This window comes from Urocitellus parryii, chromosome 9 (assembly GCF_045843805.1).
Source record: "Urocitellus parryii isolate mUroPar1 chromosome 9, mUroPar1.hap1, whole genome shotgun sequence".
Classification (NCBI taxonomy): Eukaryota; Metazoa; Chordata; class Mammalia; order Rodentia; family Sciuridae; genus Urocitellus; species Urocitellus parryii.
In genome coordinates, this window is record NC_135539.1 from 8,653,461 (window position 1) to 8,767,613 (window position 114,153).

At 50.7% G+C, this 114,153-nt stretch overlaps 5 protein-coding genes and 1 non-coding gene across 11 annotated transcripts; 3 read left to right on the forward strand and 3 right to left on the reverse strand.

Moving 5' to 3' along the window:
• Positions 1–1,067: 1,067 nt before the first annotated feature.
• Positions 1,068–61,322, reverse strand: Rab11fip3 (RAB11 family interacting protein 3). 2 transcript variants are annotated; one of them, XM_026385533.2, is made up of 15 exons: positions 61,088–61,322; positions 34,766–34,859; positions 29,783–29,874; positions 23,450–23,661; positions 18,573–18,722; positions 16,649–16,783; positions 13,665–13,700; positions 10,697–10,790; positions 9,096–9,199; positions 5,361–5,501; positions 3,726–3,807; positions 2,920–3,057; positions 2,661–2,816; positions 2,397–2,537; positions 1,068–2,330 (listed from the first exon to the last, which is right to left on the reverse strand). In XM_026385533.2, exons 1-15 carry the CDS (start codon positions 61,130–61,132, stop codon positions 2,217–2,219), a joined length of 1,734 nt encoding a protein of 577 aa, XP_026241318.2. In that variant the 5' UTR covers positions 61,133–61,322; the 3' UTR covers positions 1,068–2,216. The 2 variants fall into 2 exon arrangements, with proteins under 2 accessions (XP_026241318.2, XP_026241319.2); XM_026385534.2 differs by lacking the exon at positions 16,649–16,783.
• A 6,059-nt stretch (positions 61,323–67,381) lies between these two features.
• On the reverse strand, positions 67,382–78,569 carry Decr2 (2,4-dienoyl-CoA reductase 2). 4 transcript variants are annotated; one of them, XM_026385407.2, is made up of 9 exons: positions 78,378–78,569; positions 77,182–77,250; positions 76,364–76,415; positions 75,634–75,769; positions 73,409–73,533; positions 73,243–73,336; positions 72,920–73,024; positions 72,456–72,673; positions 67,382–68,131 (listed from the first exon to the last, which is right to left on the reverse strand). In XM_026385407.2, exons 1-8 carry the CDS (start codon positions 78,455–78,457, stop codon positions 72,456–72,458), a joined length of 879 nt encoding a protein of 292 aa, XP_026241192.1. In that variant the 5' UTR covers positions 78,458–78,569; the 3' UTR covers positions 67,382–68,131. The 4 variants fall into 4 exon arrangements, with proteins under 4 accessions (XP_026241192.1, XP_026241191.1, XP_026241190.1 ...); XM_026385406.1 differs by having other exon boundaries at positions 68,115–68,186; XM_026385405.2 differs by lacking the exon at positions 67,382–68,131 and adding an exon at positions 70,526–72,203.
• Positions 77,297–77,369, forward strand: Trnav-cac (transfer RNA valine (anticodon CAC)). Its single transcript has one exon. It is a non-coding gene; the product is annotated as a tRNA-Val (tRNA).
• A 128-nt stretch (positions 78,570–78,697) lies between the features above and the next one.
• Positions 78,698–83,516, reverse strand: Nme4 (NME/NM23 nucleoside diphosphate kinase 4). Its single transcript, XM_026385409.2, has 5 exons — positions 83,381–83,516; positions 81,258–81,391; positions 80,923–81,024; positions 80,685–80,797; positions 78,698–80,096 (listed from the first exon to the last, which is right to left on the reverse strand). Exons 1-5 carry the CDS (start codon positions 83,454–83,456, stop codon positions 79,973–79,975), a joined length of 549 nt encoding a protein of 182 aa, XP_026241194.2. The 5' UTR covers positions 83,457–83,516; the 3' UTR covers positions 78,698–79,972.
• A 14,759-nt stretch (positions 83,517–98,275) lies between these two features.
• On the forward strand, positions 98,276–108,074 carry Pgap6 (post-GPI attachment to proteins 6). 2 transcript variants are annotated; one of them, XR_003300478.2, is made up of 14 exons: positions 98,276–98,399; positions 101,302–101,479; positions 101,574–101,781; positions 101,947–102,074; positions 102,215–102,483; positions 102,573–102,892; positions 103,467–103,557; positions 103,650–103,773; positions 104,062–104,198; positions 104,686–104,864; positions 104,938–105,084; positions 106,040–106,156; positions 106,456–107,410; positions 107,995–108,074. XR_003300478.2 is itself a non-coding variant. In XM_026385507.2 (13 exons), exons 1-13 carry the CDS (start codon positions 98,276–98,278, stop codon positions 106,750–106,752), a joined length of 2,319 nt encoding a protein of 772 aa, XP_026241292.1. In that variant the 3' UTR covers positions 106,753–107,787. The 2 variants fall into 2 exon arrangements, 1 of the variants encoding a protein (XP_026241292.1); XM_026385507.2 differs by lacking the exon at positions 107,995–108,074 and having other exon boundaries at positions 106,456–107,787.
• Positions 108,067–110,756, forward strand: Mrpl28 (mitochondrial ribosomal protein L28). The gene is made up of 5 exons (XM_026385508.2): positions 108,067–108,410; positions 108,954–109,106; positions 109,479–109,613; positions 109,697–109,783; positions 110,355–110,756. Exons 1-5 carry the CDS (start codon positions 108,123–108,125, stop codon positions 110,460–110,462), a joined length of 771 nt encoding a protein of 256 aa, XP_026241293.2. The 5' UTR covers positions 108,067–108,122; the 3' UTR covers positions 110,463–110,756.
• The last annotated feature ends 3,397 nt before the right edge of the window (positions 110,757–114,153 follow it).

A 114,153-nucleotide genomic window follows, 5' to 3' on the forward strand; every position in this document is an offset into this window, starting at 1 on the left:
GTGATACCAGTCTGTGCCTAGAAGGCTTGTTCCTGGAGGGGAACTAAGAATTTGAACCATGGGGAGGGCAAGGAATAGGTCCCTTCCCTCCTCCCCAGTCTTCAGGTAGGGTCTGAAGCAGATTGACCATGGTTGTGAAGATGGTCATGTGTGCAGAAAGCATCTGCAGAAACCCACACTTAGATGGTTCTCTGTTTATAGGCACACGAATAATAAAAATGTCCAAACCCGGTGCTGGGGATGTGGCTCACGCGGTAACGCGCTTGCCTGGCATGCGCGGGGCGCTGGGTTCGATCCTCAGCACCACATAAAAATTAAAAAATAAAGATGTTGTGTCCACCGAAAACTGAAAAATAAATATTGAAAAAATTCTCTCTTAAAAAAAAAAAATGTTCAAATCCTCTCCGTGGAGCCCTCCAAATTCCTTCTTCGGAATAATAAGGAATATGCTGGGGCCTTCACCAGCCTAGGGTTTGAAGAGGCCTAGTGTGGCCTCAGGGGAGGCTTGGGCTGCACTCAGCCCACATCTTACCTGGATAGTAGCTGGAGAAAATAGCCTGGGGCCTGTCCTACCACACCCGCCCCTGAGGCAGGGCACTTTTCTAGGGTGAGTTAAAGATCCAGACCCTACCCACAATGGCTGAGTCCTGGGGGTGGCCCAGCCTGGAGGCCTTGTTGTCCTGGAGCATTAGGTAAGGGGAAGGGCTTGGCCAAGCTGCAGAGTCAAGATTTTGTGAGGTCTGACCAATGTCCCCAGATACCTGGGGGAAGTCAGGGCCTGGCCCAGGGACACCCCAGCCCACCACCTGCTGGAGGACAGAGTTTGTGTGTATGGTAACAGCTTTAATCTGTGGTGGCTTGACAAATCGGGCAAGACCCTCCTGGTCTCCCACCCTCCTGCTTCCTGGCAGGAAGAGCCATTTCTCTGGGGAACAGAAGCAGCGTGCAGGTTGGTTGGTGTGTCTTCTGGAAGCTTGTCTGCGGCCCCAGCACTGCTGGTGGCCAGCAGGACAGGCCACGGTCATGTCAGGGCTAGGACCTGGGCACAGAGAGGCAGGCTCCAGTACTTATATATTATACATACATATATATATATATTTTATGTGTATACACAGATAGTTTTCTCTCTGTAAAGTATTAAAAAATTGATCAACCTTCAATCTATAAAAAATACCTACTCTACATGATAGAAAAATCTCTCCTCCAAGTTTACATTGATTTACACCCGAGGCTTTCCCCAAAACTGTACAACACAGGGCCACACAAGCTCTAGTGTGGAGGGCCACGTGGAGGCGCAGGGCTGCAGGTGCACAAGGCACGCACTCACTTCCACAGGCTATGGGCCAGCAGCTTGCAAGGAGCCACTGCTCAAGTCGTGGAAAAGCCTGCTTCCCTGCCCTCCTGCACCCTCAGGAAGAACAGCGATTTTAAGTCAGAGCCATGAGGTTTTTGGACCGGGGCCCAAAAAATCTGACTTCACCCAAGGCGATGGCAGTCCGCCTAGGGAGGACTGCTCCAGGAGGCCAAGGCAGGCCACACCCAGAGAAGTGGCCCCTGCACCTGGGAGTCAGGACAGGACTGTCCACCATCCATGCAATGAGTTCCAGAGTCGGGATCCCAAGTCCTGACTTCAGAGCAAAGAGTCTCAGTGGGCTCCTGCCCCAGTCTTGGCATAAGAGTCAAGAGTCCCTGAGGGCTACTGCAGCAAGGGTCAGGCCATGGGATGGCTGCACAGCTTGGAGGCCCTTGGGCCTAAAGCTGGATCGAGGTGGCATTTGGCTGGGTGATGTCCTGAGCAGTTGGGGAGGAGAGCACTAGGGGCCTGTGGCTCATAGCCAGACCCTGCACGTGTCAGCCTCACCCACCTGTCCTTCCCACACCACCATGTCCCATACAGGGAGTCCATCTGGAGCAACCAGGATTGGATGTGTCAGGGTGCTTGTGTGGCTGTCATAGCCCTGGTGGGAAGAGGGGTCTGTCATGAGGAAGTCAGAGGGACTTGCCCCAGCCTGAGACTGCCATGACACTGCACAGAGGCTGAGAGGCCCTGCCCCCTCCCTGTCCACTGTGGACTACACGCTGGGGGCTCTCCTTCTCCCTCCTTGGTACTGCTGTGCACCCTCTGTAGCCCCACTGCCTGGGCGTAGCTCCTCAAGGTGTGAGGGGCTCTCTGGGTGCTGGTGGAGGACTGAGCAGCCAGGCTGGTCTTGGAGGGACTACTTGACCTCCAAGATGGACGGGTTGGTCTCCATGATGGCCACGATGATCCTGTCGATGTAGTCCTGCAGGCGGAGGTTGATCTCCTCTTGCCTCTGGACAGCCTCCATGAGCTGTGGGGAGAGCACAAGTCAGCATGGGACGTGCAGACCATGGGCACGGGTAGGCAGGGCCCTTACCTCGTCACGGGACACCGAGCTGATCTCCGCAGCAAGGGACTCAGAGAAGGCTGTGGAAAAGAGGCTCCGGGCACCCTGGATGCTGAGGGTGATGATCTGCCCGTTGAGCTCCTCGTTCTGCTCCTTCAGGTTGCGGTTATCCTGGGGACACAGCAGCGTCACATGTGGCCCTGGCCCCTGCTGGGGGCTGGGCTAAGACAGGGACCCGAGCTCAGCAGCCTTCCAAAAGCTTCCAGGCAGGGTGGGCGGGAGTCCAAGCCATACCTGCTTGAGCCTTCGGACCTCCTGTTCCAGCTCGCTCTCCCTGGTGCGGCTGTTGTACTCCTGCAGGCCCAGACTGCTACTGCGGCCCCGTCTCTGCTCAGCCTCCAGCCTAAGGAGCTGTAGATGCTCCAGCTGCTTGCGCAGGTCCTCTATCAGCTATAAGGCAATCGTGGGCACAGGTTAGCAGCTGAAAGCCATGCATGGGGAGCACACCACATGTGACAGGGCAGGTGGGGAAAGGGACAGTGGCTCTGTTCACCTCCTGGGTTGCCTCCTTGTCTCTCTGGAACTGGTGCCGCTCATGGCTAAGTCTGTCCCCCATCTTCCTCTTGCTCTCCTGCTCTTCACTGAGCTGCAGCGTCAACCCTTCGATCTCATCCAGCAACTTCTGCTTCTCCTATGAAAACAGGCACCATTCATGTGCATGAAGAGCCCACCCCAGACCCGCTCCCAATCCACCCCAGCATAGTGGCCCTAGGATCAATTTCTGCAGAGCTGTGCCTAAGCCTTCAAGGCTGTCCTACCTTAGGGCCAAGGCACACACAGGCCACAATGGCAACTTATCAAGAGGCAGGGTGAGAAAGACCTTTGTATAGATGGGACCTAAACCATGGCTGTGGGAAGCTCTATCCTGGCACCTCTGGTTCATGCAAGCCAGAGCCCAAGTGATCCTGGAACATCCTCTGGTTTCAGAGCTTTCCAGAGGGCACTCAAGGAGGAAAGACAGGAGGGGAGCTGTGACACAGACACAGATCTCACCTCTGCCTGCATATCTAAGGAGGAGGGGCATCCCTTCACTCAGATCCTTGGGAATCTGTGGACCCCAGGGATCTGAGTCCATGGGAAAGCTGGAGGCCAGGTAAGGTCCAGTGTCTTCCAGAAAAGGGCAGCTCCTCACACAGAACAGGCCAGGTGCTGTCACTCCACAATTGGCAGCAGCTCCCCACTCTAGAGGCCCTGACAGTACATCCTGGCTCCCCTGCTGGTGTCAAGAGCAGAGGGCAGAGGGGCAGCTGGAGTAGGGTGGGGCCTGGACCCCCAGCTACAGTCGGACTGGGGGCTCACCTCTTCTAGACGCTCAATGTTGGCCTTCAGGCAGGGCGTGCAGGACCGCAGCTCACCATTCTCCTCATCCAGCTGCTGCAGCCTGGAGCGTAACAACAGCTTGGACCACTCTCCTGAAAATATACCTCTAAGGGCAGGGAGGGCCCAGTATCTGGAGGAATCATCCTAGGGGCAGTGGCCAGTCTTGACCCCACATGAATACTCAAGGCTGAAGCTTCTCTGTAGCCCACAAATGCTTCTAAATACTGGGTTTGGAACACTAGGTTCACAGAGAGTTTCAAACAAAATTAGTGTCCGAAGGGCCTGCTTGCTCCCTTTCCTTCCTGCTGCCACTGCTCATCCTGGGGTACCTTCATCATGGCCCACACTCAGCTGGGCCGTTCTTTCTTTCCCTTTTTTTTTTGGGGGGGGGGGGTATCAAGGGTTGAACCCAGGGTCCTTAGTCACTAAAAGCCATGTTCCCAACCCTTTTTTATATTTTATTTAAAGACAGGGTCTTGCTGGAGTTGTTTGAGACCTTGCTAAGTTGCTGAGGCTGGCTTTGAACTCAGGATCCTCCTAACTCAGCCTCCTGAGCTGCTGGGATTACAGGCATGTGCCACCATGCCCGTCTGAGCCATACTTTCAACAAAACCACACATGCTATGGATTTCCCACCAAAGCCCAGAACCCCATCCAAGGACTCCCATGGCATCAGTCCTCATGTCTTATTAGTCCCCTGGTCTGAGTCTCCCTGACTCCCCTGCTTTCTCATGACCCTGACAGTGTGCAGCAGTCCCAGCACATCCCTCATGTTGGGTCTCTCTGATGTTTGGTTGGTTCTGTCTAATGTTTTCTGGGGCAATGGATTTGGGAAGACAAGACCCATTCACCATGTAGAGCCCATCTTGTCATACAATTCCTGACACTCACACGGGTCACTTGGTTAAGGTACGGCTGCTGGGTGTCCCCTCTGCCAGGCTGCTGCTTCCTGCCCACTCTGTTTTAGAGAACCAGTCCCTGAGTGGAGGTCCAGAGTAGGAGGGACCCACACTACCTCCAGGAAGGAGTGTCTAGGGAAACTCTCTAGAATCCTCTGAAATGAGGGCTGTGTCTTCTCAGATGTTTTTATCAACTGATCGTCTATGCACCATGCTGCACTGCCAGCTGTGCTGCTCAGGTGGCTCAGTTCTGGCCACTGGGAGATCTTTCAGTTGGCCTAGTGTGCCTCTGACATCACCGATCAGTGGGTGCATGCATGTGCCAAGTCAGTTACCTGCTGGCTCCCGTTTGCAGTATTTGTAAATGTACCAGTAATGACACTGTAAATTCCAAGTGTACACAGAAACAATCCTGTCCATTTCCTTTAACAAAAGACAGGTTTGTCTCTGTTGCCCAGGCTAGCCTGGAGCTTGAGATCTCCCTGCCTTGACTTCCCCAAATTCCTGGGATTCTGGCTGGGGTGTGTGTTACAGGGATCTGTGAGTGGGACAGGTCTATAGAAGCTGACATGCTGCAGTCTCTGGATGCATGTTGGAGGCTTTAGAAGAGTTCTAAGGTTCTCCTCTCAGGCTCCCTGTACTCTACAACTAAACTTCTCTGGATCCCTTCCCCTTTCAGGTTGGTGGGTTTCTCTGCTCTGGATGCCTCACCTACCTGGCCTGTAGGTTCTCAATTTCGATGCTCTTCTCTCGCTCCATTCTGCACAGGAGCTCCTTCTGCTTCCGGGCCTCTTCCAGGACCATCTGCTGGGCTCTGAGCTCCTGTTCCTTCAACTGCTCCTCTAGGGCGTTGGCTCTGAATGCAAAGGGGAAGAGACAGTATTTTTCAGACCTCCCAGGTGCCTGTTCCCAGGGCACTGTCCTAACCCTGGCATCTGCTTGCCCTGTAGATCTGATACATGAGGCCTGGGGGAGGGGCCAGAAAGCACCAGAGTCCAAGGGCCACAGCATTCTGCAGCAAATGGACATAATGGCTGAGCACAGACTCCAACAGGGTGAGCATGGGTTCTCACTGCAGCATGGTCAGCTCATGGTGAGATCCACACCACATTCGGCCAGGTCCAGGACTCGGTGCTGGACACACCTGGTACAGAGGTTACAGAGGGGACACAGCTAGAAGGAGTCGCCTCTGGGCTAATCTGGAGACCAGCCCTTTGCAGGTCTTGAGACCTGGCTCCTTCCATGACCACCTTCAGGACAGGTTGGTCATCTTAGGGAAGCACCAGAGGCCCTGCCCATGCACAGTAAGGCCCATAGCCCCAGTCCTGTCACTTGCTTCTCTGATTCTCTTTGGTGGGTGAGAGTGAAGATAGCAAAGGAAGCTTTGGAATATACAAAGAACCAGGTCCCACGGTGGCCAGTCCCAGGCCAAATGCTCTAAGAAAAACCAGAGGTCTGCTGTAGGAGGAGTGGATAAACCTAACTCTTAGAAACTAAAAACAGGGCTGAGGGACCTGGGTTCAATCCCCAGCCCCACTCAGAAAAGGAATAAAAAGAAAATCAAAACAGGAAAAAGTTTTAAACTCAACAGAAGAGTTGAGGAAGAAAACCTGAAGATAATACAAAGGAAAAAATGCACAGAAAAACAAAGTCTGAAATTAGGAAAATGAAGAGGATATTATCATTGAGAGAAAGAAATGAGAAAGAGATGATATGGAAAGAATTCTTGAAGTCCCCAGAAGCTGACAGACACACTGTCCAGAGGCAAAGGCTGAAAACCAGCACAGGTCAGCCAGCTCTGGAGCCAACTGAGCTACAGGAGAACTTGGCTTCCCAGCAGCCTGAGTAGGCAGCTCCCAGGAATCATCATCCTCAGAAGCAAGTAGCACAAGTGGGACCAGAAGTCAAGGAGTAAACAGTGAGCACTGGAGACACAGCAGGATGTGAAACGCCAAGGGCAACCTGCACAGGTGCAGGGAGGACCGAGAAAAGGGGCACAGAATAGAAAAAGCTGCCCGGGCACAATGCTCCCAGGTCTGAGTACTCAGAGACCCCAGAAGGCAGGCGCCCTATACCAGAAAGGGGGCCTCACTATTACCAGGGTGGATGTGAGAGGGTACCCTGGTTCAGGGGGTGGGCAAGTAGAAAGGGTCTCCAGGGAAGGCTCAGGATGCACCCTCTCAGAGACGCCACACACCTGAGGCCCCCATTCCCTTCTGCAGCAGTGCTGGCTGGCACTCCACATGGCAGCATGTTCCTGTGCTGTGATAGAAGGCAAGTCCTGACTCAGTGCTCCTGAACAGCAGCAGTCTTTTTTTTTAAATATATATTTTTTTAGTTGTAGATGGACACAATACCTTTATTTTGTTTATTTTTATGTAGTGATGGGGATTGAACCCAGTGCCTCACACATGCTAGGCAAGCACTCTACAACTGAGCCACAACCTAACCCACAGCAGCAGCTTTGAGTTTCTACCTTGCGTGAGTTGTCCTTAGGGAGGGCCTGGGTTACAACATGAGTCCACTGTTCCCTCATGATTACTTGGATCAAGTGGTTTATGAGGAAACAGGCTCAGAGGGATAGAGTTCTAGCCTGGGGCTCAAGTACAGTTGTGGTTGGAAGCCTGGTAATGGGGTGGCTCAAAGAATCTCTCCCATGGGCCCACAAGAGCCTCTCGGGACACCCTCTTGGGCTCCTGCCCCATCCTGACTGGCTGTACGTCACATCCATTTGCTTTCCTGCTACTGAGCAACAGCTACAGCCACAGTCTTCTAGAGGGAAACTATGTCCAGCAAGATGCCCCTGACCTCCTCCAGCACATACTGTGTCCAAGCCCCAGAGACTACCTGCTATCTCTGAGGCCCTGGCAAATTTGAACTCTCAGCTTCAGGGTTCTTATCTGTGAAAGGAAGATACATCTGCCTTTGGTGAGTGTGAGGGTGAGCGAGGGCCTGCAGAGGATGTGGGCTGCACAGTGACCAGGAGCTACAGGCTCCATGCACTGACCAATGCTATGATGGGAATACTTCAAGTGAGTTTCCAGAAACGGGATCTTAAATTGTGGGGAGCAAGCCACTCTGAATGATTTGTGCCTTCCATCCTGGAGCAGAGAGGCTTTGACCAGTCACTACATCTTGTGGTAACCTGGACATTGCCCCGGTCCAGGAAGTTGAGGGTGTGTCTTCAGACATAGGCAGGTCACCCCTGGAATTGAGCTACACTCATCTATTCCTTTGTAATACTACTCCTTTGCCCTGTTTGGGATAGAATGTTCCATGGAAGCTCCCTTTGTGTGTCCCCCTTCTCTTACTCTGCCTTTGGGTATGGCCTTCCTAGATGTCAGTCAACTTGCTAACAGCAGATATCACAAAGCTAGACTCAACCCCCTGAAACCTGACCCCTTGCTTCATTTGAATGGCTTCTCAATAAAAGGGTTCAGCTCGTGCTCTCTCTCTCTCTTTCTGCAGACCCTTAAGGTCAGAGGAGACATCACAGAACCCCAAAGAAAAATCTCTGTCTCTTGTGTGATTACTTCGTGCAGCCAAGTTCATCTGGAATGACCCTGAGTGTTTTAGTCGTGAGGAACGTGACACCATATTGACAGCCCACTGGCTATAGGTTGACCCTGAGCCAGCCTCCAAGTTCTCCAGAAAACTGACCTAGAAAGGCTCTGGGTAAAATCCACCATGAAAAGATATATCTCTGTGGGTTTGTTTTGGAACTGGAGATAGAACCCAGGGCCTCAAGTGGGCAAAACATCTACTCTACTCTGTGTTGAGCCATGTCCTGGGCCTATTCTGGTGTTTGTTATTGTTGTTTTGCAGTACTGGGAATTGAACCCAGGAATACTCTACCACTGAGATATGACCCTAGCTCTTTTTGAGACAGGGTTTTATTAAGTTGTTGAGGCTAGTTTCCAACGTGTGATACTCCTGCCTCAGCCTTCCAAATCACTGGGATTATAGGTATGCAATACTGTGTCTAGCCTTCCTTATGATTTTTTGGGGAGTACTAGAGATTGAAAACAGGAGAACTCCACAATTAAGCAACATCTCCAGTCCTTTTTATTTTTTATTTTGAGACAGGGCCTTGCAAAGTTGCTGAATTTGTGATCCTCCAAGCTTTTAACTTGCAATCCTCCTGCCTCAGCCTCCTAAACTGCTGGAATTACAGGAGTGTGCCACCATACCTGGCCCCTCCTTAGGATTTTAAACTGTGCTCTCTACCTCTAACTGCTCCCCACTAAGCATCACATCCTAGGTCCCTTGATCCTAGGATGCCCTGTGTGTCGAGGCCCTGGACACCTGCTACAGATCACTCAACAGAGCTTCAGGCCAGCAAGTCATGGCCCTTGACCCATGCACAGGTGCCCATCCAGCAACTCCAGGGATACCTTTTGAGGCAGAGAAAGTATGGGTAGGGAGCAGAGGGGGCTGCAGGAAGACTCACCTATGCACCAGATGTAGGTTCTCCTGCCGAAGCCGACCATGCTGCTCTCCGGCTGCAGCACTGTCCTTCTCCAGCTCTGACACCCGCCTCTCCAGAAAGACAACCTGGATAACAAAATGATGGCTTGAGGAGCAAGCAGAGGCAGAAGAACTGCACCAGGGGACAGGCTGGGGCAGCACAGGACTTCCACATCTGTTTATCCACTGGACTTGGGTCTACCTGATTCCTGGAGACTGCTCCATAATCACCACAGTGCAGATCCCCCTAGGGCCACGCTCACCTCCATAGCACAAGGACACAGGTCATCATCAGGGGTCCAATGCTTCGGAGCCCTGAGAGCACCCTTCTAAATGGCACATGGGATAGCAAGGCTCAGCTCCCTCTACAAGTGGGGGTCCCTGCTCTGCTAGATATAGCCTATGGAGGAGGTCTGGGTGCCTGGGGACAGAAAGACCCATTTCTTTTTTTTTTTTTTTAACTGGGGATTGAACTCAGGGGCACTGGACCACTGAGCCACATCCCCAGCACTACTTTGTATTTTATTTAGAGACAGTGTCTCACTGAGTTGCTTAGCGCGCCACCATTGCTGAGGCTGGCTTTGAACTCGTGATCCTCCTGCCTCAGTCTCGCGAGCTGCTGGGATTACAGATGTGTACTATCAAATCCAGCAGCAAGGCCTATTTCTGAAGCCCTCTGTCCCTCAGGGAGCTCACATGATGGGAGATAACACACATGCACAGGTAGGAGAAGGAATGAAGGTAAGCAGAGGAAGGACTCACAGAAAGGTGCAGAGCTGAAGAGGTGGAGCTGCCATGGAGAAGGGCTACAGAGTCAGGGGGCATGCACAGGACCTGAGGTAGGGTGCAGAGAAGGTTAAGAGGTATGAAGAGGCAGGGAATATGCAGAGGAGCCAGGAAACACACAGAGGTGGTGAGTTGGAGTGCAGAAGGTGAGGTGTGGTACAGAGGAGATGAAGAGCGGTGCAGAAGAGGCAGGGAACATGCAGAGGAGGTGAGGTCAGGTATAGGAGATGAAGTGGGGTGCAGAGGAGGTGAAGAGGGGTGCAGAAGAGTCAGGGAACATGCAGAGGAGGCAAGATCAGGTGCAGGAGATGGCATGCAGAGGAGAAGAAGTCAGGTGCAAGAGGCAGGGTACAGTACGTAGCAGCTGCCACCTGCCTGAGATTCATACTGGCCTTGGAACCAGGGGCCTTGACCATGGTGAAGCTCCCTGCTCTGCTTGTTCTACTCCACTCTAGGAGAGACCCTTGGGGAAAACAGCCTACTCCTGGTACTGCTGGCTGTGCTTCTCCTCCTGATCCCTGAGCACCCTTGGCCCTGCCTCTACATGCTTGATGAACTGAAACTGTGCGTCCCTTAATGCTACTCCCCCAAACTGACCCACACACGTCCACACAGGCACCTGTGTGCTGCCTGAGACATGGGCACGAAGGTGAATGGCTTCTGCTGCTCAGTCCCACTCTCTTCGGCTCCACCCATGAACCATCAAAAGCTCTACTTTTACCCCATGGCCACTAAACCCCTGAGGGAACTTACTACTCACCTATTCCTGGTCCTTAGCCCCCAGTGCCCAAGACCCACCTTGTCAGCAATGTCTTCCTCTGGACCCTCCACAGGCTCTGGGGGAGGGTCCTCTAAAGCTTCCATGGTCAGGGCCCCCGACTGGTGCAGGTACCTATGGAAAAGAATCAATAGCAGAGGAAAGAAGAGGGAAAACCAAATGACAAGCTCTTCAAACACAAGCACCTGCGTGTCCCTCCGAAAGGCAGACAGCATAGTGGGCACAAGCCTCCCCACCCTGGAGCGGCAGGCTCCTGGCCTAGCACTGAGCTAGGGGCTCCCGGCTGTGGCCTTTACCGAAGGGCCAGGAGTGAGCAGGCTGCACTCAGTGGCCTCTGTCCTCCCAGCACTCTCTGGAGCCTGATAGAACAGGACCTCCACGGCAGCTAACGGGAGCAGAGTACTTTGTACTTGGGTGCAATAAAACCTGACGTCACCCACACCAGGACAGGAAGCACGCTTGCCTTGAGCAGGCTGGCAGACACTGACTCTGGCCCTGGGCTCCAGCATGGGCACTGTTGCTCAAGGTTCTCCCTGCAGCAGTGGCAGTGAGGGGTCCCAAGGAAAGGCATGGGTCCTGGGGGTCTTGCTCAGCCTCACCTGGGTCCAGTCATGCCCACAGGTGTTGCCCCACCCATGGCTGGGAGACACCTGACTTTGTTGTCCTCACACCAGGCTGGTGAATCTGAAAATGCTAGTTCAGTAAGAGTCCACATAGTTCTCAGAGCTGTGCAGACAGAGAGCCTCGTGTGCATGTCCTTCCACACCCTGGACCCTCAGCACTGAGCCAGGCTCAGAGCTGTGTGACCTTGAGAGAGTGCTCAGTCTCCATGAGCCTCTCTCTCCTGGGAAATGGGGATCTTTAGGCATCGTTCAGATGTGCTTGAGGCCATGTTTACCAACAACTGCACTACAGATCCAACTGAACACTCAGAGCCATCACACTAAACCCTACATCAGCTTATCAGCAATGGAGTTCTGCTTCCTCTTCAGCATTGACTGGGCCTGCACACTTCTCTCTTTCCCAATAAATAGTTTGGGAGGTGAGGGACACTGCCAGGTTACAGAGCCACCACTGGCTGCACAGAATCTATCACTTCAGCTAGAATGTACATGCAAAAGACTGAAAACTGCAAAGTAAATCACAACTTTCCTGCACTTCCCAAGGATCTGAAGGCCCAGGGCTCAGGAAGCTGAGGCAGGAGTGGGCTGAGCTGGAGGCCAGCCAGGGGAACCTGGTGAGACCCTGCCTCAAAATTAAAACAAAACGGGCTGGGAGGCATCTCAGTGATAGAGTGCATGCAATTTATATGCAGACAGACTCACTGCAGAATGGTGTGCCTCTCTGCAGGTAAACTCTAACTGCCAATACCTGTAAGCAGGGCTATTTTACAACAAAGAATGTCTATAGAGGAAGAGTAAGTTCTTGGAAAGATGTAAGAGTAAGTTCTTTAAAGGATGAAGCCTTTGTGCCCAGTCCTGTCTCCTCTCCAGCTTGCTAAACGCCTCTCTCTGCTTTTCCCAGGACGTGTCCAGGCACAAGGCCCCAAGAGCTGTTGCTAGGCCCAGTTGTGGGAGGTCAACAGGACATGGCTGTGTGGGTCCTCTCTTTCCTCAGTCCTACCAGACACCATGTGTTGGGGACAAAAAGCTCTAATGACAGGGACATTAAGGTGGACATGCTAAAGAATGTGCATCCTAGATTCAGGCTGTGACTGAGAGCCCTAGGTTCTTCGCAACCAGAAAAGGTGGGGTGCAGACCTACACCTCTGCCTGCTCCAGAGCCCAAGCCTCAAGGGCCACAAGAGCTGCAGCATGAAGAGGGAGGCAGGAGGCATGAGCAGCAAGATAGCAAGAACCCAAGGGGAGCAGGCCCATTTCTCTTTGGCTCATTATAATTAGTGGAAATATTAAAGTCATCATAAAATTCTGAACTTCAGAAACAGAGAAACACTGTAGAAGCTTCACGAGAGGGAAAAACTGTCACAAAGAAACAAAAATAAAAACACATTAAACCTCTCTGGAGCAACCCTGGCCCCAGAAGCCAAGCAACAGCTCCCAACTTTCTTTCCTGTCACAGCCAGGGCCCCACATGGGCAGAGCAGAACTACTCCCAAGGGGCTGGGATTTACCTCCTGGCAGCTCTTTTCTCAAGATAACACAGGAAGATGTGCTAGGCAAAAAAAAAAAAATGGAGATAAGGGGAAGGAAGGTGGGGACAGAGCCAGGTGATATGATCCCTGAAACAAAGGAACTTGGGGTATGGGGGAGATGCCCCAGGACCTGGAGATGTCCTGCCTAAATTGGGCAGTGGTGGGAGGGAAACCCTCCGGCCTCCACAAAGGGCTGGCTGTGGAGGCAAGTAAGCAACCTCAGTGTCCTGGGAGGGGTGTCTACACCCCATACTCTGCACAGGGGATCTCAGACCGTCACAGAACTGGCCTGCTAGAACTTTCTACAGTACGAAAGCCAGGAGAGACACTGTAGGAAGGCATGGGCTGGGCAGCAGGCTCTGGGACAACAGGCCTTCACTGGGTCTCTGAGATGATCTGCAGCATACACTGGGGGACTGTAGTGTCCTCCAGCCCAGGCAGGGAGCACACAGTAACAGGGGAACACCCAAAAGTCCTAATCTATACTTCCCAGTCCTGGGCCCAGTCTAATCCATGGTCCTGGACATTCTTTCCACAACACATTCCCTCCACTAACTTCTAGCCCAAACCATGAAGTAATTTATTTTTCTTTTTTTAAAATATATATTTTTTTTAGTTGTAGGTGGACACCATGCCTTTATTTTTATTTATTTTTATGCAGTGCTGAGGATCGAACCCAGTGCCTCACCTGCACTAGGTTAGCACTCTATCACTGAGCCACAACCCCAGCCCCCCCATGAAGAGTAACTGTTAAAAGCTTTTTAAAATGTTTTTTGAAACTAAGATTATCAATGCATTTCACAGTATAGTCAGCAAGCAGTTGAGGTTCTGCCTACCTTGCCACCTTCCTGCTGGACAGCTGCTTGGCTGGGCTGTGCAAAAACCAAACAAACAGGAAAAGTGTCAGGACCAGAGAGAGGAACAGCAGGAAGCAGGAAGCTCAGGCAGAGGAGATAGTGGGTGTAGGCATGCAGCCCCCAGCCCCCTAGCCCTGTCACAGGACACCCATGCAGGACAGCGAGGATGGTGCGGCAGCACCCTCTAGACCCTGATAAGGCAACCAGCCTATAGCTCAGAGCTGGCCAGGGGCCCATGTCTGTCCACAGCACTGGTCAACAGCCTGCCTCAGGCACCTCTGAAGTCAAATGACTGCCCAGAGGCCTGGTCATTAGGCCCATCAGTGGTTCTGACCTAGGCAGCAGCACCCTGGCCCAACGCCTGTGGGCAGGGGCTTAGAGTCCTGGGAGGTGGCCAGTCCCAGGGTGAGTGTCCATCCAATTCAGTGATCCACAGTGGCAAAGGCCAAATGCACCCTCCCTCTGGTTCCTGAAGCCTACAGGGTGACTGCCAGACCGAAGCTCAGGCAAGGAAGATAATTTTCCAGGCAAAGGGGCTGCCCACCTGGCATGGTGGCAGGCGGAGGCCACGCTGCTACAGCCTCTTGAAGAGACCCCCCCCACCCCCAGCCGCCGCCGCAGTCAGTGCTCTGCACACTGACTCAAATTCACCCTCACACTTGCTCTGAAGCTTGTAGGTGGATCCCAGCACACATTTTTGGGTTTCTTATTACATCTTGTCAGCAGCAGAGGGCACTGGAGAGACAGAGTGAGTTCACTAGAACTAGGCTCCTCCTAGTTCCTTAGCATTTGTGCCTCCCAGTGGCCTTCTGGTGGCACTCCTCTGGAGCACATTGTCCAGCAGCCTGGTAGCTAAGTGCTTCTGACAAGACCACTTCGGGGGAACAGCTGTCCTGGTGGTCAGGGTGATTTTCAGCAGGTTCTAGAAGGCAGGCCCCATCAATCCCAGAGAGTGCAGCACCCCTGTGAAGTCTGTGGCCTACATTCCTGTGGGATGGCAGCCCCAGTTACAGGCCCAGACCCCACTCTAAGTGGGCAACAGCTTGCCCTTGGCCTCTGGTGGCAGCTGCCTGCAGCCCTGCTTAGAGCTCTCTGGCCACACAGCCACACGGCTCAGCACTACATTGCCCGGCTCAGCATTACACTGCCCGTTCGAGGCACCACGTGGCTCCTCTCCTGACTGGGCCCTGCTGGCGTTGGGCAATCCTAGCATCCCTGACACTCTCTGACAACAGGCCAGGGTGGACTGCTCAGGCTACCCAGCAACCCTCAGAGCTGAACAGGCAGTCAGCAACAGAGGTCATGATTTAAACACACCCCTGGATAAGGAAGACTTGTTTCTACAAAAGGGATGGTTTTCTCAGACTTCCTGGTACTAGGAAAATGCACAGGAATTGGCAGACATTGTCCACACCTCTGGTGTGGCCTCAGCAGCTTGACATGCCTTCACTGCAGGGTGGTCCGCAGGACAAGAAGCAGGGCTTTCTAGCCACGCCAAGAGGTAGCCTAGCCTGTTCTCTGGCCTGCAGGTAACCAGGGCCACCTTCTGGCAGGTCCTTGGCATTGGAACAGATGGCTTCCACGTGGGAATCCTCAGCAAGAGAAAGACAAGACACATTTCCTTTCACAAGAGGCCTGCACACAGATGCATTCTCTGGCAGGGGGCATTTCTGCACAGGAAGAACACCAGCCCTCCCCAACCAAGCCAAGGCTTCTTGGAGAGCTGCACTTCTAGCTGATCACCATGGTGGGTAAGAACTGGGCTCCCCTAAGTAGAGGCCAGTTCCAAACTGCGGACCACTGCAGTCTTCACACAGGTTCCTCAGGAGTGACCCTCAGAGATTGCTCTGCCTTGACGACATTGCCAGGACCCACCTGGCTCCCTGATGCTGCCAATTGACTACAAAGGCTGGGTTACCCCATTCTCTCCAATGTGCCTGGCACTTGCTGGGGCCTATGCTGTGGGGTGCTGCAGGAAACACAGGAAGGAGAGTTAAGCACACACAGATGTGGACAAGGGGAAGGTGGGGCCGCTGAGGCCACTGTTGGGAGGACTCCACCTAGCTGAAGCCCAGAAGGCAGGGTAGGGCATGCTCCACCGGAAGCACAGGTGGCCTTGACAGACTCTTGCTGGAAGGTCTGCCTTTCTGCCACCCTCCCATAGCCCACAGTGCGTCTGTCCAGCTGGAGTCTATGTGGTCACTCACCACCTCTGATCAGCTGGGACTGCTGTGGGAAGCTTCATAAGTAACCATCCCTCAAAGCAGCCTACCCTAAGGGCTTGCCCATGTGCAAAAACAACTTTTCTAGGGTGAGTTTGTGAAGTTGTGAGGAACTGGCAGGAGAAGCTCCCTGAACATCAACCCAAGCTGGGTCTAATCACAGGACAGGACAAGGAGGGCTGCGATGTAAACCACAGCAGGAGGGAAGAGACACAAATGGGGTCTGGCCAAGGGGCAGCTACAGGCTGGTGTTTAAGACAGAGCAGCAGAGCTGGGCTTCCCCTGTACTTGGGTCTCTGGCTGCAGCACAGAGCCGGACCTACTGAGCACACACAACCCTGACTAAATTGGCATTCCCAAAAGCCGTTTAAAAGCATGCTTCTGAAGACTAATCTTTAAATTTCCCATTTCAATTAAAGATAATCACTTAGTGAAATGTGGGAAGCAACCTCATACACAATGGACCCTTCATTTCCTCCCCCAAGAAGACAATGGCCAGGAGGCTATTTGTGCAGATGGAAGAGGGAACAGGAAAGCAAGCACAGCTCAAAGCATGCAGGGAGGACCAGGCTGCAGGGAGAGTCCCACTGTCTGGCTACCCTCCTTTGCTCCAGAGATTGGGCCTGGCCTGGGAAGAAGTCCCCAGCATTGGCCAGACCAGAGCCACCAGCAAGGGGCTATGGCAGCGGGAGTCTCCCTCAGCCCAGAACAGAGAGCAAGGCCATGTGCTGCATCCGTTACCTATTCATCTCAAGATCATTCAGGCGGGCAGAAAGGTCCTCAAGGCGGTTGATTTGTTTGTGGCACTGGCTACAGTAAAACTCAAAAGCCTCGTCAGTGAGGATGCTGTGTAGCTTTGAGGCAAGCGGGTCGGAGCTAGAGAGACAGAAGCGACAGTTCAGCACAGGGGGAGGGCCTGTCGGGTTATCTGTGATGCCACATGAGGGCCGGGGATGAGGTGGGCACTGGATGAAAGCATGTTGGAAAAGAACCAGACATAGAACATTCTGGCTCTCTAGACTGCCTGTGTGCTCTTCTTCATCATCACCCAAAGGAGCCTGTGACACATATCTCCTGCTCCAGGTGATGCCCACTAGCCAGATCTATCCTGGACAACGCACAGTACTGGTGCAGCTAATGGCTTCAGTGTAAAGCACAAACTTTCACCAACAAGAAGGTGAAGGAGCTCACAGCTTTCTCTTGGCCAACATGGCAGCAAGCCCTGACCACAGCTGGAGCTGGCCTGTTGTACCGTTTTACACATCAGTGTCAAGAACCATGCACTACAGTGCGCTGCTCACAGGTTGTGCTTTTCTTTGGTACCCAGGGGCACTTAGCCACTGAGCCATGTCCCAGCCCTTTTTAATATTTTATTTAGAGACAGGGTCTTGCTAAGTTGCTTAGGGCCTCACTAAGTTGCTAAAGCTGGCTTTGAACTTGCAATCCTCTGCCTTGGCCTCCTGAGCTGCGGGGATTACAGTTTATGCTTTTTTTTTTTAAAGATATTTATATTTTAGTTATAAGTGGACACAATCTCTTTATTTTATTTTCATGTGGTGCTGAGGATCGAGCCCAGTGCCTCATGCATGCTAGGCAAGCGTTCTACCTCTGAGCCACAACCCCAGCCCTACAGTTCGTGCTTCTTGTTTGTTTGTCATGTGTGAGAACTGTGAGAAACAGAATGTCATACTCTGGGGATGCTCACTGACCTCCTGTGACTTTGCTTCAGGGGGTCCCTACAACTAGAAGCAGAAGTTAGGAGGTCATCCTTGGAGCAGTAGGGCTCACAGGCTAGTGGAAATTCTTTTAGAAGTTTCAATTTAAGGAAAGGTGGAAAGGAAAACATTAAACGTAGCACAGAAGTTATACTTTTGAATGAAAACTCTGGGTAAGAGGCAAACTACACAAAAGGAAGAAACTCCTCAGCAGGACAGAGATACAGGCTTAGAAGTGCCAAGTTCAGCTGGATGAGCCCACTGCCTCATCCCCAGGGACACCTCAGAGGACCTCCCACCCCACAGTGGCTTCAGGAACAGCCCTACTGGCATTGTTCTCCACAGGGCTGGCAAGGGAATAATCTCTTCTTCTGGTTGCTGGTTTAGAGACTCTTAGCTTCTGCTGTTGGCAGTGGCGGAGAACTAACTATAGGAGCCTCTAGCAGACTCAGGTCCTCAAATAGGTTAAGCCAGGCAACTCTGAACTCTGCTGGGATCTCCTCATGCACAGCCCTAAGAGAAAGTAGGTGTCACCCCCACCCCAAGAGTTATAGTTCAGTTATTCGAAGCCACAACTTTCCAGAGAGTTTGGGAACGTTGGGTAATTACAAGCAAGTATATCTGAGGACTTGCTTGAGATTTTAAAACCTCTTTCCAACCAAGCCACAGACCATGGAGTGGTCCATGACCAGGTGCCAAGGAACCTGCATGTCAAGTTCCAAGCACACCTTCAAGCCTCCTGGAGCTGCTGAGACCTCAGAAGTTTGCAGTGATTGGTGGTATGTCAGCCAACTTCCACCCAGATGTAAACTTAAAATCTGAGTGTGGTGCACTTGACATCACCTTGAACACACAAAGTTTTCTCTTACCAACATATAGAATCCAAAACAGAGACACTGGATAACTACCCAGGAAAAGGGAGGGAGGGGATAAGCTCAGGGCCACTTTACCTAGGAGTGAGGAAAGCGGTGTCACTGCAGCCCAGCTCCCCACTGCAGAGGGCCTCTGAGGACAGCTCAGCCTCACTGCCCTCACCGTAGTCCTCAAAATGTTCCTCGCTGCTCATCACCATGACGACGGCCTGGCTGCGAGGGCGGGGCCTGCAAAGGTAACAGAGGCCACCTGGCTGCACAACCACACCTCCCCACAAGTGAGTTGCCAGCCATCAGCCCAGCTCCACTGTCCTGGGAGAACATGGAAGCAGGTGAAGTTGATTTTAATGAAATACTCAGCCTGACAAACAAAGAGCAGCACCATCCGAATGTATTGGATTCCTCACATCTTCCTTCACAGGACACGTGCTGTGTGTCAGGCACCAGCAGAGCCACACGCATGCAAAGGATCCATACAGGTCCAGCTCTGAGATGCTCAGGGGCAATGCAGAGTGCTCCTCTGGCCAGAGGGAACCACAAGGGACTGGCATGCCAGTAGCAGGCAGGAGGCCCACATGGTGCCCCACAGGGAGCAAGTCCCAGTTTTACACCCACAAGACCCGCACGTCACTGCCCAGTCCTGGGCAGCCAGGTGAGCCTAGGGCCTCAGACACAGGAGCCTTCCAGGAAGAGGAAGCACCCTGAGCTCTCTGTGAATCCTAACCATGGCCTGCCTCTCCTAGTTTCAGTCAACCAAGGTCAACCGAGTCCAAGAATGTTAACTGAAAAATTCCAGAAATAAGCAATTCCTACATTTTAAATATATAATTTTTTTAAAAAAATATTTCTTTAGTTGAAGATGGACACAATACCTTTATCTTATTTATTTATTTTTATGTGGTGCTGAAGATCAAACCCAGTGCCTCACATGTGCCAGGCAAGCGCTGTACCACTAAGCCACAATCCCAGCCCCTTCCTGGGGTGGGAGCAGGGCTCCTCCACCTGGGATTTTTTTAAACTGGGGATTTAACCTAGGGGCTCTTAACCACTGAGCTGCATCCCCAGTCAATTTATTTTTTTATTCTGAGGCAGGGTCTCATTAAGTCGCCTAGACTAGCCTTGAACTTGGATACTCCAGCTGCAGCCTCTGGAGTGGCTGGGATTAAATATTTTTTACCGAAGTATTTTTTCCCCCCCAGGTACCAGGGATTGAACTCAGGGGCACTCAACCACTGAGCTACACCTCCAGCCCTATTTTGTATTTTATTTAGAGGCAAGGTCTCACTTGGTTGCTTAGCCCCTCACCATTGCTGAGGCTGGCTTTGAACTCGAAATCCTCCTGTCTGAGTCTCCCCAGCCATTGGGAATACAGGCATGCACCACCATGCCGGCCATAGTATATTGTTTTAATTGTTCTATTTATTACAAGTTAACTTTAAGCTGTTACTGTGCCTAGTTTACATATTTTAAGGTAAGCCTTTCCCAGTGCTCTGCACACAGGAGAAAACACCATCTTTGGGCCCTATACACACAGCTCCAGCCTCCACTGGGTGCTATAGCCTGTGCCTACTGTGTGGAGTGTGTTCTCCAGTCACCCAGAAACTGAACTGCGTGGCTCACCCTAACTACAGGTGGACCCCTTGTGGGGCATGGTGACAGCAGAGGTCGTCCCTGGCAATTGTTTCCTGCTTCTCAGGATCGCCAGGCACCTGGATCCTGTGAGAGAACTCCTACAAGGGAGGGGACTCCATAGGGGCAAGCACACGTGGCCATGGGGCCAGGTGCAGCTGCCCTGGGCCCAGGTGGAGGAGCCCTGCTTCCACCTCAGGAAGGGGTGAGTGACAGGGCATCTTGCACTTGGTCGTCTGTTGTCCTGCAACCCTCAGGGCACCACACTGTTTATGCAGCTAACATTGCAGGTCAGGAACCCTCCCAAGACAAACCTCACCCGGCGATTTCCCAGGTCTGGCATTTCCTCACCTCTGACTACCTAATTCAAATTAACTTGAATCAGAACAACACTTTTTTTTTTTTTTTTTGGTACTGGGGATTGAACTCAGGGGCACTCGACCACTGAGCCACATCCCCAACCCTATTTTGTATTTTATTTAGAAACAGGGTGTTACTGAGTTGCTAAGCACCTTGCAGTTGCTGAGGTTGGCTTTGAACTCAAGATTCTCCTGCCTCAGCCTCCCTAGCCATTGGGATTACAGGTGTGTCCTAATGCGCTGGCCCAGAACACCTTTTTTTAAAAAAAAAAAAAAATTATTTTTTAGTTGCAGTTGGACACAATACCTTTATTTATTTATTTTTATGTGGTGCTGAGGATTGAACCCAGGTCCCTGCACAGGCGAGTGCTCTACCACTGAGCCACAACCCCAGCCCTTTTTAAAATATATTTTTAATTTTTTTTTAATTGTAGATGGACACAATACCTTTATTTGTTTATTTATATGTGGTGCTGAGGATCAAACCCAGGGCCTCATACATGCAAGGCAAGCGATCTACCACTGAGCCACAACCCCAGTCCCTAAAATATTTTTTTAGTAGTACATGAACACAGTATCTTTATTTATTTTTATGTGGTGCTGAGGATCAAGCCCAGTGCCCCACATGTGCAAGACACATGCTCCAATATTGAGACACAGCCCCAGCCCCCAGAACACTTTTTAAGAGCACTGTAACCAAAGTTAACAGGCCTTACCACAGCGCCCCTCTACGCTTGTCCTTCCCTCCGTCCTGCTGCAAGCCAAGGTGCCAATTGCACTTGCTGCTCCATGTCCACAGGGCAGAAGCCCCAGAGGCACATCCCTCCAGGCCTCCACCAGAACAGCACACCTACATGGGACACCCAAACCCAAGGACCTGGGCAACAGAGAGTGAGGTCACGTACAAGGATACACACCAATAGTAGAGTGCTGATCCACCCAAGTGCAGCAGAGCCATCACCGTCCCAGTTGCAACTCATCTCCCCAAACCACAGCTAGTTCTCAATATTTGCAGATATGGAGGACCCCAGGGATCAAAAAGACTGTGAAAAATGAAGCCAAAGGACTTGCACCCTACAGTGAGCCCGGTGCTCAGAGTGGCCTCGACCCAGGAAGACAGCACAGAGCAGCCCCCACATAGCCACCTCATAGGACCCGTAGGTGAAGGGGAGACTTGAAAAGGCAACTTGCTCCAGTAGATGTCTCTCTGGGCAATGACCCCCATCTTACACCACACACAGAAGCCAGCTATGTAGAAGTTCATACCTGAACATGAAGGCAAAAGAATCAAGCTTTAAAGAAAGCAGATACAAATATCACAGTAATTATGGAGTAAGCAAGATGCTAATTTTGCTTAAGAAAAATGGATAACCTATACTATCATAAAACTAAAAACATCTGCTCCTCAAAATGAAAGGCAGACCAACAAAGCAAGAGAAAGTTTCCGTAACACAGGTGCTAAGGACTCATCTACACCACTCTGTCCTCTGAGGCAACAGAGCCCACCTGACAGTCAAGGCAGGCCACACCCTACCATGGCTACTTCTGCAGACAGTAGCTATGGCACACCTGCCTACGCTCCCCCACTGCCAGAGACCACTTGGCCTCTCACAGAAGCCTGCTGACAACAAACAAGTGGGTGCTTCACAGAAGAGGAGCTCAAGGGGGCACTAACCCTAGGAAGAGGTGCACAGCCTCCCAGACTCTGGGCTATGCCACTGCTGCCCCAGAGCTGCAGGCTCCCTGTGGGGAGAGCTCAGGCGAGAGAGACCAGTGGGACCCACAGCCGTCTGTGAGCTGCCCGTGACTGCAGGAGCTGTGTGAACTTCAAAACTGCAGTATGTGTCCCCAGTGACCCACCATAGTGCTTCCAGGGACACACAGGCCACAAGACACACAGTGCCCACAGCAACTTAACTCTCAAAGCTGAAAATAGGAAGGAACTTAACTCCCTTGACATTCCATCAGGTTAAAAACTGTGGCAAACTGGTCCAGTGGGATGGGATCCCCTAATGATAAGGAACAAATGATAGATGCCTATGCCCCAAAACGAAATGCGTCTCAAAACTCAAGGTTAGATCAAAGAAGATGGGTGCTTACAAGGGACCCCTGCGTGCATGCATATAGGTGAGATGGCAGGGCTTGCTGTGCAGGAAACATGCCCAGGAGGAGGCTGGGGGCACCCTAGTGAGGGCGTGGGACTCCCACAGGACAAGCTCTTCACTCTGAAGAGCCAGCTGGATGGGTACTCAGGCCTGCGCACCAGCAACACTGTAACACCTGGGCTGTGCTGTGCACACTGATGAGTGCTGAAAATGAGGAGAGGTACAAGAAGCAAAAACAATGCAGACGGGGCTGGGGTGGTGGCTCAGTGGTAGTACGCTCGCCTAGCATGCATGGGGCACTGGGTTCAATCCTCAGCACCACATAAAAGCAAACTAATGTATCCACCTTAAACTAAAGATACATAGTAAATAAATATTAAAAAAAAAAAAAAAAAAAAACAATGCAGGTGCTCTGGGCTGCTAGCTGTGTTGGCTCCCAGCAGTGAGGGGTGAGACAGGGCTGTTTCCAGGGTCTATGTGGGCTGGCCCTTCCTTTTCCTAACACCCTGGCCATTCCCCGAAAATTTCTAACACAGGATAACTGGGACACCCTGGGGGCAGGGCAGGGGATCAGAACAGGTAGTATGGACAGGGTGCTACAAAGACATCTGATGAGCACTGTGTTGTCCAGCTCTGAAGAAGTGTGCTGACAAGACATAGGAGACCAAGTCAGGGTTTGTCTTTTGAGACACCGAAGCCAAGGCCATTCACTGCCAGGAGAAGCACCTCCCACAAGGAGGCAGTACAAGAGACTGTGCAGCAGGGTGGCTCTGTGATGACAGGCAGGCACCGCCGGACAGCACGATCCATGGACCATATCTGCCCAGCTGGCAGTCCCCTAGGGGGTGCAGTGGGCACACACCTGCCTGGGAGGAGCAGTAGAGCACCATGGTCAGTCTCCTCCATGGCATCCAGGCACTCAGAGGGCACAGCTGAGCCACCAGCGCTGTCAGCATCCCCCTCAGGCTGCAGCTCAGGGTGCACCAGGGTGCTGGTGTCCTCATCGGTAAAGGTCTCGCACTCGCTGTAGGTGCTCTCTGAGCCCATGTACGCACTGTCCGTCACCTCGTTGGCCTGGAAAAGAACACCAACAGACAGATCAGCCTGGGCTGCGAGGTGACGCTGCTGCAGAGGACATACAGGCCCAGCAGAAGTTCAAAGCACTTCTCTAGATAGAGATGATAGTTTATAAAACAGGATTGGAGTCGGGTTCTGTTTTTTTTTTTTTTTTTTTTGCAGGGGGTGGGGGTGGGGGTGGTGAGGGGGTGATAAAGGTAAGCACAGACTCCACCACTGAGCCACATCCCAGTACCACAGTTCTTCCATTCTGGGGAATTTTTGGTTTTGGGTTTTGTGTCTATGTATGTGGTTCTGGGGATTGAACCCGGGGTGCTCTACCACTGTGCTGCCCCAGCCCTTTTATTTTATTATTTTTTTTTCTGAGATCAGGTCTTGCCAAGTTGCCCAGGCTGGCCTTGAACTTCCCATCCTCTTGCCTTTGTAGAGGCTGGATTATAGGCGTGTGCCATGGCTCCTGGCACATATTTTTTTAAATTAAAAAAAAAATAGAAACATGTACAAGAGCAGACAAAAACACTTGGAGTCAAACATTTTTGGTCGTACTGGGATACAACCCAGGTCCTCATATATGCTAGATAAGCGCGCTTATCACTAAGCCAAAACCCCAGCCCTACTTGGGAGTCATTTTTAGTCAGTTAAATAAGCATGCATAAGACAGATGCAACGTATCTCAATAGCAAAGGTGAAGCCCAGCAGAGCCCTCCTGTGGCTTCTGACATGAGGGCTGCTCATGACTCAGGAGTTCACATCCAGTGGTGCGAGAAGGGCCCTCACTGGAGAGTCACCATCAACTGCTGTTATGTCCAGACTGCTACTTTGGTATGCAGTCAAGGGTTAGCGTCTAAAAACTCACCAGCTTCTAGCTGAACATCTGCTTTTCACTGGCCATGTCTGTTTTTACTCTTACCAACACCTAGCATAGGGCTTGGCATACAGCAGACAGTAATATTCATAGTCTGTACAAATGAACTTAAAACTAAAGAATCATTAAGGGGACATTTTCAAATCAAATGGAATTCAATCTCAACTTTCATTAAAATGCACTTGCAGGTCAGGAGCAGTATCCAGCTTTTATTTCATGCTCACAATCTGAGGTTAATGATTTGTAAACAAGTAAGACTTCAGAAAAGCTCCAGTTTTAGCAGGAAAAAGGTGCACTTTAAACCCCAGATCTGGTATCACAAGGAGGATAAGACATCAAGGACTACCCAAAGGACTCACTGAACGTTGGAGCTTCATCTCAAGACCAGGCCTGGGCCTTTGGGCCAGTGGGAAACCCAGCTCCATCCTCACCCACCACTGAAAGCCATGGGACTCAACCTAGAGCCTTGAGGCAGCCACCTCACAGGGGTGCAGGTAACACAGGCAGGTGCTTTTTAAAGCACAGAAATTAATGTGAGAGGGCACCAGTCTCTAGAGGGTAGAAAGCCAGACTAAGATAGGGAACAACATGGAATATGCAACTCTGGGTGTCAGATTACATTCTCAAGTTTTCAAGGGAAACCTAACCTTCTCCAGAATCTAAGAAAATTAATTCATAAAAAAAAAAAAAAACTAAGGGGGCGCTGGGGATATAGCGCAGTCAGTTGGTAGAGTACTTGCTTTGCATGTACAAGGCCCTGAGTTCAATCCCCAGCATTGGGAAAAAAAAAAAAAAAAACTAAGGGGTGCTGAGGCTGTGGCTCAATGATAGTGCACTTGCCTGGCATGTGTGAGGCACTGGGTTCGATTCTCAGCACCACATATAAATAAATAAAATAAAGGTCTATCAACAACTAAAATTAAAAAAAAAAAAAACAAAAAACCACCAAAAATCTAAGGAATCCATAGGAAGAAACTGCTTTGAAATCCAAAACCAGAATGTCACCTTAAGGCCAGGCATGGTACAGGTAATCCCAGCAGTAATCATGGTACAGTAATCCCAGCAGCTCTGGAGGCTGAGATAGAAGGATCCCAGGTTCAAAGTCAGCCTCAGCGATAGCGAGGCACTAGGCAACTCAGGGAGACCCTGTCTCTAAATAAAATAAAAAATAGGGCTGGAGATGAGGCTCAGTGGTTGAGTGTCCTTGAGTTCAATCCCCCTACTCCACCCCCACCAAAAAAAAAAAAAAAGTCACCTTACAAGGTGTCAACTCCAGTTCCATTCATTGTCCTGAGTAGCTCCCTCCAAACAAGGCAGGCTAGGACCCTACTTGGCCAGGGCTCTGGGCTGGCCTGCTAGAGGCCGGCCCCTGGGGGACAGCACCAGAACAGGACACAAAGCCTAACTCTAGCCTCTGACAATATCTGAGGAGAGCTGCTGGCAGAACAGTACTCATAGGTGCAGCTACAAACTCACCCAGCAGCACTTGAAAAACCCTCCTTAGATTTGTCAAAATGTGATTATCAACAAAAGAGCAGGTTCAGCTCTTCAGTATTTAATGAAAATTTTCCAAAAGAATGTTGCCCACTTGCCGGGCATGGTGGTACATGCCTATAATCACAGCAATCTGGGAGGCTAAAGTAGGAGGATCACAAATTTGAGGCCAGCCTCAGCAGGTTAGCAAGGTCCTAAGCAACTTAGGAAGACCCTATCTCAAAATTAAAATAAAAAGAACTGGGAGGTAGCCCAGTAGTGAAGTGCTCCTGGGTTAAATTTCCAGTGCTCCCCACCAAAAAGACCATTACCCCTGGTCACAAGGATAGTCCCCTGAAGCCAACACCAAGCACTGAGTCCTGGAACAGGGGAGCAGGCAGAGCTACACACCTGACCCTCAGCAGCAAGAACCATGAGGTCAGATCCCAACCAGGAACCCACAGAGCTGGCTTCCTGTAAGCAGCAGCCTCTACCTCAAGGTGGGCCCTCTAGAAAGCCAAACACTTCTAGAGAGCCCTGTGCTTGTCCCTGGCCCTGTGGACCCTGCTCCTCACCTATCACCCTGACATCGTAAGGACAAGCCAGCGCTCATTCCTCAAATGCAGATCGCAGTGGGAACCAGGCACTTCTCCTTCCAGGGAGGGAGGGAGGCCCAGGCGCTGGAAGCTGCTCATGTCACAGAGAGTTCGGTCAGGGCAGCATGGAACAGATAGCGCCATCCCAACACAGGACAATGGCACAGTGCTACAGTCTCTGACTGCCCTGCGAGCCTGGCAGGGACACCATGTGCCAGGTGGCCTCCCGCCTTTCAGACAGACCCAGGAGGGTGGCCGCTGCCCAGCCTCAGGCTCTGGCGCCTGAAGCAATATCTACCACTGGGTGGCTCAGCCCTGCATGTGACAGGTCAATTCAGCTCAGACTTGTCCCTCTATCTGTTCCAAACAAGGCACCAACTTGGTCTTGCTGGTCTTGTCCACATAGCACTGCTGTGAGTACTTGGGTCTTCCTGCAGGGATAGTAAAGAGCCTCTGAGTCAGAAACAGGAAACCCAGGGAGGGCATAGGAAGTGGCCTAGTCAGGCAGGAGGCCGAGAGCTGGGAGGGCAGGAATACCCAGTTTTTCCCTGCCAAGATGCATGGTTACAGCCAGCTACTGCAGCATATCTCACACACACTCAGTGAACCAGGAAGCAAGTTTGTTTCCTAGAGGCCTCTCCAGAGAGGCAATGGAGCATCTTGGAGCATATTGCTTACCCACAGCCATGGATGCACCCCAAGTACAGCACCCCTGGTCACACCACACCTGCCAGCAGACAGACCCAGCTTGGCCCAGGAGCCAGCACATCTATGCCAACAACTTCTATTACTAACTCACTTGAAAAATCCAAAGCACTTCTTAGAAAATTTCACGATTTAACACACTGTCTAAGCTGAAGATGGATGGTCCAAGGCCATTGCGGGTGGCTCCCCCCAATCCAGATCACGGCTCCTTTTTCCCTGAACCTTCCTCCTCCATGAGACGCTGAATTCTGGGCACAGTACACACTAGCATCGCCTCTTACCCTCAGATGTTAGCCGGTACCTTCACAGGGTTGACTCTGTGCATGGGCTCCAGGGAGGGTGTGCCAGGCAGAGCAGCCTCCCAACCGCACCTCCGCATGGACCAAGTTGCTGTTTTCTCTCCACTCAGTGTGGTCTTCCTATCTGCTACTGATGCTGGGCTGCTGTAAAACCTGTGTGCCTGCCGGAAGCCACATCACAGCATACGAGACAACCTAACTGCTCCCAGACACGCTCTGTTAAGCCCATCGCTGGTGCTGGCCAGGCCAGGAAGGGAGAGGCAAAGTCCAGGAGATGTCCTTGCTGGCTGTAACAAACAGTCAGGGCCCAAAACAGGCGGCTTTTGTTTTACGCTTTGATAACAGTCTGTACTAAGGACACATTTCCATCACCTCTCTAAGGCCCCAGCAAGCAGGAGGCAGCACCTAGGAAGCATGGCCAGGACCCCTCTGGGAGGTCTTGTCATCTGGGGGGGCCTCTCCTCTTTGCAACTGCCCAATGCCCTTCTAGAAAGACTTAAGACAAACTTCCCTCCCAGAACAATCTGGGCAATATCAGCCCCACCTCCCTGACTTGCCCATGAGAATGGCCTCCTCCTTTATAGGCACAAGCCCAAGGGTACCGGGGAAGCTGCAGCTCCTGAGTAGCCAACTGCACCTGTACCCCATAGGCACTGGGCTAGAGCACACAGTATTCCCAGTTAGAAAACTCTATTCTGACTGGAGTCATTTTCAGAAGACCAGGCAAAGCTTATTGATCCCTGCAGATGACCAGGAGCAGCAAGGCTTCAAGCACAATCAATGGAAGTAACGGCCCTTCTGCACTCAAAAAGCATGTGAGACTTTTATGATTATGTGATGTGCAAGCTTTCCATTCTTTTAAGAGTAGATGCTTTTCATAAGTTTCACAGTGGTATTTAGTGCTGCTCTTCTGAAAATCACACCTGGAAACCCCCAAAAGCAAGACATGGAGAAACGCAAACACCCAGGACTGAGAAGCCAACACACTATGCTCAAGCTCCAAGGTACTATAGAAGGAGGAGGCCTGGCAGGACACCCACGCTTGGTCAGAACCACAGAAAGCACAACACAAAGGCAGCTGTGTCCTCCTCGTTAGTGACTAGGTACCAGCACAGGCCCACCAATGTGAGACATTCGTGGGCAGAAGGGTGCACACAAATGGACAGCTTCTGTTGGTTCCATTCAGTAAACCTAAAACTGATCATGTGACAAGGGAGCTGAGGCTCAGAGCACGGGTTCAAAGTCCAGCCTGTTTGCTGCCTTAGCAAGCTGCAGAGGGCTGACTAGGGCTAGTGCTTGCTACCTCCAGCCTCTCTGGCACCGCTGGAGGGCTTAGGTTAACTCCATGTTGTTCCTTGGGGAGATGGGGTTTCACTGTTTCCCAAGCTGCCCTCAAACCCTGGGCTCAAGCAATCCTCCTCCCACATCAGCCTGCTGAGCAGCTGGGACTATAGGCTCCATGTATTTTGTATTGAAAACATTCTACTTGGGAGGATGAAGCAGGAAGATCCTAAGTTCGAGGCCAGCCTCAGCAACTTGTCTCAAAATAAAATTTTTTAAAAGGAGTGGGATATAGCTCTGTGGTAGGTAGAGTGCTTGCCTATATGCATGAGGCTACATGTTCAATTTCCCAATACTGAAAATAAATAAATGAATATATGAAGCAAGCATTCCAGACCCAGCTACCAGATCTCCTGCCTCCTGAACATGCTTACAGGATCTTTCTTCACCATGACATCCCTAGCTATGTTGGCAACAAGGGACCCACAATTAAGGAGACACATCATCATGACTACCCTGGATACACCTGGGAGCAGGAGGTGGAGAACAGTGGAGCAGGACGCAGGTGTTAAGTCAAATGTCCCCAAACATAAACACTGCTTGAAAGTTTTTCAAATCTTGCAGACTTCTGCTGCATGCAGAGGGTGACAGTGCTGTCACCACAGAGCCCTGACAGACCACCCAACCTCTGCTCCATAGATGCCCAAGGGAAATTCCTGCAAGAGCCCAGGAACAGTGTGGGGAGTGAAAGGCCCCTAGAGCTCAGAGTCCAACACCCAAATACCCCCAACCAGGTGCGAAGATGGGACAGATGCTTCATCCCTCATGAGGGGCATCCCTGGCACAGGACGCAGCACTAAGAGGAAGAAGCTACACATCAGGCTTGGGCCAACACTTGCCTCGTAGGTGACGAAGTCGTAGAACTCATCAGCGCAGGTTGAGGAATCCTCATCCTGGGCAGGCACCACGCTGGGCAGCTGGCTGTTGGACTCTGTGGATACAAGACCCAGCACTGGTGAGACCACTGGAGCCTCCAGAGGTGCAAGGTGCCACACAGTCAGGAGTAGGGAGGGTCTGGAGTTTGCTGTGGGGGAAGCAAGAGGGGAGAGCCCAGCAGGGCGAGATTGGAGGCCACATCCCCAGGAAGTGGGGTTCCACCGAAGGCTGGGCACTGGTGTCAGGGAAGAACAGCACAACTTCATTCCTCATAAAAACCAAAGACCACTGCCAAAGAAAAAGAGCAAGGCACCAAGCCCTTCAGACTCTACAGAATGCCAGGAACTAATAATCCAGACTTAGGAGCCAAACCCCTGGTGACAGGGGAGGCACGGGCTCCATGAACCAGCACAGGACACACCCATCCTGCAGCTGAACTCACAGGCAGTTTACATTCCCCTCTTCTACTTGACTATTTTCCAAAATACACATTTCCTTTCATAGACATAACTCATGAGGGACAGACAGAATTCACTGCTCTTCAAACACATGGATCCCACTGCACTTGCCTACGTCCTTCCATGGGAACTGAGGCAGAGGCAGGACTCACAGGGCAAGGGGCAGCAAGGCAGCTTCTGCCACCTGGTGTCAAGACACATCAACCACTCACTCAGCATCTTCACCATGACCCACCTGACACCAGCCACATATGGAAAAAGCAGAGTCGAGTCTCTCGAGTGCCAAGTTCTCCTGGGAGAAGCTCTGAAATAGGATGGCTTCCTGCAGCTAGGCTGGAGGGACCAAAGAAGGTTCCTGCTGTGATCTAGACCACATGGGTGAGTACCACATAGGTGCCACAACCCAAAAGGTCTGGGTTAATGGGGAAGCAAGGATGGGCATCCATGGAGCAGAAGGACATGCTACTGCCCCATCCAGTTTCTAGATGTCTCTCAATAAAAATCAAGACAACTATTTCCTGACAGTGTGCAAACTAAAACCTTCACACATGTGGCAACTCATGCTGTTGTCCTCTATGGTTTTCAAGAACCACAAGTCTTCTTGGGGCTGAATGCAGCATTCTGGGGTGTATGACTGAACCTCTGGGGAGCCAGGAGTAACAAGGTCTCAAGTCCAGCCTTGCCTGACTCTTCAGGCAGACCCAGCCCTCCCCCATCATACTGGCCAAGGTTCCCACACTAGTGTAAGTTGGTTGTAGCAAGCTGCAGCAGAACTACTCAAGCTCATGACGCAGATGCCACTGGCACAGATGGGACCGTTAGAATTCTGCAGCACAGGAGGGCCCATCTTCCCAGGGCAACAGGACTGCACACTTGGTCACAAGTCAGATTGCTGCTGGCAGGTTGCCACCATTGGATGCTGGAGTGCTTGCACTTCTTAAACGGAAATTCAGAACTCAGAAGTGTCAGACAGCCAGCACTCCAGCACCTGGACACGTGATTCGGGTGGCACCCAACCTCAGAGTCCCAGGGAGACCCGAGCACAGCTTGTATTGTTTGTATCCTCATATCAGCTATCTCTGTAAGAATGAAACAATGTTCAATTAAAATTGAAAAATTCTAACTCCCATTCCCCTTATTCTTCCAGAGCCTGAGGTGTACATGAGCCAGAGCAATGGCCTATTTGTAACAAGTCCCTCCCTATCTCACTGTTTCTGAAACAAGGCCTGTAGCCATGACAGTAAAATCTCCTGGCACTTCCCTGCAAACTAGGTCAACACATCACGTAGCCTCTGCTAGTCCCCAGTGCCGGCAGCTGTGCAGGCTCCAGGCAAGGTCTGAAAGCATCCGTGGAAGGCAGTCTGGGCCATCATGCGTTCGCTCCTTTTTCACACATGGTATGAAATAATTTCAGGACCATCTCTGCCTTGTTCATATTTTCACTCTCCCTCCCTGATGAAATCTAAACAAAGTCTCAAAATCACAAACACAGAGAAGCAAAGCCATTGCCTCAGCCCCAGCAGCAGTATGTCCCACATCTGTGGTCCCACTAGTGCTCCTTCCCTAAGCCCACATCAGCTCTGAGAGCAGGCCCACCAAGCTGGTGCTGAGACTGGGCTGGAATTCTAAGGCTGATTCTCACACAGAGAAGATCCCACAGCACATGGCCTGGCCTGGCCTGGCCGCCTACGCCTGTGGACACCCACTGCCTGAACACTGGTAAAGTCTTCTTTATGAGTGCTATAGTGACAGACACAGTTGCCGGCTCAAGACCCACATGACCCAGGAGCCAGCCTTGGGTCAGAAGCTGGTAGTCTTCCTGCTAGAGGGCCACATTCTTGGAAAGGATGGACAGAGGGCTGGCCAGCTCACTGCAGCCTGACGTGGGCCTTAGCCACCCAAGGCACAACATCTTGGGCCTGGGGATATAACCATTAGTTCTTTCCAGTCACCCAAGTCAAGCCCCCAGGTAGCCCCACAGCTCAGTAGCTGAGTTCATGTCAACAGGATCCAGAAGACGATGCCATTGTCTCAGCTCTTTCTCATACCCATTGCCCTAGGGGCTGCTGTTCCTCCCAGACTTGACTTTGTCAGGAGACCTGAAAAGTACAACTGCCCAAATCAGAGGAAGCCCGGTCTGGACTCTCCCTGACCAGCCACACACATAGCACACAGCCAACAGGGTGCTGAGACTACCAGGGAATGTGACCACAGAACACTGCCAGCCTTGTGAGACAGGGCAAGGTGACTGACCAGCAGAGGCCAGTGCATAGCATTCAGCAGGCCACTGAGGCAGACAGGTCACTATAATGTATGTGACGAGAGGGGCAGTCTTGAGGAAAAGCTACCATGCTCACAGAAAGCACGTGAAGTCACAATTGCTGCCTGCTACTTCTCACACATTTGTCACACCTGTCCATGGCCAGCAAGTGACCATGCTGAGAGGCTGAGGGCACAAGCAGCTCTGACCACTCCCCATCGAAATATGCTGTCTTATTTCCCTCCCACGAATTCTTAAGTGCTAGACTTTTCTACAGAGGCTCTGGCACAACCCATAACAATTAACACACTCCACCTCATTCTCCCTCTCCTGGTCTTCCGAAGTGGCTCAGTCAATCTTTGGTTACATAAATACTCCATTTAAGCACTAGCGTTGTGCAAAGCGTGTTTGTGGCTGGGCTGAAACAGTCTCTTCCATGGTCCCTCCCCGTGTACCCATCACCCTTCTACCCCACTCGGGTGGAGCTATGAAGGGCCCCACCACAGACTGCCAGCTCCAGGGAATCAGGGTTAAGGTACCACCAACAACCCAGATGCCTGCACAGGGCCAGTCTGTTACTTAAGAATAACAATGAGGCAAATCCGCAGTCAGCCATGTCATACACCTATAATCCCAGCAACTTGACAGGCTTGAGGCAAGAGTACTGCCAAGACTTTGTCTCAAAGTAAATAAAATCTGTTTCCTTTTTTTTTTTCCCTCTTTCTTTTGCAGGAATAGCTGACTGAAAGTGTTTACTAGACTTGTCTGATACCTTGGTTTTCATGGATAACCTAAATTAGAAACAGATAAAATACTTTTAACATTGTTATAAATATCAAGGTGCTGTAAGAAATCAAACCCTGGCCAGGGTCCCTCTCTGGTAATCACACTTCCTGTCTCCCACCCTCCACGAAGAGGGCTCTGGGGCTGGCCTTGCAGTCACCTGGGTCCCCGCCTGCTGTACTGATCAAAGCGGTGCCTTGCCCAGGAGCCCTCATGCTGCTACCCACCGGCTTAACCCCTTGCTAGAGCACCAAGGTGTGCTCAAGGCCAAGCTGGTGCCTGCACAGATCTGGATAAAAATGGGACACAGGGCAAACTCAGGGTTTCAGGAAACCCAGCCCCTTAGTGACACTGCCAGGCTAGAATATGGGGCAGAGACAGACAAGACAGCTACTGAAAAGACCTGAGATCCAAGGTCATCCTGAACCTGACCACACTCAGTGACCATGGACCCCCCACCCCCTGCCAAGGTCTGATGGGCCCATGTGCAGCACGAGGGCAGAGGCTATGAGTGAGACATACTACTGCTGTTCCCAGACCACCAGCCGGAGACAGGGGCTTGAGAAAGAACAGTACCAGCAGAGCTGCGGGACAGTGTGTGGGGCAATGGGTGAGTATAAAGTGGCAAGACCACTGTGAGGACACTGGGCTCGCGCCCAGTAAATGGCTACTGCTGCTAGCTACTCCCAGGACAGGAAAACTGATTCCACACAAAGACTGTACAGAGAGGTCCTCAGAGCTTTACTCCATCAGCCCAGAGCAGATGCCCATTGCAGCAGCATGGGGATGTGGGGACAACATGCAGAGGGACACTAACCACCATGGGAGAACAACAGAGACTCACACGCCACGAGAGTAGACCAGGAGGCATGCGGTGAACAATGTGCTTCCACATATGAAACTCAGGAGAGGCAAGGCCTTTCTAAGGAGACAGGAGAGGGCAAGAAGGAGTGCTGAGAGCAGCCCTGCCAGCCTGTGGAGTGTCCAGCTCTGTCAGAGCACAGCCCAGCACACTCAGGTGTGCACATTCCACAGGATGCTTCATCAAAGCCTTAAAACACACTCTGAGTAGTGGGGACTGGTATGGATATTGAGCTGTCCAGGGGGTGCACAGAGCATGCTGACTTGGAAGTGCTCTCCATTAAATAGATGGATTGCCAGACAAAGACATGCAGATGAGGGCATGGTAAGAAAACCCAGCAGATGCTGCTGTAAATGCACATAGGTGCTTCTGTACAACTTCTTGAGTATTTCTGAAATTTTTCATCAAAAAAACTCAGGGAAGGTCAGCAGCTTCCTAAAGTTGTGGACAGTAGTTTAGACTGTTAACTCTGGAGGATGGGGGTAAGGAGAGCAAAGAACAGGAAGGAACCTGGCAAGGAGTGGAACAGGATGGGTGGTCATAGGGCAGTGCAGGAAGGGGAAAGGCGGTGGGGACCACTGACCTCCATTTTTGATAGCTGTGATGCCCTGGTAGAAGTCTTCAAAACTGATCACGCCGAGCCCACTGGGATCCAAGTACTGAGTTAAGTCCTTCACCTGCAAATGCCAAATGAGAATATGTTACCCACAGCCTTCTTAAAGTTGGGGAGGGCACACACTATGCACTGGACCCTCTCACCACACAGAAGCAGCTTGCTAGAAAGGTACACAGCTGAAGTAGAAGCCACTGATGCTTCTGATGGAAGAGGCAAAGGTAGCTGCCAAAGTCATTATGAGTGGCTCCAGCCACAGGATGGTGGTGTCCTTGAGGATCCTGCACCATGGAAGTAAGATCCTCGCTCTCGGAGCTGACAACCAGACTCCAATGGGAAGGACAGGAGGTTGCTCCTACAAGGGCCTGGAACATTCATGCAGAGCATAAACCACACCACCCAGACATGCTCTCCCAGCAGTGCTGGGTCTCTGGGAGGACAGACCCCTGACATCCATCAGGCTCACAAAAGTATAACTGGGTGGTTCACACCTGGATGATACAGAAGGCACAACTCTTCAGGAAGAACACAAGGCTGTGCTGCCAAGCACAAGTCGGATCTCAACAAAACTTTAAATTTCTGTACTTCAAAAGACATTAGCTAGGGGCTGGGGTTGTAGCTCAATGGCTGAGTGCTTGCCTTGCATGCGTGAGGCACTGGGTTCGATCCTCAGCACCACAGAAAAAAATAAGTAAAAAGATATTGTGTCCATCTACAATTAAAAAAATATTTGGGGAAAAAAAGACATTAGCTGGGCACAGTGGAACTTGCCTGTAATTGCAATCACTTGGGAGGCTGGGAAAGGAGGATCCCAAGTGGGAGGCCAGCCTGGGCAACTTAATGACACCCTGTCTTGAAATAAATAAACTACATCCCCAGGCCTTCTTATTTATTTATTTATATTATAAATATACATTTATTTATATTATATTTTTATTCATATACCCAGTACTAAAAACAAAAGGACAACATTTAGTAATACCAGAAGGCATGACACAGATCAGAAGAAATATTTGCATACTTAAAAGTATATATAACTGGGGCTGGGGTTATGGCTCAACAGTAGAGTGCTCGCCTTGCACATGCAAGGTACTGGGTTTGATCCTCAGCACCACATAAAAATAAATAAATAAAAGTTATTATGTACAACTACAAAAAAATATATTTTTAAAAAATTATATATAACTGGTAAAGGACCTATATCCAGAATATATATATAAAAAAAAATCTTACACTTCAAAAAGTCATATATAGCCAGGCACAGCGGCCCATGCCTGTAGTCACAGTGATTCAGGAGGCTAAAGCAGAAGGAGCCAAGTTCAAGGCCAGCCTGGGCAACTTAGCAAGACCCTTCCTCAAAATTATAAAATAAATAAAAGGGCTGGAGATGTAGCTCACGGGTAGCATGTCCCTGGATTCAATTCCCAGTACTGTGAGAAAAGAAAGAAAAGCCATACACAGAGGCAGTGTCATGTGCCTGTAAGTCCCAGCTACTGAGGAACCTGAGACCAGAGGATCAGAATCACTTGTGGCCAGGAGTTCAAGGCCAGCTGGGGCAACACAGAGGAACCCCATCTCAAAACAATTGACAATGGCAAGCTCTGGAGATGAGGAGAAATCCCTGAGCCTCACCAGGAAACATGATGTGGTCTGGCAGCCTTGAGAGCTATTAGGCAGGTAGTCTCTTTAAAAAGTACAACATGAGCTCATTGTACAGCACAATGTCCCCAGAGAAAGGAACAGTGAGTCCACAACAACACTGTGTCCAGCTACTCTGCAGAGCCCAAGTATTTGCCAGCAGAGAAGCCACAGGAAAGACCACAAGTTACAGTTTCATGAAAAGAAATTCTTGGAAAGGACAAGTCAGTGAGATGAAAGTCAAATCAGCCCTGCCTGGGACCCAGGGAGGAGGAATGCTGATAGCAGCACACAGGGACCCTTCTGGGATGTGGAACTGCAAGGCAGGGCTTCCACAAACTCACATGCACCCTGAAAACTGGAGCATAGGCAAATGTGAGGCTCTGCTGGAGGAGTTCCCCAGTATTGAAGATCAAGCAGAGACAGAAAGAACACACCAGCACCTGGAGAAGACCCACTCCCCAGGCCCAAAGACCCCTTCAAGACTTATGCTGGTGAGCTTCTTGAATTTCAAAGAGAAAAGGCTGTTTAACCCTTTAAATAGCCGCACGAAAGTGAAGTGAGGACATAGAGGAAGCAAAGTGGAGCATCACCCACTGCCAGCAGCAACAGCAACCCCGAGTGCTTGCCGGCACACCCATGCTGCTGTGGCCGAGTGGGCTGCCAGGCCCGCCTCGGGACTCACCCATCTGCTGATGGCCACACAACACCTCATACTGCTGACTAAGTCTCAGGGTGAGCTTTGGAGGATGTTTGGATAACAGCTGCCCATCATCTGAATTTGAATTTTAAGCATCACTTTTTTTTTGGGGGGGGGTAATGGGGATTGAACCCAGGGGTGCTAAGCCATATCCCATATCCCCAGCCCTTTTTAGAGACAGTGTTTCCCTGGGTTGCTTAGGGCCTTGCTAAGTTACTGAAGCTGACTTTGAACTCCTGCCTCAGACTCCCAAGCTGCTGGGAGTACAAGTGGGGGCCACCACCTCCAGCTTTATTTAGGTGGACACAATATCTTTATTTTTTTTTTTATTTTTATGCGGTGCCGAGAATTGAACCCAGTGCCTCACGCATGCTAGGCAAGCGCTTACGCATGCTAGGCGAGCGCGCTACCACTTAAGCCACATCCTAAGCCCAGCTTTATTTAAAGAAATAGAAACTTGGGCTGGGGCTGTAGCTCAGCACACGTTAGGCACAGCGTTCGATCCTCAGCACCACATATAAATAAATAAATAAAGGTACTGTGTCCATCTACAACTAAAAATAGGGCGGGGGGGGAAGAAGAATAAACAAAAACTTTTGTTCTATCCATTCAAAACGGCCCCAAGTTGTGGTGCTTGTGTTTCACTTCCCACAAAAGAAACCAGACCCTTGGGAGTCTCTAGAACTGTGCCAGCTAAGCATGGTGCCCATTGTCAGACCGAAGCACAAAGAAACCAAACTCCTAGCTGCTGGTTCCACCAACAGAACTCAGGAGCCATGCAAGAGGTTTCCACCAGCCAGAAGAGATTGAGGCAGATGATGAGAAATGGTGACAACTGCGACAACACTTCAAGCACATTCTAACCCACCAAGTTATAGACCCTGATTATTCAGTCTAAAAAATGTTGGGTTGGGGTTGTGGCTCAGTGGTAGAGTGCTCACCTAGCATGCGTGAGGTCCTGGGTTCAATCCTCAACACCACATACAAATTAATAAACAAAATAAAGGTATTGTATACAACAAAAAAAATAAATGTTAAAAAAAATGTTGGGGGGCTGGAGTTGTGGCTCAGTGGTACAGTGCTCGCCTAGCATGCATGAGGCACTGGTTCAATCCTCAGCACCACATAAATGTAAAATAAAGATATTGTGTCCACCTAAAAAAACTTAAAAAAAATAAATATTAAAAAAATATGTTGGGGTCGGGGGCTTGCTGGAGAATAAATACCATTGAACTTACTGAGAACAAGCAAAGGAAGGAGCTGCCTGTCTAGCCTGCCTGTCCCAGGTGAGGGCAGCACTGGGTTATGGGAGGGTAGCACCAGCCAGCTCCTGACAGCCCGCTAGCAAAAGGACAGAATGGTGGAGCCAGAGGGCACCCATGCCTTGCTCCACAGTAAGGGAGCACCAGCAGTCATCGTCAAAGTACAAGGACTCACAGACATCACAGCCAGCCACACACCCACCAGAGGAAAAAGACAGAACATGCCTCAGCAGCCAGGGGCGCAGCCAGTAACATCCAGCCTGTGAGAAGTTTGGCAGGGCCAAAGTGGTCAGGGAAGATGAAGGAACACCTCACAGAAGAATCTCATCAACCCAGCAGCAGCACATGAGGATCTCCACAACAGTCAGATCCCAACGATGCATTTAAAATGCTCCACCCAAAGACAACTGAATTAGAACACCAATTGAACATTTGATGATACCAAGGAATAATGTTAATTTCTATAGATGTGGAAACTCTTGAGAACTCAAAGCACGTTTGATGGATGCACTTACTGAAATATTTGGAAATACCCCCAAAACCTGGGGGTGAGGCCCAGATGCAACCAACTAGCACAACACAACTACTGGGCTGGGGAGGGGCAGGTACATGATCCTGCTTGCTTTGCACAGGCTGGACAGGTATCAGGAGCAGTCGGGGCTCATAGCCAAGGACAGCCACGGGTGCACAAGGAATTAAAGGAGTACTGTACAAGTCCAGTACAGAAGATATTAGTGCACACACCACTGTCCTCAGGACCCAGCAGATGCCACGGAGACAGCAGAGACAGACAGCGCCCAGACAGAGTCTAGGCATAACCCCGGGGGATCTAGACTCCAGGACTCCAGGAAAGGAGACCCCAGGGAACCAGATACTACATCCAGCCCTCCACCACCATCATCATGTACAACAGCAAGTCAGACCTGACTGGTCCCAACAGTATGAGCTCTCAGGCCAAAGTCCCCCGTCTCCTTCAGCAATGGCAAGATGAGGCAATCATCCCTTGACTACAGGGCTCTGCGCATTAGCATGACACTAAGCTTCAAAGTCCATTTATCAGCTGATTTCTTGGGAGAAAAAAAAATAACCAGAGCTCTATCAATAGCCTAACTTCTTATTTCAGGAAAGCCTAAAGCACACAGGTTTCCACAGAGTCCTGCTGATTACTGGACAGTCATCTAATCAGAACCCACACTGGCCATTCATTTCTTGAGATTCCCTAGAATTACCAACACAAAGCTGCTAGCAGTGTTCATTCTGACACCCAAACCAAATACTCTTTAAACAATAACTAGCAGTAGGTCCTTTAGTTACCATATTAAATGATCAAGGATGAATCAAAGTGTATGCTTTTAAGGGTCTATTTTAACTACACTTTCTTCATGCTGTAGAGGATAGAACAATTTCCACATATCTGATGATTTGGGTTTCTAATTTTCCAAAGCCAAAACACTCCAATCAGACTGTGAGAAATAACACAATCCACCCAGTCCTGCAAAATCCAACACAGCCAGAAAAATCAGCCTGGAGGCACAAACCCAAGTGGTCCAAGCAAGCCCACACCTCCCAGCAAGTGGGCCCAGGGCCCTCAGAATCACCACCAGGGCGGGATTGGCAATGAAAAGCGTACTAAAGAACTGCACAGGCTGTACACAGATGTGGACGGAAGGAACCACAGCCCCCAGCCACAGTTCCCTAGAACGCCAAGAGCAGGCTGAGCAGCTGTGGAGAGCACCCTATACAGGGAGACACCCCCACCCTGGGTTACTCTCCTTATCACACATGCACCACATCTTCAACAAAAGTACCTGAGAAGCCAAGGGGCTCCTTCCACCATTCCCAGACCACACTGGATCTGCTTAGAGTAGCAGAGGCAACTCTCAAAAGCCTGGTTGAAGTTCACCTACTTTTGGCACGTATACTTCTTTCTAAAAGGCTGCAGAGCAGCTAGGCATGTACAGTGGGTTTTCCCTGCTGGTCCACAGAGAGCATGATGAGACACCTGAGCTGCATCAGCTAACAAACCCCAATGAACACCAGAGAGACAAGCTCACACCCAGGGTTCCTGAGCTCTCCGGGCAGGCAGCCCAGTTGCCCTTGCACCTGAGGAGAGTTCATGCACTCTATTCCAGCTGTCCTCACTTAGACTCCAGGAGAGCAAATCCAAACCATCCCAACAAATAAGCAAAGACAAGATTCATACCATTTTCAAAACTCACAAGCACTTAGGAGACAGGAAAGGTATATAATAACTGGTTCTTCATGAACACCTGTGGAAGCAACTTCGAAGTATCTTAAATGCACAAAGCTGTTATTCTCAGTGTGAGTCAGCATCACCTCTGGGACCAAGCAAGGAGTACGGCAGTGTGGAAAGAACAGGAGCACCTGCAAGGTGGCACTCTGGATAAGAGCAGCAAAAGGGCAGCACTGGCAAAACCATGACAACATTAAAGAATTATTTTATTTCTGGATGTCATAATGGTATGTTTTTTTGTTGTTGTTGTTATTGTTGTTGTTGTTGTTTGGTGCTGGGGATTGAACCCAGGGCCTTGTACATGCGAGAAAAACTGAGCTATATCCCCAGCCCCTGTATGTCATTTTTTAAAAAGTAAATGCTTAGCTATCAGAAATAGACTTAAATATTTATATTGGAAGAATAACATATGATGTCTGTGTTTTATTGTCTCCACTTTCACACATGAAAAACGTCCACTTTTTAAAACAACGACTTTTTTTTTTAAAAGAGAGAGGAGAAAGAGAGAAATTTTAATATTTATATTATTTTTAGTTTTTCGGCGGAAACAACATCTTTGGTTGTATGTGGTGCTGAGGATCGAACCCGGGGCAGCACGCATTCCAGGCGAGCCCGCTACCGCTTGAGCCACATCCCCAGCCCCAAAACAACGACTTTTTAAATCACAGAACTTCGTAGCTCAGTAGACCAAACCAGGAGGAGAAAGCTCAGAAGAGAAAGGGTATGTGTGTGTAAAGTGCTTGCATAGCATAAGCATTTCTCTGTTAGGTCATAAAAATGGGACATTCACTCCAGCTTCCTGCAAACAAAAATCTTGGAATGAAACTGCATTTTAACTGATTTAGACCTTGGAGGAAAACTTGGCTTTGTAAATTCACTTCCTTCAGATTACCATCCAGTCCCAATCTCCTGTCCATGACGCTGGGTTCCCCATGCCCACTGTGGAATGAATCAACTGATGGCTTTCGGAAGAGCAGACTCGGCCTGAGGAAGAAACCCTCTCTGGATGGCCAAAACTACTCCCTGGGTCCAGGCAAACCACTGCTCCTCTTCCCCAAAGCCTCCCAACTCTAAGGGGCCCCTCTGGGCAAGAGGAAGGGTCCTTCTTGTCTGCATCAATTTAAACACCCCGTGTGCAGCAATGCCAATTCCCTCCCACATAGCGCGGAGCCCACAAACAAGGTAGTCTTTCTGCTATTAGTACTTGTACAGTCTGAAGTCATGAAATTCTGACTTTCCTGTGACAGTCATGAAAACAGTAGTTAGTTTCAAATGCCACAGCAGCAAGAATAGGCAATTTTTCCTATAGGCTGAGCTCTAAAGGTTGATTAGTGATGTGAATATCTGTAGTGCTGACAAGTTCAGCTTGAGTGGGGAGGCTTTGCTGGCTGGTTCATTCTAACAGAGATAACTGCAGTATTCTTAAAAATGCAAAGATGTTTGCCGTGCTATAATCCCAGTTACCTGGGAGGCTGAGGCAGGAGGATGGCAAGTTCCAAGCCAGCCTCAACAACTTAGTAAGACCTAGTCTAAAAATAAAAATGGCTAAGGAGTAGCTGAGTGGTAGAGCACCCCTGGATTCTACCCACACTGGAGGCAAAGGAGAAAGGCATCTTTTTTTTTTTTTTTTTTTTTGGGTACTCAGGATTTAACCACTGAGCCAGATCCCTGCCTCTTTTTTTGTATTTTATTTAGAGACAGGGTCTCACTGAACTGCTTAGGGCCTCACTAAATCACTATAGCTGGCTTTGAACTCACAATCCTCCTGCCTCAGCATACTGAGTCACTGAGAATACAGGTGTGCAACACCACACCCAGCCTGCAAAGATTTTTCCCCCCAGTACCAAGAATTGAACTCAGGGGCACTCAACCACTGAATCATACCCCCACACCCCAACCCTATTTTGTATTTTATTTAGAGACAGGGTCTCACTGAGTTGCTTAGTGCCTTGCTTTTTCTGAGGTTGGCTTTGAACTTGCAATCCTCTTGCCTCGTCTCCCAAACAGTTGGGATTACAGGTGTGCACCACTGCACCCAGCTGCAAAGATATTTAATAAAACATTTTAGTGATGCCTACTATAAAACTCAAGTTGTTGGGGCTGGGGCTGGGGCTCAGCGCACTTACCTGATACGTGTGAGGCACTGGGTTCAATCCTCAGCACCACATAAAATAAAAAATAAATAAAAATAAAGATATCGTGTCCAACTACAACTAAAAAATAAATATTAAAAAAAAAATTAGGGCTGTGGTTGTGACTCAGCAGTAGCGCACTTGCCTAGCACGTGTGAGGAACTGGGTTCAATTCTCAGCACCTTGGAATAAAATAAAGGTTTATCAACAAATTAAAAGAAAAAAATTTTAATTAAATTTAAAAAAACCCAAGTCAAGGAGATTTAAGTCAAGGTCAAGGGCATACATGCTTCCAAGTTCTCATGGCAGAGGATCTCCCTAAGAATAGATGGATACCCTGCCACGTGCTCACTAGGGAAGGCTGGCCTACATTCTCATATCAGGAAGAAAACAAAGTAAAGAAATACTACCACTCTGACTTGGGAACTTCTGAAAGCTGGATACCAAAGATAGAGAACCTTAGCTTCCCCTAAGAGGTGGCTTTCTATACCTAGCTGTCTAGAGAGCTAGAGAGGAAAACAGCAGAAGCTCATCCCTCAAGCCTGAGTGAGGACAGCCTGCTGAAGGCTGCTGGCTTCAGCGCAGGCCACATTGGGGTTCAGGGGCCCTGGACAGAGTCCAGAGGAAGCCTTAACCCTCATGGAGTCTGCTTCACACACCCACTAGAGCAAGTAAGCTGAAGGTCATGCATCAGAATTCATACTTGCTCTCTTCCTTTTTTGGTACTAGGGATTGTACCCAGGGGGACTCTACCATTGAGTTGCATCCCCAGCACTTTTTTTTTTTTTAAGTTATAGCTGGACACAATACCTTTATTTTACTTAATTTTATGTGGTTGTGAGGATCAAACCCCAGGGCCTTGCATGTGCTAGGTGAGCACTCTACCATAGAGCCACAACCCCAGCTCTTCCCCAGCACTTTTTAACTTTAAGACAGTTTTTGCTAAGGTGCCCAAGCTGGCCTTGGATTTGAAGCCATCCGTCCTCAGCTTCCTGAGCAGCAGGGGTAATAGGCATGGCCGCCACACCTGGCTAGATACTTTACTTTCCTTTTAATTCCAGTTCTCTGAATGTACTGTCATCTCTAACCTTCCTGACGGTATGAATCTGCTTTTACTTTCCACGCTTTTTTCTGCTCTCTGCACTGACTCTGTTCCCTTCAGTGGCTTTGGCTGCCTCTTTTTCTTTCCTGTCTTCCTTGATTCAGGCTTTCCTCAGATATCTGAGGCCCCTGTCTGTCCCTTTTTACTGAAAAGTGGGCACTGGGGCTGGGTGTGAGGCTCAGAGGGAGAGAACTTGCCTGGCATGTGTGCAGCTCTGGGTTCCATTCCTAGCAATGCAAAAAATTAAAATTAAAAGATTTCTCAAAAACTGAGTTGGGCGTGGTGACACACACCTATAATCCTAGTGAGTTGGGAAGATAAGTCAGGAGGATCCAAAATTGAAGGTCGGCCTCAGCAACTTAGTGAGGCCCTAAGCAACTTAGTGAGACCCTATCTCCTGGGCTCAGTCCCTAATCCCACCCCTGACAAAATCTACCTACCCATTGCCCTAGCAATTCCATTTTTGAGGATACAGTACAAATCGTGCAGGAAGACTCAGCTATAAGAAAGAACGTAACAGTAAATAGAGGAATCCAAGTGCCAAGACAAAATCATGACCAAATACATTCTAGCATGTCTGTTCATGTAATGGAGAAACTCTCTGGCCATTAAAATTGTTGGACAGAAAAAAAGATACTGGCAGCCGGGCACAGTGGCGCACACCCATAATCCCAGCGGCTTGAGAGGCTGAGGATTCCAAGTTCAAAGCCAGCATCAGAAAAAGTGAGGTACTAAGCAACTCAATGAGATCCTGTCTCTACATAAAACACAAAATAGGGCTGGGGATATGGCTCAGTGGCTAAGTGTCCCCAGTAACTCCCCCTAAAAAAAGAAAAGAAGTAAAGATACTGATGTCGAGAGGTACTCACAATTGATTTAAACTAGGGTAAAGCTGTAAATTAATTATGACTCTGGTTTTGTCATAAATAAATAATTTAAAAGCTAGAAGGCTGAAGAGATTAACAATGCTAGACAGAATTTTAATTTTCTCCATCATTCTTTGTTTTTGTTTTTTTAGTTGTTGATAGACCTTTATTTCATTTATTTATGCGCGGTACTGAGAATTGAACCCAGTGCCTCACACATGCCAGGCAAATGCACTTCCACTGAGCCCCAGCCCCAGCCCCAGCCCCTCTTATTTTCCTTTTTAAGTTTCTTGTTATTATATGAAAGGCAGCAGCTAACCAAAGAGAAGTGGTTTTTGATTCACACAGTGTAAATGCTCAGAGATTCCCCTGTAGGACTCTTAGCCTAGGAGAGCTAGCACCTACTACTGACTGAACCTAACTGATGCTTCTGCAGAAATGTAGAAAGGTCCCAAGGAGGGCTCCCAGAAGGAGGCTTAAAAGTTAGGCACAGGGGCTGGGGCTAAACGGGTTTGATTCGCAGCACCAAATATAAATAAATAAAATAAAGATCTATCAACAACTAAAAAAAAAAAAAAAAGATCAAATAAAAAAAATAAGTTAGGCACAGGGCATGAAGTTGTAGCTCAGTGGTACAGCACTCACCTAGCACATGCAAGGCCCTGGGTTCAATCCTCAGCACCACATAAAAACAAACAAAATAAAGGTATTGTGTCCAATTACAACTAAAAAAATATATATTAAAAGAAAAAGTTAGGCACAAGGTGGACATGTCCAGCTACTTCATGCTCTCTTTCTCTTCACCATCCAAGGAGAGCTGTGTCATCAGGGACAGGGGCAGCTGTGCTGATAGTGACAAACCTTCTCATGAAAGGGCTTTTCATCTACAACAGCAAGAGAACTTTGGATTTGTTTTTCCTGGATTTTAGTAAAGCAACCCAAGTAACACCACAATGAAAACAACTTTGTAAACACATGAGAAAGAAAGAAGGGTTGAGAGTGTGGGTGGAGCAGGGAGAGAGCTTGCAGAGTGACTTTCGACTCCCAGGAACTGCACCCCCCCAAAAAAAGATGATAGCCTGCTGCCCTTTTTGCTCAATGACCACCTGGCAGGGAGCAGGAAGATCCTGACCTCCTGCCCACAGGGGCCACTCACATGCTACCTGAGATCAAGCAAGGATGCAAAATTCCTTCTGAGATCACTTCTCTGCTTCAGGACTGCCCAGCAAATGCTACCACCCCTTCACAGAAAATCAATTCTTCTCTACCTACTCTCTCAAGACTGCTCCTCCCAGTGGCGAAACCCACGAAGGGCTTGAGGCGGCTCAGTCCTGAGGGGTGAGCAGAAAGAGCAACAGCAGAAAAACAGGGCGGAGTCCACCCTGTTCCCCAGCCAACCTTCTGCTCCTTTTGAAACAATGACACCCTTTATCAGAAAGAAAAGGCTCCAGACTGAGAAGAAAAAAAAAGCTTCTCCAAATCACAGCCCATGCACCCACCAAGCATGCCCCAAATTTTCTGCTGAAGATGCTTCACCTGGGCTGGGCCTGGGCTGGGCCTGAGCTGGGCAGCAGGCAGCACCCAGCCAGGGAGCCTCACCTGACAGGATAATGCCATAGGGATGTTGTCCCTAGAGTACAATTGGAGCTGGGAACAGGACCCACCTGCTCACCCAGTTCAGCAACAAAAGTCAGTGGCACCTCTCCTACCTGCAGGCCAGGCTGTCGGGGCTGTCCCCAGCAGGCAGCCCCAACCGCAGAGCTGTGGGCTTTAGGTCCCACAGGTCAGGATCAAACCTCGGCCTCTTCTCAGCAAGCATCTCCCTGGCCTTCTCAGAGCTGCCTGCCCCTAAGGAGCCTCTGCTCTACAGGGCCAGCCCCACATCACACAGAGCGGCCCCCAACACTGCCAAGTCCAAGCAATCCCACTGCTTTGGGAACTGCAAGGGTTTTCCTCCAGAGTCAAGATGGCCACCTCACTGAAGGGAAGTTACCCTAGAGACTGCTCTCTACCCAACTGCCCCCAGCCAGGTATGATGAAATGATGAGGCCACAGCTGGGCCCCTCAAGTCTAAAAGCACCTTGAGTCATTCGTCCAGGGTAAGCAGTACTGCTCTGGACTGGGTGCAGACCAGCGGAAAATCCTCAGACCTCACCAGCACCACCCATTTGAGACTTAAGAGGAAAAAAGCCCAGTGCTATTTCACAGGCCTTGCAGTTGTCTTAATGCCCTGGGTGCTAAGAACTTCCAGCTCAGAAAGATGAGTAAAGGCCCAGGCCACGGAGGGCTCCACTGAACCAAAGAACCATAGGCCTCCATCAGAGCTGCAGCTCCAGCCACCATCCCCACACTCACGACACCCCACATAACTTTTACAGAAAGCGCCAAGCAGAGAGCTTATGGCCCACCCAAGGGCTGTGTCCTCACATGGAGGGAGGAAGACAGGAAGATGCCCACTGTAGGAATGCATACATGCTCAGGAGCAGCACAGGGCTTGGGGCTCTAGCCCAGGAAGGCTAGCACCAGCTGCAAGCTAGCCCCAGAGCACATGAGGGATCATGAATGCAGATCAGTCTGTAGGACAAGTTACAAAGTACCAAGCACAGGGATTATCACTACAGAGTATTACAAATAATTTATTTTCATCATTTGCCTATGTGCAGCCTTTAAATAATCAACAATGGGTTGAAGGGTAGGTTGGGGAGGTGAGTCTACCCCCAGCAATGTCTCACTAATGGTGTCTGGGGAGCACTCAACTAGGGCCTCAGACTGGTTTTATGAAAAGACAAATGAGAGTTACCAGGACAAGCAGGTACTGATTATGAGGAATGCATCTGAAGACAAATGGAGCCCTCTGGCCCTCTAGGATCGCAGAAAGGGGATGAGGAGCGAGAGCCACCACTGCAGCCAGGGGTGGCCACCTCTACTGACTTGTTCCCCACCATCAAGGGCAATGAACCTCCTAGTCCTCCCAGTCCTCACCCAGGATTTCCACACACCCTCGTCAAGAATGAGCCTACTGTCCAGCAACCAGGAGAATTCGTGTCTCCTGGCTGTCTCTGAGAGGAAGACATACCTCTGACCTTCCAAGGGTCAACAGGTCCCTAGCCACATGCTACGGACCTCTTTCAGTTAAGAGAACATCCCTCAGACTTTTAGGTGCCCGCTAGCCAGGCCCAAAACATCCATGGCAGATCCATACCCCAAAAGCAGGATGGAGCAGAAGTAGCCTCCTGGGCTCAGCATTGCTCCTGAGCAGGGTAGGACACACTGTAGACTGGCCTCTCCCTGTGCTCCTGACTTCGGAAGAAAGCACTTTCATCCCCATGTGCCATCCAAGCTTCATAAGCCACTTACAGTGCATCTTCAGTAAAAAAGAGAAGCTGAGACTCCATGCAGAAACATGCTCAATGCTCCCAATTTCTGAAACTGTCCACAAGATCACCAGGTCTGGGGCTTGGACTATGGCTCAGTGGTAGAACTCTTGCCTTGCACCAGTGAGACATTGAGTTCGATCCCCAGCACCACATAAAAATATATAATAAATAAAGATATTGTGTCCATTTACAATTAAAAAAAAGGGGGGCTGGGGTTGAGGCTCAGTGGTAGAGTGTTTGCCTCGCATGTGTGAGGTACTGGGTTCGATCCTCAGCACCACATAAAAACCAATAAAAATAAAGATATTGTTAAAAAAAATCACCAAATCATAGAGCAGATTGTTGGCCAATAATGGCATCAGGTAAATGTGACAAATAATGTTTTGCAGCTTGTCTGTATTTAAGAAATGAAGCACATTTACTGAATGTGCTGCTCACATACAAAAACAGACATAAGAGATTCCTAGCAGGTGGACTTTTTTCTCTTAATCTTAAATGTAAGCCAGGTGTGATGGTGCCTTCCTATAATCCCATGGCTCAGGAGGCTGAGGCAAGAGGATCACAAGTTCAAAGCCAGCCTCAGCAACTTAGTGAGGCCCTAAGCAACTTAGCAAGACCCTATCTCAAAATTAAAAAAATAAAATGGGCTAGGGGTGTGGCTCAATGGTCAAGTGCCCATGAGTGCAATCCCTGGTAACCAAATAATAATATTAAATGTGACTTGACCAAGGGAAAAAAACACAGGCACATGGCAGGGAGGAGGCTTCTGCAGCCTGTGGAAGCAGCATGCTGCTGGATCCCAGAGCACTGTGCACGTGCACCTAACACAGGTGTCCCCACGTGAAGGGATGCACGTGCCCCACTCCTCTGTTCCTACCACTGCACTCTCAACCATACCCTCCAGCCTAGCGCTCTCTCCTGGGCACAAATGGCCCTGGATTTCCCAGAATATGTCCTCCTTCCCACAGTCACTGCCCTGTTCCCCCTGCCCGGAGTCCCACCCTCAGTGGTCTCCCCTAGACCAGTCTGAGCCTACCCTGTCATTCTGTCCCTCTGCCTTCCTGAACATCTCCCTCATCCACTCCTGTACTCTCCAAACTGAGCCACCTTTTGAAACCCTACTTCTTACTAATTCCCCTCTTCTACTTAAACTCTAGTGCATTCTAGACACTCTGGAAAGAGACCTGCAGCCTTGGTCTGCCACACCTCCTGCAGGCTCTCTATCCTTTCTTCCAAAGTGACCCTCTTCTCCGTGCAGCCTCCCCACAGGCTACGCCTCCCCCTGGAAGGTCCCTTCCTCTGCCTCACTAACGTTCCTTAGCTTCAGGATGTCAGTTAAGAAGTTACTTCAAAGAAGAAAAGAATAGCTCTTTTCTGGGATCTTTCCAGAGAAAGTAGGTTGTCCACAGTCAAGCGGCCTTGAACAACCTCCACTTTTGCCCTCACTGTCTGCAGTAGTTTGCAGTGGACAGTCCTACTCACTCTACTCCTCCCACCTTTAACACTGCCCAACACAGGAAAGGTACTCAAAAGGTGCTCACCAAAAACACTTGCTGAGCAGGGCTGTGGATGTTGCTCAGTGGCAGAGTGCTTCCTAGAATGCACCAAGCCCTGGATTCAATCAATTGATTCAATCAATTCAAACAGAGAGACCTTGACTCAAAACAGAAAATAAGGGCTGGGGTTGTAGCTTAGTAATAGATTATTTGCCTAGCACCTGTTAGGCACTGGGTTCAATCCTCAATACCACATAAAAATAAATAAGTAAGGGGTTGGGGTTGTGGCTCAGCAGTAGAGCACTCGCCTCACACATGCAAGGTCCTGGGTTCAATATTCAGCACCACATAAAAATAAATAAATACAATAAAGGTATTGTGTCCAACTACCACTAAAAAAAATATTACTGGGCTGGGGACGTGGCTCAAGCGGTAGCGCGCTCGCCTGGCATGCATGCGGCCCGGGTTCGATCCTCAGCACCACATACAAACAAAGACGTTGTGTCCGCCGAGAACTAAAAAATAAATATTAAAAATTCTCTCTCTCTCTCTCTCTCTCAAAAAAATATTACTTAAATATATATATACATATATATATATATATATATATATATATAAATTAAAAAGGGCTGGAGCTATATAGCACCCCCAGCCTCAATCCCCAGTGCCAAAAAGAATGCTCTGAAATGCTCAAAAACCCTGACTTCTCATTCAAGCAGCTGCAGTTCCAAGGTCCAAGACAGCCTGGATGTCACAACATGAAAACTGGGTTCTGCCATAGCTAGGAAGAGCAACCATAGTCAGAGGTGCAGGGCAATGTTCCTAACAAAAACACAACTGCCTAACAAAACTGGGATATCCTAGAGCTACAAAAACTAATGCACCCATGTGGACTTTGTCACTATGGAAATGTTCACACAAAAACAACAAAGAAATGACTTAGAAATCACGTGCTGAAAGGTTTCATGAAGACCACCTTCAGGCGAGAAGCTAAGGTAGCGCAGAAGAGTGCCACTGCCTGCATGTTCCCAGCTTGTGCCGCTTACAGCACCTACTCTACTTACATGAGTGGGCCTTGGAGAAATAATGAGGAAAAGATACAAGTGCCAAGCTCAGTGTGACAGGTGGTCATGTGGGACATAGGGAAGGGCTTAGGCACAGCTGAAGGGGATGTGCTCAGACAGATACCTTCATGCCCTTCTGAAAACCCCCTGGAAAATAACACCAAAGAGACACCAACATTCTGGAAAATAAACAGGAAGGGACAAGTAGGCATTGCACATGGAAGTGACCAGCACAAAACCACAGGCCCAGCCAGGATCAGCAAACAGGGCAGGCAGCAGGCATCACCTAGCATCTACACAAGGTCCTCCCAGTCTCCCCAGGCAGTGGCTGTTCTACCCTACAGAACAGAGTCAGCACAACCAAAGGTGCTCCCAAGGCAGGATGACAGGGCCAGAGGGGTAGATGGGAATCCCTACCTGGAAGAGAGGACAGCACAATAATGGAGGAGTCCAGGAACACAAGTTGACCCAACCCCAAGCAGAGGCTGGAAAAGAAAACCAACCAAGAAAACAGGTGATTACTAACTACAGGAAAAGCGAAAGGTTGTGCTAGAAGAGAAGTGATCACAGCACATTCCATGAGTTGACCATGAGCAATATTAGCAATCAAAACTGGATAAACAGAATGCTATATAACCAAAATTACAATTAACTCCAATGAAAGAATGGACAGAAGGGAGTAAGTGGGTGTGCCTTCCACAGAACAAGCTGACAGAAATCTAAAACGGAGGACAAATGCAAAGAACATTCAGAGAGAGGGCCAAGAGTATCTGGGAGTGGAGGAGGGTGGAGCAGGTGCAGCCTGCTGAATGGGGTGCTGCACACTACCTCACTGGAGGGACTTAAATCACCCCAAGTACAAAAAGAGCATGGCAAATTGAGGCTGGAGAAAACCAAGGGAGGTGTGAGCACCAAGGTTGCAGGCCTCTGTGTGGCTAGAGAGAGTCTCTCTGCAGCCTGGAGGCCTTGAGGCAATAGCAGAAGTGAGTGCCTTGAGGCACTGATGCCTGGATGAATTCAGCAGAGTGAGGGAAAAGAACAGCACAGAACAGGACTTGGGCTGAAGGCCAACCATGCCTGAGCACACAGAAGGAGCTCTCCACCAGCAGATGAAGACCAGGAGCAGCAGCATCACAGGGCCCTGATGGCCTCCAGCCACTGCTACAGCCAAGCCTACGAATCACTCTGGCAAGCCCAACATGGGGTGCAATGACTCCTGCGGACCCTGGTGTCTGGTGTGGGGGAGAGGAGGTCCTGCAAGACCAAAATGAATTTTGTGACATTCTAGAACACTCTGCTTCCTCTTCTGCTTACTCTCACAAATGTGCAGCAACTTTCAGGAGCTCTATGACACAGCAGATGGCCTGCAGAATCAGGCAAGGTGCAGCTCTCCTCAGACTGCATAAATGTGAAACAAGGTTGCTCTCCCCACCAATTTTATTTTAGAAGCAGTCATGTTTCATACAAATGCCATTTATGTTAACCTGTAATGGGTTATTATTTTTATTGATTTCACTTATTTATTGCAGTAATGGGAACTGCATCCCAGCTTTTTATTTTTTACTTTAAGATGAGGTCTCTCAGCTGAGGATATAGCTCAGTTGGTAAAGTGCTTGCCTCACATGCACAAGGCCCTGGGTTCAATCCCCAGCACCACGAAAGGGAAAAGAAGAAAAAAGAAGAAGAAAAAAGAAGGAAGGAGGAAGGAAAAGGAAGGAAGGAAGGAAAAGAAGAAAAGGAAAGAAGAAGAACAAGAACAAGAACAAGAAGAACAAGAACAAGAACAAAAAGAAGGGTTTAGCTAAGCTGCTTAGAGTCTTGCTAAATTGCCCAGTCTGGGCTCAAAACTTCCAATCCTATTGCCTCTGTCTCCTGAGTAACTGAGATTACAGGTAAGTGGTATCACACTCAATGTTTTTTGATGCTCAAAATGCCTCAGTTTGGCCAAGGGAACTCCTCTAAGTGGCTCTTTTGTTGATATGTCCCCCATCAATTTCTGATCACTTTTTTGTTTTCTGCTACAAGAAAATTCACACTTGGGGCTGGGGATGTGGCTCAAATGTGCATGAGGCACTGGGTTCAATTCTCAGCACCACATAAAAATAAAAATAAAGATATTGTGTCCACCTAAAACTAAAAAATAAATATTAAAAAAAAAGAAAAGAAAATTCACACTTGCCTGCTCAGAGCCTAGAATAAGTCATTTATTTATTTATTTCTCTAAGGCTCCCTGGACCCCTTAAGAGAAATAATTTTTGGTACACATCACCTGGAGAACAGGTAGGTGTCACTGCTCCTGGACTTTCAATATTTTTATCATAACTGATACTGATACCTCCAATTTAAATCTCAAGACCACAAGGTTCTTCCTCATTTTTTCCATACCACATTTTTATCTTCTTTCTCCAGGGAACCCTAGTTCCCAGAATCAAATGTTTATTACCTTCTCTACCCTAAAACATATGGGAAAGAATTTTAGGTTCACTACCTGACATGGCTATCAACAACAAACTACTGTGTAGCAAGTTTCTTTGTGTTCTTTTGAATGTATTCTACTAATCCTAAAGTACTATATCCAAGTTGCCTAAATTACTTTAAACTATGGGTCATATGTTACTAATTCAATAAACGTTTAGGTTCATTTGTTTCTATTTTAATTCACTTTTAGATTTTTTTCCCTATCATTGTATTTTGAATTAGTTTTGAATAGGTAGAGTATTTGCATGGATCAAAACCCAAAATTATGTAAAAAAAAAAAAGTATTCTCAAAGAGAATTTCATTCATATCCAAACCCCATACACTGTTCCCCTAAGTACTCAGATGTTACCTTTTTGAATTAAGTTTCTAGTCTATCCTGTCTATGTTTCTTTCCTCCCCCACCCCCAGGGATTGAACTCAGGGATACTCCATCACTTTTTTATTTTGTGACAAGGCCTCACAAAGTTGCTTAGGGCCTCACTAAATTACGGTGGCTGATTTTGAACTTGTGATCTGAGTGCCTCAGTCTCCTGCGTCGCTGGGATTTCAGTGCCAAGGCCTGGTACTCTTCCTATTTCATTTTCCAAAAAGAAGCAAATGAACTATTTCCTCTTCTTTCTTATTTCACATTCTTTCCTCCTAATTTTTTTCCTTAGTCTGGCCTCACTTGGATGGACATCTACATGGCCCTCCTGGGGTGACCACTGCCTTGGGCAGGTCAGGATCAGAAGTGGGTATCAAGGAAAAGAGAGGCCTTGTCTGGGGCATCGGGGTCACAAGCTATGGCTTCTTGCACATCCCAGCCTCCTGTGCCCCAGCACTCGGGCCTAACCACAGAGGCTTGGCCTCCACTCTCTTGTCTTGTCTTTAACTGGTGGTGTGAACCATTTTTAAGTGCACAGTTCCCTTCCACTTCCACTGAAAGGCTCCTGTTAAACATCCGCCCAATGTCTGCCATCTATGCTGTCTCTGGGAATCGTGATCCCCACTCTTTGCTCCCACAAAGATGCCCTAATGTGTACTCCCTTGTCACTTACTGTATCCTTACCTCCTCCCAGTTTACACGAAGGCCCTTCCTATTCTCTACAGCTGCAAGTTCTCGACCATGAGACCTGGATGAACATCTAGATGGCTTCAATGTTTTACAGCACAGATAATGCTATGGTGGTACATCTTCAGAGTAGGTTACTAGGCATGATATTGCTAGGCCAAAAGGTAAATGCTCACAGACATTGAGAAATCCTGCTGCAAAGGGGCAGTGGGCATGAACAGCTCTAGGCACCTTTAGACAACTTATGTAAAAGTTTGTTAAAAAATCATCAAAATCAAAGCCAGGAACAGTGATGCATGCCTGTAATCCCAGCAACTAGAGAAGCTGAGGCAAGAGGATCACAAGTTTAAGACCAGTCTGAAACTAGTATCACAGCCTCCGCCCCTAAAATTTAATCAATAAAAATTAACACTGTCTTCAATAATCATCTGTACATGCTAATTTGATGTTCTATATAATTCTTTAATTTACTGGAAAATCTGAGTTTCTCTAGATGTGCTCTGTGTATCAACAGAAACCTTAATTAAGTCAAAGCAAAAACATGCAAATGTTTTATCTTCAGAGCTTAAGACACAAGCATTCCTTCAAGACTTGTCACATGCATGATTTTCACATTGTATACATTCCATCAGTTTAGCACACTGCTGTATTAACTGGTGAGTGCCAGTCAATGAGGCTAGAGTCTCTGTAATTATCACCTTCAAGGATTACACAATAATTTTAAGGGGCATCTAAACCTCTTGTCAGGTATTTCAGATTGTTTCTGGACTTTAAACAAAATGAGCATGTGGAAGGGAAGCAAGTCATGAGTTTGGTGCCCTTTATAGCACTGTCTACAATCTCTTTCTGTAAATTGGATTGTAAACTGCAATAGTCCTTAACAGATAATTCTGAATCTTCCTAGGGACAAGTAAAGCTTAGGCTTCCATTAAAGTATATGTCTGAATTGATATTCAAGTATACACTCTGTTTGTTTGTTTGTTTGGGGGGGGGGGGTACTGGGGATTGAATCCAGGGGCACTTAAGCACTGAGCCACATCCCCAGCCCTTTTTGTATTTCATTTAGAGACAGGGTCTCACTGAGTTGCTTAGCACCGCTGCTGCTGAGGCTGGCTTTGAACTCACAATCCTCCTGCCTCAGCCTCCAGAGCCTCTGGGACTATAGGTGGGTGCCACCACTCCCAGCCAAGTACATATTCTGAATTGATAATAAAAATCAAACACAAAAGCCGATTCAAACTTGGCTTGGTAGCACAACACCTATAACCCCAACTATTCAGAAGCTGAGGGAGGAGGATCCAAGTTCAAGGTCAGCCTCAGCAATTTAATGAGCCCCTATGTAAAAAAAATAAAATAAAGCCAGGCACAGTGGTACATGCCTATAATCCCAGTGGCTTGGGAAGCTGAGACAGAAGGATAGAGAATTCAAAGTCAGCCTCAGCAATGGCAAGGTGTTAAGCAACTCAGTGAGACCCTGTCTCTAAATAAAATACAAAAAGTAGGGCTGGGGATGTGGCTCAGTGATCAAGTGCCCCTGAGTTCAATCCCCAGTACCTAATAAAACAAAAAAGGCTATGAATGTAGCTCAGTGGTAGAGCACTTGCCTAGCACGTGCAAGGCCCTAGGTTTAATATCCATTACCAAAAAAAAAAAAAAAAAAAAAGCAGCAGCAGATTCAAAGCAACAGCCATGGGAATCACATCGTTTTTTTGTAACATGAAACACGTTATATGCATCTTAATTTACATATTAATGTGTAAGTAGCTATCTCTGGGTGATAGGATTACAAGCAATCCTTGTTTTTTCTTAATTTACTGGTATTGTTCAGCTTTTGGAGATCAAACCCAGGGCCTTGTGCATGCTGGGCAAGAGCTCTACCACAGAGCCACACTCCAGTACTAGTTTGTGTCTGTGTGTGCATGCATGCATGTACCTACAGTAATGGGGCTTGAGCCCAACCCCACACCTTTTTATATATTTATTTATTTTTAATTTTTTAGTTATCAATGGACTTATATTTTATTTATTTATATGTGGTGCTGAGAATCAAACCCAGTGCCTTACATATGCTAGGCAAGCACTCTACAACTGAGTCACAATCCCGGCCCCTTTTTATTTTTTATTTTGAGACAAGGTCTCACTGAGTTGCCCAGGCTGGCCTTGAACTTACCATCCTTTTGCCTCAGCCTCCCAAGTCTCAGATTTCAGGAATATGTCACTGGGCCTGGCCATAGAAAGGCATTTTTTGAGACACAAACAATGCCCCATAACCCAAGCCCAATCAGGAACTTCAACTGCCCCTTGGCAATTCTGTAATTCTATCGACACCCAGACCCAGAGCTATACACACCTGCTGGCCCACAAAAGTTCATATACTTCACTTCCACTCACAGCCTAGTCCACACACACATACTCTCATTCACACACTCACACTCAAGTCCAAAGTCAGGGTAGAGACTAGAAAGAACACTGAAGCAACAAAAGGCACAGTCCAGTATCCCCAGGAATTGCCAACTGCCCACTGGCAGGGGTGCAAGAATGGGAAACAGGAGACCAGCAGGTGGACACTCCTTCACCAGCCCATTCCTGCAAGCACTGAGGAGGATAGGCAATACTCACCAAGATTACTGAAGGGTGCTCAGCACTCAGTGGCAGTTTTCTGAGAAGAATCAGTGACTACTAAAATGCAATAGGTTAAGTGAGAATAAAAATCAAATGTGAAGAAGGTCTTTAGGGTTATAACTAATTCCTTTCAGAAGGCAGAACAGAAAGGAACCAATCCCTCCCCACACGCAGATTTCACATTAGGACCTCCACTGCATGACAGGTTGGTGGTCATTATCAAAGCATCAGCCCCCTCAGTGTGAGGGCTCCTGTCAATGAGGAACCTTCAGAGAAGTCAATGCCTTGAACTTCACACCCACTTCCCAGGCACATCTGACTATAAATCCTGGCTTCAACATGCAACCATAACCCTCCCCTGTGGCTCTTTCCCCCTTTTATCTCTACACAAACCTAACACTGGATCATGTTACACCACACTTGATCCACCAGCTGAAATAAGGAGACCCAAACGCCCTGCTGCTGCTCAGAAAGAGGGACAAGGCAGCTGTCTGTATTATAAATGGGAGCCACTCCGATTAAAGATTCAGATAACCCACTTAAATAATTTACAATCCTGCCTTCATAAACAGGCTACACAAAAGACACTGGACATGCTGCCTCTGAAAATTAGACAAAATCCAAGATAATCGAGTTGCTACCATCAAAGACAATAATGTGATTGGCCTAGGAGTCTCACAGTCAGTATTTTGAAATCCTAAGGTAGAAAGTACAGAAATTTATGGTCTTTACTGTTATTATCTGGCTTATCTGAACTGTCCCTAGGGATTTAGAAAAGTGATGAACCTTTAAAAAAGAACCCTTATCTTTTAGATATATATACTGAAGTATTTATGGATGCAACTACATGATGTCAGGAATCTGCTTCAAAAATACAGGGAGGTCCTGGGCGCATTGGTGCCCACCCAGTGACTCAGGAGGCTGAGGCAGGATTGTGAGTTCAAAGCCAGCCCTAGCAAATTAGTGAGGCCTTGAGCAACTCAGCAAGACCCTGTCTCTAAGTAAAATACAAAAAAGGGCTGGAAGTGTGCTCAGTGGTTAAGCTCCCCTGGGTTCAATCCCCTGTACCAAAAATTAAAAATTAAAAAACAAAACAAAACAGGGGAGGAACTGGGCAAAGCAGCACATGCCTTTCCTCCCAGTGACTTGGGAGGTTGAAGCAGGATGATGCCAAGTTCAAGGAAAGCCTTAAAAACTTAGCAAGCCCTGTCTCAAAATAAAAATTAAAAGGGCTGGGGAAGTAGCTTGGTGGTAAAGTGCCACTGGGTTCAATCCCCAGTACCGAAAAAAGGGAGAAGAAAGAGTTTATAGATAAAGCCAGATTGCTGAAACTGTGGAGACTAAGCAAAGGCTTGGAGCTCACTAAACTATTCTGTCTAATTTAGCATGTGTTTCCATTTTTAAAAGTTTTTAAACTGGGCACAGTAGTGCATGCCTGCAGTCCCAATGACTCTGGAGGCTGAGGCAGTAGGACCATGGGTTCAAAGCTAGCCTCAGCAAAAGCAAGGCGCCAAGCAACTCAGTAAGACCCTGTCTCTAAATAAAATACAAAATAGGGCTGGGGGTGTGGCTCAGTGGTTGAGTGACCCTGAATTCAATCCCTGGTACCAAAAAAAGAGAGTTTTTAAGTAAACTAGGTTTGGTGGTACATGCCTGTAGTTCTAGCAATTCAAGAGGCTGAGGCAGGAGGATTGCAAGTTTGAGGCCAGCCTCAGCAATTTAGTAAATCTCTCAGCAACTTAGTGAGACTCTGTCCCAAAACTTAGGGGAAAAAAAAGAAGGACACAGCTCAATGGTAAAGTAACTCTGGGTTCAATTCCAAGCACCAAATAAATAAATAAATAGATCTCAAGATATCTATCATGGGCTGAGGTTGTGGCTCAGTGGTAGAGCGCTTGCCTAACATGTGTGAGGCACTGGATTCAATCCTCAGCACCACATATAAATAAATGAATAAAATAAAGGTCTAATCATTAAAAAAAAAAAAAAAGATATCTATCATGAGGGGTACCACTCCTACTTTTCTCTAAACTATTCCACTAACAAATATTTCTGGTCTTTGCTCCTCTATAATGTCTTCTGACTTGGGACTGGGAAAAAAAAAAAAAGGAAACCTGAGTGGTAATGCACAGATACAAAAAACAACCTCTCATTACACTGTACATTATCTGATCCAAAATAGTAACTAAGATAGCTCAAAGGAATGGAGAGCTTCTCACCACCACCCTGAAAACTTATCCAGTTCTGGGCACCTAAATCAGCCTGTACTGCTTCTTATAAGCAGTGAGAGAACAGACAGAAGACCACACCACAAGATCCCCTCCACACTCCCAACCCACCAAGTGCTGAGACGCACTCACCCCCTCTTCAGGTTCCACCAAGAACCATCAAGCAAAGAATTCTGACCCATTTCTACTTTGTGATTACAAGCTCAGTCCCAAACAGAAATCCAAAATTTGTTCCAACAAGATCAGCTGGGAAGATCATGAAAAAAAAAAAATGCTTCTAAAGAGAATTTCACAGAAGTCAGTATGATGAAACTTGGCAGAACATATTCTGAGCCACCACACCTAAGAAGCCAGCTATGGGTGAAGAGCCAATAGACCTAGTTTTTTCCCTGCTCTAGCACTATCTGTGGGTCTCTGGGAGAGCTACATAGCCTTCTGGGCTTCCAAGCATGTGAGCTGCAAAGTGGGGATGAATCCTGCTTGCCCAGTTCCCACCTTGGAGAACCATGGCACCTATTCAGTGAAAACACAAATGGGCAGTCAGGTAAAGAAAAGCAGATGTGCAGCTGGCCTGACACTTCTGTGTTAAGGAAGCAAGAGGAAGTTTGGGGAAAGACACATCACCAGTGGCAAAAGGGAAAGGCCTTAAAAGAACCTGGACCAGCAACCACAATTCAGCTACCTCCACAGAAAGTCATCAGTGACACATTTCTGCCAACTAGACCCACCCGAACAGTATAGGGCAGCCCAGAGTTAAGCAGGTGAGCACCTGGCCGACCTCCATACTGATGTGCAGGAGGTTGTAGGCCTCAATGGTACTGTCGGTACTGGGGTAAAGGGAAGGATACATGGGTCCCTTAAGAGTTTCTTTTTAGTTCTTTTTTGTTGTTGTTTATGTTTTTGGTACCAGGGATTGAACCCAGGGGTGCTTAACCACTGAGCCACAACCCCAGCCCTTTTTAATATTTTATTGAAGACAGGGTCTCACTGAATTGCTTAGGGCCTCACTAAATTGCTGAGGCTGGGTTTGAATTCACGATGGTCTCCCTCAGCCTCCACAGTCACTGGGATTGAGTTCTTAATGTTGCCAGGGCTGGGTGATGGGGCACGACTGTAATCCCAGAGAATAAGGAGGCTGAGGCAGGAGGATGGTGAGTTCAAAACCAGCCTCAGCAATGGACCAGCTAAGCAAATCAGTGAGACACTGTCTCTAAATAAAATAAAAAATAGGGTCGGGATGTGGCTTAGTGTTGAGTGTCCCTGAGTTCAATCCCCAGTACCACCCCGCCCCAAAAAAAGAGTTATGGTTGACACCCTCAGCAGCAGTGTGTCAATTTTACCTCTTGAAGACTCCTGGCTCCAACACCCATATGTATTTGAACACCCACTTAACAAATGTTTGCATGTGTAAGAAACATGAAAATGAGCAGATCAGCACTTTGGGGATTTCCTAGCACTGGAGCACACCTTTAAAAGTGAACTTGGTCTCCTGGTTGATGTCTTAAGAACACACACAGCCTGATGTCACCTCCACCTGAACTCCAGCAAGTGCTGAGGGAGACAGGAAGAGCTCAGTCTTGAGATCAGTGTCCCCACAGTCACAGGCGGTGTGCGTGGGACCCTGTGCGCACCTGGCATCCAGCTGAGCATCCCACCCCTATCGCAAAGGTGGACAAGGCCCTGGTGGAGTTCTGCTACACTTGGCACGTGGCCTTGGGCTCCCATTCCTCCCTTCCCGAAACTGCTCACAGAAGGTACAGAAGGGAACATTTTTTATTCCTTCAGTAAGCGCTGTCTCCCAGACTAGAAAAGACGAAATCTAGAAGGACCAGTGCCAAGCATGCACAGCAGCCACCGCGCTCCAAACAGGCGGCTAAGGGTCTGGCCTCTGCGGTGCTCCTTCCAGCGGCCCAAGGTGGGCACCGGGGGCCCAGCACGCACGCTGCTGGTGCAGGTCCTGATCCGGGGAACTCAGCCCAGAAAGGAAACGCCACCCGAGCTGAGCGAGGCCGGCCTGTTACCTGCTCTGCCCCGTAGACGGTGGCGAACTGGACGAAGTCCTCCATGCGGACGAAGCCGTCCCCATCCGCGTCCAGGGCGTCGAACACAGCGCGGAGGCGCGCGTCGTCCTCCAGGCCGGCCGCGGGCTCGCCAGGTGGCGGCGGCGCGGAGCTGGGGTCAGCGGACGGGCCGGGACGCCCCTGTGGCCGCTCGCCCACCGCGCGCTCGAGAGCTGGGCACGGGCCGCGGCGGGAGGGCGCGCAGAGCGCACGGTCCCCCGACTCCGCGGCCCCGCTCGCCGGCTCGCCGCGGCCCGGCGGGGAGGCCGGCCGGCCCGGCTCCATGCTCCGGCCGGGCCGAGCTAGGCGTGCGGCGGGCGCGGGCGGCAGACAAAGGCGCTCAGGGCGCGGCGGCGGGCGCGGGCATCCCCGCGGCGGCGCGGGCGGGCGCGCGCTGGGCGCCCGGGTTGCTCGGGCTGGCGCTCGGGCCCTGCTCCGCCCTCGCCCATCCTGCCCGCGCCTCAGCGGCCCCCGGCGCCGCGGCGCGGCGGGCGCGGAACCATGGCGGCGGCGCGGCCGGAGGGCGGAGGGCGGAGGGTGGGCGGCGGGCGGCCGCGAGGCCGGTGGCCGAGCGGAGGCGAGAGGACCGGGCGAGAGATGCTGAGGTACCGAGCGTGATGTCGCACGGCCCCGCCCCATGCGGTTGACGTCAGCGCGCCGCGCCTGTGTCCCCGCCCCGCCGGCGGGATATAAAAACGGCGGCGGGGGCAGGGCGGATGCGAGTCTTGGCGGGATCTGGTAGCTGTCTGGGTGGTGCGGGTGACTGACCGAAGGTGCACGGTCCTTGCACGTGACGACCCCAAAGGGCCAGCAGAGGCGCTCACTCCGGGCTCCCAGGTAGGTGCAGGGAGCGCTGCGCTGCAGGCGCCGCGCAGAGGTCGAGTTGCTGCAGAGGTCTCGCGGGAGGCAGACGGAGCACCTTCCCGAGTGTGCGGGCCGCACAAATGAGGCCACCTGACTCGCACCTCAGCACGCGCGGCAACGGGCTGAGGCCCTCGTTTTAAATCTGTTCACGGGATTTGTATTTTGGCGGGGGGAGTACCCAGGGGCGCTTTGCCACTGAGCCACATCCCCAGCTTTATATATATATATATATATATATTTTTTTTTTTTTTTTTGAGACAGGGTCTCGCTAAGTTGCTTAGCGAGAAAATGGCAATAACTCTAAGTTGCTGAGGCTGGCCTGAAACTTGCGATCCTCCTGTCTCAGCTTCCATAGCTTCTGGGATTACAGGCATGAGGAGCTGATCTCTCTGGTCAGCCTCCCAAGCCCTTGGCTGTCGTTAGCAAGTGGCCTCTGCCCCTAGTGTCACTGTCATCAAAGGGACAGGGTCATGGACACCAGGCATGGCAGTGGCAGAACAGGTGAGCATCCCCCGCCCCCAGCAGGTAGCCAAATTTAGCGTTCCTGAGCGAGTGTGAGCAATATTTTTCACACTTGGCCAACAGCTCCAGGTGTGGTTTCCTAAACAGCTTTGGCAAGAAACATGCTTCCAGGTGTACACCCCAGGAGCCTGCTAATTAACTGAGTCATCTCCCATGGCAAAATTCCCAACATGTAGCACCAGACTTGGTGAGTCTGGCTTTGAGAAAAGAAAGATGAGACTCAAAGTCAAGGGTGAAATGTTTTCTCTCATAAGCGGAAGCTAAATAAAAAAAGGGAGGGGTCTTGAAAATAGAAGGGAGATTAGTACAGTAGAAGTACACCAAGGGGGAGAAAGGAAGGGCGGGAAGGAAAAGCAGGGGAATGAAATTGACTAAATTATTCTAGGTGCATGTGTGAATATACCGCAGTGCATTCCAATCTTAAATGTAACTATAATGCATCAATTAATGAATAAATGACCAATATTGTAGAGGAAGGGTAACAGACCAAGGAAGAGAGAGAAGGAGGTAGTCCAGGGGGATTGAAATGAAAAAAAGTGTTATGTGCCTTTATGAATATGTCAAAATGAACCCTACTATTATGTATAATTGTAATGTTCCAAATCTCTTTTAGAAAACAAAAAGGTAAGGAGGGGTTCCCTTCTCAAACCTTATTGCCATTTTCTTGTAAGAGATGTGTCCATCCATGAGGAAGATGCTACATTCAAAGAAAAAATCACCCCCAGTTTTGTCAAGAGCTGGGCTTTAGCCAGGTAGCAGCCTCAGAGGCAGTTGTAATAAAGGATCAGCCTTTGTAAATGGGGTGTAGGTAAGGTAACAGCTCCCTCTGATCCTAGGTGCTAGATTCTGAGGGACAGGTGCTCCTGCATGCCAGTGCTGGAAAAATGTCCATTGCTTACCTGGTAGACCTGCCCAAGTGGAACCACCACGTGGAAAGTATGCACCTTCCTGCTAAACGGCCATGCTTGTGATCCCAGCCACTCCAGAAGCTGAGGCAGAGAGATCTCCAGTTCAAGGCCAGCCTCAGAAAAATAGCAAGTGCCTGACTTAAACTAAAAAATTTAAGTCAGTAAATTAAAAAACTTTAAAAAAAAAAAAGAGCTGGAATGTGTCTCAGTGGTTAATCCTGAGTTCAACCCCTCATACACACAAAAGGTCACTGTGTGAAAGATGAAAGGCACAGGTTCCTGTCCTCTGAGAGGACCCGCCCTCTCCCTTGAGAGTGTACCCCTTCCCCTTTCCTATTCCTTCTAATAAACTCGTATCTATAACTCTGAAAGAAAAAAAGGCAACATAAGAAATGAAAAACAGGGTTAGGGTTGTGGCTTAGTGGTGGAGCGCTTGCCTAGCATGTGTGAGGCACTGGATTCGATTCTCAGCACCATATATTAATTAATTAATTAATTAATTAAAGATCCATCAAAAACTAATAAAAAAAATTTTTTTAAATGCAAAACAGGGCTGGGGATAGAGCTCAGTTGGTAGAGTGCTTGCCTTGCATGCACAAGGCCCTGGGTTCAATCTCCAGCACCAAAAAAGCGGGGTGACTCATAGTAGGATAGGGAGGGAGGACATGGAAGGATTAGATTAATTCTAGATAGGGAAGAGGGGTGGGAGGGAAAGGGAGGGGCAGAGGATTAGCAAGGATGGTGAAATGTGATGGTCATCATTATACAAAGTACATGTATGAAGACTTGAATTGGGTATCAACATACCTTATATACCAATAGAGATAAGAAAAATTGTGGTATATATGTGTATTAAGAATTGTAATGCAGGGGCTGGGTTGTGGCTCAGTAGTAGAGCGCTCGTCTAGCATGTTCGAGGCCCTGGGTTCGATCCTCAGCACCACATAAATAAAATATAGATATTGTGTCCAACTACAACTAAAAAATAAATATATTTAAAAAAATTGTAATGCCAAAACAAAAACGAAGTACATGTATAATCGCATAAATTGGCGTGAACATACTTTATATAGAGAGACGAAAAATTGTGCACTGTGTGTGTAATAAGAATTGTAATGCATTCCACTGTTGTGTATTTTTTTTAAAAAAACAAAAACAAAAATCAACATGTTTCGAGAATCAAAATTTTTTAAAAAAACATTAACATCAACACTGTCCAGCTCAGTCAGCTGTTCAGACCTGCCACGTCTTCTTTGTGGTCTGTTAAGTTACTTAGAACCTTGCTAAATTGTCTAAGCTGGCCTGAAACTTGTGACTCTCCTGCCTCAGTCTCCTGAGTCACTGGAATTACAGGTGTGGCCACAATGAGCAGCTCCCCACCTATTTCCTTGTCATCTTTATAAGTCAATTTGAGGGCATGGGGAATTGACCAGGGCTTCATACGTGTTAGGCAGGCATCTTGTCACTGAGCTATGCCCCAGCCTACCACAAAGACTTAAAGGTAGTTTGAGTAGGTAAATGAGGGTCTGTTTCCAAAGTGGGCACCAGCGAGCCAGCACTGAGGACCGCATAGGGCTAGGTACCTGCACTGAAAGTCCTGCATCCTGGAGCTTACAGTTCAAGATGGAGCTGGCCCCGTGGGAAGGTCCAGCAGGATGGGTAGAGGGCCTAAGTGGCCACAGTACTCTCCCTGGGAGCCTGCGGCCCAGAGGGGCGGAGCTCTGCCTAGGTTTTGCTGTCTCCTGTTGGTTTATTTAAAGAAATGTACCTTTAGCTGTCCCTACTTCCCTTTGTTCTCTGGAAAGCCACCATATATGAAGTTTACCTTTGTCCCTCAGGCCAGCCCCTTCTCCTCACCTTTTGTTTGTCAAGGGGCTGTGGATCTGTCACACCCAGATGTTAAGGGCTGGTAACCATTTGTTCTGTTTCCTCTTCCCTTTTCTTCCATCCTTAGTACTTTTACATTTAAAGCTAAATACTGTATTTTGAAAATGGACCACTACACTTTCTCTCTCTCTCTCACAGTGAATCAACAAACATCCATACCATGGAATACAGTTCAGGAATAATAAGGAAGGAACATGAACTCACACAGCATCATGGATGAATCTCAAAACATCAATATTCAAGAAAATGAGCCAGCAGACAAGGGTACGCATTATGCAATTCCAGTCCTGTAAAATTCTAGAAAATGCAATTCAGCGCCCAGTTCAATGGCCATACCTGTAACCCCAGTAATTTAGGAGGCTGAGGTAGGAGGATTATAAATTCAAGGTCAGCCTGGGCAACTTAGTTATATCCTGTTTCAAATTTTTAAAAATACTTGGGGAATAGGGGAAAGGAAGAGGTGATGGGAATGTCCAGTAGACAGGACTTCAGTTTCCTGTGTTCAAATATGAATACATGACCAGTGTAACTCCACATTATAGGCAACCACAAAAATGGGAAGTTTTACTCCATGTATGTATGATGTCAGAATACATTCTGCTGTCATATATAACTAAAAAGAACAAATAAATAAAAAAGAAAATAATAAATAAAATGAAAAGAGCTGGGGATGTAGCTCAGTGGGAGAGTGCCCCTGGGTTCAATCCCCAGGGTTGTGGGGTGGAAGGAAGTAAGGAAAAAAAATAAAAAGAGCTGAGGTTATAGCTTAGTGGCAGAGCACTTGCCTTGCACATGTGAGGCACTGGGTTCTATCCTCAGCACCACGTAAAAAAAAAAAAAAAAAAGAACTATAGGGACAGAGAACAGATTAGAGGTCACCTGATGATAGGGCAGAAGTGAAAGGAAGACATGACCAGCAGGCAAAGATTGGACAGGTGATGTGCATGCTCATAACCTTGACTGTGACGTCTCAGGGGCCCAAATAGCGGACACAACTCATTCAAGAATACACTCTGCGTGTGTGCAGTCTTTCATGTCCCTCATGAGAAGGCTGCCTACATTGTGCCTTTTAACATGTATTCACCAAGCAAAGTGAGCAAGAAGTCAATTTTAGGTCTAGGTCACACTCCCTGCTGGCCTCTGCTATGTGTTTACTGATATTTTATTCAGTGGGAAGAAATTTTTTTCCTCACCTTCAAAATTGGTAAAGTACATTTTTCTCAGAGTAAAAATAGAGCATGAGTTTGTAAGGTACAGTTTAACTCCTCCTGACTCAGCCCAAGGTTTTGCAGATTTTCCTATTTTAACATCTCAGTTGAAGTTGCTGGCACCAGCTTCCTGTGATGACAAAGCATCTCCAGCCACCCCGGAGCTCTTCAGAGCCCACATGGCACCCACCATGCCTCCCACACACAGTGCGGCCTGTAGGGAGGCTCCTAGCCCTGGAGCTTCCTTTCCATGGCAGCTCAAAGCTTTTGACTGGGGCAAGGAATGCCTGTTCAAGTCACTGCCCACTTCATTGTCCACATCTCATGAGATGGTAGGGAGTTAAACGTTAATTTTTTATATCTCTGACACCTGTTTCTCATTCCTTTTTTGGCGCCATCTGCCATCTTTCCACTACTCTCTCCAGGTTATCCATATCCCCTGGCACCAGGCAAGGGGCCCAAGACCCATGCAGTCACATGGGACACACACAGAGGTTTATCAGCATGCTTGGCTGATATAAGTCTATAAGTGACCTAGGTTGGTGGAGGACAGGACCCAAAGTGGAGGATCTGGGAACCCAATTTTCTTTTTTCTTTTTGGTACAGGGATTAAACTCAGGGGCACGCGACTACTGAACCACATCCCTAGACCTATTTTATATTTTATTTAGATACAGGATCTCACTGAGTTGCTTAGTGCCTCGCTTTTGCCGAGGATGGCTTTGAACCTACAATCCTCTTACCTCAGCCTCCCCAGCCACTGGGATTACAGGTGTGCTCCACCAAGTCAGGCCTTGGGAACCCAATTTTGTAGAAGCAGTACTCTCCAAGCCTTGGCTTCAGGGGGAACCACCATATTTACATTCACAAGATGAATTTATTGAGGGAACTGACACATGATCCAAGCAGAGCAAACCATCTTTCCCAAGAGTTTGATGTCATCTGGCAGAAGGAGCAACCTGAGCAGGTGGCAGCTGGGCTGCGATGCCCAGGGGGTGAGGGAAGGAAGGAAGGGGTAGGGATAAAGGTTAGTGGTGAGCTCTGCTCAGCTTGCACAAGGCCCTGTGTTTGATCCTAGCACAGAAAGAGTAGAAGGAAGGAAGGTAGGTTGTTTTATGTCTGGGTTCCAAAGGTCTGTGTCCCAGCTTCTTCCCAAAGTTCCAGTGCACTGCCCCACCCCACCTGGGAGCCTGTGAAGGACCCAGAATCTCCCAGATATTCCCCCCTTGGATCTAAAGGGCCAGAGTGGGTCTGCCACATGCCTCCAAGAGAAATGCCTGATGTGTCCTAAGGGAAAAACGGGGGCCTACACACCAGCCCAGATCTGAGGCCAGCACAGGAAGTTCTAATCTGGAGACCCCACCTGCCCCACTCCTCCCCAGTTTCAGTAGGCTCAGGCCTCAGCACAGAGCCAAGCACAAGTAAGATGCTTCTGGCTGCCTGGACATGCATCCTGGGGAAGGGGCTTGACTGGTGCCAGGCAGCATTGTCTTGTCTCATAGGATAAAGGATGAAATGATGTGGAGGTCAGAGAAACACTTGCTAGCCTCCAGTGTTGCAGCTGGCAAGGTTCTCTGGGATCCATCATCTCATGCTCCCCACCTCAGTCCAGGAGCCTACATGGACACAGGCAGAGAGAAGACAGGAAACCACTGGAGACATCAGCTCCTCCTAGGAGAGTCACATTTTAAAATAGGGTTTTAGTAGATTACTGAGGCTAGCCTGGAATTTATGGCTCTCTTGTCTCAGCCTCCCAAGAGATTGGAGTCACAGGCATGGCCACTGTACCCAGCTCAGCTCACATACTTCTGGGTCCCCCAGCACTTAGCACACACAGTGCTCACTTGGTGAGTGGACTAATGTCCAAGTGCGAAGATCATCCTCAGCTGTTTACCATGGCCCCATGGGGTGACAGAGCTTTGGCAGGTTTCACAGAGTCCATGCTGGGAAGGGAGGAGGGAGAAGGGCAGAGAGGCAGACCCTAGCATCTGGGAAAACCTTCCAGCAACAGGAAAGTGTGGGGAGTAGGTGCTGTCCCAGGGTTTGCAGCACATGCGGGCCAGAGCTGGCTTGCTCAGGGTTACCATGGCAACAGAAGTCGGTGGTGGAACTCCCCAAATCATCACCATTTATTCTGAACATGTTTAAGATTCTCTCTGCTTTATGAAACATGAGCACACCCAGATGCTCACTGCGGCCCCTGGATCCCAGTGACATCTGGGAAATAATCTGCACACCTCATGACAGGGTGGAGTAAAGAAGTTGGGATTTGTTTGCTTGTTCTTTCAACAGATGCAGCACACAAAGCCTTTCAGCACATTCACCTTCTTCCTGAACCATTGTTGAGGATATGGTGCTTTGCATCTTGGCTCTGGGTGTTGTTTTTATGTATAGTTTTCAAAGGATGAAATTTTGTTTGCTCAGAACCTCATACATAAGAGGTAGTGTTACCACTGAGCCACACACCCAGTCACAGAGGATGAATTAAACAGCTTCAGCCATGGCAGGGGGAAGCTTAGCATTGTCAGGGCCTGTCAGCTTCCACAGCCAAGGATACAGAAAATTCACTGCCCAAGGCTCATATAGATGAAATTATCCTTCTTGGGTTGGGTGGGTAGCTCAGTAGTAGAGCCATTGCCCAACATACACCAGTCCTGGATCTGACCCCCAGCACCACATTAAAAAAAAAAAAAAATACAAGTTACCCTTCCTTTCAAAGAACCTGGCATCTTCTCTATCTCTAAAGATAACCAGTGGCTTGGGAGGCTGGGGCAGGTGGATTGAGACTTCAGAGCTAGCCTCAGCAAAAGCAAGGTGCTAGGCAACTCAGTGAGACCCCATCTCTAAATAAAATACAAAATAGGGCTGGGGATGTGTCTCAGTATTCAAGTGCCCCTGAGTTCAATCCCTGGTATATATCTCCATAAAACTAGGTGCAACCATGCATGCCTGTAATCCCAGCAACTCAGGAGGCTGAGGCAGGATGATCACAAGTTCAAAGCCAACCTCAGCAACTTAGTTAGGCCCTGTTTAAAAATAAAAGGAGCTGGGCTGGGGTTGTGGTGCAGTGGTATAGCATTTGCCTAGCACACATGAGGCACTGGGTTCAATACCCAGCACCACATAAAAAAAACTAAATAAAATAAAAATGTATTGTGTCCATCCACAACTAAAAAAAATTTTTTTTGAGAGAGAGAGAGAGAGAGAGGAGAGAGAATTTTTAATATTTATTTTTTAGTTCTCAGCGGACACAACATCTTTGTTGGTATGTGGTGCTGAGGATCGAACCCGGGCCGCACGCATGCCAGGCGAGCGCAAGAGCTGAGCGTGTAACTCACTGGTTAAGTACCCCTGGGTTCATCCCTGATACCAAAAAAAAGATAATAAAGAATAAAAAATCCTGAGGGTGTGGCTCGGTGCTTATCTAGGCCAGTTCCTATAGCCAGGCTTCGTTCAACATCATGTCTCCAACATGACTATGGAAAGACATACAGCCCTGAGGCCCACTTCCTGGCTCTTCTGTCCTCTTGGAGGGAATCTTGAGGATGGGTCCCAGAAGGGGGCTTCTTTTTAACCAGACCAGTTGCTGGGCAATGTCCCCATCTTAACTGCCTTCAAGGGCAACAATCTGATGGCCACAACTACCAGGCTTAGGGCCTCTCCCCTGAAGTCAGGCTTCATGGGGAAGGCTAGCAGGCCCCAAGCTGCAGCCAGAAAGCTCTGTGCATTCCAGAGGGCTGGTGAATGCCTCTGCTTCTCACTCTCCATGCTTCCCTAGTAACTATTTAACTGTGTTCTTTATACATATGTATGTGTGTGTGTATATATACATGCACACACATATGTACATATGCGTGTACATATACATATATATGATCCTTTAAAAGTATTTTTATTTTTTAGTTTTCAATGGACCTTTATTGTATTTATGTGCAGTGCTGAGAATCAAACCCAGTGCCTCACACATGCTAGGGAAGTGCTCTACCACCGAGCTACAGCCCCAGCCCTATTTTTTTTTTTTTTTTTAATTCTCCAACACCACCACACTCTGGCCCCAAATGTTTAACCAGCAGGTGCAGCCCAGTGTAGAAACTGAGCTGCCTACAGGCAACATTCCAGCAGGCCTGCCACCCACTGTACTTGCAATGGCTGAGGACAAGTAAGGTCACCTCCTCTCGGGATGATGGCCTGAGGCCAGAGCACTTAATATATTACACTTCAGTGGGGCAGAGAATTTTCCAAGATGAGGCAACTCCCTGGGACCTTGCTGACTGCCCTGCCAAGTGGGTCTTGTCCCCGTATGGGGATTGGAGCACCATCCCCACAGTTGCCCCTCCAGGCCACCAGGCAATCCCAGGCTAGGAGAGCAGTTTTCACCTAGGACAGATTGAGGCTTCTCAATCTGTATGACTTGTAGATAAGCAGGACACCTCCCCAGATCATACTGAGCTTTCTAGCTCATTCCAGGGCAGCATGGCTCAGATAGGGCCTCACCCAGGGTTGTTGTACCCCACTCCTTTTGGAGCCATCTCCTAGAGAGGGCAGGCACAGTCACCAGCATCCCACCTTCTTTTGCTGTGAACCAGGGACCATGGAGTTTATGTCCTGGCCAGAGAGAAGTTAGGAGGAAATGTCCCCACTGAAGTTACTGTTAGGCGGGCCAGGATAGGAGGGGCTGAGAGTCCTGAAGTGTCCACTAGCACCGGTGGCCTTCACACAGGGGCCAGCATCAAAAAGGCACCCTGACTGCCAGAGACAGCCAGTAGCCAGTGTAGACGCAAGTCCCAGATGCAGGCCATAGACAGGCTCCAGGTGCAGCCCCCATTTGCCAAGTCCTTACAGAGGACCTTCAGGGAGGATGAATGAGGCTGGACATCAGGTGTACCATGATAAGGCTTGGAGGATGGGGGATAAGGATCTCTGCTAGAGTGGCAGCACAGAGCTGCTGCTGACTAGCAGACAGGTGTATACACCCATAATGCCTTCCCTCATGCAGGTACCTACAGCTACTCCCACTTCACAGGTTAGGAACAGCAAGTTGAAATCATGGCTTTCTAAAGCCAGTGGACAGCTGTAAACTCAATACTGTTTGCCAATCAGTGAAACTACATCAGACATCTCTTTCCTGGGACTGAAGCTGAACATGTCTAGGGTTTGAGGTGGAGGTGAATTGGGAAGCCAGGGAAGAGGGAGACCAGTAGGCTATGGGGAGGAAGCTTCCTCCCACAAGGGCAGCCATAGGGCTGAAGCCTTGGCTGGAAGCCTTGCTGCTTGCCCTCCCATGTGCAGAATGGCCAGGAGGAGAAAGGGCAGTAGGAATGTCCAAGTTGAGGAGAGGCAGAAAAAGATGAGAAGCAAGTGCAACCCTACCTCCAAAAGACAGAGTGAGTGGTTCTTTTTAATGGTCTTCTTTTTCCTTATAAAATTTTCTGCAAAGCCAACATATATATTTTTATAGCAAAAAGATACTGCATTTCCTGGAAAAATTCTAGGAACTGTGCTCAGATGCCTGTGTGAGAGGTTGCAGGCTGGGCTCACTGGCTAGTCACTCCTGCCCAGGACATAGTCTGAGGAGATGCAGAGTGCAAGTACAGCTCAGTCCTGAGAAAGGGCTGCACTACCAGATCCAGTGCTCTTGGCTTTGCTGTGGACTGCAAAGGAGACAGCTCCCAGAAGTATTCCCTGTTTCTGGATACGATATTGTGTATCAAAAGTTGTATCCCTCCAATATCCTCCAGAAACTCCAGCAGAGGCTGAGGTCACTGAGGAAGATCAAGTGGCACTGTACACTCCTGCATAGCTGAAGACCCCGACCCCATCGGCAGCAACCCGCATGTACTCAGGCTGGGGCAGGAGCAATTATACAGCTCCACCTTGCAGGGCATGGTCAGGAACATCCAAGGACACAGGTAAACCCCAGAAGCAGGAGCAACACCTCACCTAGAGCTTAGCAGAGGAGGATTCGAAGTTTGCCAGCTGCTTGGTGTCATTAGGGGATGTCAGCCAGGCCCCACCATCAACAACCAGCATGGTCCCGGTCACAAAGGAAGCCAGAGGGCTGGCCAGGTAGAGCACACTATGGGCAATCTCCGTCTTGTTTCCCAGCCTCTGCAGAGGGCTCACAAGGGCCTTTGTGCTTACTCTGGCCGGGGAACCACCTAGAGGGCAGGAAGCAGGGGCAGGAAGAGGGGGGCCTGCAGTGACCCCTAAGACCAGGGTCCTCTACCCTCCCTAGCCAGCTCTGCCTCTGAACCACATCTGAAAACGATGGATGGTGCTAATTTCAGCAGGCCTAGTGGAGCAGAACAGGATGGCTTTTCAACCCCCCAGGGTTCAAGCAGTATTTGTCGGTGCCCAGTACCCTGAGTGACCCCATGGCAGGTCATGTTCCCCAGAAGACTTACCCAATCGCCGTAAGCCCTCTGTACCACTGATGGGGCCTGGGGCAAGGCTGTTGATGCGAATGTTCTGGGGACCCCACTCCACAGCCAAGTGCCGTGTCATTGCATCTGTGTGGAAGCTGAAGATTTAGGGAAGGTCTAAGGAAGCAGGGGCTGCTGCTCTGTCTCCTAGAGTGGCTTAGGTGTGAGTGTGGGCCTAGGGTCAAGGCTAGGCCCTTTCCTACCCACCACTGGGCTCAGGATCACCTGGAGAATGTGGCTTCCCAGATGGTCAGGAGAGGACCCCCTGGGAGCCCAAGTTGAAAGACCAGAAGGGTTGCCCATACCCACAGCTGCCTTGGCAGAGCCTGCGTGCACCTGGAGCACCTGCCCCCGGAGATTCAGGGTAGCAGTGATGTTCACGATCACCCCTCCATGGTCCTGTAATACAGGAGGGTGGGTTGGTAAGTTGGCAGCAGGCAGAGGGGAGATCCTGGCCGACAGGACACCCACCCGGAAGAACTTCTCATAGAGCACACGAGACACATTGAAGGTGCCAATGGTGTCAATGTCAACCACAGTCCTGAAGGCATTGAAGGACAGAGCACTGGCGGGACACAAGAAGTTTCCAGCTGCACCTGCAGAGGAGACAGATGATGATGCTGAAGTCTGGGGAAGATGGGGGGCCAGGAGGGCAGAAACCCAAAGGGAGGGTGCACAGTGAGCCCGACACCCAATAGGTGGTGAGCAATGCTGGACAGGGTAGGAGACTAAGTACTTGGATAAGTTCCTGAAAGGCAAGAGTAAGAAAGGACAGTATGTTATCCTCTGAGGAGTTTGGGATCTATAAACGAGACCTTATTTGAAATTAGGGTTTGTTTTATTTTGCTTTTGTACTAGAGATTGAACCCAGAGTGTTCAACCATTGAGCTACATCCCCAGCCGTTTTTTTAATTTTGAGACAAGGTCTTAGTAAATTGTCCAGACTGATCTCCAACTTGTAAGCCTCCTGCTTCAGCCTCCTGGGTTGCTGGGATTATAGGTATGTGCCACTATGCCTGGTAAATACAGGGTCATTTCAGATGCTCTCAAATTGAAGTCATACTGAATTGGGGTGAGCCCTAAATCCCATGATGGTGTCCTTATAAGAGGAGAGGATACAAAGACATGCAGAGGGGAGGCTGTGTAACAACGGAGGCAGAGATTAGAGCCATTGTAGCCCCACTCCAGGAACAAAGGCTTGCCCCACACTCTGCACTAAGATAAAGCCCCAGAGCAGATTTTCTCCTGGAGCATGGCCCTGCTATCACCTTGACTTTGCATTTTCTGGCTTCCAGAACCATGAGAGCATTTCTCCTGTTTAAGTCATCCATTTTGTGGTACTCTAGAAACCAATATAGGAGATGTTTTTAAAGGGAGTTTCAGCAGAGTGAACCTTAATGTAAACTACAGACTGTAAATAATATATATCAGTTGGGTGTGTGGCTACACCTATAATCCAGCAATTCAGGAGATTGAGGCAGGAGGATCACAAACTGGAGGCCAATCTCAGCAACTTAGTGACAGTCTTTTACAAATTAAAAAGGGCTGGAGCCAGGCGTGATGGTGCATATCTATAATCCCAGCAACTCAGGAGGCTGAGACAGGAAGATCTCAAGTTCAAAGCCAACCTCAGGGGCTGGGGATGTGGCTCAAGAGGTAGCGCGCTCGCCTGGCATGCGTGCGGCCCGGGTTCGATCCTCAGCACCACATACAAACAAAAAGATGTTGTGTCTGCCGAAAACCAAAAAATAAAAAAATATTAAAATTCTCTCTCTCTCTCTCTCTCTCTTTAAGAAAAAAGAAAACAAAACTCTTTCTGGGCTGGAGATGTGGCTCAAGCGGTAGCATGCGTGCCCCCAGGTTCGATCCTCAGCACCACATACAAACAAAGATGTTGTGTCCACCGAATACTAAAAAATACATATTAAAAAAAATTTAAAAAAAAAAAAGCCAGCCTCAGCAACTTAACAAAGCCCTAAACAACTTAGTGAGACCCTGTCTAAAAATAAAAAATAAAAGAGGGCTGCGGAGCTGGCTCAGTGGTTAAACCCCACTGAGTTAAATCCCTAGTACCAAAAAGACAAAGCCAAAAAAAAAAAAAAATGGACTGGCGATATAGCTTAGTGGTAGGGGACCCCTGGGTTCAAGCCAGTGTCATTAAGAAAAAAAAAAAAACAATCAATATTGGTTCATCAATTGCAACAAATGGAAGATGTTAATAATAGGACAACTATGTGGGGTAGGTATGTGGACTTCTGTGAATAAATGGTTAATTATTCTGTAAATCTAAAACTATACTAAACAATGGAGTCTACTACTTTATGTATGTGTTGCTGGCATTGATCCCTGGGTCTTGCAGACATCACTCTACTATTGAGCTGCTCCCCAAGCCCTGTTACTTTTTTTTAACTGGGAATTTCAGGACAAAGGGAACCCCTGACTTGTGATTCAGTCATGTTCATAGAGCATCCTCTTGAGCTGAGACTGAGCTAACCTACCACTTGGAAAGAACAGAGCCAGAGGCCTGGAGCTTGGGTCTTGCAGGTGTGTGGATTAGAGCTGAACCTGGTGCAGGTGCTGGGGCTCTCTGGTACCATCCCTGACCCTCCACCAGAGCTCTGGGTCCTCTCAATTACCATACTATAACTATCAGAAGCCTCTAGCCTCCCTCAGCATCTAAGCACTGTCCAACGCACCATTAATAAGGATATCGATTTTGCCAAACTCCTTCAGTGCCTGGTCCACAGCGGCCATGATGGCTGGGGGAGCTCGGACATCCATAGATAAAGGGAGACACTGCCGGCCAGTAGCAGCAATCAACTTCTTGGCAGCCTAGAGCCAGGAAAAGAGGTGGGTGGCCAGGAAGAAAGGTAGGCCATAGCCCTGGCCTGAAGAAGAACCTTCAGAATCTGATGTAGATGATTAATCTCAGTTCCACTAAGACCCTACTGCTCCCACTCTTGAAGACACCACCTGAAACTGGCCATCTTCTTGGCACTGGTAAAAAATGGGTAAGACATCCCACACTCTCCACTGCCTTTAACCTGTTCCCACCCTGTCCCTCTGGGTCACCCTCCAGGCCATCATCACACATCAATGGAAGCCCAGATGATTTCCAGTCCCCACTTGAATTCAGAGTTTCCCCCCAGGTTGAGGACCTAGTCAGTGGGATGATGACCTTCATTGCCCTGAAGAGCCCAGAGAACTCTCCTGGGGCCAAATTATCTTCTAAAAAATGATCCCCACAGGACAAATAATCAGAATTTTAAGTCAAAGGTGTCTCTGGGAGTCCACTTCCACTGAGGCTCCATATTTGAGAGGGGAGCAAGATTTTGTGTCAGCATCCTCTGGGCCTCAGGACCTTCCCAACCCAAGCTCAGGGCCCCAGAGCCACCTGTGGACAGGCCACAGGAGAGGCTCTCTCACCATGGAAACTCTCAGCAGACTCCTGCTGGCGATGACCGTGTGGCAGCCATGCCTGCAAAACCAGATGGCAAGCCTGAGGATAGCAGTTGTACCAGTGGGTTCCCTCAGGGTCTCAGGTAGAGTATAGCTGGGGGCAGAAGTGCAACTGGCAGAAGGCACAGGGGCCTGAGCAAGACTGAGCAGCTCTGGAGGGACCTCAGGTAGGTACATGGTTGCCCCTCCTACATGGGCCAGGTCTCTGGGATATATCAGCCACATGGGTATGTGGGACATGGTGGAACAGCAGAGGTGAGCCACTGACATCAAGCCCAGACCTTCCAGGTCCCCTACACAGCCCTGTATGCTCCACCCTCCTTCCTAGAGGCTAAGGGGAAGGACAGAGTCTATTCTCAGGCAGGGTGCTCCCCTGGCCCACTCCCTGACACTTCCACCACCAGTACCTGTAGACAAGTTCCATGGGAGACATGGTATCCCAACTAACCCTCACAGGAACTCTAGGCATGGGTGGCCATGTTCTGCATGAGGCCATCAGCCCTAAAGATGAGTCCTCCTGGAGTGGGTGTATCCCAGAGTCTCTTTCCAGTGGAATTCACCTCCACACTCTGTTCATAGCAAAGGGGTCTGAGGCAGCCCACCCTGATCTTCAGCTCTTAAAAGCCTCAGGAGGCTCTGAAGCCACAGCCACACAATCTCCTGATCTATAGGAGACCCCCAAGTCTTGCCACTTCTGGAAGCACTTGGCTCATCCCCAAGATCCAGCCAGGTCCAGGCAAGGGGCAATAAAGAACAGCAGGGGAGGGACCCAGAATAGTGCTCACCGCATGAATATCTCAGCAATCCGGAACCCAATTCCAGAGCCACCTCCTGTGATAAAGGCCACTTTGTCCCTGAAACAAGAAAAGAAGTGACCTTTTAAAAGGTCACTGTTGGACGTGGATATAGCTCAGTTGGTAGAGTGCTTTGCCTCACATGCACAAGGCCCTGGGTTCAATCCCCAGCATCACAAAAAAAAAAGAAAAGTCACTTTTGTTGAGCATGGCAATACACACCTGTTGTCCCAGCTACCCCAGAGTCTGAGGCAGAAGAATCATGAGTTCAAGGTGAACCTCAGCAACTTAGCAAGACCCTATCTCAAAAAAAAAAAAAAAAAAAAGGCTGGGAGTGTATCTCATAGGTAGAGCTCCCCTGGGTTCAGTCTCCAGTGCCACAAAAATAAATAAGGCACATGCCTATAATCCCAGTGACTTGGGAGGCTGAGGCACGTGGATCACAAATTCAAGGCTTCACCAATTTAGTGAGGCCCTAAGCATCTTTTTTTTTTTTTAGAGAATATTTATTTTTTAGTTTTCAGTGGACACGGCATCTTTATTTTATTTTTATGTAGTGCTGAGCATCGAACCCAGCGTCTGCGCATGCCAAGCGAGCGCAGTTACCGCTTGAGCCATATCCCCAGCCCCCTAAGCATCTTGATGAGACCCTGTCTCAAAAAATGCTGGGGATGTGGTAAAGCGCCCTGGGTTCAATCCCCAGTACCACATAAGTAAATACTGTCAGGGAGGGCTGGTGACCTGTGGAGGACTTTGGTCCCCTGAACAGGCCCTTCCATCCTGTTGGACTTTGTACGAAAATAAAATGCAATCTTTTAGGCTTTCTGGATCTTTTGGGGGTAAAAAATGATTTTAGACCTGGGGTGTAGCTTAGTGGTAGAACACTTACCTAGGGAGCACAAGGCCCTGGGTTCATCCCCAACAGCAAAAAGGACAATTTTAACCAAAATTCTCTGAGAAAGTTATCAACAATACGTTTTCAAAACAGACAACCCCCACCCCCGCAGTCCCTCTAGCCACCTTCCCAAGATTTCTAAGCCTGCCAGTCAAAACGGACATCTCCACTAAGCTCGCGGAGATCCGGATACGAGCATCTGCGCACTATCTAACCGGCCGCAACCCGCTCCCACAGTCTGCAACCCATCCGCATATCCCGCGCGGCCAGGGCAGCCCAGCTTCGCGCTCACTGGAGCAGGTCCGGGCAGAACAGGTAGCGGTACTCAGGAAGACATTCGTCCTCTTCCACGTCGGGCGGCAGCTGAGCCATGGCGCTCGGGGCAGGTAGCAGGACAGGTGGCAGGAAAGCCGAAGCCTCTAGGCTCCGAACTTGAGGCCACCAGCCCTCCGCCCCAACCAACCAGGATTGGAGACCCGCCGGCCACGCCCCAGAGGCCCCCGGATTCCTCGCCCCTCCCATCCCAGGATGCCCCACCACAGGCTCCTTCCCCGGACTTCCCACCCCGCCTCTCCGGGCGCGGGGTCCACTGGGAGTGGGCGGGGCCGCGCACAGCGGGGCGCAGGCGCAGTAAGGGGTGAAATCGCGTTTTGTTAGTCCTTCCCACCGATGATGGTAGGCGACCGTTCTCCACTGACACTCAGACAACTGGACTAAGGCCAGTTCGTGGGGCGCTCGGCGTGCGGACGTACCCGCTTCGCGGACAGCTTTCCCCGTGGTGGATGACCTCGGGAAACTGGGGCCGAAAAGGCCGGGGCGTGCACGCAGGACTGCCCCTGTGCCGGGTGGAAAGCGTCTCGGCACTTCGCCCATGCCATCGGTAGCTGCTCAGAGGCCGATGCTGAGAATCCAGACCCTAGACCTCCGTCGCTCCGTGTCAAGTGGGGAAGTGACAAGCAGGTCGGCCTCCCTGTAACCTGGGCTATAGAGAAGCAACCTCAGGACCCATGGATGTGAGCAGCTTGTGGCAACGTGAAGATGTGCGGACGCCAAGTGGGCCCGGTGGCGCTGGCTTTTAATTCCAGCAGGTCAGGAGGCAGAGGCAGAAGGATGGCAAGTCCGAGGCCAACCTCTGCAGATTTAGGGAGACTGTCTCTAGAATTTTTTAAAAAGTCTGGAATGTAACTCAGTAGTTGAGCACTTGTTTAGCATGCATGAAGCCCTAGGTGCAATTGCCAGTGCCAGAAAAAAAAAAAAAAATACTACTGCTGGGTAGCTCTTGGTGTTGAATGAAATCAGGCCACTAAGTGGGAGGCACCATGGTCACAGGCTCATTGTGCGTTGTGTGGTCCTAGTCCCTACCTCTCCCTTCCTGCCACTCTCCTTCAGCAGAATCAGACTGGCTAGGCAGAGTTCCGCTAGAATTTCCCCAGATTTCAGGCTGGAGGGCTCTGGACTCCTGCCTGATTCATACAGTCATCAAAGTCAGGGAGCCCCTTCTGTGTGTGCAAGGCAGGAAGCTTCAATTTTATTACTACTTCATAAAAGCATCTTTACTGTCTCAGAAATGGCAGAAGACAAAATGAGCACAACACCCCCATTATAAGCAGTGGATTTTAATGTGTCTCCTTTGGAGCAGTTAAGGTGACCTCTGAGAATGCCCAAAGGTTGTCTGGCACTTTGGTACAGAAGGATTTGATCCAATCTTGTTATGATTTAGGATACAGAAAGGCACATAGAGTTGGGCCTCAAACTCCCTTGGGCTGGGGTGGGGCAGAAAGTGAGCAAGAAAGTGGTTTGGGGGAGACAGGATGGGTGTGGCTTGAGTTGTTGACCAAAGCAGTTGGTCCTGGGTGGTTGCTGGGGCACTGAGGGCAGCACAAGCCCTCAAGCTGGGTAGCTGCTGCTGTAGTGGCCCCCATCTGCCCAGTTCACCAGCTCGCTGCTCTGGAACCACAGCTGGATCTCTCTCTGGGCCCCTTCCACTGAGTCACTGGCGTGGATGATGTTCCTGTGCCAGGTGACAAGTAGCTTAGTCTCCAGTGTGCACCCGAGGGCCCTAGGGTCAATCTGCTGCTCCCCTGCACCCACGGGAGCAAGCAGGTGACTGCAGAAGGAAAAGGAAAAATAGGAGCCAGAAAACTGCCATCCCAGCCTCTGGGGCCAGCCCAAACTCTGACTTTTGGGAACCTCCTTTCCCCACCAGTGTCCCACACCAGCCCTTCAGGGTATCTGGCAGGACAGATAACACACAACACAGAGTACAGTCAAAACAACAAACAATGAGAATGTGTCATCATCAATAAGTGCATGGAAGGGCAGGGAAAGAAGTTGTTCTAGTTAGTATTATTCATGATGTCCCACTGTCAAGCCTCTTTGGCTTCACCCCCCACCAAGGGTGGGGAAAGCTCTGACACATTTCTGTGACTGAGTGCCTCAGCACCCAGCGGGGGAGTGTGACCCAGTTACCTGCAAGGTTGGTCTCCCACAGCTTCACCCGCCACCCAGCAAGAAACCCAAGCCTTGGGATCTGCATGCTGTTGCTGGAATGGCCCTCCTCACCCCACAGCAGGCAACCCAGGTATCAGGCTCCCAGTACCTGCTGATGTGGATGCTGAAGTCCCCCCGGATGGTCCCAGGGGCAGCCTCAGTGGAGTCACTGTGTCCTATCATGGCCCTTGAGGCGCGGACCACATTGTACCCTTCCCAGACCTGCAGTACAGAGCTACAAGTTGGGGAGAAGTGAGGAGCACCAAGAGCCCAGGGCTCAATCCTTTCCCTGTGCTTGGTGGAGGACACACCCACATTGCACATCCTCCACCCTGGTCCGGTCATACCATTGCCACCACGGGCCCAGAGCTCATGTAGCTGATGAGGGCTGGGTAAAAGGGCTTCCTCTGTAGGTCCTGGTAGTGCTCAGCAAGGATGCTCTCAGGTGCCTAGGTAACATGGAAGAGGGGTAAGGAGTCCCTAAAGATGAGCCTGCCCCCAAAAAAACTGGTGTCCTGACCTCAGGGCACATTGCAGTTAATACCTACACAGGCTGGCATCCCAGACAGACACCTCCCCACACCTGCAAATACCAAGCCAGAAAACCCCCATGACACTGGATTGAGCTGTGAATGGCCAAGAAGCACCCCCAGTACCTCAAACACTACAAGGGCTCTGATACCTGCAGCATCTTCATGCCAACCAGCTTGAAGCCCCGCCTCTCAAAGCGCTGGATCACAGCTCCGATGAGCCGCCGCTGTACCCCATCTGGCTTCACTGCAACCAGGGTGCGCTCCTGGGTCCAGGAGGGCCCTCCTTTAAAAGTGGGGAAGTTTAGGGCTGCCATTACCTCACCCTTTCACATCTCCCCAACCTGAGTTCCTGCCTGGGCCCAGACAGCACTAGGCTTCAGAATGCCTTTTTGCAGGGCAGCTCTAGAAGGAACAAGCACAGCACTCCCAAACAGGAACTACCTCCTAGCACTGCCTCCCAGGGGTACCCAAGGCAGCCTGTCCCCACAGGTTTCTCCCACACAGTGGCAAAAACTGCCCAAGACTGGTGCAGTGGTGTACACCTGTAATCCTAGCAGCTCAGGAGGCTGAGGCAGGAGGATTGTGAGTTCAAAGCCAGCCCCAGCAACTTAGTAAGACCCTATCTCAAAAAAAAATTTAAAAAGGGCTGAGGATGGGGGCTGGGGATGTGTCATAAGCGTTGGCAAGCTCTCCTGGCATGCGTGTGGGCCAGGTTGGATCCTCAGCACGACATACAAAGAAAGATGTTGTGTCCACCGAAAACTAAAAAAGAATAAATATTAAAATTCTCTCTCTCTCTCTCTTTAAAAAAAAAGGGGGGGGCTGAGGATGTAGCTCAGTGGTTGAAGGGTCCCTGAGTTCAATCCCTGATACCAAAAATAAATAAATAAAATCTGCCCAAATGGAGAATGGAGCTAGCTTCTTTTGAAACGCATCTTAAAGCCAGACATGGTGGCACATGCCTGTAATCCCAGCAGCTTGGGAGGCTGAGGCAGGAGGGTTGCAAGTTCAATTGCAGCCTCCACAATTTAGCAGAGCCCTCAGAAACTCAGATCCTTTCTCTAAATAACATATAAAAAAGGGGCTGGGACTGTGCCTCAGTGGTTGAGTGCCCCTAAATTCAATCTTGGGTACCAAAAAAGAAAAAAGGCATCTTAATTAGTCCTGAAACCAGGGAGGCCCAGCCTGGCTTAGCCTGAAGCCCACCTGGGGACCTGGAGAAGCTACACTGGAAAGTGCACACCACTTGTCCTTAAGGAAATGGCAGGTGCTGTCTGAACCCCAGCCCTGTCACATTGTGAGGAGCCCGGAGCCACCTCTGGTGTAGGCACCCAGAAGAGGGGAAGTGCAGATGAGCCAGGCAGTGGGGACACAAGGGGCTTAAGACTGAGAGGAAAGATGGAGGGGTTCCTATTCCTATCCATAATTGAGGAGACTGGCGCCAGGCAGGAACTCAGCAGCTGTAGGACATCAGGCTTGACTCAGACCAGTCCTGAGCCTCTCTCCAGAGGGCACTGCAGGGGGGGGGGGGCACCCTCATAGTCCTGCAGCCCCAAAGCACTCCCAGAGCAAGGAGCATCCCAGACCTCGGATGCTGCACAGAAGAAGATGGGCAGAATGAAGGAAAAATACCAAGCCGCAGGCCAGGTGTAGAGCTCCATCCTCAGGAGGAAAATTAACCACGACGTGCAGTGCGCAGGGCAGCAAATGGAGGGGGATCAGCACACCCCTCGGGGCTGAAGGAACCGGGCAAAACCTCCCTCCACTAGCTTATTTGTTTCCCAAACCAGCGATGGTGCTGGCTGGTTTGTGCCTGGGGGAGGCCGTCCGCTTTCCAGAGCGCATGGAAGAAAAACGATATTTGGCTCTCAGGAAGCGCACTGAGGGGAGGCCGTCAGGGCAGGGGTCCCACGCAGGGCTGGGCCAAGCAGCCTTGGGCCTGGTGTCCCGACTCTGGCCCAGTTTGTCCAGGAACTGAGGGCCCCGGCAACAAAGGCTCCACAGGGAGTCCCCTATAAGACATCGGTCCACTGGGACCGCCATCACGCTCGGGGTTGCCATCTGGCCTTTGGGTTTCTTCTGCTCTGGACCTTCGGCACCCCCCCCCCCAGCCAAGTAGCCTGAGGCTTTGCGGCTGCTGGGCCCCGCAGGGCGGGAATGCAAGGAGGGCGCAGGGCCAAGCCCGCGCCGGGGCCGCGCTTCCCGGCTGCCCGCCGCACGTGCGCGAACAAAGACCGGGGCCGCCCTCCCTCCTCCCGCCCGCCGGACTCACCCGAGCTGGGGCGCACCAGCTGGCGCGGCCCGCACAGCAGTGCCCGAAGCGCTGCTCGCCCGTAGAAGCCGCCCATGATGCGGGCCAGCCCGGCGCCGCGCGCTGCGAGGCCAGGGCGGGGCGGGGCCGCGCTTCAGGACCGCCCCGCGCGCCCCAGGGGAGACCTGACGGGCCCCACTCCCCACTCCCCACTCCCCACTCCAGGCACGTGGAAACCCTCCGAGTCGGTTTCTGTTAATATCTGAAGCAAATAAAATTTAATAATGAGACCCAGCTAGAGTTAGTTCTGCCTCTGTTACCAACGCAACTGTTTAATATTGGAGACGGAGTCAGGACAGGGCGCTCTTAGGGCTCCAGGCTTCCGGATTCTTCTTCCTAATTAGGAGGAAAAGACCGGTCACCGGCCCTGGAGCCCAATAGGGAGCTAACAACAGGCACTTCCCTTAGGGGCTATGTAAGTCCCTAAACCACACCGCTGCTGCTGCTGCTGCTGCTACTGCTGCAGACGCTTCTGCCTCTACTGTAGCCTGCGCTGAATAAACCCACCTCTGGATGACCTTGTGTGCTCCCTCACTTTCATACTTAGAGTGGTGGGGTCTTTCATTAATGCCGTGACTCAGATTGGGCTCCCCTCACCCTCACTAGGTGAGGACCCCAATCCGAACTCACCCCCACCGGCCCCAACTCGTCCCCAGTCCATTTCCTTGGTTGCAGGACCCATATCCACCACGGGTCTTCAATTGGTAAGTTTCCCGCTTCTTGCTCACCCCTGCAGGTGGACTCTCAGGGGAAACTGACCATGGGTCGTCAGACAGTACCCCTGACCACCTGTGGGAGGGGAATACACCCAGCCTAGGCCTTTAATCCTCCTACCCCGCAGCCCTGGGCACCCCCCACCCCCCGCATTGATACGGCCTACTTATCGGTGACAAGTACTGCTTTCCCACGCAGTTGATGTTTGAATATTAGAGAAGCATGCTGAGGCAAGCATATGAAGCAGGGTTTATTTAAAAAGGGGTAACAGACTTCTCCTGCCAGGGAGAAGGGGGCCATAGCTGGTATCCCGTCATCCCAAGAAGTGAGGTATTCCGCCCTTTTTATATATGTCCTGGGCTTCCTTTGTTCTCCTGCCTTTTCCCCCTAATCTTTCTCCTTCCTGCATACTTGACTAGGCCCAGGAATGCTAGGTGGGAAGGCCAAAAGGTGGGAAACAGGTGGGCTGAAGGGGGAAGGGCAGGATGGAATAGGCCAGGACACATTAACAACCTTAAAGCTCCCTGTTGGGAGGAGGAATTCCTGGGACAGGTTACCTGGGCAACAGGTTGGAGCTGGGGCTGGTTCTTGATAAGATCCCACAGGGGACTGTCTCCAACTTCCCAGACTCACTCAAAATTGGTCTCCTGGATCCAACCTGATACCTATCTGCACTGACTGCCTGTCTAATTCTGGCTTCAGCATCACCCCATCACTTCCCCAGCCCCCTTTTAGTCCCCCTACAACCTGTTATAAAACTCAACCTTTCTTCACATACTATCTCCCCCCTCCGCGAAGTGGCCGGTGCTGAAGGCATTGTGAGGGTTCATGTTCCCTTCTCCCAAAGAGAGAAGCGCCTGGGCTCACACACTTCCAACCCCTCCTCATACACTGAGGAATTTCAATACCTTTTTTAGGCTTTAACCTCACTTTTCACAACATTTACATGATCCTGGCCAATACTCTTCTCCCAGAGGAGCACAGATGAGTCTGGGTGCAAGCCCATAATTACGCTGATGAGGTTCATCAAACCACCTCAGCTCACCCACCTGATAGGCACTCAGGCAGTCCCTGACCAGGACCCTAATTGGGACTATAATACTGCTGCAGGATTAGCCCTGAGGGACCAATTTTCCACCTGCCTAGCTGCCAGACTCAGACAGGCAACTCAGAAGGCAGTTAACTTCAAAAATCTCCAAGAGATCATTCAAGACAAAAATGAGAACCCCCTCCACTTTATCTTAGATAGGCTGACTCAGGCCCTCCAACAATATGCTAATTAAGACCCCAAAACTCCTGATGGGAGACAGTTCCTAACAACCCAGGCAAGCGCGCTACCGCTTGAGCCACATCCCCAGCCCAACAACCCATTTCTTCTCCCAAAGCTACCCCAACATAAAGGCCAAACTAAACAGGTTGGAAAGAGGGCCTCTCACCCCACAGAGGTGCTGGCGCTGGCCTTCAAGGTCTACAATAATAGGGAGGAAAAGGCCAAATCACACAAGTACCAGATGCTGGCTCAGGCCATTCGGGCGTCCGGCCCCCCCTTCATCCTCTAAAGGACCTCTAAATGGCCCACCAGGGCCATGCTTCAAATGTGGAAGGGATGGCCACTGGGTCAGGGCTTGCCCTAACCCAAAGGTTCCTATCCAACCCTGCCCAAAGTGCCAGTGTCCCGGTCATTGGGCTGTGGACTGCCCTGGAACCCGAAGGGGGCCAGGGAGGCCCACAGCCTCACATATGACCTTCTGGGACTAGGGGCGGAGGACTGACAGGACCCTAAGGTTTCCTTCCCTGACCGCCATCACAACACAGGAACCAAGGGTCACACTCATTATGGACAAACACCCATGTCGGTAGGCGCCCAAACCTTCATGCCTAGGATCACTCCCCTAATCTCCTGCTCATTCCTCAGGGTCATATTCTCCCACCAATTCTTGGTTATGGCCCAATACCCAGTTCCCCTGCTAGGGCGAGACATCCTCTTCAAATTTGAGACATCCATCACTTTCTTTTTTTTTTTTTTTAAGAGAGAGTGAGAGAGGGGAGAGAGACAGAGAGAGAATTTTTTTTTAATATTTATTTTTTAGTTCTCGGCGGACACAACATCTTTGTTGGTATGTGGTGCTGAGGATCGAACCCGGGCCGCATGCATGCCAGGCGAGCGCGCTACCACTTGAGCCACATCCCCAGCCCAAGACATCCATCACTTTCAATCTCGACAAGTCTCTTACATTCTCTCACTAATCATGTCCCCTTCAATAGAGGAGGAACTCCCCCTTCCCTTTCCCCCAAAGTCAACCCCCAGGTATGGGACACCACAAACCCATCACTTGCACACTGCTCCCCCGTTATTATTACTTTAAAACATCCAGATGCCTATCCATGTCAACCCCAATATCCGCTTCTCTCTGCCAGCCTGATCAGCCTACAGCCCATCAGTCAAGATCTCTTAACCAAGGACTTCCTCAGACCCACCCACTCTCCTTTCAACACTCCTATTCTAGCAGTGAAAAAACCTAATGGCACCTTTCATTTAGTTCAAGATCTCCGGCTGATCAATGAGGCTGTTAAACCCATACACTCCTTGATTCCAAACCCATATATCATCCCGTCCTCTATACCTCCTTCCTCAACTCACTTCTCAGTGGTGGATCTCAAGGATGCTTTTTGCTCTATCCCCTTGGCCCCACAGTCCCAGGACTTCTTTGCTTTCACACAGATCCTGAAACACGCCAGTCTCGCAAACTGATCTGTACGGTCTTACCCCAGGGCTTCCGGGATAGCCCCCTATATTTGGACAAACTTTGGCCACTGATCTAGAGACCTGTCCCTCTCACAGACCCGATTACTATAATATGTAGATGTCCTACTCCTCTGTAGTCCCTCCCTGGAATAATCACAGAATGACATCTCACTTCTTTTCAATTTCCTAGCTGAAAGGGGATACCGGGTTTCTCCTGCTAAAGTCCAACTTTCAAAGGCCCAGGTTACCTACTTGAACCTGTCCTGTCCACTGCTCCATGGCTACCACCACCAATCACAAGACTTATATCAAGCAACTACAGACTCCCAGCACCATAGAGGAAATCCTTTCATTCCTGGGGCTAGCAGGATACTTTAGAACATGGATTCCCAGCTTTTCTCTCTTAGCGAAACCCCTATATGACCCTGTCAAGTCTTTCCCCTCCAAGGTCCCTACAGGAGACCCCGTTCAGCCTTTCCAAAAACTCCAGCAAGCCCTTTTGCAAGCCCCAGCACTGCAACTGTCTGACCTTCAAAGACCATTCCTTCTGAACTGCCATGAGAACCAGAATCTATCCCTAGGAGTGTTGGGTCAAATGTTAGGCCCCTTGTTTGACCCTGTGACTTATCTGTCTAAACAGTTAGACCCTACTGTTTGGGTGTGGTCACCATGTCTCCACACCCTGACAGTGGCCTATATCTTGCTCCTGGAAGCTACAAGGTTAACTTTTGGAGCACCTATAACAATTGCCAGTACCCATCATCTCAAAGAACTCCTAAGATACAAGGGACTCCAGACTCTCCTGCCTTGCTGCATCCTTTCCCTCTTAGTGACTTTTATACATGACACCTCTACCTCCTTCCTGGCTTGCGTGCCCTTAAACCCTGCCTCCTTGCTCCCCATTTCATCTACTCATCCCTTACACAACTGCAGGGAGGTCTTGAACTACCTACACTCAATCTTCCACCCCAATCCCCCAAGCCCTACAGACTTTTCTCTCCACCTTTTTTACCGTCTTCAACAATCAGTTCATTAAAGACATCACCACTGCTTGCCAAGTCTGCCAGCAAGTCAACCCACAAACCCCCCTAAAACCAGGAACCTTTCCTACTCATCAAGCTCAAGGTCACATCCCCAGAGCCAACTGGCAGGTTGACTTTATGCACATGCCTGCGGTAAGGTGTTATAAGTACCTTCTGTTCTTTATTGCTACCTTCTCAGGCTGGGTCGAGGAATTCCCCACATACCACAAGACAGCCTCCACTGTGGCCGCCTTCTATTAACTGACATTATACCAAGATTCGGTTTACCCAAGTCCTTCCAGTTGGACCTGAATTTATCTCTCAGATCACACAACAAATCACAGCATTCCTAGATTACCCTGGCACTTCCACATCCCTTACCATCCACAATCATCTGGCAATTGTTATAGGTGCTCCAAAAGTTAACTTTGTAGCTTCCAGTCACACTGTTAAAGAAATTTTAACCCAACTTTCCCTCGAGGTTCACTGCGACTAGGTCAAGCTACTTCCCATGCCTTATTCCACCTTAGAGTACTTCCAAAGAAACTCTCACAACTCTCACCTTTCGAGGTCCTTTATGGACAGATGCCCGGTTCTGCCCCCTGGCCTCACTCCTTCCCCCTGGCACCTGGCTGAAAACCTTTCCTTTCCTCTTCTCTCCTTCATCCACTCTGAACTTTGGAAACATGAAGACCTCCTATTGCCTGATGCATCCTATCTTTCCCCGACCTTCCCTTTAACCTCGGGCATGTGGGTCTATTATACTCCCCTTTCCAAGAGCGCAGACCTTTCCCCCAAATGGAAAAGACCTTTACAAGTTGTCCTATCTACCCCCCACAGCAGCCAGACTCTTGGAAGGATCAGCTTCGCTGTCCCCTTGGATTCACATCTCCCGACAGAAGCTGACTCCCAGCTGCGCCAAGGAGGAACAACATTCAAACACCTCGCTTGCACTACCTCCTAAACTCACTTACACCTCTCACCTCCAGCCTGATAGGCCTCTTAAGCTCCGCATCTCCCAGACATCATGCTAGCCTAGCTCATGATGCTCGATGCTCTTACACATTTTCTTCCTTCCTCTTCCCAGGCTTGCCCCCAATTCTTGCAGTACCCCGCCATGCATGTACACTTTTCAAATTTGGTAGCTTAACAACCATGGTCAGGAAACCCATCTACTCAATCAGTCCTCCTGCCCATTAGCTAGCTGCCCCTCCATCACCCTCTCCTTCGATGCAGTCTCCACTTGCGCCCATCAATGTGGCCATGGTTTGGCCAGCTAACCTAAGTTCTTATGCTTTGAGGAGGACCAGCAAAACGACGCAAGGATCGCTTGGGCTGGGTAGGCTGCCCTTCCTGGAACTGTGAATATCATTGGTCCCATCTCACTATGGGGAAATCCCAATGGGGAATCAGACCGGGTACCTACAGTCAACCAGTGGGTCCCACAATGTTACATTTCAGTTTCCCGATCCCTCCTCTTGGCAATACAGGATAACAGCTGTAGGCTTCTACAACTCCAATGGGTACAGCAGCAGAGGGAAAATCATCATAAAAAAAGATTATTAGGGGCTGGGGATGTGGCTCAAGCTGTAGCGCGCTCGCCTGGCATGCGTGCGGCCCGGGTTCGATCCTCAGCACCACATACAAACAAAGATGTTGTGTCCGCCGAAAACTAAAAAATAAATATTAAAAATTCTCTCTCTCTCTCTCTCTCTCTCTCTCTCTCTCTCTCCTCTCTCACTCTCTCTTTTAAAAAAAGAAAAAAAGAAAAAAGATTATTACTGACTCCTCCTCACAAGGGGCCTACAACGTCTCAATGCCACCCAAATCTTTAAACTGCTCCCTACCTTCTCATGGGATAGGATATTAACACTCTCCCTCCAGCTCCTTCACAAGATTCTACTTCCAGCTTCTCTTCCTGCTTTCTCTGTGTACCTCTCTGGTGACCCCTACTGGCCCCTGTCGCTATTAATGCCACCCACCTCCACTGGGTCCTGCCCAGCCACCAACAGCCCCATATCTCCCACCCTACACCTGTCTTCCCCTGTTCATTAACATCACCACCTGTTGGGCAGCCACTTCCTCATTCTGCCCCAGGGAGGACCCACAACACCCTCAACATCAACCTCACTCTGCCTCCTCCTGCGCTTTTCCTCTGCAGATCCTACCTGTTCTCCTGCATCTCCCTGACCACGCTGGGGCCTGTTACCCGTCATCCTTATCCCCAGCCTCACCCTATGCACCTTGGCCAAGGCTGAGGACATCCTTACATCTCCTGAGAGTCATCACCATAGGAAAGCAGCCGTCCTGGCAGGAGTCAGCCTTGTGGCTTCAACAGCGCTTCAGGGGTAGCCATTGGGGGCGTTGGTCATTACTCAATCCTCTCAGGAGCTGGCAGACCTTGGGGACAAACTCACACAAACGGCAGAGGCCTCCCTCAGCGCCATCCACTCCCTCCAGGCCCAACTCTCCTCCCTGGCAGAGGTCGTCCTCCAAAATAGACTGGCCTTAGACCTTATAACAGCTGGAAAGGGAGGCACATATGTGTTCCTGGTCAAGGAGGGCTGTGATTATGTCAGCCAGGCTGGGATGACCGACCACAGCATGCACAAGCTAAAGCAAGTCATTAAAGACCTCAGGGAAAAGCAAGAACAGTCCTTCGTCCGGAATGCATGGAGCCCATGAGAGAGTCTGCTTCCTTGGCTATTATTTTTTCTGGGGCCCCTCGCTGCCATTTTTGCCATCTTATCTGTCATTCCTCATTCCTTGCATCTTCAGATGTCTCAGCTCTCAGATCTCAACAATCTCTAATCAAATTTTCTTTTTTCTTTTTTTTTTTTAAGAGAGAGAGAGAGAGAGAGAGAGAGGAGAATTTTTTAATATTTATTTTTTAGTCTTCTGCGGACACAACATCTTTGTTTGTATGTGGTGCTGAGGATCCAACCCGGGCCGCACGCATGCCAGGCGAGCGTGCTACCGCTTGAGCTGGGGTTATAGCTTTTATAAAAAGCTATAACCCCAGCCCACTCTAACCAAATTTTCAACCAGCTCCTTCTTAGGCATTATCAACCATTCCCAAGAGAGGCTGACCCATCCCAAGGGGACCTCTCAACGCTATAACTTCTCATGTACCCCACCAACTTCTCGCTGCCCCAAGGGCTCTTCCCTTCAAATGACACCACCAGTCCGAGGCCTCTGCTGTGCCACCAGGGATTCATCAGCTGCTAAGGCTTCTTGATCTTACTGCTTGTAATGGGATTGTAGATGTCTCTCATGATTCTCAGTCTATCCTCCACAAATCTTACAAAGTAATTATCTATACCCTTCTCTTTGTAGCCCCTGTAATTGTGGCCTGTGTGATCTATGGAGGAGAGGAATGACTTTGGGATCCCCAGCCAGGGATGCTTCCGGTCCTTCGTGGAGGCGATTCAGGAAGATGCATGGCTATTCCCTGACCTCCTCATTGTGTCCAACTGGGAGCAGGCCCTTGAAGAACTATGGTTACAAGGCACCTTCATAGACTTCCCCCACATCCCGAAATCACCGGCTTTGGCAGGCGTCTACTGATTTGGCTGATATTACTCACTGACTTATTAACTTCCCTAACCAGCCCTCTGCCCCCAACACTCCTCCTCCTACCCCACAATGCTCCTGACTCAGCAGGAATTAGCCAGAGGACTCGGTGTCCCTTACATTTTATTAAATCAAAAAGGGAGGAATGTTGGGCACAGAGTGAGGACAGGGCCAAGCCACCACCCCACAATGGCAGCCGCCCCTAGGGCTCTAGGCTTCTGGCTTCTTCTTCCTGATTAGGAGGAAAAGTCCACCAAAAGAGCCCCCCAAAAGACGGGTCACCTGCCCAAGAGCCCAATAGGAAACTAACAACAGGCTCTTACCATCACCCGGCCAATTGTAACCACGCACATTTCCCTCAGGGGCTATGTAAGTCCCTAAACCATGCTGCTGCTGCTCCTGCTGTTGCTGCTGCTGCTGCTGAGGCTTCCGATTCCACCTCTACTGTAGCCTGCACTGAATAAACCCATCTCTGGACGATCTGATGTGCTCCCTCACTTTCCTATTTCGAGTGGTTGGGGTCTTTCATGTGATACGTTTGTCCTGCAATTCTGGGGAGCAATCCCTAAGGTTCACACATACTAGGCAAGCGCTCTGCCACTGAACTATGTCTGCAGCGCAAGTGCCCAGGCTATTTTTCATGGAAGGTCCCACATGAGTCCTAATTCACCCTATTTTTCCCAACACGACACCGGCACTAAATTCTGGGGTCAGTTTCTTTGGAGCGGCAGCCTTGCAGGACCCGAGGCTATCCTGGAAATCACATCTCTGTTCTGAGGAGGACTCTAGAGAGTGGACCTGGATTAGGGACAAGGGGAGACCAGGGCTTCTCAGCCTCTGCTTGATCCCTGATTTTGAATGGAGAAGATCCGGCATTTATTCTCAGCAGGCCTCTGATGGGAATGCTGAATCATTTCAAAGCAAATATATGGGACAAACTTTGGTCATAATTGCAAACACAAACAGAAACCACAGATAAAATAATGAGATATCATTAGTAGATATCAGCAAGACAGGCATGGTGGCACAATGCCTGAAATCTCAGTGATTCTGGAGGCCGAGGCAGGAGGGTCTCAAGTTCCAGGCCCAATTTAGTGAGGTCCTGTCTTAAAAGAAAGGGGGGCAGGGAGGCAGGGATGAAGCTCCATGGAGATGGGATACTCCTGGGTTCAACACCTAATAGTGAAAATCAAAAATATGGGGCTGGGGTTATAGCTTAGTGGTAGAGTACTCGCCTAGCATGCACACAGCACTAGGTTCAATCCTTAGCACCATATAAATGTAAAATAAAGATATTATGTCCACCTAAAACTAAAAAATAAATTAAGAACATAAAAAATACTTCATTTGAAATGTTAGATCAGCTAGATCTTAAGAAGCTTTTGAACAATATAAATTCTTTTGCGACTACTTTGAATAGAATTGGTCTTCAGCTATTGAGTGTGAGTATATAAATACATTTGACTTTTATATATTGATTTTGAATCTTGCACCCTTGCTGAACTCACTTATTATTTTTATTGTTTTTTTTTTAGAGTGGCAATTCCCAGGGCCTCATGCATGCCAGGCATGTGCTCTACCATGGAGCCTCATTCCCAGCCTCATTTAATAGTTTTAACAGTTTTTTAGAGACTTCCATGAGACTTTGGACATAGATGATCCATGCCATATAAGAACAGAGGAGGGGACTGGGATTGTGGCTCAGCGGTAGAGCACTTGCCTAGCACATGCGAGGTGTGAGGCCCTGGGTTCGATCCTCAGCACCACATAAAAATAAAGATATTGTGTCCAACTAAAAAATGAATATTAAAAAAAAAAATACAGTGGTTGCTGTGATCCCAGCACCTCTTGAAGCTGAGGCAGGAGGATCACGATTGCAAAGCCAACCTCAGCAACAACGGGGAAGCACTAAGCAACTCAGCGAGACCTGTCTCTAAATAAAATACAAAATAGGGGATGGTACCCCCTCCCTCTTCCCCCAAAAAAAAGAAAGAAGAGAAAGAACACAGGAATTGGACACAGTGGCACATGTCTATACTCCCAGCCACCCGGGAGGCTGAGACAGGAGGATTCCAAGTCCAAGGTCAGCCTCAGCAAGACCTTAAGCAACTTAGTGAAACCGTGCCTCAAAATAAAAAACAAAAATCGCTCCGGATGTACTCTGTTAGAGCGCTCCGGGGTTCAATCCCCAGTACAGGAAAGGAAAGGAAAGGAAAGGGAGGCGGGAGGGAGGGAGGGAAGGTGTCAGGTTGGTGGCAGTGACTTAGAACAAAGCAGCCCAACAAAGAATTGGTCTTCAGCTATTGAGTGTGAGTATATAAATACTCACACTATATATAAATGTGGAAAGAAACATCAATCAGGCGCTGGCGGAAACACCTGTCAATCATCAGGATCTCCTGACTAACACCTGTCAATCAGCAGAACCCCTGGCCAATCCTGGAGTTCAGCCAGTTCCCCTGACCAACTCCAGCGGGACAAGGGACCCTAAAAATCCCCTTTCCTGTCCCAAGCCCTTTCCTTCCTGCCATGAACCCCATAAAATCCCAGTCTGGTCAAGCTCCCAGGCGGTTTCTCCTCAGACCCTTCTCCAGTCCACTCTGTCCATCTCATCCAGTTCCGCCAGGGAGTGATATCTCAAATAAAGCCTCCTTTGGCAGACTTTTTAAATCTGCCTCCTTTGGTCCCTGCCTGCCTCACCTGATCTTACAGAAGGAAGGAAAACAGAGGTAGCTTTACTTCTTCTTTCTGGGTGTCTTTTATTTCATCCTTGTCTAGTTGCTCTGGCTTAACTCTCTGTACAATATTTTACAGAAGTGACCTTCTTTTTCCAGGAGCTTAGGGTAGGAGACTAGTTGCTGATTTGAGAATGTACTTCTTAGTACAGGTGTTTGCAGCCATACATTTTACTCTAAGCACTGCTTCAGCTCAATTCCCTAAGTTTTGATATGTTTTGTCTTCATTTTCATCCATCTCAAAGTTATTTTCTGCTATCTTTTTTTGACTTTTTTTTTTTTTTTTTTTTTTTTAATATTTATTTTTTAGTTCTCGGCGGACACAACATCTTTGTTGGTATGTGGTGCTGAGGATCGAACCCGGGCCGCACGCATGCCAGGCGAGCGCGCTACCGCTTGAGCCACATCCCCAGCCCTTTTTTTTGACTTCTTATACTCTGAAAACATAAAACCATAAATCATTGTTGAAAGAAATAAAATTCTAAATAAATGAAAGAACACTCCGTGTTCATGGTTGGAAGACTCAATATTGTTCAAATGGCAATATTCTTCAAACTGACTAGTAGATTCAAATCAATCCCTTTCAGAATACCATCAGACTTCTTTGTAGAAACTGCCAAGTAGATCCTAAAATTCAGTGGACTTGCAAGAAACCCAGAATAGCCAGTAAAAGCCTGAAAGATAACAAAGGAAGAAGACTCACACTTCTTGACTCAAGACACACCACATAGCAACAAGAAACAAGATAGTATGCTGGGCATAGTGGCACATGCCCACAATCCCAGGGACTCGGGAGGCTAAGGTAAAAGGACTGCAAATTTGAGGCCAGCCTCTGCAATTTAGCAAAACCTTGTCTCAAAATAAAATAAAAAGGGCTGGGTGAAAATAGTATGAAGGAGGGTTTGACTTTGGGTGTAGGATGGGAGAGAGCAGCTGAGGGTGTCTGAGGGCCTCAGGCTTTCCTGCAATATGTGCAGGACAAGCACCTGCCTTCAACTAGAAGGGAAATAGAAGATGAGGCTGAGTATCTGCTAGGTCAAGGGAAGGGTAGGCAATCAGGAGAGAACTTCTCATACTTGCTTGCTCTCCAGAACAGGGCCAGAAGCTCAGAAACACCCTTAGAAATTAAGTACTGCCCCTTAACTCTGGTTATTTGACCTAACTGAACTATAGTTTGGTTGGTTGGTTTCCACTTGTTAAATTTTTTTTTAATAGAAATAGATGAACACAATATGTTTATTTTTATTTGTTTTATGTAATGCTGAAGATTGGACCCAGTGCCCCACACATATGAGGCAAGCACTCCACCACTGAGCTACAGCCCCAACCCTCCATTTGTTAAACTTTTGAAATTTGTACACAGAGCACACCTTTGTGGTTGGCTGAAAAGCACACCAATTGTGGGATCTCCCCTACCCCTTCTGCAACCTTCTCCCCACAAGCAGTCTACTCTGGGGCCAGTGCTCACTGGAGTCTGAGCTAGGGAGGGGAAGGGTAATCTGGTTTGCCTGGAAATATATCCATGTTAACCAACAACTGGATCTTCCTGCTTCATAGGCCATCCTTCAGAAGACCCACAGACTTGTCTAAAAGATGCATCAATATTCAGAACATATCTATGAATTATTCACTCATCCCTCTAGGAGCTCCCAGGTTTTTGCAAATGCAAACAGTTCTGCAGCAAACACTTTTGTGTATCTGTCCCCAGGTCCTATTTTTCTATTTCATGTTAATGTTGCCACATTATCTTTTAAAGGTTGGTTCACATTCCTGCCCACAAAGGGTGAGGTGCCCATTCCCTGGTAGGGCAATAAGTGCTCCCCCCACTTTTTTTTTTCCTAACCAGGTGACTTCTTTTAATTTATAGTTCCTTAACTGCTAGTGCAGTGAAGCCTTGCTTCCTGTGGCAGAACTCCTTCCATTGTTCAGCTATCACTTAGCCCTGGAGAGGAGTTCTGCAACGTCATTCCCACCCATCTGGGGACCTGAGGCACTGAAAACTTAGACACAGAAGCACACTCGGGAAGGTTGTTGGAGTGGGGAGGACTGAGGGGGACTCTGAGCCCAGCCTGGGGCAGCAAATGGCGCATCCTCTGCTGACCATAATTGCTGTCCAGGCACAATTCTGGGTCGCTTCAGTGGCTACAGTGTGGTGCACTAAAATCACAGCTCAGCAAAATTCAGAATCTGACCTCTATCCCTTTAAACTGACAACTGCCTGGGAGCCTCCAGCAGTCAGGGGTAAAGAGGGCCCAGCCTACATTCCAGGGGGGAAAAATATAGGATCTCAGGGTCTCCTTCCTTCTAGCCAACACTCTCCATCTGCCCTTCTCTGGCCTTCAGTGGCCTTGGACTTGCAAGGTCAACTCTCTTTCCCCAATACCGGTACAACATTCCAAAGATTTAAATATGTATAGGGCCTCCTCACCATGGTTCCAGGCTAATGGTTCCCCTCCCCCAGGATCAACCAGTGTAATCTGCTGATCTTTCCTTCCTGAGACAGCCTTTGACACCGAGAGTGAGATGTATTTCCCCCCCTTTTCTTCAAAAAATGGTAGCTTTCTGAACACCCTGTTCTGCCCATTTTTTTTTTGTTTGTTTAGTTTTTCTTTTTCTGCCCTTTTCCAGCTAATGGTGCTGTACTTGGTAGCACATTCCCAAACAACAAAGCAAGTACTTCACAGTATTTGCTTCATGATATAGATACTTCATGGTTCCAATTCCATATATTACTACTGATCATCCTCTAGGTGTATCTATACAGAATAGTGGTGGACAAAAACAGCCTCCCACTTCTGAGGACAGCAACAGTTAGACTTCAGCGGTGAATTACCAATCCAGGCTGTCTGCTCCTGCTAATTTTTGAAAGCCCCTTGGGTCCCGGAGGCAACCTAATCTCCCAGCCTTACACAATCCACCTTTCCTGTGTGATCAAACTTGTTGGTCTGTGATTTGTTCCGTAGGAATAGTCATCTGAGTATCTGTGTCAGTTTCTAGCAAGGGAGGGGGCACCATTCCTGTTGGTCTGCCTGACCTTGTGTAGCATTTTGACCATTTTCAAAGAGCTTTGGTGTTAATGGTCTGCAGGAGATCTTCACTTATTATTCTTAGGATCACCTCTTCGGGCTTATTTAATTGGAGCACCTCCCACAAACACACACCGCGCGCGCGCGCGCGCACACACACACACACACACACACACACTTTGCTCCTGCAGTTTTGCTCTGCAGAAAGCTTTTCACCTCTTTGGTTTCCCCAGTCTTGCCTCTCACACCTTCTGGGTTTTCCCCTAGGGTTTTTGTATACTAATCCTTAATCTGCATGGAATCTGCCAGCAGGTGAGGAGCTAGTCCCACCCACCTACGTGAATCTCCACCTTTATCCAGTTAATAAATTCCCAAAAGTGCAAGAAGCGACTTTCCATGAATGGGTTTTACCCATCCTGATAGCGGTTTCGTGGTATGATGGGCCTGAGGCCACGCTAGAGGACTCAGCTATGAAAGGCGCACCAATCCTCACGTGCCCAGGGCTCCGGGGCCCAGAAGCCCCTACCACCTTGTACCTCCTGCGCGTTCGAGACGTGCTCAGCGTGCCCCTTAGTTCCGAGTGACCCGGAATCCCTCTGCCCCGTATCCCTCTGTGCGTCCCGCGTGACCCCTCTGTTCCCCGTCCGTCTGCGCACCACTTGGCCCTCCGGCCCTCATGCGTCCACTCTGTCCCTTTCCCCCACGCGTCCTACGTGTCCCTCCACCCAGGGCCACAGGTCTCCCCTGACGCTGCACGCGGGGTCGCGGCCCCACGCTGTCGTCTCCGGCGTCCCCCGCGCCCCTCCCGGTCCGCGCCACCCCTCCTGCCCTCCCCACTCCGGGCCTCGGCCCCGGCTCCCGGCGGGGCGGGGCCTCGCAGGCGGAAGTGCCCCGGGCGCCGGCGACCCAACCCGCGGGGCAATGGGAGCCGGGACTCCGGACTGCGGCGCCGGCCGCAGAGGCGGCGGCGGCTGCCCGAGCGGCGGCGGGGGCGGGCGGCGCGGGACGCGGGCCGGGTAGCGCCGGCCAAGCGCGGAGCTATGGGCCGGGCCGGGACCGGGGGCGCGGCGCGGGCAGCGGCGGTGGCTGGGCCGCCGCTGCTGCTGCTGCTGCTGCTGCTAACTCGGTCCCCGCCGGCCACCGCCGGCGAACACAAGAAGAGCGGTGAGCGAGCGCAGGACAGCGGAGCCATCGGGGGTCGCGGCGGGTGGGGGGAGGGCCTGGGGGCGGGGCCCGATTGTGACTCACGGGGGGCACCTGTGCGCTCACCTGGCGCCAGCGCTAGGCCTACGTCCCCACCCGGTGGCGCCCTTCCTGATGCGCTCGGGCGGAGAAGATGCCTGTGCTCCTTCTTCCGTTCCCCGGGCGGGGCTCGGCCAGGCCAGGCCTTCGGAAAGTGCGCTTCGCTCCCTCCTGCTCCCAGAGCGTTCGGGTAGCACACCTGAGCGCGGAGGTGGAGGGGCTCTGGGGCCCGGGTCGGAAACCCGCTGGGAGGAATGGTGGGGTTGGAGTTCTAAGGGCCCCATCTCCTCTCGCAGGGCAGAGATGGAAGAAAGTTGCTCAGACCCCGGAGTAGGGGTCCCATATGCACCCCTTTCGTGGTGCCTCCCCACCCCCAGTGCAAACACTTTGAACTTGCTCGTCTTGCTTCCTGGAGGCTGTACTCAGTTGATCTGAGGCAGCCGCCTGCAAGGGCGGATCTGGAGGAAGGGCGCCTCCTCTTAGCGAGGAACCTGCTTGCTTCCCTGAGGTTTCCCATCCTTGACTGAGGTCCAGTGAAGTGATTAGACCAGGGTGTGCCACCCCTCTGGGTTCTGCTTAGCACTGGGACAGCCAGGCTGTCTACACCTCAGTCCCTACACACCCTTACCTCTAGACTGTAATTCGGGCTTCTGGGGTTCATCTAGTGCTCCAGGGGCTGGCTCCTCCACTTCCCTGTGCTCAGCCTCTCCCTCTTTACCTGAAATATTGCTCCTCTAAGCTTCTGTTTTTTGAGGGCCATGCCTTCTGGTTTTTGAGGTTGGTGCAGCTTAAAAGACAGTTTTTCCTGAGGACAATGCTCCTGATTAAATGCTACCCTGGATTTGATTACTCCACTTTCTCCTCTTTTTCCATCCCCTGGATGAGACCCTGGTGAGGGTGTCACTGGCAGGTGGTGCAGGGAGCACCTAGGCTGGGCAGGATAGGATAGAGGCCTGGTGACCTGGATTAGACCCTATCAGGTCAGCTGAAAGGCAGGCTGCTAGTGACTTCTGGGCTCTGAGCATGGCCAGGTCCCTAGCTGGTTTGGAAGAAGTGAGACAAGGGTCTCAGGGCTGGCTCAGGGACTTCCTTTCCCCTTTCCCCACCCAACCCTTTATCTATGGAGTGTGTGGGACAGGGAAGGGTGCCTATGGCTGGTGCTCCTCACCCTTCCTGATATCACATGGGGCTCAGCTTATCTTGCTGACTACCATATATGTCACCAAGATACCAGAGTGGGCATCTGGGCAGGGAAATTGGGTTGCAGAGCCTCCAGGAGCTTTGGAGGGGCTGTGTAGCCCTGGGGACATGGGATCAAGTCTTAGGGCAACCTGGAACTGGTCTCTTATCTCTTGTTTATCTGTTGAAATATCACAGCTACCACCTAGGTACCAGGAATCCTCAGACTGGCATTGTAGGGGGCCAGTAAGGTTTTTCCCATGGACAGTCAGGGAGCTGCACCTGCAGGGTGTTCTCCCTTCCTGGCCCCTCAGAGATGGGATGCCTGACTGGATGACCGTTTCTTCAAGATCCCACAAACCTGAGGCCAGGGGTATGCCCTGCCTCGGTTCCCAGAACTTTAGTTTCTATTTACATTGTCATATCACCTGAGAGCCTACAGCAACTCCTAGCTCTGTAACCACAGCCTGGAAAGTGGGACCTGGTGACTAGTAGACACCTGAAAAGCCTGTGATGAGTTGTGGGCAGAGCCTACTCCTACCCAGCCCCCATGCCAGGCTCCTCTGGTGCTCCTGTGACTTTGCCAGCAGGCTGCTGTCGTTTCTCCAGGTGCCTCTATGGAGAAGTCACCAGGCTGGCAGGGGAACCAGCTGCTCACCTGGCTCCCTCCCCATCCCTGGGGGAGGCCTGTGCCAGCCATTCTCTCAGTGAGGCAGAGGGAGGCTTCCTGAATAGGAGTGCTCAGCCCAGAGAGTGAGACCAGATGCTTCTGTTTCTTCCTGAAGCACTTCACCGCTTATTAACCTTGGCAGAAGGAACACTGTCCATTCCACCTATGAGGACCCTGGAGGGGAAGGGGCCCTAGTGAGGGGAAGGGGCACCCGTGGCCACGCAGGGCTCCAGAAGTGGATGACCAAGTCCATAGGCCCTTGCTTTCAGTCTTCATAGCCACCTTTGGATGTGTGCCCCAAGGGCAGTTAAAGTTCTCACCTACTTGGAGCACAGAGGCCAGCTGTCCCTTGATCCCCATGCCTGGCCAGGCTTCCGACCTGGGGTTCCCCCATCAGGGGCTTTTTGTGGGTCGGAGTCTCTGCAGGCTAGAGAGGCAGGCAGCCACTGGAGTTGAGACTCTTCACCTGTGCATCTTTGCCATAGAGCAAGGAGTGTGTCCTCTGGTCAGTGCCCAGGGCAGTCATCAGGAGGGGTGGGGACTCCTGCCTGATCACCTCCTATGTCCTTCAGCCTGCACCTCAGCCAGACTGTCATGCAGTTTGAGTGATGGGGCACACTGGAAAGCAAGAGAAGGATTAGGAAGCAGGGAACTGGGGGCCAGGGCTGGCTATTGGGAGCTTCTGCAGGATGAGAAGTCCCTTTGGCCATCAGGGGAGGTAGGTGAAGGAATGGCTGCCTGAGGGAGAACTCCAGAAACCAGGGACAATCTCCAGGGGCCAGAGGGCAGTGAGGACCTTGGCTGAAGTTGAAGTTGGCAAAACTGGGGCTTTAGCACAGCTCCAGGACTTAGTTTCCAGAGTCCTTTCCTTTTAGGGGCCTCTGAGTGCAGCACCTAAGCCCTGCCTCATTTTTTTTTTTTTTTTGCTGGAGGCAAGAGGGCTCTCGAACTGGCTGACTGTGCCTTTTCCTGCAGTGGTCGGGCTGGTGTCAGAGCACTTCTCCCAGGCCCCGCAGAAGCTGTCCTCCTACAGCTGGTACGGCAGCATCCGGCTCTTCCAATTCCGTGTGCCCCCAGACACTGTGCTGCTGCGCTGGCTGTTGCACGTGTCCTGGGGCAGCGGCACACCCTGCACCGATGTGGAGATCACCGTGTAGGTGCCCAGCCTCCCACCTGCCCACAGCATCCGCATCTGACCAAGGTCCCTCACTTGATCCCTGACCCCTGCCCTATCCTCCTACCTCTAGGCACTTCCGCCATGGGGCCCCTCCCGTTGTCAACCCGCTGGGCACCAGCTTCCCCAACAATACCATCCAGCAGCCCTCCTTCCAAGTCAGGGCACTGCTGAGCTCCATGCTGCTGGACAACACCTCTGTGAATGTCTCCCACCCAGCCCCTGGGGACTGGTTTGTGGCCGCCCATCTGCCCCCCTCCTCCCAGAAGATCGAGGTACAGGTGAGGGGACTCACCTGTAGGGGTGGGGAGCCCCTGAGTGTTTGGATGGTCTTTCATCCCCCTCTTTGGAGCAGCCCTTGCTCTGGGTTCAGCCCTGTGCCCCAAGGCCTGCTGCTCGCCATATACTCTGCATTATCTTACACCCTAAGCTTCTTCTCTCCCTAGGGCTTTGCTCCCACCTGTGCCTACGTCTTTCAGCCTGACATGCTGGTCATGCGGGCGATGGAGGTCTCCATCCTGGAGCCTGATGTGCCCCTTCCACAGACTCTCCTCTCCCACCCCAACTACCTCAAGTGAGTGGGGCCTGGGGCGATCTGCAGGGCCCAGCCTTTGGGTCCTGGGCCTTGGGGTCCTGCTGGGAAGTAGGCTGGATGCCCCAGCTGAGTGGGTTGGAGGAAGCGCAGAGCCTGAGGGAGGACACCACCTTGTGCAGGATCTTCGTCCCTGAGTATACCCAGGAGCTTCTGCTGGAGCTGCAGGGCTGTGTGTCCAGTGGGAGCCTGGGCTGCCCTGTGCGTCTCACGGTGGGCGGGGCCACCCTTCCCAGCAACTTCCAGAAGGTGCTGACCTGCACAGACCCCACACTGTCCTGTCGTCTGTTGCTGCCGTCACCACCCTGGGGCCGGTGGCTACAAGTAACAGCTGAGAGCCTGGCGGGGCCCCAGGTGTCAGTGGCCTTCATAGCCCAAGCTGCCCTCACAGGTGGGCTGCCAGGGAAGGCTGGGTGGGAGTGTCTCTTCCCCATCCTTACCCCCAGGCTTTCCTCCAGCTGAGCCTGGTACTCTTGGCAGCCTGCAGGCCATGGAGCATGACCTTCCAGCGCCTTCTGCGAAACAGCCCAAACCAGAGCCATGATACCTCCGTGGGCCAGCTGTCCCCAGGCCCTGCCCATCAGGGCCTGGGCAGGAGCAGTGGGGTGGGCGGTGGCGCCTTCTGCCTCCTGAGCTTCCCGGTCATGAGGGAGGACATAGACACAGTGTCTGTGCGCTTTCAGCCCATGGACGGGATCTCGGTGCTGGTGCGTTCTGACGCTCCCTCCCTCTTGCGGCTCCGCCTGGACACCGGCATGGACAGTGGGGGTTCCCTCACCATCACCCTGAGGGTCAACAAGGTACTGTCCTGATAGCCTGTTGGGCCTGTCTGCAAGTGGCTAATGCCCAGACTTGGCTCAGGGTACTGGATAACCTACCTAGGCCTTTGTGCACTGACTTTGGCACCCTCTTGGGTGAAAGTGACACCAACAGGCATGAGGCAGCCTGGCCAGAGATGAGCTTGAGGAAGGGGCTATGGAGTCACTAGGATCAGAGACAGCTGGAGGCAGGTCCAGGAGGGAAGGCTTGGGGTGAGCCCTGATCCAGCAGGAGCCTCAAGAAAGGCACTCAAGGGCTGGGGATGTGGCTCAAGTGGTAGCGTGCTCGCCTGGCATGTGTGCAGCCCCGGGTTCGATCCTCAGCACCACATACAAACAAGGATGTTGTGTCCGCCAAGAACTAAAAAATAAATATTAAAAAAAATTCTCTCTCACTAAAAAAAAAAAAAAAAAAAGAAAAGAAAGGCACTCAAGCACTTGCCAGGCTCCCTCGAGGCTCTGGGTTCCATCCCGTGAACGGAAAGAGAGACTGTGCTAGGAGTGGACACCATGCCACATCTCCAGGGGACTAACCCTGTGCTGCTTCCCCTTCCAGACCGAGGTCTCAGGGGACACCTTGGTGGTGGCCTGTGTGAATGCTGCCTCAGCCTTCCTCAGCTTCAACACTTCACTCAACTGCACCACAGGTACAGTGGGCAGGCAGCACCTGGCAGAGTGACTGGCAGGGTGACTGGCCGGCCCCTCTATCCCCTCTGATGGGCCTTCCCACTCCATGCAGCCTTCTTTCAGGGTTACCCCTTATCTCTGCGTGCCTCCTCTCCTGTGGCCAACCTCATCATCCCCTACCCAGAGACAAGCAGCTGGTACCTCTCCCTGCAGCTCCTGTGCCCTGAGAGTCCTGGGTATGTAAACTGAGCTGAGGCCAGTGGCTGTCACAGGATGGGAAGTGTGGGAGAAACCTGGCTCCCCACAGAAGTGAGGAATTACTGTCTCCATGTGTCAGGGTGGATCCCCCTTTCTGCCCGCCATCCCTTCCATGGCAGCCCTGGCAGGGGGAAGGAGCATCAGTCCAGGCTGTTGGAACCTGGAGCTCAATTCTGGGTTCATTTGTCCATGAGCCTGTTGGGAGCAGTGGTGCTAAGTTGGCTGTAAAGGGCTGCTGTCAACCTCTTCATGTCCCCTCCTTTCAGGGTCTGTGAACAGGCCATGGTCCATGTAGAGACCGTACTGTACCTGGTGCCATGTTTGAATGACTGCGGACCTTATGGCCAGTGCCTCTTGCTGCGAAGATATAGCTACCTGTATGCAGGTTGCAGCTGCAAGGCAGGTGAGGGCTTGGGACCTCTACACCTAGGGACAATCTTTGCTGACACTGGTATCCCAGCCCTGTACATCCCCTGTGGAAGCCTCACCAGGACTGCAGAGTGGACCCATGCAGGCAAAGCAGGGCCAAATGGTTTCTCCCCATTCTCATGCCTGCTATGATCCACCGCCTAGGCAAAAACAGTGAGGTGTCTCCAGGGGTAGTCCTATCTGCTGACCTTGGCTCCCCTACCCCTGGCCTACTTATACCTGCCCATGTCTATACATACTTGCCCACACTTGTTTTCCCTGTCCCTGTCTGTTTCTACCTGTCTATACCTGCCCCCACTTGTTCACACCTGCTCACACCTGTCCCCACCTACCCATTCTTACCCACACCTGTGCAGTCTGCACCTGGGTGATGGTAGGGATCTGGAATTCAGAAGGCTTCCCACTTGGAGCCTTGGCCCCAGGTGCCTGCCTCAGGCCCCTGAACACTGCATGGCCCCCAGGCTGGCGTGGGTGGAGCTGCACTGACAACAGCACGGCCCAGACGGTGGCCCAGCAGAAGGTGGCCGCACTGCTGCTCACCCTGAGCAACCTCATGTTCCTGGTCCCCATCATGTTGTCTGTGCAGCGTGCCTTCTTAGTGGAGGCCTCTGTCTACTTCTACACCATGTTCTTCTCCACGGTAGGCATGTCCCACCCCTCTGGGGACCCCTGGGGGGGATGTCTGGGCTGCTGCTCACTGCCCCATCTGGCAGTTCTACCACGCCTGTGACCAGCCAGGGGAGGCGGTGTTGTGCATCCTCAGCTATGACACACTGCAGTACTGCGACTTCCTGGGCTCTGGGGTGTCCACCTGGGTCACGATCCTCTGCATGGCCAGGCTGAAGACAGTCCTGAAACACGTGAGTGACCTGAGACTGGGCTGGGTTCTGGGGAAGCATAGGCCCTTACATGTAGCATGTACAAGGCAGTAGGCAGTGGATAGTCATGGCCCTGAGCCTTGATTTTCACATGACTGTCAGCTATCCTCAGAAGCCGCAGCAGCTGTGGAGAAAGAATTCTGGCCGTCAGAGGACACCAGGAACAAGGTCATGAGTGGGGTTATGCAAGGCCCTCAGCCCTTGTCTGGGCCCTGCTCACAGAGAAGCCCACCCCAGGTCAGGCCTCCCTAGGAAGCCCCGCCGTGCTCCTGAGTTCCATGATGTGCAGGACACTTTGGAGGTTTTACATGGCAGCTGGACCTGGCCAGTGAGATGAGTCTCTGGTTCCCGTGTATTATATTTTCTGCCAGGTCCGCTCTAGGTACTGCCTCCAGGGGCACCAGGGAAACCTTATGGTCAAGGCACAGAGGTTGAGCGGGAGTCCGGCTGGGCTGGCTATTGGGCCATGAACCTGCAGGTTGTGAGCAGAGGCATCTGACAGAGACTTGGGGGTGGGAGTCCCCCATAGGAACTATCTGGGGGAGGACTGAGGCTGCCCTGAAACCTAGGGGTGAGGGGGCAGGCAAGTGTGTGGGTGCAGAGCTGCCGCATATGGCTGTCCAGATTGTTTCCTTCCTCAGAGAGGGGCATCACCACCTCATCCCCGGAGGGGCCTGCCAGGCAAAGTCAGTTCCCCCTCTAGTGCCTAGCCAGTGTTCACCTGCAGCCATTCTACAGGAGCTGGAGGAGGATACTTCTCTCTTCCTGGGCAGAGCAGAGCAAATTCTGCCAGCAGCTCCAAGTGGGGTGGGCAGAGGTGCAGGCGGGTAATGGGGTGCAACAGGATGGCCCTTGTACCTGTCAGCCTGTCATGCTGGGTGCCATGCCCCAGTCCAAGACTGTCATGACTCTGCAGTCATTCCTGTGTCTCATCCAGGTCCTGTTTCTCCTGGGCACATTGGTCATCGCCATGTCCCTGCAGCTGGATCGCAGAGGCATTTGGAACATGATGGGGCCCTGCCTCTTTGCTTTTATGATCATGGCCTTCATGTGGGTAAGGATCCAGGGCAGGCTCTAGAAGCAGACAGCCTCACACTCAGTCCTGTTCCTACTATCCAGTCTAGGACCCAAATGCCCCACCTCTGCTGAGGGCTTCTGGTGGCACCTATAGAAGCTCAGCCTGACTGTGTCTAAGACCTGGGTCTGAGGACCAGTGGCCATGTACCCTTGATCCCTCTCAGCAACCCATTCTCATGGTTTTGCTGCCCAGATCTGGGCAGCCCCATGACCACTGGTGCTGGACTCTTGGGAGCAGCCAGTCTATGCCAACACTTGTATGGCTGTTTACTCCAGGTACAGCGCTGCAGGCACCGGCACCAATGCTACCCGACGTCATGGCAGCGCTGGGCCTTCTGCCTCCTACCTGGTATCTCCATGGCCTCTATGGGCGTAGCCATCTATACCTCCATGATGACCAGTGACAACTATTACTACACTCACAGCATCTGGCACATACTGCTGGCTGGGAGTGCAGCTTTCCTGCTACCACCACGGGAGGAGCAGACTGAGCCCTGGACCTGCTCACAGAAATTCCCCTGCCACTATCAGATCTGCAAGAACAATCAGGATGAGCTATACACAGTGACTTGACGTAGCCAGCTTGGGGACACCTGCTACTGTAACTTCTTCAGTCAGGAGCAGGACCAAGGGAGAGGAGCCCTGTCCAGCCCTGTCCAAACTAGTTCCTAACGAAATAAAATTGCCCTGAGACCTTAGCTCCCTCCTCTAGAAGAAGGGATCACCACTCCCCAACTCAACCAGCTCCCTTGCTTCTGCTGCTGAAGTCCTCTGCAGGTCTCAGCAATTTCTGCAGTGGCCCCTGGAAACCACAGGTACCATGTGCTCTGCTGGCCTGAAATGGCCAGAGATGTAGAGAAGACTCCCTGTTCCCCTGTAAAGTTGTGATGTGAGACCCACATGGCCAAAGAGACCCCAGTCCACTGAGGGTGGCAGCTGGGCATTCCTAGCATCCCTTACATTCTGCCCCTGAATGCCAGCTGCCTCAGGTATGGCGACACCCCCACCCCCAGTGGCAGCAGCTGCAGTGGGAGAAACCAAGATCACCAAAGAGCTGATTGACCCTCAAGGATACAGCAGAGCCCTGCCCTTCCCTGCTCTCTGCAGTGGATCCATCATCCTGAGGAGAGCCTCCTGGGGAGGAGGCTACTCAGCAGCTCTGAAGGCCCCAGGAGGCACACTGTTGCAAGGCACTTGTGTACTGCTCACTCCAAGGTCCCTGCCTTGTCCGGTGAGCATCCTTTTGGGCTGCCCCCTGCACAAGGCCCACTGAAGCTTGGGGAGGAGTCTCTGGAGACTCAGCCCAGCCTTCCTGCTCCTGAGAGCTCTGCCCCCAGACCTAAGTGCTGTTTCCCTTTGAGTGGGGAAAAGGCCCCTGGAAAGCTGGTGCTGACGAGGACCAGGAGGCGGCCCTTCCAGCTCTGGGGGGCTTTCTCTCTGGGCCTGTCCAGGGCCAGGTCTTCTGGAGTTCCACCAGCCCCAGGCACCTTGCACACAGCCACCAAAGCATTCCCAACCTCTAAGAGGGGAAACATGCATATATGGTGTTTCAGGGGGTAAAATATTCCAAGGCATAAAGACATATTTTTATGTGATTGGTGAATTTAATATTATACAGTGATTTTTCAAGCCAATTGAGTCACTACTTTTTTTCCCCCTGTTCTGCTTCCTTGGGCGGGAGGAGGCGAGGCCCAGGACAGCAAGCCCCGCCCTGCCCGTACCGCCCTTCGCGGGCCCTTTCTGGGCCGCACTTTGTCGACGATGCCTTTCTTGATTCGCCGCCCTCTCTGCCGGACTCTTTCCTTGGTCCCTTAGTCGGAAAGGAGGCGGGACGAGGTTAGACAGACGGGCTTCGCGGCCATTCAGCGGCGAGCAGAGGTCGCGGCTGCCTGGCGCACTTCCGGCTCCACTGGGAGCAAGTCGTGGGTCACCGGCGCACGGCGATGCCGCTGCACAGGTTCCCGGTCCGTCTCTGGAAGCAGCTACAGCTGAAGCAAGGCCTCTGCGCCCGCCTGCCCGCGCACTTTCTACGCTCTCTGGAGGATGCGCGGACGCCCGCCCCCGTGCACTACCGGCCCCACGGCGCCCGGTTCAGGATCAACCCCGCGAACGGGCAGCGGGAGCGCGTGGAAGATGTGCCCATCCCCATCTATTACCCGCCCAAGTCCCAGCAGGGGCTGTGGGGAGGCGAGGGCTGGGTCGTGGGCTACAGATACGTCAACGGCGACAAGGTGGGTGCGCCCGGATCCGGGTGGTGCTAGGTCAGAAACAAGGAAGGGGGTGAGGCCTGTGTGCTCAGGAGAGTGGGAGGAGGGGAGGTCGGGGGTCACCCGCCTGCTTTGCTCGGTGGTGGGATGCTAATTCTTGTGACACTTGAGGGCTGGCATTGCTCCTTTGTGGGCAGAATTAGAAAGGCTGAGACCCAGAGTCGGGTTCTTTGCAAGGGATGCAGCCTGGCTCCTGAGTCTGCTTCTGTTGGGACTCTGCTGCTGGCTTCAGAGGACACATTTCCGGTGACACCTCCCCTGCTACTCTTTGTCTAGCTTTCTTGTGCAAAGCTGTGTGTTCCTCTGGAGCATACTCACCAGCAATCTTGGGGTAAGGATGGGGGAAGCCAACCTCCAGTGAGCAGCCAGGTCTAGGCTGGGGCTCCTCTGTCCATTCCCAGTGGTTGGTGGAGTCTGTTTCTAGAAAACATGAGGACTTGGGGAACACCACAGGCCCAGCCTACCAGGGAGAAGCAGCAGCACTCACAGATCTCTGTTGCACCTCAGCTCTCAAAGAGGGTGAAGAAGGTGTGGAAACCACAGCTGTTTCAACGTGAGCTCTACAGTGAGATCCTAGACAAAAAATTCTCCGTGACTGTGACCATGCGGACTCTGGACCTCATCGATGAAGCCTATGGGTTTGACTTCTATATCCTCAAGGCAAGCACGGGCTAGTGACAGTGGGATCTGGTGGCCAGTCAGACCTCAGGGAGGCCAGAGCAGCACCACAGTGGAGGATGTGGTATCTTGGGTAGAGGGTCACTGGTAAAACAAGTGTGACTGGGCCCCCTGAAGCTTCCTGCCCACAGGAGAGTCACTCACTGTGGGTAGCTGACCTGTCCAAGGGGCCTGAGTGAGTGTGGCCACCTCCTTCCTGCTCTTGGAATTGCTTCTGTCCTCATTCACCCAGGCCTGTGTGCTTGTGCTGTCCATCACGCTTGGCCTGCTCTGGCTAGAAGCCTGACAGGGCTGGCTGGCAGGGTGGATGGGGCCCTGCTGTCAGCACTTGGTCCCATGTGAGCCTCCCGCCAGACCCCGAAGGAGGACTTGTGCTCTAAGTTTGGGATGGATCTGAAGCGAGCAATGCTGCTGAGGCTTGCCCGACAGGACCCGGCACTGCACCCTGATGACCCTGAGCAGAGGGCAGCCATTTACCACAAGTACAAGGTAAAGGCTTCCCCATCCTGTCCTTTCTGCTGCTTGTGGCCCCTAGCCAGCCCCACCTCACTGCCCTCCCTCTGCCTGCACAGGAGTTTGCCATCCCAGAGGAAGAGGCTGAGTGGGTGGGCCTGACGCTGGAGGAGGCTGTGGAGAAGCAGAGGCTCCTGGAGGAGAAGGTATTCGTGAGTGTGCCCCAGCCCTGCTGGCCTCTCTGGTGCCACAGGTGGAGGAGTGTGGGGGTGCCATCTTGGGGAGAGCCTGGAGGAGAACTCACTCCAGCTGTGCCTGGGAGAAGCATGGCAGGCGTCTGCCCCTTGAGATCCTTCTCTCTCCTGCACCAGCCTCTCAGTGGGAGGAATAGGACTTGGCACTGTGTGTTAGCTGGGCCACCCAACATCCCCCAGGCTCTTCCTGGGAGGGTCTGGTAGTTCCAGGATGGGGTCCTCCTGCAGCATATCAGCGGGTTGTCCCATTCCCTCTGCTCAGTTTATCTGAGACCACAAGGAAGCTAGGGGTGGGCATGGAACTCCTGCAACTCCCAGGGAGAGAAACCTTGTCTCTTGGGTGGGCTCTGCCCTCCAGGTTGGCAAGCAAGCTGGCATGACTCTTTTTGATGGAGCCTGAAGGCCCTGTCCTGTCGTGCCCAATTCCCCTGGATGTCTGGCCAGGGGTGGCTGGTTCCCTCCCACCCCAGGGGCCCAGTTGCTCTAGGCTACCATGAGCTTACCATGAGCCTCTTCCCTTTAGGACCCTGTACCCCTGTTCAAGGTCTACGTAGAGGAGCTGGTTGAGCAGCTTCGACAGCAGGCGCTATTGGAGCCCGCAGTGGCACTGAAGAGAGCCAGCAGGAAGTGATCACAAGCCCTCCTGTTTCTGATCGTCAGGGATAGCTTTCCCCTGTGAGCATTTTAGCAGTGTGGACAGAGTCTGGGGTGGCCATAAGGACCACCTGTGAGCAGTGTGAACCCTGTTCTTGTGTAGTAACCACAGAGCTCCTGGGGTAGGCTTTTTGGAGTCTGAGGGGCCTTTCATCCCAAGTTCCCCAGAAGTCCTGGTTCCAAGCAGAGGGCATGCCCAGATGGGGGCACATGCTGGGCGGCATTTGTTATGCCTGTGGGATTGAGTGAGTAAAGTCTGAGCTAAGCTGTTTGTGTGGGTGTGTTTCTTTGCTTGGAGTACTGGAGTTCCCTCACCCCTGCCCCAGAGACCCAGTGTGGGCTGTGTACACCTGTGACTCCAGCTGCCATCTCCACTGAGCCATGGTGATTATGCTTTAGTTTGGTGCTTTCTTTACTCTGGGAGGAGGTCCCAAGTAGTTAAAGTGTCTGGGTGTAACAGGAGTGTACTTGTCACTTCTCATTGCCTATCCCTGCCTGTTACAGAATGTTCTTCAGAGCAATGGAAGGGACGCTGCGGTGGCTCTGGGGACTGAGGAGGGCCTCTTTGTGCTTTGCAGGAACTTGGAGGGGCTGCTGAGGGCAGCTTTTAAATTTTTTTCCTGTGATACTGAGATCAATCCCTAGTACCACAGGAAACCATCCTGCCTCAGCCTCCTCAGTAGCTGGGATTATAGGTGGGCACGTCAGCACCAACTTCTGTGGTCATATAGGAGGTGGGGAGTACACAGACTTAGGGACTACCACCTCAGTGTCTCTCTTTCCTTAGCAACCCCCACCCATCCTGCTGGTTGGGGTTATGGCTTGAGGTGGAAGCTGAATCAGGCACTGTGAGGGTTGGAGTGCACCTATCCTTCCCTGAAAGCCCTGAGCACTGAGGCACCTCAGTTCTCTCAGGGACCATGGGAGCATTTTCCCCAGGCTGTGTGTGGAAGAGGTGCTGGTGCATGTCCTCAGCGCCATACCCTGGCCGTAGCTGGTGCAAGAAGAGAGAGGGGACATCAGAGGCCACTGGCTGAGGAGCAGGGGGCTCCCCAGGGTGCTGCGGGAGCACCCATGCCTGGGCTTTGCTCACAGCACAGAGTCCAAAGGGAACATGTAGCTGGCCCTGCAGGGACAGGAAGGTCTGGAAGGCTGCAGAGCCCAAGGGATATACCCCTAGAATCTCAGTCTGTCCCCAAGTGTCCTGGTGCTTCCTACATTATCAGTGTCACATAACACACCTCTTTTGTGCATAATTAAAAAAAAAAAATTCCCAAAACAGTGCTTGGTCAGCTCTGGCCCTCCCACAAGGCTCTGCCCAGTTGTCTGAGCCATAGATGTGGCACTGAGGTCTTTGGCTCCAGCCAGATTGGTTGTAGTCTGGGCCTGCCACCCAGTCCTGCTGTTTTCATGCCTGGGGCTGGGGCTGGGGCTGGGGCTGGGCCTAGGCCTAGGCCCTTGCTGGAGAAGTGCCAGGATGTCCCCAGCCTGCTCACTTTCTGCCCTTTAACCACAACCAGGCCCCCAGGTGAGCAGGACTGTGGGGTTTCTTGTGTCAGTCCATGGGGCTTCTGGGGTCAGGCTGGCTTGGAGGGGCATGTGGTTGGAGCAGGGTAGGGGTCAGGTGGGACTGCAGGCCTTGCAGACTGGACAGGCAAGCATCATGTCCTGCCAGAGTTGACTGGGGGTTGTGGCTCTGGGCCCGAGAGCTTATCAGGTGATGGAGACCAGCCACTGCAAGGCTGTGGCAGAAGGGGCCACACAGCCTCCAGGAGTCCGAGGCTGTTCCTACTCCCCTCAGGGAGGCCAGACCCAACTGAAGTGGGTGCTGGGTGTGACCTTGGCTTACATCCAAAGCAGCCTTTTTAAAGTGGGAGGGAGTGTCAGCTGTATCAGATTCTCACAGATGTCTGTGACTCAGAAAAGGATAGTGGTCCTCGGTGAAACTAACCTGGGTCTGGACCTTTGGCCGTGCTGCTGCCTTCTGAGCTTCTAGGCACATGGGGACTGCGTCCCCTCAGACACTCTCACATACATACACACACGGACCTGCACAGGTAAGGAACGAGGAACAGAGCTGTGAGCCCCCGATGACCCTGCCCATGCCTTCTGCCCTCCTCCACCCTCCCTTCTGTGCCCCTGGACTACACCTGCCAGCCTTCTTCCTGCTGAGGGCCTGCCATGGAGAGGTCTGTGCTAATCAAGATCAAACCTGCAGAAGGCAGAGCTGCCCTGTGCTGGCCCACACCCTGGCCCTGCATCAACTGGACCTGACCAGCCCTCAGGGGCCAAGACACCCCTATGTGTTCTGGGACTGAGTCCATATGTTTTTACAACAGCAGAGCCTAAGGTCAGTGTCAAAGGGGCTGTAGGTGTGGAAGAGGTTGGGTACCAGAGTGGACCCTCACTGCTGCTGTGGCTGAGCTTTGGAGGCCCAGGAAGAGGTGACCCATCACTCCACCTAGAGATAGGACAGGCAAGGCCAGGAAGGCAGGTTTGGTGCTAGCTGGGGTGGAGTGGACGTGGGGTGGTTAGTGGGCCCTGTGTGCACTGGCAGCCCAGGGAGCCAACATGAGGTCCATCCACACGACACACCCACCTGTGCATGTCAAACCTCCACCTCATGTCTTTTGACGCCTCCTCCCTCACCTGTGCCACCACAGTCTCTGATAAGGTAGAAACTTTCCACTACCTTCAGATGGGGTCAGGTCATGTGGAGTCCCCAGGCTCCCTCTAGTCCCTGTGAGCCAGTCCCAAGCTGGAACCCTGGGCCCACTGAACTCACCCTGCAGCATGGGCCCCACATCATCCTGGCTGCTTCTGGTGCAGGGCACCCCAGCCTCTCCCAGCCCATGCCATGCCCCAGATGGGCACATCTTCTCAACCACTACCAGCTGGCTTGGGCCAGCATCCCCACCCACACCCTGCCCGAGGACTACACCTGTCTGCTGGTGGCTCCAGCATGTGGGGGAGGCTGGTTGAGTCCAGGGCTCTTTCTGTGACAGGGCTGCTCAGGCTGGGTTCAGGTCAGGCCAAATCCAGGGGCCAGTTAAGTAGCTGAAGTCCTGATGCTCAGACTGGCCATAGCTTCAAACCAGCAGTGGCCACATCCATCCTGAGCCTACTTCTCTGGGACCAACCCAGCCACCCCTGAGCCTACTGCCTCAGATGTAGGAGCCTCAGGATCCATATGCCAGCCCCCTATTCCTAGGCCCTGGCCTGGGTAGAGGCCACCTCTATGACCTTACAAGCCTCCTGGGTCTGCTGCAGCCCTGGATTCTTCCTGATAACTCAGGCTTGTACCTGCTTTTTAGCCCTAGAACTGATCATTCTGCTCAGCAAATGTTCCTGGGCCAGAAAGTGGGATGGAGGCTTCAAGGGCATTCAGGAGGCATTTAAAGGATGCTTGACCAGGTGGTGTAACTTCCGGGGCATTTGGATAGGACAGGCTGTGTTTTTTTTTTTTTGTTTTGTTTTTTTTTTTTTTTTTTTTTTGTTAAGAGAGAGTGAGAGAGGAGAGAGAGAGAGAGAGAGAGAGAATTTTTCATATTTATTTTTTAGTTCTCGGCGGACACAACATCTTTGTTGGTATGTGGTGCTGAGGATCGAACCCGGGCCGCACGCATGCCAGGCGAGCGCACTACCGCTTGAGCCACATCCCCAGCCCA

Coding starts and splice junctions, on each gene's coding strand:
- Rab11fip3 (XM_026385533.2), bottom strand. CDS start 61,132: ATGGAGGACTTCGTCCAGTTCGCCACCGTCTACGGGGCAGAGCAG. Junction 29,875..34,765: donor CACAGCTATCAAAAATGGAG/GTCAGTGGTCCC, acceptor TTGTATCCACAG/AGTCCAACAGCCAGCTGCCC. Junction 2,331..2,396: donor GCTCGGTGTCCCGTGACGAG/GTAAGGGCCCTG, acceptor CTCTCCCCACAG/CTCATGGAGGCTGTCCAGAG.
- Decr2 (XM_026385407.2), bottom strand. CDS start 78,457: ATGGCTCAGCTGCCGCCCGACGTGGAAGAGGACGAATGTCTTCCTGAG. Junction 73,337..73,408: donor TCTATGAGAAGTTCTTCCGG/GTGGGTGTCCTG, acceptor CCTGTATTACAG/GACCATGGAGGGGTGATCGT. Junction 73,025..73,242: donor CTCTGCCAAGGCAGCTGTGG/GTATGGGCAACC, acceptor GCTTCCACACAG/ATGCAATGACACGGCACTTG.
- Nme4 (XM_026385409.2), bottom strand. CDS start 83,456: ATGGGCGGCTTCTACGGGCGAGCAGCGCTTCGGGCACTGCTGTGCGGG. Junction 81,392..83,380: donor GCTGGTGCGCCCCAGCTCGG/GTGAGTCCGGCG, acceptor CCACTTTTAAAG/GAGGGCCCTCCTGGACCCAG. Junction 80,798..80,922: donor CTGGGCCCGTGGTGGCAATG/GTATGACCGGAC, acceptor TCTGTACTGCAG/GTCTGGGAAGGGTACAATGT.
- Pgap6 (XM_026385507.2), top strand. CDS start 98,276: ATGGGCCGGGCCGGGACCGGGGGCGCGGCGCGGGCAGCGGCGGTGGCT. Junction 104,865..104,937: donor ACACCATGTTCTTCTCCACG/GTAGGCATGTCC, acceptor CCCATCTGGCAG/TTCTACCACGCCTGTGACCA. Junction 106,157..106,455: donor TGATCATGGCCTTCATGTGG/GTAAGGATCCAG, acceptor TGTTTACTCCAG/GTACAGCGCTGCAGGCACCG.
- Mrpl28 (XM_026385508.2), top strand. CDS start 108,123: ATGCCGCTGCACAGGTTCCCGGTCCGTCTCTGGAAGCAGCTACAGCTG. Junction 108,411..108,953: donor GATACGTCAACGGCGACAAG/GTGGGTGCGCCC, acceptor GTTGCACCTCAG/CTCTCAAAGAGGGTGAAGAA. Junction 109,614..109,696: donor CCATTTACCACAAGTACAAG/GTAAAGGCTTCC, acceptor CTGCCTGCACAG/GAGTTTGCCATCCCAGAGGA.